This window comes from Saccopteryx bilineata, chromosome X (assembly GCF_036850765.1).
Source record: "Saccopteryx bilineata isolate mSacBil1 chromosome X, mSacBil1_pri_phased_curated, whole genome shotgun sequence".
NCBI lineage: Eukaryota > Metazoa > Chordata > Mammalia > Chiroptera > Emballonuridae > Saccopteryx > Saccopteryx bilineata.
In genome coordinates, this window is record NC_089502.1 from 106,524,582 (window position 1) to 106,658,131 (window position 133,550).

The window sequence follows — 133,550 nt, forward strand, 5'->3', positions numbered from 1 at the left end:
AATCCTCCCTGACTTCAATAGGAGATTATACGTCCCCACCACACACACACACACACACACACACACACACACACACACACAGTATTTCTTTCTTTTTTTTTCTTTTTGGGACAATTTATCCTATCTCTTTTTCTTAAACTTAGATTGTGTATTTTTCCCAGTACAAACAAATATAAAGAGCTATGATGCATTAGGAAGGCACTGTAAAGTCTTTACATACATATCTGATTTATTCTTCATAACACCACAAGGTAGTTGTTATTCTTATTTTACAGATGCGCAAACATACTTAAAGACATTAAATGATTTGTACAAGAATGTGTGTGTGTTAGAGAGGTAGGTGTAGGATTTGGATTACAGGATTTAAATCCAAATCTATCTGGTCAGTGCTCAATAAGCAGATGTTCTTTGCACCATAGACTCATATAATGGCCATTTATAATCTAGATAAAATGTCAAAAATTAGGCAAAGGAAAGACTTTCACTTTGAATAAAGAAGATTAATTTAGCTACAGATTTTGCTCAAAACTGTAATGGAGCTTAGATTCTCACAATCTACTCTGTCGGCTGTGTTTAGTGGGTCTCTCAGATATGCCTATCATGATTAACCTGCATTCCACTGGGTGCCTCCAACTAGGCTAGATGTGCTGTGATTACACCTTTCAGTATCCAACTTAGTTACGCAAATGAAAAGACAGTTCCTGTGATGACCTCTACATTTCACCTACTCAAGGCCTTACCTGCCAAGCTCAAGGCCTATCGTCAATATTCATTCTTTCACAAACTCCTATCTTCAACCTATAAACTTGTACTGACTGCATGACAAACACTCTGTTGGGCTCTGACAATTCAAAGATGAATTATAGTGACCCTGTTCACATCTAGATGGGGAGTGGACAGAAAAAAACCTAACATGGAAACAGAGGGATAAAAGTGCTGTGAAATTGTTAATCTGTGGAGTATGTGGTTAAAAAGAGTAGCATGAAACCTAGTTTGGTATTCAGAGAAGACTTGGAGGAGGTAGTACTTATCCTAAGCCAGATGGAGAAGGAGAAGGTTAAGCAAATGCAAAGATATAGAATGGAAAGAAACCCTCTAGATAGTTTAGTTTGGAAGGATCATAGCACCTGAAAAGTAAAATGGGCTAGGGATGAGGTACAGAGGTTTTCAGACACCATATTTGAATACCAGAGAAAGCAGTTAGGGTTTGAACCTGAAGAAAAGTGGGTGATGATTGTAGAGTCATTGGCAGGGAAATAACAAGGTCAGATTTGTATATTAGGAAGAACACTCTAAAGAAAGGCAGAGTAATCATTTGGTTATTTGTAGAAGTTCACAGAAACATCAGTGAGATCCGAACTCAGGATGAGTCAATAGGGAAAGTTATTAAGTGGACTTGGTGACTATTTATGAGGATGAAAGAAAAGGAAAGATCTGAGATGATTCATATTTTTAGCATGGCTGACTGGGTGGATGAAAATGCCACACAGAAAAAGAGTTTGGGGAAAATAATGAGTTTTGAACATGTTAAATTAGAAGAAACTTGAGACATTCACGTGGAGATGTCAAACAGGCATTGAATTAAAGTATTTGGAGTTCAGGTGGGAGACACACCGACTAGAATTTTTTTTTTTCATCAGAGATTTTTACAAGGATCAAATAATATGGATATAGATAATATGTATATGCTTGTTATTTAGATGTTGAACATAATGAATATTTGCATGTAAAAGTATACTTATAACACTTTTTCTACAGGTAAAACTGAAATAAATTATAACAACTACTACTTAAAATATTATTTGCATCCTTACCAGGCGGTGGCGCAGTGGATAGAGCATCGGACTGGGATGGGGAGGACCCAGGTTCGAGACCCCACCCTGAAGTCGCCAGCTTGAGCGAGAGCTCATCTGGTTTGAGCAAGGCTCACCAGTTTGAGTCCAAGGTCGCTGGCTTGAGCAAGGGGTCACTGGGTCTGCTGTAGCCCCGCCCCTCTCCCCCCCCCCCGTCAAGGCGTAAATGAGAAAGCAATCAATAAATAAGTTGTCGCAAAGAAGAATTGATGCTTCTCATCTCTCTCCCTTCCTGTCTGTCCCTCTCTGACTCTCTCTGTCTCTCCCACAAGAAAAAAAAATATTATTTGCCACTAATTGTGCTGCTTAATTATCTAGTGTTTACCATAACTCTTTGATGTAAAAGAACGTATTTCCATTTTTCATTTGAGCTGAGTACTGGAAACTGGAAACTGGCGGAAGACAGCTAATGGAAGAACTGGCAACACCAAACCCACTGTTCCTTCCATCTCACTTTCTGGGTTGGGTTACACCAGCACTAACAATGGGCTGCATTACACTCAGGCTGTTGCTGGGAAGACTTGACTCCGCCCCCATCTCTTGCCCAGAACCCAGCAGGTGGAGACAAACACGCTCCTGTGGAATTGTGGGTAGATATCGGACTTGTAAATGAAAGGCTCCGAAACACCTCCTCGGTTAGTCCTCTCTTCATTTTGCAGGGTGCACGCAACCCTCAAGCACTAGGACCGTGCGGAATCCAGGCCGGTATGGCACCTCTGCTGACCGCCAGAATTCAGTTGCTTTTCTTGCAGGCCATGGGCTTTCTCATTGGCCTAATAGGCCAAGCAGCTCGAGCCTTTGGCGGCCCCAAGTTTAACTCAAGGACCACACCGCCTGTGACTGAACCATTACTACTGCTTTCGGGGGTGCAGCTCGCCAAGCTGATCCGAGAGAGGAAGGTGAGGGCGCAACACGGGCTAATTCAAAACAGGGTGGAGAAACAGGCCTTTTAGTGAAACTAAATTCCAGGTAGTTTTGTGGTTGTGGTTGTTGTTATGTTAACGAGATTAGGCTTCGTGGAAATCAATTTCTTTTCCACCTCTATCGGCAACAGGGGACAGGCATTCATTGGGGATAAAAGGAGGCTTCTGGGAGTTGTAGTGCGTTTATACCCAGAGAATTAACTGTAGGCATCAGTTGGAGTATTTTGGCACCCCTCATATCCTTCTTGTATTTTGTCCTGTTTGTGTATTAATTGTACGGGGATAAATCGGGTGTGGTTTACAAATTGATTCTAAGAGAAGCTCATTCCGTTTTTAGCTCCCTGCTCCCGCCTTCGCCCCTACCCTATCTGCTGCTTCTCGTGCAAAGTTCTAAGGATTTTTATATTTTAAAAAATGTGTACCTGTTGTAGATATACCTGCCCTAGGATAACAATAGCTGTGGCTACCGTATATTTAGTTCATAGTATATATCAAATTCTGTGCAGGGTACTTAAACATATTATGTCTTAGTAATGACTAAGTAATATACCCATTTTAAACAGGAGGAATCCGAGGTAAAACGATTTGCAGAAATACACAAAAATTAATGAAAATTATAATCTAAAGATTTAAACAGCTAGTTACTTCCCTAGAGATTTTGAGCTACAGTCTAGTTTTCTTTCTTTATCCCCCTCTTGTCTTTTATTCATTTGTTGTTTCATTTGTTTTTCCTCATTGCTTTATTACCATCATCTAGAATGACTTTTTTTACACTCCTGATGACATTTCAATGGTATTTCCTGCCTTTTCCCTGTATTTTTTCTAACCTTTTGGCCCCCATGCATGCCTTTACTAACAATCGGGAAGTGAGATGTAGTGGAAAGGCAATAGGTTTCAAAATTTAGTCTGCCTCTTCATAGTTGTATGACCCAGGGCAAGGGTTGCCATGACAATTGGAGATAGAGCATGCCAAGTACCTGGCACATAACTATACGTTGTACCATAGTGTTTAGAAGGATGGACTCTGGAACCAGATTGCCTGGGTTGAGAAATCCTGGCTCTCCTACTGTTTCGCTATGCAATCCTGGAAACATTCCACAACCTTTTTGTGCCTCTGATATCCTGCAAAAAAAATAGACTTGATAATAAAATAAACCTTAAAGAATTTTTGTGAGGGTTAAGTTCATATATGTAAAACTCTTAAAAACAACACCTGGCATAATTAATAGTCCTATATGTCTTGTTATTATTACCAGCATCAGGTTTTTAAAAATGATAGCCATTATTAATATGTTATGCTTACCCATGAGAAGAGATTACCTACATACACTTTATACAAAAGTGTTCTGAAGGTAAGAAGTGGAGAGCATACAGTCTTATTTGTCCTAGTACTCCCTCAGTCCCTCCAAACTTCTACCTCAGTCAGTGTAGATATTAATTTCTGCCCTTTCTTTCTTTGATACTTCTTTCCTTTCTCTAGAGCAGTAGTTCTCAACTAGGGAGCAGTTTTGTCCTCCAGGGAACACATAACAATTTTTGTTAACATTTTTAGTTGTCACAACTGGGTGAAGGTGCTTTTGCATAGAGTGGGTAGAGGCTATGGACGCTGCCAAACATACTACAGTGCACAGGAAAGTCCAGTACATAACAAAGAATTAATTTACCCAACCAAGAATGAGAAACACTGCCCTGGAGCATTTAATGTTTGAGAAAGCTTGCTTCCTTTCAGTCTTACTGCTAGGCACTAAGAGGAAGCTATTAAAATGTTAATGATGAGTTGACCTATTTTTTTATGTGACTGGGTCAGATTCAGTTGCATGTTTGTTCAAGTCTAGGGTTCTAGATGGAATAATAATAGCGATCATTTATAGAGTGCCTACTGTATACTATGAACTTTATGTATATTATCTCAAATTCTCATATTAACTAATTTTATAGAGCAAGAAATTACTCTAAGATCAACATGAAAGTGTAAATATGAGGGAACTGATGCTAATACTTGAAATATTGACTCCAACAGACTGTATATACTTACACAGATGTTACCCACATACATTCAGATATCTTTTGATGCCTGAATACATGAATGGATAAATTCTGTACACTGGATGAAGGCAAGTTCTAAAGTTCTGGTATCTTCAGTTTGCCTTGAGACCTTCCTCAGAAAATTCAAGTATTTTCTTGTCTTCTTACTTACCCTGGCTTTGCTATCAGCATGGAAATTGTCCTCTTAATCTTTATACTGATACCGTAGGCTTGAAAAGGCCATTAGATCACTAGTCTATTTTCCTTATATCTGTGGAAGCCAAAGGTTAGCCTTTTATTTTACTCCTTAGGTTCAGGACTTGGGTACATGACTTAATGTCTATGAGCTTCAGAGTCCTTACTTGTAAAATGGTCATAAAATAGTACTTAATTTATAAAGTTGTCCAGATACTTTCATGGAATAATGGCTATGAAATACTTAATACATACTCAATCAAAGTTAACTAATATTACAGACTTTAGTCTTATATTTCAGTAGGAAATGGAAATACAATTATGGAGGCTAGCCTTTACTGAGGGATTTTTTTTTTGTTTGGTTTGGTGTCCTTATCCCTACCACTTTATTTTTGGTTTTGTTTTTTTTTTTACAGATTTTTTTTTTTTGTATTTTTCCGAAGCCAGAAACAGGGAGAGACAGTCAGACAGACTCCCGCATGCGCCCGACCGGGATCCACCCGGCACGCCCACCAGGGGGCGACGCTCTGCCCACCAGGGGGCGACGCTCTGCCCACCAGGGGGCGTGGCTCTGCCGCGACCAGAGCCAATCCAGCGCCTGGGGCAGAGGCCAAGGAGCCATCCCCAGCGCCCGGGCCATCCTTGCTCCAATGGAGCCTCGGCTGCGGGAGGGGAAGAGAGAGACAGAGAGGAAGGAGGGGGGGGGTGGAGAAGCAAATGGGCGCTTCTCCTATGTGCCCTGGCCGGAAATCGAACCCAGGTCCCCCGCACGCCAGGCCGACGCTCTACCGCTGAGCCAACCGGCCAGGGCCCCACTTTATTTTGGTTTTATCAAACCCATTTTTGCCTGGCCTTTGATGGCATAATGGATGTAGCGTCGACCTAGAATACTGAGGTTGTCGGTTTCAAACCCCAAGCTTGCTGGGTTAAGGCACATACTAGAAACAACTACTACAAGTTGATCCTTCCTGCTCCTCCAACACTTTTCTCTCTCTCCTCTCCCTAGAATCAATAAGTAAAATCTTTAAAAAAAAAAAACAAAAAAAACTTTTGTCATGATCTACATTCACACTGCTAAGGTAAATATTTTGCTTAGATGTTTAAAAATGGGATTTTATAACCTATTGAGATATGAATAATTATCACCATCTTATAGATGAGAAAAGCAAAGTTTAGAGCTCTCTAGTTACTTGTCCAATGCCATACATCTAGGAAGTGACTGAGCCAGGTCATTTTGATTCTGTTTTTTATTACTTCATGAAAGAGTTATACTTCCTGATAACCAGCTATCTGAACCATCAGTTTCCTGTGAGTCAGTGTCAACTCTGTATGTGCTTCACTTTTGTATTCCAAAATAGTCTGTTTCGTTATTCAGAATTGAGACTACCACTATTTCATCTGAACTTCCACTATCTCAGTTGGCTTCCAGGATTGGACTTTACAAAAGGACATCAATTTATCATTGTCACCACTGTCCATTAATGGACCATTGTCTTTGTACACTTGGAAGTTTAATTTTGTTGGTATTCCCAAAGATGGTGAGATTTCAAAGACATTTAGGTCCCACTCACAAGTTACCCAATGACATGTAAATTAGGATATCCTGATATGTTGTTTTTAATATCAAAAGCTTATAAAAGCAAATTGGTATTCTGATTAAATTTAACATAGTATGTATATACATTGAAAAACTATATAACAAAGAAAAATAATAAAGTGGCTGTGTATGTACAAGATATGGAATGAGTTCCAAGATATGTTGTTGAATTTTTTAAAAATGTGGAACAATTTATATAATATGCTATCATTTGTATGAAAAAATATACTCTCTCTTTCTTACTCTCTTTCTCTCTGAAAAGATGCACAAAAACGGATAGAGTAGTTGGCTCTGAGAAGAGGAACTATGGGGGAATGTTAGGAGAAAGGACTGGTAAAGAACTTCATTGTAGACTTTTTTACCTTTAGACTTTTTTACCGTATGTGCTCATATTATCTATTTACAGTAATACAACCAATACTTAATAAATTAGGATTTTTTTCACTTTTTACATAATTATCAGTCATAAGAAAAGAGGAAATACTGTCATTTGTGATAGCATGGATGATGGATCTTGAGAGTATTATGCTAAGCAGAATAAGTCAGACAGAAAAGGGCAAGAATCTTAGGATTTCACTCATATGTCAGATACAAAACAGAAAACAAAAAACCAAACAATAACTTATAGACACAAACAACAGAAGGGTGGTTACCAGAAGGAAAGAGAGATGGGGAGTAGATGAAGAGGGAAAATGAGGTCAAATATATGGTAACAGAGGGAGATTTGAGTTTGGGTGGTGAGCACATAATATTCAGATGATGTATTATAGAATTGTACACTTGAAACTTTAAAAATGTTTTAAACCAATGTTACCTGAATAAATAAATTTTAAAAGAATATGGTGCAGCCTGACCTGTGGTGGTGCAGTGGATAAAGCATCGACCTGGAAATGCTGAGGTCGCTGGTTCGAAACCCTGGGCTTATTTGGTCAAGGCACATATGGGAGTTGATGCTTCCAGCTCCTCCCCCCCTTCTTTCTCTCTGTCTCTCTCAACTCTCTCTCTCTCTCTCTCTCTCTCTCTCCCTCTCTCTCTCTTCTCTCTAAAATGAATAAATAAAATAAAAATCCGGCTTAAAAAAAAAAAGAATATGGTGCAGCCATTAAAAAAAGTGAAGTAGATATAAAGGTTCTGATATGGAAATAGATCTAAATTATATTAAATAGTAAAAAAATACAAAACAATGAATACAATATGATTCCTCTGTAAAAGGGAGGTTGAGAGAGAAGGAGGGAGGGAGAGAGAGAGAGAGAGAGAGAATGACTTTCAGTTTTAGTTTGTACCTTTCTGTAGTGATTCAATTTTCTAATCATCTACATATTCAATTTTCTTACACCAGCAGGGTTCATTTAACCTTAGCCTCAATGGCATCAACAATAAAATGTGGATATTATGTGTTGATAGAATTTCATGACATTAATAGATATAAACTGTATGGCACATAATAAGTGTTCAACAAACACAGTTATTATATGACTTTCTCCCTCTAATAACTATTTTTTGTTTGTGTGTTTTGGTTGGGTCATATTCTTTGTGCTACAAGTTCAATTAAAGTAGTAGTTGGAGCTTTTAAAGATTATGGGATGGTACACTTTTGTGTAGTGGCTAGGCTTAAAGCCTCAGCTTGATACCTAGGCCCTTAGCTCTGGAGCTGTTTGTATACTAGACTAGAGCAGTGATTTTTCAACCTTTTTCATCTCATGGCACACATAAACTAATTACTAAAGTTCTGCGGCACACCAAATAATATATTTTTTGTTGATCTGAAAAAAAATAGGTAAAATTTTGTTTCATTCACTCCAGTCAAAACTGTTGTGTTGACTCTTGTCATTTTTTTTTTTTTTGAGAGTTTAGGGGAAAAAATATTGTTGTGTTCACTGTTGTCATTTTTTTTTTTAATTTGAGAGTTTAAGGGAAAACAGGTCAGTGCCCCTGACTAAACAGGTATTGCATGTTTTAAAAATTTAAAAATTCTTGTGGCACACTGGTAGAATATCACTGGACCAGAAGACTGATTTATAAAAATTAAAATCACTATTTATGCATGCATTTAGAAAATATTTACTAAATACTACTAGGTATACAATTCTAAAAGACAAGTCAGAATTAGCCCAATAGAGAAGATACACGTAACATTCTCTTATTTTTACAATCTCCCCTATTTCTATACTTACATCTTCTTTGTCATTATTAACTCATTTTGCTCTTTGTCTCTGTCTTCTTTCTTAGTTATGCTTGTCGAGATTTTTCTGTTTTATAGATTTTTAAATTTTTGTTTTTACTCATCCTTTTAAACTGGATTTGTTGTTACTTTTGCCTTCTTTGGTAATTAAAATTTACCTTTATTTCCTTATACATTATTCATCTTTAAAATTTTTCATTTTATTTTTATTTAATATACTTTCCTATTATTTTAAGTTGGATAACTTATATTGTCTTTTATTTTATGAAAAAAACATTTAGAACAGTTTTAACTGTATTCTATACATTTTGACAAAAAATATTCCTCTTTTTGTGAATTTCTGGATTATTTTCTGTTTTAATTTTGTTTACCTCTTGGACACACTGGTTATATGGAAGAGTGTTTTTTGAAATAGTTAAGCCTTCTTAAAATTATCTTTTTCTTACTTTGTTTTTCAGTATTACTGGATTATTAATGATTGACCTAATTGATATAAACTGTTTCTATCTTTTGCAATTTAAAGTTTCCTTCGTGACTAAATACATGATCATTTTCTTTCTTTTTTTTTTTTTTTTTTTTTTTTTTTTTGGTATTCTTCTGAAGCTGGAAACCGGGAGGCAGTCAGACAAACTCCCGCATGCGCCCGACCGGGATCCACCCAGCACGCCCACCAGAGGGTGATTCTCTGCCCATCCGAGGCTTCGCTCTGTCGCGACCAGAGCCAGCCTAGCGCCTGAGGCAGAGGCCATGGAGACATCCCCAGCGCCCCGGAGGGGCAGAGCATCGCCCCCTGGTGGGCAGAGCGTCGCCCCCTGGTGGGCGTGCCGGGTGGATCCCGGTTGGGCGCATGCGGGAGTTTGACTGTCTCTTCCCGTTTCCAGCTTCAGAAAAATAAATAAATAAATAAAAATAAAAAATAAAATAAAATAACTATATTATCTGTTACTTTACTTGTATTTCTGATCAAGTTCTCTTTATATTCTTAGGAGTTTATGTTCTATATATTTGTTTTATTTTCTAATACAAAAAAAGTATATGACATTTCATCTTTTTTTGTGACAGAGAGAGAGAGAGAGACAGAGACAGAGACAGAGACAGAGAGGGACAGACAGGGACAGGTAAACAGGAAGGGAGAGAAACAAGAAGCATCAATTTTTCCTTGCGGCACCTTAGTTGTTCATTGATTGCTTTCTCATATGTGCCTTGACTGGGAGGCTACAGCAGAGTGAGTGACCCCTTGCTCAAGCCAGTGACCATGGGTTCAAGATAGTGATCTGTGCTCAAACCAGATGAGCCCTTGCTCAAGCCGGCGACCTTGATTTGAGGTTTTGAACCTGGGTCCTCTGTGTCCCAGTCTGACGCTCTATCCACTGCACCACCGCCTGGTCAGGCGTGACATTTCAGCTTACTGAATTGTAGTATTTCATGTTTCAGTCTTGAAATTTGTTTTATCTAATATTAATGGTACCACCCAGGCTTTCTTTTTTTATTTTATTTTTTATTGATTTTAATTTATTGTGTTTACATAGATTCTAGTGTCACCCCAAATGCATCCCCCTCCCCCATATTCCCCTCAACATCTCCTTTGCCCCCCTCTCCACAGCACCCTCCCCCCTTCCCTTCAGGTTTATCCCATCCTATAATCTCCTTTCCCTCTGTCCTCTTTTCCTCTGGTCCCTTTGACCTCTCCTCTGTCTCAATTCCGTTCCTAAGTTCTCATTATTCCTTGGATTCCTCAAATGAATGAGGTCATATGATATTTTTCTTTCTCTGCTCACCCAGGCTTTCTTATTGTTTACATTTACCTAATATATCTTTGCCCATTATTTTATTTTTAACCTTTCATTGTCTCTTTGTGCCAGATGTATGTCTTGTAAACAATGTATAGCTGAGCTAAGCCTTTTTTCAAACCAAATTTGATGACTTTGCCCTCTGACAGAGAAATTCAGTCTTTACTTATTATGATGGAATTTTTTTTCCATTTGATATGATGTTTACAATTTATTATACTTATTTTCTCGTTTTCCTTTCCTTACATTTTCTGGCTTGACCTAGTTTCTTTTCTTTTCTTTCCTCCTTATTTGGGAGTTCTACTTTGCTTTTTAATTTCCTAATGCTTATTGTCCCTTGTATAAAAATTATCATTAAAACTATAACTGTATATAATAAGTAAATACTAATCCTTAAGACCACCCCCCTGGTATTCTACTTGTCTTACCCCTCTTCACATTTCTAACCTAAGACCCTTAGCCTAGGGTTGCCAGATTTAGCAAAAAATAATACAGAACATGCAGTTTAATTTAATTTTATTTTCCGATAATTAATAATTTTTAGTAAAATTAACCCTGTGAAATATTTGGGACCTACTTATACTAAAAATTACTTGCTATTCATTTAAAGTTAAAATTTAACTTGGTGTCCTTTATTTTATCTGAAAATTGCACCTTAATGTACTTTGTCTCTACTCCCCAACTCCTGGATTTTGCAAAGATGAAGTATATAACATTAAGTTTCAGGGTATTACTATAAAATGATACTTATCATTATGCTGTTATTTACTAGAAAAGTATTTACTATTTGAGTATATAGAGATAATATCTCTTCAATTTCCATTATTTAAAGAGGACTTTGTGTCTTTTATCTTGACCAATAGGGAGTATACTGATATATTTCTGACTTTTTAGCTTCAAAGTGAACATCTTTTACCTCTTAACAGTGGACTGCACTGGATAATTCATTGAAGATATCTTAACTAAAAATGGATTAATGCACAGAGGAGGATTTTATTAAATACTTGTTTAATGGATACATTATTCTTCAACTAAATAACTGTTAAATTACTGTATTTTGCAGGTGAAATGCATAGATGTTGTTCAGGCTTATATCAACAGAATCGTGACTGTGAACCCACTGATCAATGGAATTGTCAAGTACAGGTCAGCATTTTTACTCTGTTGTAGATTTTGTTCTTGTCATATTTCTTGGACTCCTCTTCTTCTGTGTCCTTCTTTTGGTCTTGATTTCCCACTGTGATGTGCCCTGATTTATAATTTAGCAATTCCTGCCCTTTATTGAGCTTTTATGTTTCCTATCCATTGACTTTAAGAACCTTTATGGTAAGAAATACATTTCATTGGTTTTAACATATTCAACATCCAGAAAAAGGCCTAAAAGTTGGTAGACATCATTGAATGTTTATTGAAATAATGGGTTTTTATTAGCGACTATTAATAAGAGAACTTTCCAATACTACCACACTTTTCAATATATATTTAGTATAGTATACAGTATTTTAAAAAGATAACATATGTGTGATTTCTATGTCTCGGTTACTAAGTAAAACCTTCCAGGGAGCTGTATTAGGACAAAACTTGGCATCCTACATAGCACAGTTCTTATCATACCATAATGTAGTGACATTTTCCAGATCTCAATCATACATATATTCTTTAAGATTCTTGTTTTGATTTCACAGCAACTCTTGTTAATTAATATACTTATTAAAATTGAATCACTTAAGTCAATTATTTTAAAATGAAAGTTTGTATCACTACAAAAATTGAAAAATATTATCACTTGACATAAACAGTAACTATATATAAATAATGAAAAAATAATCACTATTATAAAATTAGAGATATTTAAAATATTTTTATGAAACACTAGCACTACGAAAAATGGATTGTGCTTTATAGTTACTTGATACACATTTTCTTATTTAATCAGTTCAAAAGGTTTTCCAAAATATATTACATTTCTTTTTCTTTTCTTTTTTTTTTTTTTGCATTTTTCTGAAGCTGGAAACAGGGAGAGACAGTCAGACAGACTCCCGCATGCGCCCGACCGGGATCCACCCAGCACACCCACCATGGGGCCACGCTCTGCCCACCAGGGGGCGATGCTCTGCCCATCCTGGGCGTCGCCATGTTGCGACCAGAGCCACTCTAGTGCCTGGGGCAGAGGCCAAGGAGCCATCCCAAGCGCCCGGGCCATCTTTGCTCCAATGGAGCCTTGGCTGCGGGAGGGGAAGAGAGAGACAGAGAGGAAGGCGCGGCGGAGGGGTGGAGAAGCAAATGGGCGCTTCTCCTGTGTGCCCTGGCCGGGAACTTACATTTCTTATGTTATATATGTGAAAAGTGTAATTCAGAGAATTTACACTTACTAAGAGTCGCTAATAAAAGACTCTCTTATTCCCCATTAAAAATAAATACAATAAAAAAAATAAAAAAAATAAAAAAAGAAATTAAAAAAAAAAAAGACTCTCTTATTAAGAGTCGCTAATAAAAACCCATTATTTCAATAAACATTCAATGATGTCTACCAACTTTTAGTTATTTGCCTAGTATCACACAGGTAGTATGTGACAGGGCCATGTTCTAAATATATAAACATCTGGTGCAAAAACTAACAAAAATAGAAGTACAGAGTGTCTTTATGTTCCAGGAGTTCTCCCTTGTCCCTTTCCTTTTTCTATGGACCAGCTCTACAGTGGTCCCATCCTCCAACAATTTAACAGCTCCACATCCTGGAGATATTTCCTCTAATTCTACACTGAGTTTTTATTTGAAATGTAATTTTTGGTTAATTTATTGACAAAGTTTATTTTTAAACATTTAAGAAAGAAAATGAAATTTTGTTATTTTTATTTTTCTATTGTATTTTAAGGAGTGAGAGTCCTAAGGAGAGAGGTCTTATGTTATAAAACTTATTTCTGTGTGTGCCAATACTAATAAAGATCTGAGAGAGAATTAAATTGCCATCCTTGTTAAAAATGGTATGTGGACCTAGAAATAGGAGAGACTAGGGAGGCTGGTAAGTGGGTGGGGTGGGGAGAGTGGGGAAGGGCAGTGGCAATCAAGGGATTGAAGATTTGGAGAGAAAATATGGATGCCTGTAGGGTAGATGTTCACAAACAATTTTGTGAAGTTTATTTGTGCTGTGTGTAATACCAGTGGGTTTTTTTCCTACCTTCCTTAAAGTGCACCAAAATGGCTTTATTCTGCTAATTATGTTTCTATTTTGCTTGAAGTTAAAAAATATTGATATTAAAATGTATACATATGTAAAGGACACAACACAGCCCTTCTATCAATCACTCAGTGTTAGCTACTGTTAGGACTGTGGTTGTCATTATAATAGGACCTCATTAAGTGGAACTTTTGTCATGATTGCACTCAATTTTATTGTATTGCTGTCCCCATTTACTTGGCACTGAAATGACTCCCAAGGCAGTTCAGTGTTTAAAGTCACACTTTTACAAAATATAGTAGTAGAAAATATGGACTCTAAATCTGCTGGTTCCTAGCTTTCTGTTTCTATTCTTGATTGACTTATCAGAAAATGTTTACTAGTTTATCAGCTTCTTCCCAAACCTGTCCTTCGGCCCAGTCACACAAAACACCTGGGTGTAACCCTGGGCTCCACCTTCTCCCCTCCTTTCCAAATACTGTCTCTCAACTTCAGTTAGTCAGCAAGTTTTATCGCTCTTCCTTATTTCCCATGATGCCAGTGTATCTTGCTCTCTAACATACTGAACTACTCCATTTCCCCTGACCTATTGTTCTCTCTCTTATCTTTCTGACTTTGTATTGTTGTCCCTTCTTCCTGTAATAACTTCCCTTTCTTCCTCTCTCTATATTTGGCTGAATTAGTTTTCCAGAACTCAGCTCAGGTCTCAGTTTCACTTTATTTAATCATCTCAGCTTTTGTGAAATGCTCTGAGCTCCCAGAGCACGTTGTGCTCTTGCTCTTGTTTCATTCAAGGTCCATAACCACACTATTTTAAAGAATATAATACACAGAATTATTGAAATAAGTGTTTAAGAAATGGGGGGGAAAGATGTACCACTGGAACAACACAAAGCTAATGAATGCTGGAAACAGCTACTACCCCTAGATCTCAGAGGACAAAGGGAAAAAAATGGGATTATCAGAATTAAGAAACTCAGAGGAGGTTTCTGCAGAGCTAAAACATGGATCCATGTGAGGGGTGCTACCTGACTGCTGCTACCTCAGAAGCTTAATGAGGAAACCTCATAAAGCTGTGATTAAGACCTCGGAGAGGCAGCTGCCAGCTCCTGTTACTGGTACTTCTGAGGGGGTGTACTGAGATTGGTTCTAGAGTATAGAAATAAATAGGAAGCTGGAACCAATTACCTTTATCTAGATAAAAGGCTGTTGTTAGGGCAGTATTATCAGGAACCAAAAACAAACTAGAAGAAGCAAATACGTTCACATCTTCCTTTGTCTTTCAGTCTGTATATGAAGGAACTAAGAGTGTGCCAGTTGGCAAAAAACAGAGAAGCAAACAAAAAAAACCCCCTGAATTTTCTGAGTTCCATCAGAAATTGGGGATACAGAATGCTTGGTTTGAGGCTGTGTCACCATTGTGATCTGAATTATCTCACCCACCAGACATTTGCTCAATGCCTACTATGGTCCTGACACTGTGGTAGGTGTTGGAAGATACAAAAGTGAAAAAACACAGCTCTTGGCCTCTTTTAGCTCCCAGTCTTCTGGTTGAAATATACAAATAGCTACTGTTTACAGCACAACCAAGTTAAAACTCTGTAAGGAGAGAATACTGTGCAAGCATAGAAGAGGTGTACCTATCCGGGCCTGGAGAAGTGTCAGGGAAGGCTTTCTGGAGAAAGCGATGTACAAACAGAACTCTAAAATGAGTAAGACTAAACCAGATGATAATGGCAGTCTATAGCTGTTCTATACAGGTAAGGATGCTGTCTAGCTTTTCAACAGAGCACAGGGGCAGAATCCTTGGATTTTTATCTCTTGTTCCCTGCTCTAGTGAAATCACTGGCAGAAGGCAGGATTTCAGGATATATAAATATAGAAATGGCCACCCAGACCTCAGTAATGTGTTTCAGTTACCTCACACTGTCTAGCCTGTGTGTCATTCTGGTATCACAACCTCGCTTAGGACTCATTTTCAGTCTTTTTCCATAGAGGCCACGGTAAGGATTCTTCTCTGGGGTGTCTGCTTTTAGATTATGAAGATTTCTTGCTGCCTGTGGCACTGAGTCCAAGTGTAATGGTAGCTAGTGTCCTTTCTGCCTCTAACTGCCTTCTCTTAGAGTTCTCTGCATTTGTTCATTACATGTGGATTAAATTTGGGCAATGTTAATAAATGGGCTTTTAAGACCTTTGGAAAGTATACATTATTACCTCTGCCCTGTACTTGAGAGTAAGAGGATTTAGGAATCTGAGTGGCCTGTGATACCTGGCTAAGAAATGCCTAGGTGTCAAGTGTTCGAGGAATCCTGTTTACCACCAACAAATAGGTTGCCAGTAAATGTTGTTGATAATATATATCATACCACTAGGAGATGTCAGAAAGCACCTGCTACAGTTCTTGTTGTTTATTGTGATATAGAGGCTTGTAGCCTGTTTCCTAAATTTTATGTTGCCAATTAACTTAGCACTGTAATTTGGAGAATTTGGCTTTGACATAGTCTGCTAAAACCCTAACTCTTTAATTTTCCTAACAGATTTTGTTGACTGTCAGGACAACTGTATGATATTAGTAATGATGATAATAATAGCCACCCTTTATTGAGCGGTTACTGTGTGTTCAGTACTACGTATTTTTTGTATTTTTTGTATTTTTTCTGAAGTTGGAAACGGGGAGGCAGTCAGAAAGACTCCCTCATGCGCCCGAACTGGACCCACCCGGCATGCCCACCAGAGGGCGATGCTCTGCCCATGTGGGGCATTGCTCCACTGCAACCAGAGCCATTCTAGTGCCTGAGGCAGAGGCCATAGAGCCATCCTCAGTGCCCGGGCCAACTCTGCTCCGATGGAGCCTTGGCTTCGGGAGGGGAAGAGAGAGACAGAGAGGAAGGAGAGGGGGAGGGGTGGAGAAGCAGATAGGCACTTCTCCTGTGTGCCCTGGCCGGGAATTGAACCCAGGACTCCTACACGCCAGGCCGACGCTCTACCACTGAGCCAACCAGCCAGGGCCTCAGTACTATATTTTATACATTGACAAAGCATGTAGGTCTTATCATATTATAGATGGTGAAATGGAGGCTTAAGAGGTTGTTACTTGCAAGGTCACATAGGTATCCCAGATAAGTATGTCTCCAAGGCCTGGACCCTGACCATTCTACAACAGTGCCTTCAAGTGACCAGATTCTGTGTATTTTCAGGAGCCAGGTTATAATACCTTCAGATGAATATTTTGCTATACCTAACTAGCTATCATAATGCTCTCACTTTTCTAACATAGGCAAGCTTCTGTGAAATATAGTCAACAATTATTTTTTTCTGAATCTTTAACTCCTGGTTTACACTAACACTCACTGAAATCTACCTTCTGTCCCTACTACTCAATTATAAGTGCCCTGCCAACTCTCTCAATTTAGCTGATTTTCACTGCAAACAGAAAACCCAACTCAAAATGACTGAGAACAATGAAGACAATATATTATCTTATAAAATAGAAGCCCATTGGTAGATTAGCCACATAAGTAATTCAGCAGCTGAAAAATGACATCAGTAACCTATATATTCAGTTCTTTGTCTTGGACATCTAGATTGTCGGACTTATTTTCAAGTTAAATCTTCTTACTGTTATAAGGTACTTGCCATATTTCATGTCTCAAAGGCCAAAATTATGGCCAGAAGCCTATAGGAAAACCTATTTCTGGCATATTGAATAACATCACTTTGATTGTATTAAACAAATAAGAAATCACACCCTTAAGGCTAGGGAATTGGATCTACTCCCCTAAATGGCAGGTAAGAAAGGTATTTCTTAGAAAAAAAATTGAGGTTCTATTAACACTGGGGAAAAGTAGATCTTGGTTAGCAGCCAACATTGCCTGCAACACATCACAATATTACCTCAGTTTACTGGGGCAAATGTAACATACCTATGGTATTGTTCTGAGGACTGAATGAGTTAATGAATATAAAACACAATTATTGGCATGTGAATATCACTCAGCAAATGGTAGCATGTTTCTAATATCGAAATTATAACTGCCTTACTCTTTTTTTTCTTTACAGAGTCAGAGAGAGGGATAGACAGGGACAGACAGAAAGGAACGGAGAGATGAGAAGCATCAATCATTAGTTTTTCGTTCCGACACCTTAGTTGTTCATTGATTGCTTTCTCATATGTGCCTTGACCGTGGGGCTATAGCAGACCAAGTAACCCCTTGCTCAAGCCAGCGACCTTGGGTCCAAGCTGGTGAGCGTTTGCTCAAACCAGATGAGCGTGCGCTCAAGCTGGCAACCTCGGGGTCTCGAACCTGGGTCCTCTGCATCCCAGTCTGACGCTCTATCCACTGCGCCACCGCCTGGTCAGGCTGCCCTACTCTTGACATAGTATCTTCCTTTGGCTTTTAGAATAACTCTCTTTTTGTAATAGATACTTTATTTTTTTCAGATTTTTGAGAAAGACAAATAAAACTATATATTTAAAGTGTACTACATGGTAATTAAATATATGTGTGCTTTGTGAAATGCTTACCACTATAAGATTGGTTACCATCCATCACTGTGCAAAGTTACGGCTTTGGTTTTGTGTGTGTGAGAGAGAATACTTAAGATCTACTCTTACAAATTTCAAGTATACAGTACCATATTAATAACTATAGTCACTGTGCTGTGCATTAGGTCCTCAAATATATTGATCTTATAACTGAAAGTTTGTACCCTTTAACCAAAATCTCCCCAGTTCTCTCTACCCCAGCCCCTGGTTCCCTCCATTCTAATCTCTGTTTCTATAAATTTAATCACATTTTTTTTTTGGTTTCACATAAAACCGACGTCAATCAATATTTGTCTTTCTCTCTCTGCCTTATTTCACTCAGCATAATGTCCTCAAGGTTTATCCTTGTTATCACAAATGACAGTACTTCCTTCTATTTATGTCTAAATAATATTCAATTTTTTATATATAGACATATTTTTTTTTTATTTTTTTTTTATTTTTCTGAAGTTGGAAACAGGGAGGCAGTCAGACAGACTCCCGCATGCGCCCGACCGGGATCCACCCGGCATGCCCATCAGGGGGCGATGCTCTGCCCATCTGGGGCATTGCTCTGCCGCAATCAGAGCCATTCTAGCGCCTGAGGCAGAGGCCACAGAGCCATCCCCAGTGCCCGGGCCATCTTTGCTCCAATGGAGCCTCGGCTGCAGGAGAGGAAGAGAGAGACAGAGAGGAAGGAGAGGGGGAGGGGTAGAGAAGCAGATGGGCGCTTCTCCTGTGTGCCCTGGCTGGGAATTGAACCCAGGACTCCTGCACGCCAGGCCGACGCTATACCACTGAGCCAACTGGCCAGGGCCTATTTTTTAATTTTTAAAAATTATTTATTTTTAATTTATTGTGTTGATATTATTTCAAGTGTCTAACTCAGTATAACTCATGCAACACCATGCATTATGCCCCCCATGACCAATAGAAAGTCTCTTTCCATTCCCATTATAACCCTTTTGCCCCCCTTCCCCTACCTCCATCTCCCTTTCCCTCAGGGACTTGATACCCTGTTGTCTGTACCTCTGTGTTATGTATATAAATTTAGCTAATTCTTTCACCTTCTTTGATCTGGTCCCCTCTTCCCCATTCCTTCTGACAGCTGTCCATCTGTTCCCTGTTGTTCCCTGTGACACGGGCTCTGTTTCCATTTGAGCTTCATTTTATTGTGTTCCTTAGATTCTACATATCAGTGAGATCATATGATATTTTTCTCTCTCTGCCTGGCTTATTTTACTTGCATAATAGTCTCCAGGTCCATCCATGCTGTTGCAAAAGGTAAGATTTCCTACTTTTTCACTGCCACGTAGTATTCCTCTGTGTATATGTACTACAGCCTTTTTATTCCCTCATCCACTAATGGACACTTAGGCTGTTTCCAGATATTGGCTATTGTAAACAATGCTGCAATGAACATGGGAGTGTATATCTTCTTCTGAATTAGTGTTTTGGGATTCTTAAGCTATATTTCTAGAAGTGGGATAGATGGGTCATAAAGAAGTACCATTTTTAATTTTTTTTTTGTATTTTTCTGAAGCTGGAAACGGGGAGAGACAGTCTGACAGACTCCCGCATGCACCCGACCGGGATCCACCTGGCACGCCCACCAGGGGGCGATGCTCTGCCCCTCCCAGGCGTTGCTCTGTTGAGACCAGAGCCACTCTAGTGCCTGGGGCAGAGGCCAAGGAGCCATCCCCAGCGCCCGGGCCATCTTTGCTCCAATGGAGCCTCGGCTGCTGGAGGGGAAGAGAGAGAGGAAGGAGAGGAGGAGGGGTGGAGAAGCAGATGGGCGCTTCTCCTGTGTGCCCTGGCCGGGAATCGAACCTGGGACTTCTGCACGCCAGGCTGATGCTCTACCACTGAGCCAACCGGCCAGCGCCACCATTTTTAATTTTTTGAGGAATCTCCATACTGTTTTCCATAGTAGCTGCCCAAGTCTGCATTCCCACCAGCAGTGCAGGAGGGTTCCCTTTTCTCTACATCCTTGCCAGCACTTGTTTATGATTTGTTAATGAGAGCCATTGTGATAGTTATGGCATAGTATCTCACTGTAGTTTCTTTTTTATTTTAATGGGGTGACATTGATAAATCAGGGTACATATGTTCAGAGAAAACATCTCTAGGTTATTTTGACATTTGATTATGCTGCATTCCCATCACCCAAAGTCCAACTGTCTAACATCACCTTCTAACTGGTTTTCTCTGTGCCCTTCCCCTCCCCCAACCCCCTCCCTCTCCTTCCCCCACCCCGTAACCCCCACAATCTTGTCCATGTCTCTGAGTCTCATTTTTATGTCCCATCTATGTATGGAATCATATAGTTCTTAGCTTTTTCTGATTTACTTATTTCGCTCAGTATAATGTTATCAAGGTCCATCCATGTTGTAAATGATCCGATGTCATCATTTCTTATGGCTGAGTAGTATTCTATAGTATATATGTACCAAGGCTTTTTAATCCACTCGTCCACTGATGGACACTTGGGCTGTTTCCAGATCTTCGCTATTGTGAACAATGCTGCTATAAACATGGGGGTGCATTTCTCCTTCTGGAACCGTTCTATGGTGTCCTTGGGGTATATTCCTAAGAGTGGGATAGCTGAGTCAAAAGGCAGTTCGATTTTCAATTTTTTGAGGAATCTCCATACTATTTTCCACAGTGGCTGCACCAGTCTGCATTCCCACCAGCAGTGCAGGAGGGTTCCCTTTTCTCCACATCCTCACCAGCACTTATTCTGTGTTGTTTTGTTGATGAGCGCCATTCTGACCGGTGTGAGATGATATCTCATTGTGGTTTTAATTTGTATTTCTCTAATGATTAGTGATGTTGAGCATTTTTTCATATGCCTAATGGCCATCTTTATGTCCTCTTTGGAGAAGTGTCTATTCATTTCTTTTGCCCATTTTTTGATTGGATTGTTTGTCTTCCTGGTACTGAGTTTTACAAGTTCTTTATAAATTTTGGTTATTAACCCCTTATCAGATGTATTGTCAAATATATTCTCCCATTATGTAGTTTGTCTTTTTATTCTGTTCTTATTGTCTTTTGCTGTGCAGAAGCTTTGTAGTTTGATATAGTCCCATTTGTTTATCCTGTCTTTTATTTCACTTGCCCGTGGAGATAAATCGGCAAATATATTGCTGCGAGAGATGTCAGAGAGCTTACTGCCTATGTTTTCTTCTAAGATGCTTATGGTTTTATGGCTTACATTTAATCCTTTTATCCATTTTGAGTTTATTTTTGTGAATGGTGTAAGTTGGTGGTCTAGTTTCATTTTTCTGCAGGTAGCTGTCCAATTTTCCCAGCACCATTTGTTGAAGAGGCTGTCTTTACTCCAATGTATGCTCTTACCTACTTTGTCAAGTATCAGTTGTCCTTGAAAGTGTGGGTTTATTTCTGAGTTCTCAGTTCTGTTCCATTGATCTATATGCCTGTAGTTTTAATTTACTATTCTCTGATAATTAGTAACGAGCACTTTTTCATAAGTCTGTTGGCCATCTGTATATTTTCTTTGGAGAAGTGTCTATTTAGGTCAGTAGTAGTCAACCAGGTCCCTACCGCCCACTAGTGGGCATTCTAGCTTTCATGGTGGGCGGTAGCAGAGCAACCAAAGTATAAATAAAAAGATAGATTTAACTATAGTAAGTTGTTTTATAAAGATTTATTCTGCCAAATTTAGGGAAAATCCGACATAAAGTACTTGGTAAGTAATTATTATTATATGCTTTAACTTGCTGTAACTCTGCTTTATAAATTTTATAAAGTAAAGTTACTTCCCTACTTTATAAATCACCATTACTGTGGAACCGGTGGGCAGTTAGAAAATTTTACTACTAACAGAGATACAAAAGTGGGCGGTAGGTATAAAAAGGTTGACTACCCCTGATTTAGGTCGTTTGCCCATTTTTTAATTGTATTGTTTACCTTCCTGATATTCAGTTTTATATATTCTTTATAAATTTTGCTTATCAGATATATCAGTGAATATAGTAACCTATTTAATAAGTAGTGTTTTTATTTATTTTATTTATTTTATTTTTTTACAGAGACAGAGAGCGAGTCAGAGAGAAGGATAAATAGGGACAGACAGGAATGGAGAGAGATGAGAAGCATCAATCATCAGTTTTTTGTTGTGACACCTTAGTTGTTCATGGATTGCTTTCTCATATGTACCTTGACCGTGGGCCTTCAGCAGACCGAGTAATCCCTTGTTCAAGCCAGTGACCTTGGGTCCAAGCTGGTGAGCTTTGCTCAAACCAGATGAGCCTGTGCTCAAGCTGGTGGCCTCAGGGTCTCAAACCTGGGTCCTCCACATCCCAGTCCGACACTCTATCCACTGCGCCACCACCTGGTCTGGCGTGTTTTTATTTTTTTAATAGTAGGTTTTCCTGTGGAACTGCTTTTTAGTTTGATATAGTTTCTTTTGTTTATTTTGTCTTTTATTTCACTTGCCTAAGAAGATATATCAGAAAATGTATTGCCATGAGAGACATCTGAGAGTATCTACCACCTATGCTTTCTTCCAAGACTTTTATGTTTTCATGACTTACATTTAAATCTTTATCCATTTTGAGTTTATTTTTGTGAATGATGTTAGTTGGTAGTCGAGTTTCATTTTTTTTTTTGCATATACTTGTACAATTTTTCTATCACCATTTATTGAAGAGACTGTCTTTGCTCCGTTGTATACTCTTGCCTTTTTTGTCAAATATGAATTGACCATAAAGGTGAGGGTTTAATTCTGGGTTCTCTGTTTTATTCCATTGATCTGTATGCCTGTTCTTATGCAAGTACCAAGCTGTTTTGATCACAGCGGCCTGTAGTACAGCTTGATATCAGGTACTGTGACACCTCTCACTTTGTTCTTCATTTTCAAGATTTCTGAGGCTATTTGCATTCTTTTTTGGTTCCAGATAAATTTTTGGAATATTTGTTCTACATCTGTGAAGTATTCCATTGTTATGTAAATGGGAATTGCATTAAATCTATATATTTCTTTGGGTAGTATGGACATTTTAATGATGTTAATTCTTCCTATCCATGAACATGGTATAAACTCCACTTGTTTATATCTTCCTCGATTTCTTTTTTCAATGTCTTATAATTTTCTGAGTACAAGTCTTTTACCTCCTTGGTTAAATTTATTCCTAGGTACTTTATTTTGTTGTTGTTGTTGCCATAGTGAAGGGGATTGTTTTCTTAATTTCTCTTCCTGAGAGTTTATTATTGGTGTGTAAAAATGCCACTGATTTCTGAATATTAAATTTATATCCTGCCACCTTGTCAAATTCATTTATCAGGTCTAGTTGTTTTATGACTGAGACTTCAGGGTTTTCAAGGTACAGTATCATGTCATCAATAATAATGACAGTTATTACTTCTTCTTTTCCAATTTGGATGTCTTTTATTTCTTCTCCTTTTGTGATCTTGGCTAGGATTTGCAGGACTATGTTGAATAAGAGTGGTGAAAGGGGACACTCCTTATTCCTGATCTTAAGGGGATTGTTTTTAGATTTAGCCCATTGAGTTATGATGTTCGTTGTAGGTTTGTCATATATGGCCTTTATTATGTTGAGGTGTGTTCCCTCTATTCTCATTTTCTGAGACTTTTTAATCATAAATGGATGCTGGATTTTATCAAATGCTTTTTCTTCATCTATTGATATGATCATGTAATTTTTATCTGTCTTGTTTATTTGGTAAATCATGTTTATTTATTTGCAAAATTTGTATCAGCCTTGCCTCCCCATAATAAATCTCACTTGAACATAATGTATGATCATTTTAATGTATTGCTGGATCTGCTTTGCTAATATTTTGTTGAGAATTTTAGCATCCGTGTTCATCAGGGATACTGGCCTATAGTTTTCTTTCTTTGTAGTGTCTTTACCTGGTTTTAGAGTTAGAATAATGCTTGTCTCATAAAATAAGCTTGGAAGACTTTCCTCCTCTCCTTTTGAATATTTTGGAATAGTTTGAGAAAGATAGGTGTCAGTTCTTCTTTGAATGTTTGGTTAAATTCGCCTGTGAAGCTATCTGGTCCAGGACTTTTATTTGCTGGCAGGTTTTTTATAACTGTTTCAATTTCATTGGTTGTAATTGGTCTGTTCAGGTTTTCTGAATCATCCAGATTCAGTTTTAGAAGGCTGTTTCTAGGAATATGTTCATTTCACCCAGGTTGTCCAATATTTTGACATCTAGTTCTTCATAGTATTTTCTTACAATGCTTTGTATTTCTGTAGTTGTTACTTCTCCTCTTTCAGTTTTTTTTTTTTTTTTTGTATTTTTCTGAAGTGAGAAGCAGGGAGGCAGAGAGACAGACTCCTGCATGCACCAGACTAGAATCCACCCAGGAAGCCCACTAGGGGGCAATGCCCTGCCCATCTAGGGCATTTCTTCATTGCACCTGGGGCCATTCTAGCACCTGAGGTGGAGGCCATGGAGCCATCCTCAGCAACTGGGCCAACTTTGCTCCAAAGAAGTCTTGGCCGCAGGAGGGGAAGAGAGAGATAGAGAGAAAGGAGAGGGGGAAGGGTGGAGAAGCAGATGGACACTTCTCCTGTGTGCCCTGGCCGGGAATTGATCCCGGGACTCCTGCGTGCCAGGCCAACGCTCTACCACTGAGCCAACCAGCCAGGGCCCCTTTTATTTCTTATTTTACTTATTTGGGTCCTCTCTCCTCTCTTTCTTTCTTGATGAGTCTAGTTAAAGGTTCATCAGTCTTGTTTACCTTTTGAAAGAAGCAGCTTGTGGTTTCACTGATCTTTTGTATTGTTTATTTTTAGCCTCTATGTCATTTATTTTTGTGCTGATCTTTATTATTTGCTTCCTTCCACTTCCTCTGGGCTTTGTTCTTTCTCTAGTCCTTTCAGTTAGAAAGTCAGATTGTTTATTTCAGATTTTTCTTGCATCTTGAGGTGTGCCTACAATGCTAATAACTTCCCTCTCAGGACTGCTTTCACTGTGTCCCATAAATTTTGGGCTGTTGCATGTTCATGTTCATTTGTTTCAAGGAAAATTTTGATTTCTTCCTTGATCTCATTATTAACTCATTTCTTATTTATTGACGTACTATTTAGTCTCCAAGTGTTTGAATGTTTTTCAGTTTTTCTATTGTAGTTGATTTCTAGTCTCATGCCATGGTGGTCAGAGAAGATGCTCTATATGATTTCAATCTTCTTAAAGTTATTGAGACTTGTTTTGTGTCCTAACATGTGGTCTATCCTAGAAAATGTACTATATACCCTTGAAAAGCGTGCATATTCTGTTGCTTTGGGGTGAAATGTTCTAAAGATATCAATTAAATACTGTTGATCTAGTGCAGTGGTTGGCAAACTCATTAGTCAATAGAGCGAAATATCAACAGTACAACGATTGAAATTTCTTTTGAGAGCCAAATTTTTTAAACTTAAACTATATAAGTAGGTACATTCCTTATCGAAGTAGTGCCCACGCGTGGTATTTTGTGGAAAAGCCACACTCAAGGAGCCATAGAGCCGCATGTGGCTTGCGAGTCGCGGTTTGCTGACCACTGATCTAGTGTGTCATTCAAGGCTGCCATTTCCTCGTTGGTTTTCTGTCTGTAAGATATATGTTAGTGGGGTGTTAAAATCCTCTACTCTGTCTGTTTTACTGTTAATTTCTCCCTTTATGTCCATCAAGATCTGCTTTATGTATTTAGGCTCTCCAACATTGGGTGCACAAATTTTTTACAATGGTTATTTATATCCTCTTTTTGAATTGCTCCCTTTATCATTATGTGATGTCCTTCTTTGTCTCCTTTGTCTTAAAAATATTTTGCCAGGTATGTGTTGCTATCCTAGTTTTTGTTGTTGTTGTTTTCAATTGCATGAAATATATTTTTTTCATCCCTTTACATTCAGTCTGTGTTTCTTTTATTTGGAGGTGGGTATCTTTTAGACAGCATATATGTGGGTTGTGTTTTCATATCCATTCAGCCACTTTCTGATTTTTAACTGGAGAATTTATTGCATTTATATTTAAGGTTATTATTGATATGTTCTTATTTATTGCCATTTTATTCGTTATACCTATAATCTTCTCTCGCCCAATTCCTTATTTCCTTTCCCCTCCTTAAGGTAGGTCCTTTAATATTTCTTGTGATACTGTTTCTTTAGCATTTTTTGTGTGGGAAGGTATTTAGTTTTCCTTTAATTTTAAATGATACCGTTGCTGTTTAGAGTAGTCTTGGTTGTAGGTCCTTGCTTTTCCTTACTTTGAGTATTTCTTGCCAGTTCCTTCTGGCCTAATTTGTTTCTGCTGAGCAATCAGCTGATAGCCTATTGGGTACCATTTGTAAGTACTTAATAGCCTTTCTCTTACAGCTTTTAAGATTCTCTTTTTGACTTTAATCTTTGGCATTTTAATTATGATGTGTCTTGGTGTGGGTCTCTTTGGATTCATTTTTTATTTATTTACTTAACTTAGAAATGGTCAATAAGAATTTCAGGTGAACATTTCTATAACATTTGAACTGTTGATTATGTTGTATACCCATCACCCAAAGTGAAATCATTTTCTGTCACCTTATATTTGTCCTTCATTACACCCCCTCCCCCCTCCCCATTCACTCAAGTTCCTTTTCCCCTCCCCCACATTCCCTTCTCCCGTAACCACTTCACTTTTATCTGTGTCCATAAGTCTCTTATTTTATATCCCACCTATGTATGAAATCATATAGTTCTTAGCTTTATATGATTTATTTGTTTCACCAAGTATAATGTTCTCAAGGTTCATCCATATTGTTATAACTGTCACTATTTCATCACTTCTTATGGCTGAGTAGTAGTACTCCAATGTATATATGTACTACTACATCTTCTTTATCCAATCCTCTATCAAGGGACAATTTGGTTGTTTCCATGGCTTGGCCACTGTGAATAATGTTGCGATAAACATGGGGATGCAAGTGTCTTTATGTACCAGTGTTTTCGAGTTTTTGGGATAGATACCCAATAGAGTGATTGCTGGGTCATATGGTGATTCTATTCTTAATGTTTTGAGGAAACACAATACTTTCTTCCATATGGTTGTTACGAGGGTTTCTTTTTCTCCACAGCCTCTTCAACACTTGTTATTTTCTGTCTTGTTGATAATAGCCAGTCTAACTGCTGTGAGGTACTATCTCATCATAGCTTTGATTTGGATTTCTTGAATATCTAGTGAAGATGAGCATCTTTTCCTGTACCTGTTGGTCATTTATATGTCCTCTTGGGAGAAGTGTCTGTTCAGGTCTTCTCCCCAAACAGTCCATAATTGGACTGTTTGCTTGTTTGTTGTTGAGTTTGTAAGTTCTTTAAATATTTTGGATATTAACCCCTAATCAGACCTATTGTTTGCAAATATCAGCTCCCATTTAGTTGGCTGCCTATTTGTTTTGTTGTCAGTTTCTTTTACTGTGCAGAAGCTTTTTAGTTTGATATTGTCCCATTTGTTTATTTTTGCTTTTTCTTCCGTTGCCTTTAGGGTCAAATTTATAAATTGTTCTCTATGGCCAAGGTCCATGAGCTTAGTACCTATGTTTTGTTATATGTAATTTATACTTTCAGATCTTTTTTTTTTTTTTTTTTTTTTTTAACAGAGACAGAGAGTGAGTCAGAGAGAGGGATAAATAGGGACAGACAGACAGGAATGAAGAGAGATGAGAAGCATCAATAAACAGTTTTTCGTTGCAACACCTTCGTTGTTCATTGATTGCTTTCTCATATGTGCCTTGATCGTGTGGCTACAGCAGACCGAGTAACCCCTTGCTCAAGCCAACAACCTTGGGTCCAACCTGATGAGCTTTGCTCAAACCAAATGAGCCTGTGCTCAAGCTGGAGACCTCAAGGTTTCGAATCTGGGTCCTCCGCATCTCAGTCTGAAGCTCTATCCACTGCACCACTGCCTGGTCAGGCAGTTTCAGGTGTTTGGATACATTTTGAATTAACTTTTGTGCAGGGGTTTTGGATTCATTTTGATTGGGACTCTGTGCTTCATGAACTTGTGTGACTTTTTTCTTCACCAGATTAGGGAAGTTTTCTGCTTTTATTTCTTCACGTAGGTTCTCTATGCCTTGTTTACTGTCTTCCTCAGGTATCCCTATGATGCGGATGTTGTTTAGCGTGTTGTTGTTCCAGAGGTCTCTTAGACTTTTCTCAGCCTTCTTAAGTCTATTATCTTTTAGCTGTTCTGCTTGTGTGGTTAATGTTTCTTGTTCTTTGAATCACTGATTCATTTCTCTGCTTCATCTAACTTGCCGTTGTACCTGGTGCCATCTTCATTTTAGATATTGTATCTGTCATTTCTGGGTTTTGTTTTTTTGGTTTTTATGTCCTTTTTTATTTTATTTTTATTAATTTTAATGCAGTGACATTGATAAATCAGGGTACATATGTTCTGAGAAAACATCTCCAGATTATTTTGACATTTGATTATGCTGCATACCCCTCACTCAAAGTCAGATTGTCTTCTGTCACCTTCTATCTGGTTTTCTTTGTGCCCCTCCCCTCCCCCTACCCCCTCCCTCTCCTTCCTCGCCCCCTCCCCACCACTCCATCCCACCCCTTGTTACCAACACATTCTTGTCCATGTCTCTGAGTCTCATTTTTATGTCCCATCTATGCGTGGGTTCATATAGTTCTTAGTTTTCTCTGATTTACTTATTTCACTCCATATAATGTTATCAAGGTCCATCCATGTTATTGTAAATGATCCAATGTCATCATTTCTTATGGCTGAGTAGTATTCCATAGTATATATGTACCAAAGCTTTTTAATCCACTCGTCCTCTGATGGACACTTGGGCTGTTTCCAGATCTTCGCTATTGTGAACAATGCTGCCACAAACATGGGGGTACATTTCTCCTTTTGGAGCCGTTCTATGGTGTCCTTGGGGTATATTCCTAAAAGTGGGATAGCTGGGTCAAAAGGCAGTTCGATTTTCAGTTTTTTGAGGAATCTCCATACTGTTTTCCACAGAGGCTGCACCAGTCTGCAATCCCACCAGCAGTGCAGGAGGGTTCCCTTTTCTCCATATCCTCACCAGCACTTATTCTGTGTTGTTTTGCTGATGAGGCCATTCTGACCGGTGTGAGATGATATCTCATTGTGGTTTTAATTTGCATTTCTCTAATGATTAGTGATGTTGAGCATTTTTTCATATGCCTATTGGCCATCTGTATGTCCTCTTTGGAGAAATGTCTATTCATCTCTCTTGCCCATTTTTTGATTGGACTGTTTGTCTTTATGGTGTTGAGATTTACAAGTTCTTTATAAATTTTGGTTATTAACCCCTTATCAGACGTACTGTCAAATATGTTCTCCCATTGTGTAGTTTGTCTTTTTATTCTGTTCTTATTGTCTTTGGCTGTGCAAAATCTTTTTTAGTTTGATATAGTCCCATTTGTTTATCCTGTCTTTTATTTCCCTTGCCTTGGGAGATAAATCAGCAAATATATTGCTGCAAGAGATGTTGGAGAGGTTACTGCCTATGTTTTCTTCTAAGATGCTTATGGTTTCACGCCTTACATTTAATCCTTTTATCCATTTTGAGTTTATTATTGTGAATGGTGAAAGTTGGTGGTCTGGTTTCATTTTTTTGCAGGTTGCTGTCCAATTTTCCCAACACCATTTGTTGAAGAGGCTGTCTTTACTCCATTGTATTTCCTTACCTCCTTTGTCAAATATCAGTTGTCCATACAGCTGTGGGTTTATTTCTGGGTTCTCCATTCTGTTCCATTGATCTATGTGCCTGTTCTTATGCCAGTACCACGCTGTTTTGAGTACAATGGCCTTGTAGTATAGTTTGATATCAGGAAGTGTGATACCTCCCCCTTTATTCTTCTTTTTTAAGATTGCTGAGGCTATTTGTGTTCTCTTTTGGTTCCATATAAATTTTTGGAATATGTGATCTATATCTTTAGAGTATGTCATTGGTGTTTTAATTGGTATTGCATTGAATTTATAAATTGCTTTGGGTACTACAGACATTTTAGTGATGTTTATTCTCCCTAACCATGAGCACGGTATATGCTTCCACTTGTTTGTATCTTCCTTGATTTCTTTTATCAATGTTTTATAATTTTCCGAGTACATGTCTTTAGTCTCCTTGGTTAAATGTACTCCTAGGTACTTTATTTTTTTGGTTGCAATAGTGAAGGGGATTGTTTCCTTAATTTCTCTTTCTGACTGTTCATTGTTGGTGTATAAAAATGCCTCTGATTTCTGAGTATTAATTTTATGTCCTGCCACTTTGCTGAATTCATTTATCAGGTCCAGTAGTTTTTTGACTGAGACTTTAGGGTTTTCTATATACAATATCATATCATCTGCAAATAATGATAGCTTTACTTCTTCTTTTCCAACTTGAATGCCTTTTATTTCTTCTTCTTGTCTGATTGCTGTGGCTAGGACTTCCATGACTATGTTGAATAAGAGTGGTGAAAGGAGGCACCCCTGCCTTGTTCCTGATCTTAAGGAGATTTCTTTTAGTTTTTGCCCATTGAGTTGAGTATGATGTTGGGTGTGGGTTTGTCATAGATGGCTTTTATCATGTTGAGGTATGTTCCCTGTATTCCCACTTTGTTGAGAGTTTTGATCATGAATGAGTGCTGGATTTTATCAAATGCTTTTTCTGTATCTATTGAAATTATCATGTGATTTTTCTCCTTTTGTTTATGTGACGAATCACATTGATTGATTTGCAAACATTGTACCTGCCTTGCCTGCCCAAAATAAATTCCACTTGATCATGGTGTATGATTTTTTCCATATATTGTTGGATCCGGTTTGCTAATATTTTGTTGAGGATTTTAGCATCTATATTCATCAGGGATATTGGCCTATAATTTTCTTTCTTTGTGTTGTCTTTGCCTGGTTTTGGAATCAGAATTATGCTCGCCTCATAAAAGGAGCTTGGAAGTCTTCCTTCCTCTTGAATTTTTTGAAATAGCTTGAGAAGGATAGGAGTTAGTTCTTCTTTGAATATTTGGTAGAATTCACTTGTGAAGGCATCAGGCCCAGGACTTTTCTTTGTTGGGAGTTTTTTGATAACTGTTTTGATCTCATTTGGTGTAGTCGGTCTGTTTTAGGTTTTCTGATTCTTCCAGATTGATTTTTGGAAGATTGTATGTTTCAAGGAATTTGTCCATTTCATCTAGGTTGTCTAGTTTTTTGGCATACAGTTCTTCATAGTATTTTCTTACAATATTTTGTATTTCTGTTGTGTCAGTTGTTATTTCTCCTCTCTTATTTCTAATTTTGAGTCCTCTCTCTCTTTTTCTTGGTGAGTCTAGTTAAAGGTTCATGAATCTTGTTTACCTTTTCAAAGAACCAGCTCCTAGTTTCATTGATCCTCTGTATTGTTTCTTTAGTCTCTATGTCATTTATTTCTGCTCTGATCTTATTATTTCCTTCCTTCTACTACATTTGGGCTTTACTTGCTGTTCTTTTTCTAGTTCTTTTAGATGCAGGGTTAAGTTATTTATTTGAGCTTTTTCTAGTTTCTTAAAGTGTGCCTATAGTGCTATGAACTTCCCTCTCAGTACTGCTTTCCCATAAATTTTGAGTTGTTTTATGCTCATTATCATTCGTTTCTATGAATTTTTTTATTTCTTCTTTGATCTCATTCTTAATCCATTCGTTATTTAACAAACTGCTGTTTAGTTTCCATGTGTTTGAGAATTCTTGAGCTTTTCTGTTGTGGTTGATTTCTAGTTTTATGCCATTGTGATCAGAGAAAGTGCTTGATATGATTTCAATCTTCTTAAATTTGTTGAGACCACTTTTGTGCTCTAACATGTGGTCTATCCTAGAGAATGAACCATGAGCACTTGAAAAGAATGTATATTCTGCTGCTTTAGGGTGAAAGGTTCTGAAGATATCTGTTAAATCGAGTTGATCTAGTGTGTCCTTTAAGTCTGCTTTTTCTTTGTTAATTTTCTTTCTTGAGGATCTATCTAGTGATGTTAGTGGGGTATTAAAATCCCCTACTATTATAGTACTGCTGTTGATCTCGCTCTTTATATCCATCAAAGTCTGCTTTATATATTTATGTGCTCCTATATTAGGTGCGTAGATATTTATAATAGTTATATCTTCCTGTTGTATTGCTCCCTTTATCATTATGTAGTGGCCTTCTTTATCTCTTACTATATTCTTTGTTGTTGGTTTTTTTGTTTGTTTGTTTGTTTGTTTTTTGCATTTTTCTGAAGCTGGAAACGGAGAGACAGTCAGACAGACTCCCGCATGCGCCCGACGGGGATCCACCCGGCATACCCACCATGGGGCAACGCTCTGCCCACCAGGGGGTGATGCTCTGCCCATCCTGGGCATCACCATGTTGAGACCAGAGCCACTCTAGCGCCTGAGGCAGAGGCCACAGAGCCATCCCCATCGCCCAGGCCATTTTTGCTCCAATGGAGCCTTGGCTGTGGGAGGGGAAGAGAGAGACAGAGAGGAAGGCACGGCAGAGGGGTGGAGAAGCAAATGGGCGCTTCTCCTGTGTGCCCTGGCCGGGAATCGAACCCGGGTCCTCCGCACACTATATTCTTTGTTTTAAAGTCTATTTTGTCTGATATAAATATTCCTACCCCAGCGTTTTTTTCATTTCCATTTGAGTGAAATATTTTTTTTCCATCCTTTTACCTTCAGCCTATGTGCATCTTTTGTTTTAAGGTGTGTTTCTTGTAGACAGCATATGTATGGGTCCTGTTTTCTTATCCATGCAGCTACCCTATGTCTTTTTTTTTTCTTTTTCTATTCCTTTAGATTGCTCTTAATTTTATTTTATTTTTTTTACAGAGGCAGAGATAGGGACAGACAGACAGGAACGGAGAGAGATGAGAAGCATCAATCATCAGTTTCTCGTTGCGCGTTGCAACTTCTTAGTTGTTCATTGATTGCTTTCTCACATGTGCCTTGACCGTGGGCCTTCAGCAGACCGAGTAACCCCCTGCTGGAGCCAGCGACCTTGGGTCCAAGCTGGTGAGCTCTTTGCTCAAGCCAGATGAGCCCACGCTCAAGCTGGCGACCCCGGGGTCTCGAACCTGGGTCCTTCTGCATCCCAGTCCGATGCTCTATCCACTGCGCCACCACCTGGTCAGGCTACCCTATGTCTTTTGATTGGATCATTTAATCCATTTACATTTAAGGTTATTATTGATATGTAGTAGTTTATTGCTATTTTATTCTTTAAATCTGTATTCCTCTTTTGCTATATTCTTTTCCCACTTTGATCTGTTTACACCATGCCCCTTAACATTTCCTGCAGCATTGGTTTGGTTGTAATTAATTCCTTGAGGATTTTTTTTTGGGGGGGAAACTTTTTATTTCTCCTTCAATTTTAAATGATAGCCTTGCTGAATAAAGTATTCTTGGTTATAGGTTCTTGTTCTGCATTACTTTGAATATTTCTTGCCATTCCCTTCTGGCCTCAAGTGTTTCTGTTGAGAAGTCTGATGTCATCCTTATGGGAGCTCCTTTGTAGGTGATATCCTTTTTTTCTCTAGCTGCTTTAAATATTTTCTCTTTATCACTTAGCTTTGGTGTTTTAATTATGATGTGTCTTGGTGTAGGTTTCTTTGGGTTTCTCTTTAATGGAGTTCTCTGTGCTTCTTGAACTTGTGAGAGTTTCTCCTGCATTAATTTAGGGAAGTTTTCAGCTATGATATGATTGAACAAAGTCTCTATCCCTTGTTCTTTCTCTTCTTCAGGAACCCCTATAATGCAGATGTTATTTCTTTTTATGTTGTCACAGAGCTCTCTAAAAGTTTCCTCAGACTTTTTTTTAGTCTCTTTTCTTTTTTCTTCTCTGCTTTCATGCCTTCATTCCAGTTGTCCTCCAACTCGCTGGTTTGATCCTCCACTCCATCCATCCTATTTTTAATTCCTTCCATTGTAGTCTTCATTTCTGATATTGTATTTGTCATCTCTGACTGATTCTTTTTTAATATTTCAATATCCTTTTTTATACTTGCTATTTATTTAGGTGTTTGTAATGACCATCCATTGTTCTAAGATCCCTAAGCATCCTTACAATCATTATTTTGAACTCTGCATCCAGAAGGTTGGTTATTTCCATATCACTCAGTTCATTTCCTGGATGTTTCTCTTGTGGTTTCATTTGGATTGCACTTATCTGTCTTCTCATTGTATCTGTGTATTTGGGTGTTTTGTTTGTAGAGCTGGTTGAGTCTAGGCTTGGTGTTGTCTGCCTCCAGTTTTCAATTGTGTTATTTCTATGTCTTCTTGGGTTGGCATCAGCTATTATTTGTAATCCACTTTAGGATTCGGGCTGCTTTAAAGTCTTGATTTGTTTGTTTTCTTAACCGGTGATTGTCTTGTTTGCTGATCTCAGCAGGGGGCTTATTTGAAACTGTATCCAGGAATGCAGTGGGTGTGACCTGAGGCTCTGTAGTCCTCTTCTGCCAGTTAATCTCTCTGGTGGCAGGTTGCTTTCTCAGCTTCAGTAGGGGGAGGTGTATTTCAGATCTCCATGGAGACTTGAGTTACTGCCCCTCCTCCCCACTTCTTGTTTTCAGCTGTGTCTTGTTGCACTGATTGGAGCTGGAGAGATGTCTGTATGGCTTTGACCTGGAAGTACTGTTGTATTTTGCTTTGTGGAAGGATCAGCCCCTCCCCCAGTTATGGCCGCCTCCAGCACTGAATGAGTCAGGTTTTCATGTCATCACCTGTATTCCTCTCCCCCTCACCATCCGTCTCTCTCTCTCTCCTTTCTTTTTGGAAGACAAGCAGGCCCTTTCAACACACCTCATTCCCTGGTCGCCAGGCAAGTGGCTGTGAGCAGTATTTACTGCTCTTTTCCTTGGAGTGAGAGCCGAGCTTCACCCTTCACCCCCTGTTCCTGTAAGCAGGGGAGATTCAGGCACTCCCTACTAGGTTTGTTGTGGCTTCTTTTTTGCTCCTTGGTTTTTGAGAGCTGTTCTTGTAGTCCAGATTTGGTTTTTCATGCTGATTGTTCATAAATTAGTTTATAATCCAGTTTGGTGGTGTGAGCTAGGAGTCTTTGCGTCTGCGTACTCTGCTGCCATCTTCAGGTCTCCGTTATGTCCTTTTTAATGTTTATTATCTTTTTGTTTAACTTCTCACTGAGATCATTCTCCTGAGATCCATGAGCATCCTTATAACTATTGTTTTAAGCTCTGCATCTAATATAGTTTGGTTGCTTTGATTTTATTTAATTATTTTTCTGAACATTTCTCTTGGCTCATTTAAGGCATATTTCTTTATCTTTCCATTGTGTCTCTGTATTAGGTTGCTCTGCTATGACCCCGAAACTGTTAAAATGTTTTTGTGATGAAGGTGTCTTATTGGGTTCAGTGGTACAAACCTCCAGATTACCTGAGCTCCATGTTCTAGGAATGGTTTCTTGTGGATTATATGCCTCCTTCTGTTGTATATAATTCTTGAATGTTGTTGGCCCTTTTATGGATGGATTTAACCCCAGTCTGGCTGGCTTTAGGGGTCAGCCTCAATCAGTGTGTATGAGACACTGTGCAGTGGCTACTCCCTGAGGTAGTGGTGTTCCCAGCAGGATTTGGTGCATGTTGGACTCCCCCTTTGTTTGTGCTGCTTTTGTGGCTCGTTGTGTCTAGCTCTGGAGTAATCTGAAGACTACCATTGGTCATGTTTGTTATTGGTCCACTTGAGCTGATGTCAGATGTTGTTTGTAACCCACTACTGGCTACTTGTCTGAAACTACTACTCTGTTCACTGTTGTGGCTGTGTTTACTGTGCCTGGGTATACATGGGTGTGTTCAATCTGTATAAAATTGTTGACTTCTTCCCATATTGCTGAGGGCAGCTCTGTAATAGGGCTCAAGGCCCTTGAAATTCACCACCTGTCAGCTGTTTCTCCTCTCCTTGCAGTTGTCTGGTGTTCCCACCAAGCCTTCTGTAGAAAGACTGTAGAGTGGGCCCAGACTGGACTTGCCCCACAGACATTTCCACAACTTGCAAGGTTGCTAAGGCAGGGCAACTGGGGTTGGGAGGACAGGGCTAGTGGTTTCCTTACTTGGGGATTATTCAGTCAGGCACTCATTGAGGGGAAATTGGCCCCTACTCCAGAGCCAAACCCCTCAGTCATTGCTGGAGACTCCAGTCTTACTTTTCCCAGGATAGGTGAACTGCAGATTCAGGTTGGGTCAGACTAGCAATCTGCTCTGCAAAAATACCTTCAGCTGAGGAACCACTGGTCTAGAGAGGCAAATTAAGAGAATCTCCCTCTGGTACTGATGGTGGTGCAGCCCACAGGAGGGGCTAAGCACTTCATCAGGGTTCTTGACAGTAGCCTCCAAGGGACTCACACTTTGAATATCTGAACCTGAGCCTAATGGAGCAGAGAATCTGGGACTTTGTAGTGTTAGTTTGTACAGCTTCCCTTTGCAGTTGGTGCCTTCAAGTCTGTAGAATGGGATCGGGCACTTCTTTCCCTTACCAGGGTAGCTCAGGCTGGGCTCTCAGGTAAGGCATGAGTCACCCCGCCCCACCACCACCACTGTGAATTAGCCACACACCCTAGCTCCATGCATGAGGGTGAATCTTAAAGTACTGGCTGGCTCTGCTCTCCCCGCACAACATGCACTCTTTCCAAGGCCCTACCAACAGTCCCCCTTGGGGGTGGTGCCTGCAAGCCTGTAGAAGGAGGTTAGGCACTTCTTATCCTTCCTGATACAGCTTTGGTTGAGCTCACAAGAGAGGCAGGAGTCTCCCCTCACTGCAAAGTAGCTACATACCCTGCCCATCTGGCTCCTGGACCAAATTTTCCATGGGGAAACAGGTTCAGAAAGTACTGGCTCTCTGCATAGCACTCTGCTCTCTCAGCACTCTGTGTGCTCAATGTGGGCAAGGCTGGATCCTAAAGTCCTGACTCTGAATGACACTTTGCTCTCCCAGTGTCTCATGCTTTCTTTCTAAGTCCTCACCAAGCCTTGGTTCCTACAAGCCTATAGAAAAGAGGCTGGAACCTCTTCCTTATCTCAGGGTAGTAGGGGTTCTGCTTTCCAGGGAGATAGGATTTGTGCCCCTACGATAATACCTCACACCCCAGTTCCCACCATCTGGTTCGTGGACAAAAGTTTTTTCAAAGACAGATATGCACTGGAGGTGTGGGAGGCTGGCCCTCTTTCCAAGGCCACAAAGTTTAGTCATTGTCTAGGTCTCTGTGAAAAGCCTTTCCAGAAAACGGTTGCCATAAAAGACACTGCTAGGACTAAGAATGGCAGACTGGCCCTGCTAGCAGATGGGGATGAGCTATGCACTCACTCCCCTGGCTGGTTTTGTAATGATAGGAGTGCCAGTACATGAGAAAGTGGCATCTGGGTCTCTGATTTTCACCACCAGATGCTATATAGGCTCCTCTTCCTGTCTCTTGTTCTGGGTTCAGGTTTCATATGTGGGTTCAAGACCCCACTTTTCTATGGGGAGGGAGCTCCATAGCTGCAGTATCCCTCTGGCTTTTCAGCCACTGCACATGGGTGCAGGGGCTAGCCCTTTCCATACCTCTACTCTTCTTATGAGTCTGTCTGGCTTCTGTAAATCCTTGGTTATGATATTTCAGTTCAGCTAGCCTTCAGTTGATTATGCAGGCTGATTGCTCTATATTTTAGCTGTGAATCTAGTTTGGGGCTGGCAGCAGGTTTGTGTAGCTTTCATTTATTCTGCAGCCATCTCAGAATCCTTCAACTTTTTTTTTTTTTTTTTTTTTACTTTTTGTTTTTGAATTTTCCTTGACCCATTGGTTATTCAAGAACAGGTTATTTATTTTCCACATTTGCAAATTTCCTAGCTTTCTTTTTTATAGTTTTACACCATTGTGATCGGAAAAGATACTTAATATGATTTCAATCTTCTTAAATTTGTTAAGACTTTTTATGACCTAACGTATGATCCATCTTGAATAATGATTTGTGTGAACTTGAGAAGAATGTGTGCTTTATTTCTTTTCTCTGTATCTTTTGTGTGTATATATTTAAGCGCTCCAAGTGAATTCATGTAGGTTTACAGTTAATATATTTTCTTTATGAGGAATGACTTATTTGTCTGTTATACTTTTTACATAAAGTATATTTTATTTAAAAATGTATTGTATAATAAATATGTATTTTCTGATGGCTTTAGGCAACCCCTGTGTTTTGGTCGTTCGACCCCCACCGGGGTCGCGACCCACAAGTTGAGAACCGCTGCTTTAGTGGTATGTTTTGTTTCCTTTCTCTTTATCTTTTGTTTAAATACTATAGGTTTTATCATGAGGCTTACATAAAACACCTTGTAGTTGTAACAGTCTATTTTAAGTTTATAATAATTTTGATTACAAACAAAACTTATTCTTTCCCTACCCCTTCTACATTTTGTCTTTCTTGACTTTTTCTGTCTGACTTATTTCGCTTAGCATGATATTTTCAAGATCCATCCATGTTGTTACAGGTAGCAGTATTTCATCTTTTCTTATGGTTGACTTTAGCATTTTTTTATAAGATAAGTCTAAAGGGTTGTGGGTTTTTTGTTTGTTTTTTTCTTTGGTCTGGAAAAGTCTTTATATTTCCTTCCTTTCAGATGGACAATTTTTCAAGTAAAGTATATTCATCTGGTGGTTTTGGAGGGCTTTTTTTTTTTTTTTTTTTTTTTTTTAGCACTTTGTATTTATCATCCTACTCCCTTTGGGCCACTGAAGGCTTCTTCTGAAAATGTACTGATACCTTATTGGAGTTCCCTTGTATGATATAAGATTTTCTTTTCTTTTCTTTCTAGCTATTTCAAATTTTTTATTGTCTTGATTTTCTACAGTTTTATTATAATAAAGAAGTTATATAAAGTTATATAAAGAAGTTGTCTTTGCATTTAATGTATAAGGAAATATATACATGAGTTTCATATAAGTTGATGTCCATGTCTTTACTCCGATTTGTGTAGTTTTCAGTTATTAGTTATCATTTTTCTGCCTTTTTCTGTCTGTCTACTAGGAATTCAATAATGTAAATATAATTTTGTTTGATGAATGCATTTTATTTGATGAATCCCATAATACATGTAGGTTTTCTTCACTCTTTTCATTCTTTTTCTTTTTTGGCTATGTAATTTCAAATGACCCATCTTCATGTTTACATATTCTTCCTCCTGATTGATTGACTCTGTTGCTCTATTTCATTTCACTTAATGTATTTTCAGCTTCATAATTTCTGTTGGTTCTTATAATTTTTATTTCTTTGTTGAACTTCTCATTTTGTTCATGTATTGTTTTCCTGATTTTGTTGAGTTGTCAATGTGTGTTTTCTTGTTGCTCACTGATCTTCTTAAAATACTTTTTTGATTTATTTTTCAGGAAATTCATAGATCTTCATTTCTATGTTGTCTATTTCTGGAAAGTTGTTTTTTTCGTTTAGGGATGTTATACTTTAAAATTTTTATTTTCCTTGTAACTTTGTCTTTATATGTGTACATCTGATGATGTGGTTACCTCTTTAGACTTTACAGATTGCTTCTGATTGGGTAATACCTTCACCGGTGAGTGGGCTTGAGGGAGCCAGCAGAATAGAGTGTGGTAATTCTGGCCCCAGGATAAGCCCAATGGCATAGTCTCCTTTCAGCAAGCTCTGTTAGCTGAAGTCAATGTAGGGATCTTTGGTGGCCAAAGCTGCAGGTGTCTGCACTGGAGACATCCTGATTTCTTTATCTCTTGTGAATGATATCTTAGTTGAAAAGGTCCTTCTTGGCCCTGGCTCTGGATCTCATATTATTTTACTCTGTTGGTGGCATTGATTTCTGATACAGGGGCACCTATAGAACAGCCACAGAACCAGTGTCTGGATTATATGTTCTTACAGAGTGATAGCAACTCTGGGGTCTGGGGCACTGGCTAGCTTGAAGTGGTGACACTGGTGTCTGACGTGTGAGCACACATAGAGCCACAATAGAGTTAGTCTTAATCTCAGATGCTTGTGGGGGGCAAAGTTTCAGGGGCCTGTGTCATTGGCACTCTGCAGCAGCAGTAACTCTACTGCTTGACATGTGGGCACACACAGAGCTTCCATGAAGTTTGGATCTGGAGTATTGGTACATGTGGATAGACAGTGCCTCTGAGGTCGTCTCTGCTCAACCTGTAGCAGTGGTAGTTATGGTGCCTGAAACATGAGACATTATATATCAGGAATTGGAGGTGAGAATTGGAAAGTGGGTATATACAGAGAGAGAGTGGTTGAAGAACTGATCATAGGAGTGTGTGGAGCTCTTTGGAGTGGATACGGTAGTGTTTCCTTCTCTGGTGGGTTCAGGTTCGTGATGGCTATTGGTTACATCATTGTCAAAAACCCCTGGTATCCATGCAGAATAGTCTATTGGGGTCTGAACACTATGTGATTCTCTGCTATGAAAGCTTCATGGAGTTTATGATTGTTGTAGGTGATAGAATCAGTTGGAGTCTGAAAGACCAGTGTAACAGGCTTTAATGAAAGGAAACCTGCTGGGCTGTCTGGTAAGGGAGAGCAGCCCCTGGTTCTCTACCAGGTAGGGTTAAATAGGGGATATGAGGGTGGGGGCTGGTAGTCTTTAAGGAAAAATATATCTTTCAGTGATTTATGTAAGATTAACTGTAAATAAGCTAAGGGACCTTCCACACCCAGGTTAGTCACCCAGATGCCCAGGGGGTAGTAACCTGGAACATCCAGTTTGTCAGTGTCACTTTGTCCCCTTAAGGGAGGACAGGTCATGGTCCCCCCACCCGCAACCCTATCATTCCAGCCTTTTGTTATATGGTTGAGAGGCGATGATCATTTTTCTGTAGCTACTTCCTGCTGGTAAGGGGTGGCGAGTCTGAGGAAGAGATGGCTGACCTCGGGCTGCGGTGGCGAAGTACCAGAAGTCGGTGGCTTGGAGTAACAGGAGTTCATGGACAGTCCAGTTAGTGAAGGCTTTTAGGCAGTCCTGGAGGAAATTAGAGAAAAGGCACAGGAGACAGACCACATGCTGAGAATGTAGAAGGCTGGGTAGGGTTATAGGGGTGGTAGTCTCTCTTCTGTAACTTCTTCCTGCTGTTTAGGGGCATAGTCATAGGGGATTGGATTTTTCTGCCTGGTGAGTGTAGGTTTCAGGGGTGGTGTGTAGAGCTAGGTTGATTTCTCCAGTTTTCTGATTGGTGAAGGCCTGCATGTGGTTCTGTAAGAAGCTAGAGAATAGACATAGGAGACAGGGCCCCAAAACTAAAATGACAAATATAAGAGTGAGTGGACCAATAAATGGTAGTAGCCAAGACAACCAGTTTGTGTGGAGTCACTGATTCCAAGATTCGGCTTGTTTTTCATGGATTTGTTGAGCTTCAGAGAGAGAGTGGAAATAAGACAGGGAAGTGGCCAGTCCCCCCACCCCCAGACCTACTCCTGTAGAGATTCCTAAGGCAATAAGAAGAGGGATTACCTGTATGGCTTGTCTGGTCCTTTGATTGACGGGTAGAGTACTAGGAACTGGGAGAGACTCATGGGGTGGGATTATGTTGATATTCAGGGTGAAACAGACTAGGGTATAGGTTTCCATCCAATTAGTTGGGAGGCACATATAGGTGTTGGTCCCACACATATAGAAAGCCCCTGATTGGGTGAGACAGGCTGAGAGGTGAATAGAGAATAGATGGACAAGGGGTCGGTTTCCTCCGTCCGTCTCTAAATTCCAGATGGTCAAGGTGGAGGAAAGTGCTGCCCCAACTAGGGGGGAGATATGGTCAGAGGTCTGCTTTGAGTATTGCAACTGTATGGAAGGAGTAGTAAGTTAGGGATAGAGTCATGTGGTAGGATAGGAACATTTACATTGTGAAGCTGTAAGAGTAGGGGGTTCTGTGAACCGAACAGGGTTAGAAAATAATCAGTTTGCTTCTGGAGAGACTTGATAGTTAACTCGATGGTTCTGATGGTCTTTGGGAAATTGAATAGTTATTGTGGTGTTGCAGAGGTTAGAGGGGAGGGTGACCAACTGAGACATCACCCTGAGCCTTGAAACATAGGGGAACGGATGAAAGGAGAGGGGTATTTAAAGTGACTGATCCTTGAGCAGGAGGGGTTTGGGGTTTTAATTTTTCAAGCTGGGAATAGTAGGTTTAATATAGCTTGTTTGCTCGGTTTGCAGCTGAGGTAGGGTAATCTCCTATGAGAGTGCTGGCTCTCTCTAAGAAGGTGGCCCTTTTCTAAATCTTGTACATAAGAGTGGTGTGAAGGAGATGAGTATTATTAAGAGGAATAGAGAGAGCTGGGTAAGCTGAAGATGACATGGACAGACATATCCAGCAGTCGGCTGCATAGGAGGAGTTAGTCTTGATTATGAGATTTTAAATAAGATTAAGAGAGCTTTCTAGATGTGAGGATTCCAAGGGGGAGGGTATGGGGGCAGAGTATGCCTTTAAGGGTAAGGAGATAAGAAAGAATAGAGCAAGCTGGAATCGCCATCCTGTCTGTTGTCAGGGGGTAGTCATAGTTACTCATGGCTCAGGCTGTTCTTCTTCTGAGATTTTAATCAGTCTGACCTTGGTGAGCCCTAAGGGGGAGCAGGCGTAAATCTGAGTGGTGATTCAGGTTGACTAGAAGGGTCATCCATAGGCATGTGTGGAGATGGAGCTTCTGTTTTCTTTAACCTGGAGACATGAAACTAGGGGGTCTTTCCCTGGAGTTTTGCCACGGTGGGGGTGGTGAGGAGAACCTTAGGATTCACTATGCTCGGTGGTAGAGGTAAATTTATAACAGAAGTGGGCAAATCTGGCCGGCTGAGAAGCAGTAACAAGGCTGACTCCAAGGATGGGATGTGAAAGGAGAGAGAGGCTCTGTATTTGGAGAGTAGGTCCTGGCCTAAAATAGGTGTAGGGCATCAAGGTAGGAGGAGAAAAGAGTGTGTAAAGGAAACACCATGTATTAGACAAGGCAGTGGATCTGTGGCCAACAGGGAGGGAATAAGACCATCAACACCAACAACAGTGATCTTTAAGGGATGAGAAGACCCGAATATTCGGCAAGGCAGAGTAAATGGCCCCTGTGTCTATAAGAAATGAGATCGGCTTACCTTCACTTGGATGGCTACCCTAGGCTCATCCATGGTGACATGAGATAGGGTCAGTGGCCCTGGGCACCTTCAGTCTTCAGTGGTATGTCCCAGTAGACTGGGCAAGGTTAGGTTGGAGGCGGTAGGTAGGGGTGAACCCTCCCTTGGAGGAAGCAAGGGGGCAGTTTACCTTCCAGTGTCCCTTTTTCCCACAGCTGAGTCGCGATTGGCCCACCATGAAAGCTGGAATGCCCACTAGTGGGCAGGAGGGACCAGGTTGACCAGCACTGCAAAAGTGGGTGGTTTTTATAGAAAGGTTCGCCATCACGGTTCTAGTGTCTATCTCTGTCTGGGTCCTCCTTTTTCCAGACTTAGACATTGTTCCTCAAGGTCCTCTTTCCTGATCTCAGGCCTTTTTCCTGACTTCTTGACCCTTCTGTTTTAGATAGGGGGAAAGATCTGTGGAAGCTTTCAAGAAATAGCACTCTTAGGCACATGGATGCTTTACTGGGGTTACAATTTTTCTCCTGTTGGAGATGCTGGTCTTAGATTCCCCAGTGCCTCTGAATTGGTAACTTAAAATCCTTTTATTTCCAGAGAATGCTAATCCCCAGCTTCACAACCATCTGACCTGCTTCATATAAAACCAAAATGTGAGAGATGAGTTATAGACAAAGTAGAAAGTGCCCCTTTTTTCTCAGATAGACCTCAAGGGACCTGGAATGTGCATCACCCAGGGTATTAAGCTTTACTTAACAAATGCTAATGAACTAACCTTGCTTATAGCTCTAGAAATGCAGAAATATCCATAGATTCTAAATGGCTGTGCTTTATTAAAACTATTTTGCTTGAAATAAACTTTGTCTATAATTTAAGAGGAAAAAGGTAATGGCTGGCTGAGTATTTGTAATGATCCTAGCAATTTTACAGAATTCAAAAAAGATTTGAACAAGCAGAACCTGGGAAGGCCAGATCTGAGGCAGTTCTGGAGCTCTCAAAATTAGATGTGTGGGCCTTCTTTTTAGTGTCCTGATATTCATTCTTAATTTCAGAACCCTGTCATAGCTCTAAACAACCCAGGCACCTATTACTTTTAGTTGAATGGAGAGAGAGAGAGAGAGAGAGAGAGAGAGAGAGAGTTTTTTTTTGTTTGTTTGTTTCACTTGGTAAGGTTTCCAACACATTGAGAATAGAAACATTCTGCAGTGTAGACCTGACAACAGAGTACCCACTCCTGGTGGTGAGCAAGTAGTTCTCAGTAAACACAAGATAAAGAAATACTTTAATAGATTTTTCACAAAAATGGGCCATGATTTTTCATTGTATCATTTTTTTTTGTATTTTTTTTCAAAGTTAGAAGTAGGGAGGCAGTCAGACAGACTCCTGCATGCACCTGACTGGGATCTACCCGGCATGCCCACTAGGGGGTGATGCGCTGCCCATCTGGGAAGTTATTCCATTGTGGCTGGAGCCATTCTAGCACTTGAGGCAGAGGCCATGGAGCCATCCTTCAGCACCCAGGCCAACTTTGCTCCAATGGAGTCTTGGCTACGGGAGAGGAAGAGAGAGATAGAAAGAAAGGAGAGGGGGAAGGGTGGAGAAGCAGATGGGCGCTTTTCCTGTGCACCCTGACTGGGAATTGAACCCGGAACTTCCACATGCCGGGCCGACACTCTACGGCTGAGCCAACCAGCTGGGATTTTCATTGCATCATTTTTTATTTTGTATGCTTGGGGTTCCTTTTCTCTTTAATAAGCCTTAATAATACCACTAAAAATATTTTAGTGTTTAAAATGTTCTAGGCATTTGGTTGTATTTACAAATGTATTATCTTTTTAAGTTATAAGTATTTTAACTTGTAAATATTTACAAGTGTGTTAACTCATTAAATTATATCAATAATCTCATCAGGTAAATATTAGTTTTGTTATTTATATTTATTATTCATTATTTATATGCGTAAACTGAAATATAAAAAGTTTAAGAAACACTCCTAACAAGATACAGTAAACAGTGGAGTTGGGATATAAATTTATGTATTCTTGCTCTAGATGATTACTATGCAATAGAAGTAAAATGTGAGTTATATGTATAATTTTGAATATTATACTAGCAAAATTTTTTAAAAATTAAAAAACAAGTGTAATTAATTTTAATAATATATATTATTTAAACATGTCAAACATATAATTTTGACAAATTGCACTAGTGAATTTTCAAATACTCAATAGGAACATGTAGCTAATGGCTACTGTATCAGATAGCTCAGGTCCAGAGCCTGTGTTCTTAGACTTCAGAACAAACTAAACCTTGGTATAAAATCATTATTTTTGTCATTTATTAGATGTGTGATCCTGGGCACATTTCTAAATGTCCCAGAGCCTAACTTTTTACCTCATGTGTAAATTGTGTATAGTAATTGTACCTACCTCACAAAATTGTTAAGATTGAGCAATTTTAGCATGTTTAGAGCAGTACTTGGCACATATCACTGATTAACTATCACTGTTATCCATAATCATTATCATTTATTATCATGGCACACTATAGAACTCATGTTTCTTCCTTTTCTGGAATATTGTCTTACACACCTGGCAGTGATAAATCCTCCTTATTCTGTTTGCACCCATTTTTTTCACTGCATCTTCACAGCCACCCTGCTAGGTAGATATGCCAAATTTCCAAATGAGGCAGCTGAAGTCCAGGAAGATAAAATAACTTGTATAGACCTCAGAAGTAGGAAATGATAGCTCCAGAAGTATTGTTTGTTTTGAAGTCATAGACTTTTTAAAATTTATTTTTGTTTGAATACTTCTTTCTCAGGATCTGTAGTTCACAGCTTTATGTAGCTCTGTTTCCTTCTCTTTTCTTTCTTAATTTTCTTAGGTTTGAAGCAGCTAAGAAGGAGGCTCATGCTGTCGATAAAAAGCTTTCAGAGAAGCAGGAAGATGATGCCACTCTGGAAAAAAAATGGCCCTTCCTTGGGGTTCCTTTAACAGTCAAAGAAGCTTTCCAGTTACAAGGTACTGTTCTTTGTATTTTCTTTCTTTAGACACATAAGGTGAACTCACAAATGGCATATATATTCTGAAGTTAAAAAAAAAATGTTACCAAAATAGAAGACCAATATAAGGTTCTTCTCCAATTTTGAATTGATGGGAAATATTTTGCAAGTTTCCTTGAGAAGAGAGACAGTAATGGCCATCATATCTTAAAATTCTATAGAATATGAGGGGCTATGTGCAGTGCCCATTAGTCCTCCACAAAGACTACAAGAATAGTATTATTATATCATTTTTCAAGTAAAAAAAACTGAATTTCATGACCCTAAAGTAGCCCGACTAAAGCTGAACTGGGACTCTGATAAAAGCCTGTGTTTTTTCTGTAATGCAATTCTTATTTTATAACTCCTGGATGTCCTCAAAAATAAATGAAAATATCCCCTATACTCTCCTCCATCTCCCCTGCAGATGAGGACTTGACTTGGGGGTGGGTGAACACACAATATGGTGTACAGGGATGTGTTGTAGAATAAAATTGATAAAAACAAAAGTTGGTTTGAAATGACAAAAAATAAAATTGATGAAGTTTTAACTACATAAACTGAGAGACAGAGAAAGAGAGAAAATAAGAATTTTTAAAAATCATGAGAGAGGTGGAATGACAACTACTAATCATATTAAAGGAATTATAAGTTAATAATAACTTTGTATAAACACATTAGACAACATAGATGAAATAGAAATATTCTTAGATGAAAATAAAAGGGATTCAAGAAAACAGAAAATATGAATAGACATATGGCAAGTAAGATGACAAAATTAATCATTTAAAATATCTGCACAGGGCCTGACCTGTGGTGGCACAGTGGATAAAGCGTCGACCTGGAAATGCTGAGGTCGCTGGTTCGAAACCCTGGGCTTGCCTGGTCAAGGCACATATGGGAGTTGATGCTTCCTGCTCCTCCCCCCTGACTCTCTCTTCTCTCTCTCTCTGTCTCTGTCTCTCTCCCTCTCTCTCTTCTCTCTAAAATGAATAAAAAAAATAAATATAAAAAAATTAAAAAAAAATATCTGCACAAAGAAAAGCCCAGGCCAAGATGACTTAACTAGAAAATTCTACTGAATATTTAATGAAGAAATAGTACCTAAAACTAAAAATCTCATTTAGAAAATAAAGTAGGACTTCCAGTTCTATGTTGAATAACAGTAGCCTAAGCCAGAACAATCAGACAAGAGAAAGAAATAAAAGGCATTGAAGTTGGAGAAGGAAGATATAAAATCATCACATTTTACTGACAACATGATTCTTTAAACAGAAACCCTAAAGACTTCATCAGAAAAACTATTAGAAATAATAAACAAATACAGTAGTTGGCAGGGTACAAAATCAATGTATAAAAATACATTTTGTTCATATACACAAAAAGTAAGATTTCAGAAAAAGAAATTTTAAAAAAATTTGTTTTGCAATTGCAACAAAAAGAATAAAATACTTAGGAGGAAACCTTTTTTATTTTTTTTTTATTTTATTCAGAAAACTAAATTTAATGGGTTGACATTGTTCAATATGTCTGATTACATAGATTTCAGATATTTCTATACCACTTGAACTGTTGATTATGTTGTGTACCCATCACCCAAAGTCAAATCATTTTCTGTTACCATATATTTGTCCCTCTATATTTCCATCCCCCCATCCCCAACTTCTACAACCCCATCCCCCTGGTAACCACTTCATTTTTATCTATGTCAATGAATCTCAGTTTTATATTCCACCAATATATCAAATCATACAGTTCTTAAATTTCTCTGATGTAATTATTTCACTCAGTGTAATGTTCTCAAGGTCGATCCATATTGTTGTAAATAGGAACATGTCATCATTTCTTATGGCTGAATAGTATTCCCTTGTATATATGTACCATATCCTCTTTATCCAGTCTTCTATTGAGGGACACTTTGATTGTTTCTATGTCTTGGCCACTGTGAATAATGCTGCAATGAACATGTGTCTTTTAATACCAACATTTTCCAGTTGTTTGGGTGAATACCCAGTAGAAGGATTGCTGGGTCATATGGTAGTTATATTCTTAATTTTTTGAAGAATCACCATACTTCCTTCCATAATAGCTGTACCAGTTTGCATTCCTGCCAGCAGTGAATGAGGGTTCCTTTTTCTCCACAGCCCCTCCAACACTTATTATTACCTGTCATGTTGATAATAAGCAATCAAGTTGAGATGGTATTTCATTGTACTTTTGATTTGCATTTCTCAAATAGCTAGTGAAAGTGAGAATCTTTTCATATATCTGTTGGCCAACAGTATGTCTTCTTGGGAGAAGTGTCTGCTCAGGTCCTCTCCCAATTTTTTCATTGGATTGTTTGCTTGTTTTTTGCTGAGCTTTGTGAATTCTAATAAGCCTATATTGCAGCTGTTGTTTGTAAATATCATCTCCCATTTGGTTGGCTGCCTTTTTGTTTTGTTGTTTTCTTTTATTATGCAGAAGCTTTTTCATTTTGATATAATCCTATTCATGTATTATTGCATTTACTTCCCTTGCCTTTGGGGTCAAATTCATAAAACGTTCTCTACAGCCAAGGTCCATGAATTTAGTACCTTTTTTTTTCTACATGATTTATTGTTTCAGGTATTATATCTAGGTCTTTGATCCATTTTGAATTGATTTTTGTGTAGGGGGAAAAACTGTAGTCAAGTTTTATTATTTTGCATGTAGCTCGCCAGTTTTCCTAACACCATTTATTGAAAAGGCCGTCTTTTCTCCATTATGATTTTGTCTCCATTGTCAAAGATTATTTGTCCATATATATGTGGTCTTATTTCTGGGCTCTTGATTCTGTTCCATTCATCTGTATGTCTGTTTTTCTACCAATATCATGCTGTTTTGATTATTGTAGCTCTATAGTATAATTTGAAGTGAGGTAGTGTGATACCTCTGGCTCTATTATTTTTTCTCAGGATTGCTTTGGCTATTCAGGGTATTTTATGGATCCCTACAAATATGGTAATATTTCATTTTTTATGGCTGAGTACTATTATATTGTATACATTTACCACATCTTCTTCATCCAGTTATCCATCAAAGGACAATTTCTATGTTTTTATGTCTTGCCCACTGTTAATAATGCTACAATAAATACAGGGGGGGCATAAATTTTGGAAAATAAAAGTTTTAAAAAAATTTGGTTAGATACCCAAAAGAGGGGTAGCTAGATTATAGTTACTCTATCCTTAATTTTGTAAGAAGCCTCCACACTGTTTTCATAGTGGAAGTACCAGTTTATATTCCCAACAGCAGTGAATGAAGGTTCCATTCCATTCACAACTTCTCCAACACTTGTTATTGTTTTGTTAATAATAGTCATTCTAAGAGGTGTGAGGTGATATCTCATTGTGGTTTTATTTGCTGTTCTCTAATAGCTAGTGAAGTTGAGCAACATTAAAAGAGATTCAAAAGACAAAATAAAATAGAAAGGTATTCATATTTGTGGATTGGAAGAATCAACAGTTAATTTATTTTATTATCCAAAGCAATATAGAGATTTAATGCATTCCCCATCAAAACCCCAATTACATTAATAAATAAATCGAACAAAAAAGCATGAGATTTGTATGGAGCTCAAAACAAAACAAAACAATGAAACAAACAAAAGGAAAATGGAAAAGCTTAAGCAATCCTGACAAAAATGCACAAAGCCAGAGCTATCATATTACCTGTCTTCTAATCATTCTATGAAACAACAATAATCAAAAGAGCTTGGTATTGGCAGAAAAACAGGCATACAGAACAATGGAACAAAATTGAGAGTTCAGAAATAAACCCTCCTGTATATGGGCAAATAATGTGGGCCATAATATATAATGTAGGAAAGAAAGCCTCTTTAATTAATGAATGGTGCTGGAAAATTTGGAAAGCCACATACAAAAGAATGTCCCCATATGTGAAAATTAACTCAAAATGGATCAAATACTTAAATATAGTACCTGAAACAATAAATTACATAGAAGAAAACATAGGTAATAAAGTTATAGACCTTGATCTTAGAGAAGATTTTATGAATTTGACCCCAAAGGCAATGGAAGTAAAGGCAAAAATATAAAATTGGACTATAACAAACTAAAAAGCTTCTGAACACTGAGAGAAACTGACAAAACAAAAAAGCAACCAACTGAATGGACAATAATATTTACAAAGAACAGCTCCAGCAAAAGACAAATATCCAAAATATATAAAGGACATATACAATCAACACCAAATATACAAACAATCTAATTTAAAAATAAGTAGAAGAGTGAGTCCAAGATGGTGACAGAGTAGGCGGACGTTCTAACTGCCACCTCCCAGGACCAAATTGGATTACAACTTAATTTAAGAACAGTAATCTTGAAAAACAAACTTTGGACTAAACGAAGAGGAGTGTATAACCAAGGATCACAGAAGAAGCTACACTGAGACTGGTAGGAAGGGTGGAGACACCGAAAGGGCTGTCCTACTCCCAGAAGCAAATGGCAGCTGAAGGTGGGATTGTCACTGTTGGGAGGGTCGTCTGAGAGGTGCGGGCCCTAAGCCCCAGGCCAGGAGCCCCAGCCTAGAGCCCCAGAGCCTAGAAGAGGCATCCAGACAGCATTCGGTAGTGAAACGGGCCAGGGTTTCTTTCTGCGTAAAATAGACAGAGCTCTTAGAGATTCAGGCTCCATCTTAAAGGCCAGCATTGAAAATCTCGTTAATAGCCACTTACCCTGGGCTCTGGTGGGGGAGAGCTGAGAGGACTAGAGTTACATGAGAAGAGTGTAATGTTGGAGGCCGAGGGAGAGACACTGTAGGGGACAGCCACAGAACCCTGTGCTAGGTCATTCTCCAATACTGTAGTAGCCATCCTTCTTGGGTGAAGCAGTCACCTCTGAGCATCATTAGCCTGGGGGAAAGCAACTGCTCTGTTTCGGGAGTCTCTCGTGCCTCAGTCATGAAGACTGGGTTGTGCTGAGAATCCAGGAAGCAAGGGGCACATCAGTGACTCAATTTTCTGGTTTTGTGGCCAGAGCTTTCCCCCACATGCTCCCAAATCTAAGACTGGTGCTTTTGCCCCACAGGAGACTCAGTAGAAACTGTTCGGACTGTGGGAAGACCACACCTTTGGGTCAGAGGCCACATCCACCAGACTTCTGGGGCCACAGAGGTCTGTGAAAAAGGTCTGGACAGACTGACACCTGGGGTAAAGGGGTGGAGCTACACCCACTACCTTTTCTAATCACTGAATTGCCTCAGGTTCTAGACACTACCAGAGGTTTTTTCAGTGGCTGAGCCCAACAAGCAGCCAGCAGATAGAAGCTGCAGAAGGTGAGACTCAGGGAACCTTGGTCTTTTAAGCAGATCTTCCCTCAGGCCCAGAGTGGGTAAAGCCAGCCTATGTGTGCAACTTGGTATTTCCACATGCATCTAGGCCCAGCAGAGGCAGCCACAAACTCTGAATTGCTTATAGCTTCAACAAGGTTGCTTAGGGCCATTCACGGGCAGTGTCTCCCACTGGTCTGTGCTGGGTTTCTGCCAGGGAGGCATAGGGCTGGCACATCCAGTGACAAGCTTCAGAGAGCATAAGTTCAGGAATTATCAACCCTTGATAGAATAGTATTGTAAGGAAGGGCTCCTCACACCTGGCCCAGCTGAGTCTTTCTACAGAAGACTCTGTGGGAAGACCAGGCAGCTGCAAGAGGAGGTGAGCAGCTGAAAAGTGGAGGAAAATCTTATGGAGCTTGAAGCTTTTACGGAGCTGCTGTCATCTATAAGTAGGAGGAAGCTGATCCTTATACACAAGTTGGCACCTTCCACACTACCCAGGCACAGAAAATGCTGACACAAGCAGTGAAAAGAGCAGTACCTGCAGACAGCCCACAGCAGGTTACAAACAATGGCTGGTGCCAACCAAAGAAGATACAGAACCAACACAACTGATAGTGGGTGGCAGAAAGCACCAACCTAGATTCAGCTAACTACACAAGCAGCACACCCAAAGGAGGAGTCTAGCAGGCAACAGACACTGGAGAATAAATATGCCCAACAGGAAACATTGCACAGTGTGTAATACACATGATCAAGACTGGCCTTTAGAGTCAGTCAGCCTGAAGAGATAACTGTACCCACAAAAGGGCCAACTGCATTGAAAAGTCGCATACAACAGGAGGGAAAACAGTACCCTCAAGAAGCATTCCTAGAGCAAGGATAACAGATGGCCTGGAGTCAGTACCACTGAGCTCATCTTCCTCATAAAGACACGACAAAGATTACAAAGTCATCGCTACCTAATACACAAACAAAATGGGCAGACAAAGAAATGTGACCCAAATCAATCAACAAGAGAAATCCCTAGAAAAAGGACTAAATGAAATGGAAGCAACCAAACTACCAGACGCAGAGTTTAAAATAATGATTTTTAGGATGCTCAAGGATCTTAGAACAACAGTGGATGGTCATAATGAGAACCTAAATAAAGAAATAGAAAGCATCAAAAAGGACATTGAAATAATAATAAAAAAGAACCAGTCAGAAATGAGAAATACAATATCAGAAATGAAGACTGCCCAGAAGGAATCAACAGTAGGCTGGATGAAGCAGAAGATCGAATCAGTGATTTAGAAGACAAGATAAACAGAAGCACAGAAGCAGAGCAGCAAAACGAAAAGAGGCACAAAAAGATTGAGGAAACTCTAAGAGAGCTCTGTGACAATATACAGAGAAACAACATTTGCATCATAGGGGTTCCTGAAAGAGAAGAGAACGAACTAGGAATAGAGAACCTGTTTGAAGTCATAGCTAAAAATTCCCATAAAATGATGTAGGAAAAAGTCATAAAATATCAAGAAGCACAGAAAGTCCTATTAAAGAGGAACCCAAGGAGGCCTACACCAAGAAACATCAAAATTAAAATGCCAAAGTTAAGAGACAAAGAATACTAAAACTGCAAGAAAAAGGCAGTTAATTTCCACAGAGTAGCCCCCATAAAGATGACATCCGACTAAAGAGAAACACTTGAGGCCAGAAGGGAGTGGCAAGAAATACTCAAAGTGATGCAAAACAAGAACCTACAACCAAGACTACTTTATCCAGCAAGGCTATCATTTAAAATTGAAGGAGAAATAAAAAGCTTCCCAGACCAAAAAACTAAAAAATGGAAAAACTCAAGGAATTCATTACAACCAAAGCAGTACTGCAAGAAATATTAAGGGGCTTGTGGTAAAAAGTGCAAAGGAAAGAAAGAAATTGAGAAAAAGTGGATTGTAGATTTAGAGAATAAAATGTCAATAAATGAGTACTTATCAATAATAACCTTAAATGTAAATGGATTAAATGCTCCAATCAAAAGTTATAGGGATAGAGTAGCTGCATGGCTAAGGAAACAGGACCCATACATATGCTGTTTACAAGAGACTTGATTCAGAACAAGCGATACACAGACTGAAAGTGAAGGGATGAAAAAAGTATTTCATGCAAATGGAAACAAAAAAAAGCTAGTGTAGCAAAACTTATATCTGACAAAATAGCCTTTAAAACAAAGGCTATAGTAAGGGATAGAGAAAGTCACTATGTAATGATAAAGAGAACAATCCAACAGAAGGATATAACCATTGTAAATATTTATGTACCTAAAGGAGCACCTAAATATATAAAGCAGATTTTGATGTACATAAAGGGCAAGATTGACAGCAATACAATAATAGTAGATTTTAATACCCCACTAAATCAATAGATAGATCCTCCAGACAGAAAATTAACAAAGAAACAGTGGCCTTAAATGGCACACTAGAGGAATTGGATTTAACTAATATCCTCAGAACCTTCCACCCCAAAGCAGCAGAATATACATTCTTTTCAAGTGTTAATGGTACGTTCTCTAGGATTGACAATGTTAGGACACAAAACAAGTCTCAGTAAATTTAAGAAGATTGAAATCACATCAAGTATCTTCCCTGATCACAATGGCATGAAACTAGAAAACAACTATTATACAATAGAAAAACTGAAAAACATTCAAACATTTAGAGGCTAAATAGCATACTTTTAAATAATGAATGGGGTAACAATGAGATCAAGGAGAAAATCAAAACATTCCTTGAAACAAAAGAAAACAAACATACAATAACTCAAAATTTATGGGACACTGTAAAAGCAGTCCTGTGAGGGAAGTTCAAAGCATTACAAGCATACCTTAAGAAGCAAGAAAAAGCTCAAATAAACAACTTAACCATGCATCTAAAAGAATGACAAATAAAGCCTAGAAGATGTAGAAGGAAGGAAATAATGAAGATCAGAGTGGAAAGAAATGACGTAGAGGCTAATAAACAATACAAAAGATCAATGAAACCAAGAGCTGGTTTTTTGAAAATGTAAACAAGATTAATGAACCTTTTGCCAAACTCTTCAAGCAAAAAAGAGAGACAACTCAAATAAATAAAAGTAGAAATGAAAATGGAGAAGTAATAACTCACATTGCAGAAATACAAAGGATTGTATGAAAATACTATGAAGAACTTTATGCCAAAAAATTGGACAACCTAGACAAAACGGATAAATTCCTAGAAACATGCAATTATTCAAAACTCAATCTGGAAGAATAAAAAAACCTAAACAGACCAATTACAACAAATGAAATTGAAACAGTTATCAAAAAACTCCCAATAAATAAAAATCCCGATTGAATGGTTTCACAGTCAAATGTTATCAAACATTCAATAAAGAACTAACAACTATCCTTCTCAAGCTATTTCAAAATATTCAAGAGGAGGGAAAACTGCCAAACTCCTTTTATGAGGCAAACATAATCCTCATTCAAAAACCAGGTAAAGACACTACAAAGAAAGAAAACTGGAGGCCAATATCCTTGATGAATATAGATGCTAAAATTCCCAATAAAATATTAGCAAACTAGATCAAACAATATGTCAAAAAGATCATACCTCATGATCAACTGGGATTCATTCTGGAGAGGCAAGGCTGTTACTATAGTGTACCAGCCTTGTACATTTGTAGCAAAAAAAATGAAACTAGACTACCAACTTACACCATTCACAAAAATAAACTCAAACTGGCTAAAAGGCTTAAATGTAAGTTGCAAAATCATAAATATCTTGGGAAAAAACATAGGCAGTAAACTCTTCAATATCTCTCGTAGCAATATTTTTTGCCAGTTTATCTCCATGGGCAAGTAAAATAAGGGACAAAATAAAAAATGGGACTACGTCAAACTAAAATTTTGCACAGCAAAAGACACCATTTGTACAAAAGAAAAAGACAAACCACACAATTGGGAGAACATATTCACCAATACATCTGATAAGGGGTTAATAACCAAAATTTATAAAGAACTTGTAAAACTCAACACCAGGAAGATAAAAAAATCCAATCAAAACATGGGCAAAAGAAATGAATAGACACTTCTCCAAAGAGGACATACAGATGGCCAATAGACAGATGAAAAAAATGCTCAACATCACTAATCATTAGAGAAATGCAAATTAAAACCACAATGAGATACCACCTCACACTAGTCAGAATGGTGCTCATTAACAAAACAACACAGAGTAAGTGCTGGTGAGGATGTAGAGAAAAGGGAACCCTCCTGCATTGCTGGTGGGAATGCAGACTGGTGCAGCCACTGGGAAAACAGTATGGAGATTCTTCAAAAAATTAAAAATGAAACTGCCTTTGATCCAACCATCCCACTTTTAGGAATATATCTGCAGAACACCACATCAATGATTCAAAAGAAGAAATGCACCCCCATGTTTATGGTAATGTTGTTTACAGCAGTGGTCCCCAACCTTTTTTGGGCCACGGACCAGTTTAATGACAGAAAATATTTTCACAGACTGGCCTTTAGGGTGGGATGGATAAATGTATCACATGACCGAGACAGGCGTCAAGAGTGAGTCTTAGACGGATGTAACAGAGGGAATCTGGTCATTTTTTAAAAATAAAACATCTTTCAGACTTAAATATAAATAAAACGGAAATATTGTACGTTATTTATTCTTTCTCCGCAGACTGGTACCAAATGGCCCATGGACTGGTACCGGTCCGCGGCCTGGGGTTTGGGGACCACTGGTTTACAGTAGCCAAGATCTGGAAACAGCCCAAGTGTCTGTCAGTGGATGAGTGGATTAAAAAGCAGTGGTACATATACACAATGGAATACTATGGGGCTATGAAAAAGAAGGAAACCTTACCTTTTGTGACAACATGGATGGACCTGGACACTTATGTTAAGTGAAATAAGTCTGGCAGAGAAAGAAAAATATCATATGACCTCACTCATTTGAGGAATCCAATGAACTGAGAAACGGAATAGAGACAGAGGCAGGACCAAAGGGTCCAGAGGGAAAGTGGACAGAGGGAAAGGGGATGATAGGAAGAGATCAGAAAAGGGAAAGAGATTGGTAAAATTACACACACATAACACAATGTTATAGAGAGCAGAAAAGCAAATCCCGAAGGGAAAGGGGAAGGGCGTTGAGGGGAGGGGAGAAAGGGGAATGTTGTGGGGACACGGGGTAGGGAGAATGTGTTCAGGGGGACACTAGAATCTATGTAAACACAATAAGTTAAAATTTAAAAATGTGGTACATATACACAATGGAATACTATGTGGTTGTGAAAAAGAAGGAAATGTTACTTTTTGCGATGACATTGATTGACCTGGAGATTATTATGCTAAGTGAAATAAGCAAGACAGAGAATGAAAAATATCATATGATTTCACTTATATGTGGAATCTAATGAATAAAGTAAACTGAGGAACAGAATAGCAGCAGAGGCGGGGTCATGGGGAACAGAGGGAGAGCTATCAGAGGGAAGGGGAATGAGAGGACAGGATCAGAGAGGGTGAAAGAATTAGTGAAATTTTATATACATAACACATAGGTGCAGATAACAGGACAGGAAGTCCCAGAGGGTAGGGAGGAAGGGAGTTAGGAGGAAGGGGGTAAAGGGGGTAAAATAGAAGACATGGAGTGGGGGGTAAAGGTGTTATATTGAGTGGGGTACTTAAATTTATATTAACACAATAAATTTAAATTAAGAAAAAAATGAGCAGAATACCTGAACAGACATTTGGCCCAAGAAGACATTCAGATGGCTAAAAGAGGTATGAAAAGATGCTCACCTCAATGGAATTTTGATATGGATTCCATTTAATCTACAGATGACTTTGGTTAGTATGGACATTTTAACAATATTAAGTTTTCCTGTTCCATAAACATGGAATGTCTTTTCTTTGTCTCTTCTTTTTTTTTTTTTTTTTTTCTGAAGCTGGAAACAGGGAGAGACAGTCAGACAGACTTCCGCATGCGCCCGACCGGGATCCACTCGGCACGCCCACCAGGGGGCGATGCTCTGCCCCTCCAGGGCGTCATTCTGTTGCGATCAGAGCCACTCCAGTGCCTGGGGCAGAGGCCAAGGAGCCATCCCCAGCGCCCAGGCCATCTTTGCTCCAATGGAGCCTCTCTGCGGGAGGGGAAGAGAGAGAGAGGAAGGAGAGGGGGAGGGGTGGAGAAGCAGATGGCACTTCTCCTGTGTGCCCTCGCCAGGAATCGAACCCGGGACCTCTACACGCCAGGCCAATGCTCTACCACTGAGCCAACCGGCCAGGGCCATTCTTTGTCTCTTCTTCAATTTCTTTCAATAAAATATTTTAGTTGTCATTGAATAGATCTTTCAATTTCTTGGTTAAATTTTTTCCAAAGTATTTAATTGTTTTTGATGCTAGTGTAAATAAGATAGTTTTCTTTATTTCCTTTCAGATTTCAGATGTTTCGTTATTGATGTATAGAAATGGAACAAGTTTTTATATGTTAATTTTATATTCTGGAACTTTGTTGAAATCATTGAGTAGTTTCAATTGATTTTTCATTGAATCTGGGAGTTTTCATATACAAAATTATACCATCTCCAAATAGCAGTGTTTACTTCTTTTCAATTTGGAAGTTATTTATATTTTGTATTGCATACTTTCTCAAGCTAAAACTTTCAATGCTATGTTGAATAAGAGTGGTGAGAGTGGTCATCCTTGTCTTGATCCTGACCTTAGTGGAAAAGCTTTTACTTTTCACCATTGAGTATAAGGTTATCTGTGGTTTTGTTGTATATGGCCTTTAATATGTTCAGATATGTTTCTTTTCTACCAGATCTGTTACAGTTTTTTTGTGTTTTTTTTGTATTTTTCTGAAGCTGGAAATGGGGAGAGACAGTCAGACAGACTCCCGCATGCGCCCGACCAGGATCCACCCGGCACGCCCACCAGGGGTGATGCTCTGCCCCTCCGGGGCGTCACCCCGCTGCGACCAGAGCCATTCCAGCGCCTGGGGCAGAGGCCAAGGAGCCATCCCCAGTGCCCGGGCCATCCCTGCTCCAATGGAGCCTTGGCTGCGGGAGGGGAAGAGAGAGACAGAGAGGAAGGAGGGGGAGGGGTGGAGAAGCAAATGGGCGCTTCTCCTATGTGCCCTGGCCAGGAATCGAACCCGGGTCCCCCGCACACCAGGCCGACGCTCTACCGCTGAGCCAACCGGCCAGGGCCCTGCTACGGTTTTTGTTATGAATTGATGTTTATACTCAAATGCCATTTCTGCATCTCTTATAATGGTCAGGTGATATTTATATTTTATTCTTTTAATGGCATGCATTACATATATTTATTATTTATGTTCATTTCCTTTTTATTCAATTTATTAGGGTGACACTGGTTAACAAAATTATACAGGTTTCAGCTTCACAATTACACTACACCTCATCTATATAGTGTATTATGTGTTTACCACCCCATGTCAAGTCCTCTTCCATCACCATTTATCCCCCTACACCTTCCTCCACCAACCCCCGCCTCCCTCTCCTTGGCAGTCACCACACTGTTCTTTGTGTCCATGAGCTTTTTCACTTTTTTTCTTTTGCTTAAACTCTCCACCTCCACTCAGACCTTCAAATCCCCTTCCTGACAACTGTCTGTCTGCTCTTTACCTGAGTCTGTATCTATATTGCTTGTTTGTTCATTTTGTTCATTCCACATAAGAGTGCAGTCATACATAGTAGTTGTCTTTCTCTGACTGACTTATTTCACTTAGCATAATGCTTTCCAGATCCATCCATGCTGTCACAAAAGGTAAGAAGAATTCATTCTTTTTTATAGCCTAGTAGTATTCTATTGTATAAATCTGCCACAGCTCTTTTATCCACTCCTTTACTGATGGACACTTGGGCTGCTTCCAAATCTTGGCTATTTTATTTATTTGTTTGTTTGTTTTGAGATAGAGAGAGGTACAGACAGGGACAGACAGGCAGGAAGGAAGAGAGATGAAATGCTTCAGCTCATTTTTGCGGCACTTTGGTTGTTCATTGGTTGCTTTCTCATATGTCCCTTGACCCCGGGGACTCCACCCAAGCCAGTGACTCCTTGCTCAAGCCAGGGAACTTGGGCTCAAGCCAGCGACCTTTGACTTCAAGCCAGTGACCTTTGAGCTTAAGCCAGCGACCATGGGGTCATGTCTATGATCCCATGCTCAAATCAGCAACCTCGTACTCAAGCTGGCAAGCCCACATTCAAGCTGGATGAGCCTGCACTCAAGCCTGTAACCTTGGGGTTTCAAACCTGTGTGCTCAGCATACCAGGTCAATGCTTTATCTACTGTACCACCACCTGGTCAGGTAAAATTTTGGCTATTTTAAATAACGCTGCAGTGAACATAGGGACACATATATTCTTTTGAGTTAGTGTTCCGAGTTTCTTTGGCAAATTCCCATAAGTGGAATTGCTGGGTCACAAGGCAGTTCCAATTTTAATTTTTTTGAGAAAACTCCATATTGCTTTCCACAGAGTCTGTTCCAATCTGCATTCCCACCAACAGTACATAAGGGTTGCTTTCTTTGACACCTTCTCCAACTCTTGGACAGGTGTGAAGTGATATTTCATTTTGGTTTTAATTTGCATTTCTCTGATGATTAATAACGTTGAACATCTTTTCATATGTCTATTGGCCATGTGTATTCTCTCTTTGAAGAAGTGTCTATTCATGTCCTTTGCCATTTTGTAATTGGGTTCTTTTTGTTTGTCTGTCTGTTTTGAGTTTTATAAGTTCTTAACAAATGTTAGATATTAACCCCTTGTCAGATGTATCATTAGTGGATATGTTCTCTCATACAGTGGGTTTTTTTCATTTTGTTTATGGCTTCCTTTGCTGTGCAAAAGCAATTTTGTTTGATATAAGTCCATTGTTAATTTTTTCTTGTTTTTCTTGCTCAAGGAGATAGATCAGAAAAATTCCTTCAAAAAACATTTGAGGTTTTACTGCCTGTCTTTTCTTCTACATTTTTTTTTATGGTTTTAAGACTTACATTTAAGTCTTTAATCCATTTTGATATTATCCTAGTGTGTTGTGTAAAAAGGTGGTCTAGTTTCTTTTTTTGCACTTATTTGTTCATTTTCCCAGCATAATTTATTGAATAGACTGTCTTTATCTATTGTATGTTCTTCCTTCCTTTGTCAAATATTAATTGACCATAAAGGTGTGGGTTTATTTCTGGGCTTTCTTTTCCATTGATCTATATGTCTGGGTTTTTTTTTTTGGGGGGGGGGTTGCAACTACCATGCTGTTTTGATTACTATGGTCTTGTAATATAGTTTGATATCAGCTAGCATATTCCTCCAACTTTTTACTTATTTCTCAAGACTGTTGTGCCTATTCAGGCACTTCTGTGGTTTTATATATATTTTTGGAATATTTGTCCTTGTTTGTGTAATACACGATTGGTGTTTTGATAGGAATTGTCTTAAATCTGTAGATTGCTTTGGGTAGTATAGACATTTTAATGATGTTGATTCTCCCTATCCATGAATACAATATATGCTTCCACTTATTTGTATCTTCTTCAGTTTCTTTCTTCAGTGTCTTGTAATTTTCCATGTACAGGTTTTATACTACCTTTGTTAAATTTATACCCAGATACCTTATTTTTGGTGTTGTTGCAATGGTAAATAGGATTTTTTTCATTTTTTATTGATTTTAGAGAGGAAAGGAGAGAGAGAGACAGAAACATCAATCTGTTCTTACATGTGCCCTGACGGGATGGGACCGACAACCTTTGCATATCAGGATGGATACTCTAACTGAGCTATCTGGCCAAGGATTGGCTTTTTTTCTTAATTTCTCTTGGTGTATAAAAATGCCAACAGCCTGACCAGGTGGTGGTGCAGTGGATAGAGCATTGGACTGGGACACAGAGGACCCAGGTTCGAAACACCAACGTTGCCGGCTTAAGCGTGGGCTCACCAGCTTGAGTGCAGGGTCGCTGGCTTGAGCATGGGATCATAGACATGACCCCATGGTCACATGCTTGAGCACAAAGGGTGCTGGCTTGAAGCCCAAGATCACTGCCTTGAGCCCAATGTCGCTGGCTTGAGCATGGGGTCACTCGGTCTGCTGTAGCCCCCCAGTCAAAGCACATATGAGAAAGCAATCAATGAATAAGCAGTCAACTAAGATGCTGCAACAAAGAATTGATGCTTCTCGTCTCTCTCCCTTCCTGTCTATCCCTATCTGTCCCTCTCTCTGACTCTGTAAAAAAAAAAAAATGCCAACAATTTCTGAATATTGATTTTGTATCTTGCTATTTTGCCAAATTCACTTACTGGAGCTAGTACTTTCTTTGTTTTGTTGTTTTCTTTTTATTGTTGCTTTGGTGGAATCTTTAGGGTTTTCTATGTACAATTATGTCATTGGTGAATAATGAATTTTACTTTCCTCCTTTAAATTTGGATGTATTTTATTTCTTCTTCTTGTCTGATTGCTGTGGGTAGGACTTCCACTATTATGTTGAATAAGAATGGTAAAAGCAGAGATCCCTATTTTTTTGTTTGTTTGTTTGTTTTTGAGAGTATGTTTATTAAAGCTGAGGACAGTGTAACAAAGGAAGGGCTTAGGGTAGAAGAAGTAACAGTTGAGAGCCTAGACACTGCTCTGCTTCAGTTCTCTAGAAACATTACAGGAAAGATGTGAGCCTAGGCAAGTCTGCTATTAGCTCACTGAAAATTCTAGAAAGGAAGAAAGAACAAGTGAGAGCCTAGGCCAGTGATTTCCAATCTTTTTACACTTAGGGACTGGTGAAGATAGAATTATTTCGGGGACAGCTAAGGCAGAAATAACATTATTAATATATCGTGCAGTGTCTTTTAATTATAATACTGTAAAATGAAAATTCTCTAAAATAACCAGATGAACAGTAAAAAAAAATTAATAGAATACAACTGAAAGTTCTAGAGCAGGCGTCCCCAAACTACAGCCCGCGGGCCACAATGCAGCCCCCTGAGGCTATTTATCCAGCCCCCACTGTACTTCTGGAAGGGGCACCTCTTTCATTGGTGGTCAGTGAGAGGACCACTGTATTTGGCAGCCCTCCAATGGTCTGAGGGACAGTGAACTGGCCCCCTGTGTAAAAAGTTTGGAGACCCCTGTTCTAGAGAGCAATATTTAATTCAAGTAAAGCTAATGCAAAGTCTGCTATTGCATCGTTGCAAGAATACTTGATAACCAAGGATACAGTTTTGTTTCTGAGATACAAGTATTGCACTGACATCCATTCGGTTTCTCTGGTTTTTATTAGTGATTAGGCTGAAAAGGTTTCCTCACACCAGTAGGTAGTAGAAAATATGATTAAAAATTTAATCCTTTGTAATTATGAGATGGATATTCTTCCAGTGATACCCAAAATTTTAACAATGATTACATTTTATATTTGGACTCCAAAGTGACATCAGAAGATAAATCTATCAGTTTTCTTTTTTTTTCTTTAGTTTTTCTTTTTTATGATGATTAAGGGAGCAGGACTTCATAGCTTCCACAACTGAGTTATTGATACCTTATGATGAACCTCATTTTCAGGGTAATTATGGTCAAAGTTTTGAACTAATGCTCTTAAATTTTGACTTAGTATATTAAATATGAATTTCCAAATGATGTCTCCAGCAGTCAATAAGTCTCAGAAAAGTGGAAACATTCCTACATCTTTTTCCTGTCTATGACTTTCCCAAAGAACAAGTTTCTTTTTTAATGCCTCTATCTTATTTATTAATATTAAAGTGTTTATGTTAAACCCCTGAAGAGAAATATTTAATTTTTTAAAGAGGCTAAATATATCTGCCATGTATGCAACCTTAGCCATCAATTCTCCATCCAACAGAAGCTATACTAATACAGTTTTGCTCTTGCAGAAACTGTCCCACCTCTTCTCTCAGCTCAGAAGGCATAAAAGAACCCTTCCTCATGATAGCCACCTCATTTCCATATAGAGAAGGAGATCTTGGTGTTGTGAGTCCATGCTTTTACATAGGATTATGAATAGTCTGGAGTTCAAACCTCGACTATGTATATCATTAATGATCTTCACTGCATTATTCATTACTGTGTTCAATTCAGAGAAAAGTTTCTTTGCAACTCAATGCTGCTGGTGAATCATGCAGTGTGTGGACAACATTTCTGGATATTAAATGTCCTTTATTTTTACAACTACCCCTGAGTGATATCCAGTGATGCTCACAGTACTGTCCATACACAATCCAATGCACTTTCACCAGTCTAAGTCCTCTGCTTGAAAGTACTCATTAGGCCCTGGCCAGTTGGCTCAGCGGTAGAGCGTCGGCCTGGTGTGCGGGGGACCCGGGTTCGATTCCCGGCCAGGGCACATAGGAGAAGCGCCCATTTGCTTCTCCACCCCCACCCCCTCCTTCCTCTCTGTCTCTCTCTTCCCCTCCTGCAGCCAAGGCTCCATTGGAGCAAAGATGGCCCGGGCGCTGGGGATGGCTCCTTGGCCTCTGCTCCAGGCGCTAGAGTGGCTCTGGTCACGGCAGAGCAATGCCCTGGAGGGGCAGAGCATCACCCCCTGGTGGGCAGAGCATCGCCCCTGGTGGGCAGAGCATCGCCCCCTGGTGGGCAGAGCGTCGCCCCTGGTGGGCGTGCCGGGTGGATCCCGGTCGGGCGCATGTGGGAGTCTGTCTGACTGTCCCTCCCCGTTTCCAGCTTCAGAAATCTACAAAAAAAAAAGTACTCATTAAGAGCATCAGATATCTCTGAACAAGTAGTCAGACCAGGTAAATCAAGACAACAGAGTAGTTCTTCTCTACAGTCTTTACCGTTAATATTACCTCATAAAGAAAAGTAGGATAGCATAGTTACTCATGTCAGTTCATTCATCAAGTTGATTGGCAAAACATTTTCATTGCTATATCCCTTCTCTAATTTGCTCTTCAATATTGTTGGCCATATCAAAAATTCTTCCCTGAACTGTATTGTTCGAAAGTGGTATATCCTCAATTTTTTGTGCGGTTTGAGGACCCGGAATTTCCCGAGTGACATCTAAGATGCAAGGCTTTACTAATCCTTCACTGATAGTTAATGTTTTTATTTTATTTTTTCAGTATTTGAAGGGCAACTAAATTAGATGCTTGAAGCAGTACTATGTCACTGTCCATCATTTTCTTCATTTGAATTTTCAGTCTTTTGTAGTGCCATAGGATCTCAGGAAGTCATCAGGGTGTTACCAAGAGACTTCCTCAGGCCCAGTAAGACCAGGATTTGACTAGGTGAAGGGATGGTTCTATGCCAGTCAAGCAGGCAAGGGTAAAAATGTCCCCGTCCTAAAGCCACATAACTCAGTCTGTCTCATATTCTGCTGGGACCTCCTGGAGAACCCCAGCTCAACAAGGCAGGGCCTCCAGGTGTTGAAGGATGAGGCCAGAGGATCTCACATGAGGGGTTGTGCCAGTCATGTTTATAGGAAGATGGGGGGGACTGGCTCATGCCCCAGTGCCATACAACTCTTATCTGTCCCGGATTTTGCCCAAACATTTTGGAGAGACCTCAACACAGTGAGGCCACCAGAAATCAGGAAGATGAGGCTGCCAGGAGCCCAAGCATGGGACTACTGTATCATGATTAGGACGTGCTGGTCAGGTTCATGGGAAGGTGCAGAGAATGGCTTCTGCCCCAAAACACAATGCAGTCAATGACACCCCCTGAGTCTGCGCTGGATCTATACAGCCTGGGCCCAGGTAGCTGACTTATCTGAAGTGTATCAGCTCCTCAGGGTGGGGCACCAGGGTGTCTAATGGATGGGGCTATTGCATTCCCCCAAACTTATGCAATAGCCTAAGAAGGGGAGGGGAGAACTCCACCCAAGGAAAATTATATCTGTGGTGTTTGACAGGGGCTCAGCACAGGGCTTCAGTTGGCTGTTCCTTCAGCTCTCTCCCTTGTGCCTCAAACCCCATCTCTCTTCACACAACTCCAGTCTTCTCCACCTTCCCTCTGCCAGAGCCCAAGGTGAGTGGCTGCAAATGAGATCCTGTGTGTTGGGCCTTCAAGAGGGTGCTTATGTCTCTTCCAGATTCCTATCTCTTCCTGGTGGACATAATCCTTCTTGATTTTCACAGCCATTTGTTATGTGTGTAGCTCCTCCCAAATCTGGTACTCTGGGCCAAAGAGCTCCAGGGAGCTCCAGGAGTGGTCTAGACCAGTGGTCCCTAACCCCCGGGTCATGGACCGCTACTGGTCCGTGGGCCATTTGGTACCGGTCTGCAGAGAAAGAATAAATAACTTACATTATTTCCGTTTTATTTATATTTAAGTCTGAATGATGTTTTATTTTTTAAAACTGACCAGATTCCCTCTGTTACATCCATCTAAGACTCACTCTTGACACTTGTCTCGGTCACGTTGTACATTTATTCGTCCCACCCTAAAGGCCGGTCCGTGAAAATATTTTCTGACATTAAAACGGTCTATGACCCAAAAAAGGTTGGGGACCACTGGTTTAGACCACACTCTTTTTAGGGGGAATCTCTGCAGCTGTGATATCCTTTCGGAATCTTAGCTGCCACCCAAGGGAACATGGCCAGCCCTTTTCACATCTCTGCCCTTCTTACCAGTATTGATGTGGCTTTCTCTGTTAATCCTTGGTTATAAGAGTTCTCTTCAGCTAGTCTTCTGTTGGTTATTTTGTTTGATTGTTCTATATTATAGTTGTAATTCCAGTTTGATTCTGGGAGGAGATGGTGTAACTTCCACTCATTCTTCTGTGATCTTGGATCCCTTCTAGCTGTTTTTATTGGTATTTTTTATCTTTCTACTGTAGAGCTATATGATTTTTTAAAATATTTTTTTTTGTATTTTTCTGAAGCTGGAAACAGGGAGAGACAGACAGACTCCCGCATGCGCCCGACCGAGATCCACCCAGCACGCCCACCAGGGGCGAGGCTCTGCCCACCAGGGGGCAATGCTCTGCCCCTCTGGGGCGTCGCTCTGCCGCAACCAGAGCCACTCCAGCACCTGGGGCAGAGGCCAAGGAGCCATCCCCAGCGCCCGGGCCATCTTTGCTCCAATGGAGCCCTGGCTGTGGGAGGGGAAGAGAGAGACAGAGAGGAAGGGGGGGTGGAGAAGCAAATGGGCGCTTCTCGTATGTGCCCTGGCCGGGAATTGAACCCGGGTCCCCCGCACGCCAGGCCGACGCTCTACCACTGAGCCAACCGGCCAGGGCCTGATTTTTTAAAATATTTTTTACATATTCATCTTTTGATATTTATAGTCAAATAACTGCTCTTAGTTGGTTGCTTGTCTTTTAACTTTTTAATGACTTCTTTCATTGAACAAAGTAATGTAATATTTTGAATGAATAAATCTTACATTTTATAATTTCTGCTTTTATGCCATTTATAAAATATTTCTCAAGTCAGCTTATAAAATATTTGTATACATTTTCTTCTAATATTTTAATGCTTAATTTTTTACATTCCATTGTTTACTGTAGCTACATTTTATTTTTGTTTACACTGTATTTTTTTCATATGAAAGCCAGTTTTCTAGTATATTTACAAGGACATTCTTTCATTAATAGTATAAAGGGTACTTTTATTTTATACTGAATTATTATATATTTCTCAATTCTTTTCTAGCTGCTCTCGTTTTTCATCAGGACCTTGATTCTGCTTTTTTATTTCTCTAAACCTATTCTTGTATAGATGGGCTAATAACAGTACTTAACAATTAATGTTATTGAATGGTGGAATCTATATCAATTGCTTTTATTTATTGAATAGATTCACATACTTCACATACAACATCTCATATATTCCTATAAAAACTGAGAATCAGAAAAAATAAGTGACTTTCCCAAAGTTTGTAGAGTTGGTAAACTACAAAAGTGTGATAAGAACTTAGTTTTGATTCCAAAGACTGTGTACTCTCCACTGAGTCATACCACCACCAGTACTAAGGAAATCACCCCCAACAGCTGGGTTGGTTCATTGAAGGTACTCAGTAAACTGTCCTTATTTTATTTAATAACATTTTAACTTTCTTTTCTTGTGGATTTTACAGGAATGCCTAATTCTTCTGGCCTTGTGAAGCGTCGTAATGCCATTTCCAAAACAGATGCCACTGTAGTGGCATTACTGAAGGAAGCTGGTGCCATTCCTCTAGGCATAACTAACTGTAGTGAGCTGTGCATGTGGTATGAATCCAGTAACAAGATCTATGGCCGGTCCAACAATCCATATGATTTACGGCATATCGTAGGTGGAAGTTCTGGTAAGTTGAACATTTTTGCCAGTAAGTCACTGTGAGGAGGGGGTATAGATACTATTGTACAAACCTCTGGGAATGTCATTAATTAGGTGTTTATGGTGAACTCAATTGCAAAATTTATCATATATTGGTGATGAGCATTGTAGACAATGAATATTCATACTCTTGGTTCCTCTGTGTTTATGTGTGTGTGTGTGCATGTGCATACAGGTGTATGTGTGGGAAGAGAGAGAAGGAAAGAGCAACAGAGAGAGAGAGATGGAGGTAAGCTTAACCAGCTTTGCTAAATCAGATTAAGGCCTATATTGGCCCTGGACAGTTGGCTCAGTCGTAGAGCGTCGACCTGGTGTGTGGATGTCCCAGGTTCAATTCTTGGTCAGGGCACACAGGAGAAGCAACCATCTGCTTCTCCACCCCTCTCTCTCCCCCTTCTCTCTCTCTCTCTCTCTCTCTCTCTCTCTCTCTCTCTCTTTCTCTCTCTCTCTATTTTTCTCTCTCTCCCCCTCCCCCTTCTGCAGCCATAGCTCAGTTGTTTTGAGCACATCATCCCTGGGGCTGAGGATAGCTCCATGGAGCCACGCCTCAGTCGCTAAAAACAGCTCAATTGCATCGGCCCCAAATGGTTTGCTGGGTAGAGCCCAGTCAGGGTACATGCAGGAATCTGTCTGTATCTCCTCTCCTCTCACTTGGAGAAAAGAAAAAGAAAAAAAAACTATATCTTCTTGAGACAAAGGTGATGAAATAATGTAAGGACACTGAGCTCTGATAACTGTGCTGTGTACCAGAAACTGTGCTAATGGAGGAATATAGCAGATATAATCATGGAAATGCTCTCTAAAGAGGTGATATTTATAATGAAATGTAAAGGATTATAGTTAGCTAGCCACTGAGTGGCTGTAGGGGTGTAAGGGTAGTGGATCAAGAAGATCCTCTACCTCTGCATTTCAGTTAGAGAATACAGAAAGTGCAAAAGCCTAAGGTGGAAACATGCTTAGTGTGTTCAGTGAACTTAAAGAAATCCAGCATAGTGCGTAGGACAGAGGATTTAGAGATGAAATTAAAAAGGTTTATCCAGGTCAGATGATAGAACAAAAGCTGAAGCAAATAGAGAAATTACAGGTCTCTTTTAGTTGTCCAGAAGAAAAATGATAGTGGTTCCACCTAGTGTTTGTGTAGTTGAAGAAAAGTAGATGGGACACAAGATATATTTTAAAGGTAGCTGGAACATGACTGGCTGACATATTGGTAATGGGAAGGTGAGAGTAAAGGTTAAAAGAGAAGTAAAAATTAACACAGCTGCTGACCAAAGATATGGTATAAACATTCATTTTGACGGAAAAAACTGGAAAAGGAGGGACAAATGGGACGATATGATTTAGCAATACCACTTTGAACATGTTTTGTTTAAGATGTTCATAAGATACTCTTTGGAGATGTCAAGTAGCCTATTATATATATTATTTATATAAGTCAGAGTAGTAATTTAGGTTTAAAATAATTTAGTAGTTGTCATCATAAGCATGGTACAGTATCTAATCTATAACTTATAAGAATAGATGCAAAAAAAAAGAAGAAAAAACACAGTGTGAGTGTTGATAGAAATGAAATGTGGCCCATGACAGAGCTTTGTCATTTTTAAGGTTAAAAAGAGAAGACATATCTAATAAAGGAAATTAAGAATGAGCAACAAGTAATGTAAGAGGAGAACATCAGGGAGTATATTAAAGATGAGAGTTTACATGGATTTTATCAATCCTGAAGACAAATGTATGTCAGTTAGTAAAATACGGTGCTCAAGCTTGTGGTTGCTAGAGCCAAAGAGAACACTGACAGTTTTTTTGCTGGGTGACCTTGGTACCATAATGAAGTTACTCAGTGTTTCAGTTTCCTCAACTTATAAAGTAGTCATTATTAAAGAAGCCTGTCTTGTAAACTTATTTTGATAATTAGAAATAGAAATGTGACTTTAGGTTTCTGATCTGGCATGTTTGGAGTTTGGAAATTTCTATTCCCATTTCCACAACAAGAAAAAAAGCTAAACAGACTGAATATCAACAACTTTTCTCATAAATATCAGAAAAATTATGTTATAGGAAAAACTACTGTATCAAAAATTGAAGAGAAAGACAAGCAGATACAGAGAATCAAAACTTACCTAAGCAGAAGGCCAAAAGCAGAAAACTTTATGAGAAATACTACAGACAAAAAAACCCCAAACTGTAAATGATCAATTGTTTAAGATTTAATGTGAAAAAGTTTGAGAGTTAAAATACTCAGGGGTCCCAACATATTCATAAATATTATTGCTAGGAGCCCTTCTATGTTCACAGTGAAGATTGGAGAAAACTCATCTTATGCTTCTGTCAGAGGGAGGGCAAAGTTAGCCATCTTGAAATATGACCAAAAATTCTATTATTTTAACTAGGAATGCTCTCAGATAAACTATTTTACCACAGACTAACTGGTTTTACTAGAGACTAGCTGATCAGACCCGATAAAGGAGAATACCCAACTCTAGCCCCCTCGCAGCTTCTTGTCCCCCTCCCCCCAAAAAAGAAAAACATAACAAACTTGAGAAGCATGAATTAATGTTACAGGCCAGTAGTGCATTCTAACTAAAAGACTATGATGTAATCAATGGACTGTAGAATACTTCCCTCCCCACACACCTTATTACCACATAAAAAGAGCTTCTGTATAATAGATGAATACAACTAAAATAACTGTGCATCACAGGTGTTATTTAATATGGCTCCAGGGAAACCCAAAAACCGCAGTGGAAAAAAGCAAGGATGCAAATTTAACATCTGATGCTTAGAGATACAGCAAACAGTAAACACAGCCTGATGCCTACACAGATAATTGCAAAATTTCACACTACAAGGCTATTTAGCTCAGTTCATTTTACCCAGTACATCATATCTTGCTTTCAACAACAAAATAAAGGCAAACTAAATGACACATATCACAGTTCAAAAAGACAGGTGTGCCAGCAATGTTGAAATTAGTTCATGAATTTAAAACAGCTATGATTAACATGCTAAAAGTGTCAATGAAAAAATAGAAAACATGCAGGCACAGATGTGTAATGTGAGCAGAGAGAAGGAGATTCTAAGAAAGAATCAAGAGGAAATGTACACCAAAATAGAAATGAAGAATTCTTTTGATGAACCAATTGATACTTTTGACAGAGTTAAGGGAAGATGCAATGATACTGAAGTAGAAACTTCAAAAACTAAAGTGCAAAGAGGAAATAAAATAATAAAAAACAAAATATTCAGTAACTGTGGGATATTAAAAGGTATAACATACATGTAATGAGAATACCAAGAGAAGAAAAAATAATGAAAGAACAGAATAGTACAACAATAATGATAATGTCCCAGAATTAATTATAGATATCCAACTACAAATGCTGGAAGCTCAGAAAACAACAAGCAACATTTATACAGAAATAAAATTATCCCTAGGCATCATATTCAACTTTCAGGAAGTCAAAGAGAAAGGACAAGTTTTCAAAGAAACAAGAGGAAAAAATACACCTTACCTATAAAATTACAAGAATAATTATGCAATGAACTGCATGTTTGTGTCCTCCTAAATTTATGTGTTGAAATCCTTAATAGATGATATTTAGAGTGCAACATTGGACAAGTACTTAGATCATGAGAGTGGAGCCCCCATGAATGGGATTAATGCCCTTATAAAAAGGACCCCAGAAAGCTCTTTCTTTCCAACATCTTAGAATACACTAAGAAGACAGATGGCAGAAACCCGAAGAGTAATTTCAACAGAACCAATCCATATTGACTACCTTATCTTGGACTCCTAATCTCCAGAACTGTGAAAAATAAATTTCTAATTAATAAGCCATTCTGTCTATGGTACTTTGTAATACAGACCAAACTGACTAAGACAAATTACATCAGACATTTTATTAGAAACCACACAAGCAAGAGGTGAGTGGAATAAAATATTTAAACTGTATAAAAAAAAAAGAAGAACACTGGCCTACGTTTATATATCCAGCAGAATTATCCTTCAAAGGTGATAAGGGAAACAAACAAGTAAAGTTGTCCACCACCAGACTTTCAATACAAAAAGTATTAAAAGAAGTTCTTTAGAGAGAAAGAAAATGATATAGGTTAGAAACTTACATCTACATTAAGAAGAAATCATTAGAGAAGCAATAAATGGAGGTAAAATGTTTTGTTTTTATAATTTTAATTAATCTAACAGATAACAGCTTGTTAAAATAATAACAACAATAAGAATATTGTTAAAAGGTAATATCAATATTTGGCAAGTAGCAAAGTGTTAGTTAAAGGAGGACTTGGATTAATAAATGTGTATTGTAAACTGAAGAGCAAACACTAAAAAAATTTTTTAAACATCTAATTTGTATATAAGAGAGGAGAAAAAAGGGAAACAAAATATGATCAATAATAACCAGAGTAGGCAGAAGAAAAAACAAAGAATAGATAGACAATAGTAACAAATATGGTAGATATTAATCTAACAATATCAATTATCACTTTAAGACAATCTCAAAATGGATTAAAAAGACATGAATATATGTTGTCTAAAAGACAGACAAATTAAAATATAAAGAGAATATAATAATTAAAATAATTAAAATAAAATATAAATAATTTTAAAGTAAAATGAAAAATATATAAAACATAAAGACAATTATGATAAAATTAAATATAAAGACATAATTAAAAGTAAAGAAATGGGAAAATATGATAACAGTAATCAAAAGAAAGCAGGAGTGATTTTATTAATTTTAGATCTAGAAGACTTCAGAGAAAGGAAAAAAGGAAAATTATTAGGGATAAAAAGGGCATTTCTTCAAGAAGGCATAAAGAACCTTAATATGTATGTATGAAACACCAGAGCATCATAATATGTAAAACAAAAAATTATAGAACTGCAAAGAAAAATAGATGAATTCACTATTATAGCTGCTGACTTCAACACCTCTCTATCAATGATTGACAGATCCATAGCCATAAAAATTTTAAAGACATTTTTTAACTGAACAACACTATCAATCAGCTGGTTCTATTTTACATCTGTAGAGTTTTTTTCCCCCAAGAACTGCAGAATACACATTATTCTTAAACTCACATGGAATAGTTACCAAGTAGGCCACATTCTGGGCCATAAAACACACTTTAACCATTGTAAAAGAATAGAAATCATCTAAAATATGTTTTCAGACAACAAATAAAATTAAACTAGAAATCAATTACAGAAAACTGGAAAAACTACAAACACTTGGAGATTAAACAGTATGATTCTAAAAAGTAAATGGATTAAAGAAGAGATACATGAGAATGAAAATGTAACTCATCAAAATTTATGGGGGAGCATAATCTGTTGTCAGCAAGATAACAGATTAGTTATTTCCAAGCCTTCTCTTCTTAATAAAAACATTAAGAAACAAGTAGAGAGTGGGTAATACAATTTTATAGGAGCTCTGAAAAATAGTCAAAGGTCTACAGATATGAAGTAAAAACAACAATCAAGAAAAATTAATATTCAAATTAATCAGACATTTCACAGTAATTTTATTCACCCTTGGCCCACTCCTTTGCTGGGAGTGGTCAGGAGGAAGCAACCACTCAATTCCTCACTTCTTGTTTCTAAATATAGAAACAGAACAGAACTGATTCAAAATGTTCTAACCAATAAGGAGACTTCTTGAATAACTGGTTTCTGTTTTTCCTAACTCTGAGCTCAGATGGGAAACTGAAGCATAGCTTAGAACTCAGGATGGGAAAAGGTACAGGAAAAAGAGCAGGCACTGCTCATGAAAGCTGCAGGATAACTATAGATCTACAGACCTTTAAGGCAAGAAATTACAGGTACAAGGATACAAGACAATATCTAAAATTTTTAAGAATAAGCTAGCATATGGAAAACTATAATATGTAAAGGAACTCCTGGAAGTGGGAGAATTGAAAACACACACACAGAAGCAAAACTCACTCTTAGAAAAGGCATGAAAAGACACTATACCATCACCCCTTAGCTGATCTTAAGCCTCAGAACATGTCTTGCTTATTAGTGAAGGATTTCCTCAGAATGGAAATAGTCTGTGAAAACTAAAAGTGGATGCTTTCTCAAATGTCCAAATTTCAACAAAAATCTTGAGGAATACAAAGCAACAGTAAAACATGGCTCATTCAAAGGAAGAAAATAAAGTGATATAAGCTGTCAGTGAAGAAGCACAGGCATTGGACTTACTAGACAAAAATTTAAAGGAACATCAAATGTGTTGTAATGCTAAAGCAAAACATGGGCAACAAACTAAACAAAATCAGGAAAATAATATGTGAACAAAATGAGAATATGAAAGAAAAAGACATTTTTCTAAAAGGAAACAAAAGTAATTCTGGAACTGAAAAATATAACTGAATAATTATCAGAAGGGTTCAATAGCATCTCAAAAAGTCAGATGGCAAAATGAATAGAGACTAAGAAACATAAGGAATATCATTAAAAAGATCAATTTATGCATTATAGGACTACTTAAATGAGAAGAAAAAAGAGGGAATTATTTGAATAAATATTGACCCCAAACATCCAACATTTGAGAAAAGACACATCTACAAATTCAAACATAAAACTGCTGTGAAACACATAAACTAACGAGCAAACAAACAAATTCCATGTAGGTTGACTATATATAGACCCACATTGAGACACAGAATCAAACCATTGAAACATAAAGACAATGAGAAGATCTTAAGGTGACATCAGATTTCTCAGCAGAAACCTTAGAGGCAAGAAGGCAGTGAAATGCTGTATTAAAATGGATAATTGAAAATAACTATCAAGTAACTATTTTATATCCAGAAAAAGGGGAAATGAGGGAGAAATTAAGCTATCCAAAGATAAACAAGCTGAGAGGGAGTTTATTGCCACCAGATATGCCCTAAAAGAAATGAGAGTCCTTCAGGTTGTAATAAAAGAATACTAAAGAGTAATTGAAAGTCATATGACTACAAAGATCTATGATAAAGGTAAATACATGAGCAAATATAATAATGAGTATTAGTATATTTTGGTTTGAAAATCAACTTTTTTATTTTATACAGTATTTAAAAGACACATACAAAAATAATTATAAATCTATGTTAGTAGGTAAGTATATAATATATGGAACTAGTTATATAAAGTGGAGGAAAGGGAGCTGCATAAAAGCATAGTTTTAATATGCAATTTAAGTTAGGTTGGCATACATTTATAACAGATTGTTACAATTGTAGAATGTTACTTTACATTTTTATAAGATGGTCATTCATGTGTAGTCACAGAAGGAGACACAGAAGAAATTTAGGAAAACAAAGTTTACTATACTCACAGGTCCTAAAGCCAGGAGGTAATACTCTGGTTTCTCTTCAGATTGCGTAAATCTTTCGCTTTTTACTAAAGCCAGGAGGCACAGCAGCAAACTATATAGGACAACATGAGAAAGACACCAGGGTGTTCAGGCGATAGAAAACAGGAGCAGGGGAAATTATTAAGCCACAGTCTTTATTGGGTTTCTTCAGGAAAGGCTATGCAGGGTAGGATAAACAGCTTAAGTCTGGCTAGTTTGAATAAATTCGGAGGGTTTTGGAATCTGGGTGTGGTCTCTATTTGCCTGTACCTGGCCCTGAGATGGTTGCGGTATAGGAGTAATGCCTCCTGTGGTACCTCAAGGAAGAGGATATATGGCTCTGCATTGGTTAGTTCACATAAAAAGCAGCTTACGGATAGGACATTTTCTATTTCTAAGAATTTGCTAGCCCAGGGAGAAGCCATATCCAATTAAAATGTTTTTTAAGATGTCAAAACATCATAATATACATATATCTAGATAGATTATAGATAGATAGATGGTAGATAGATAGATAGATAGAGATAACAGATGGTGTTTGTAATTCCATGGTACCTACAAAGAAAATATCTATAGAATATACAAAAAAAGGGGGGAATGGGAGAAAAACATTAAATGTCACTCACTACAAAAAAGTGAAGTAAACACAAAGAAGTCAGTAATGAAGGCAAAAAAAGGACCAAAACTAAGACATACAGAAAATGGAAAGAAAAAAAAACAAAAGTCAAAATTAAGATCTTCCTGATTTTACATTACATCTCATATAAAAGATTAATCCCCTAATTCAACAATATAGAAGAAATGGATAAATTCCTAGAACTAACAATCTTCCTACACTGAGCCACAAAGAAGTAGAAAACCAAAATAGACCCATAAGCAGGGAGGAAATTGAAACAACTATCAAAAACCCCCCCAAAAATAAAAGTCCAGGACCAGATGACTATAGTAGTGAATTCTACCAAACATACAAAGAAGATTTGGTCCTTATGCTTCTCAAAGTCTTCCAAAACATAGAACAAGAAGCAACACTCCTTAACATATTTAATGAGGCCAGTATAACCCTGATACAAAAACCTGGTAAATGCAAGAACAAAAAAGGAAAACACACCAATATCTCTATTGAATATAGATGCAAAAATTCTATACAAAATACTAGCACTTCAAATATAACAACACATTAAAAAATATTGCATCACAATCAAGTGTAATTCATTCCAGCAACACAAAAATGGTTCAACATACATAAATCGATCAATGTAATACACCACATTAACAAAACAAAAAGCAAAAATCACAATTTTATGAATAGATGCAGAAAAGGCATTCAATAAGATATAACATTCCTTTATTTTAAAAATACTCAATAAAATGTGTATAGCAGGAAAGTACTTCAACATAATAAAGGTCATATATGACAAACCATCAGCTAATATCATACTAAATGGTGAAAAAATGAAGGCTTTTCCTCTAAAATTAAGACGAGACAAAGGTGCCCAACATCTCCACTTTTATTCATATAGTTCTGGAAGTTTTAGCTAGAGCAGTCAGGCAAGAGAAAGAAATAAAAGGCATTTATATCAGGAAAGAAGAAGTCAAGGTATCACTTTTTGCAGATGGCATGATCCTATACATATATAGAAAACCTCAAAGACTCTATTCAAACACTATTAGAAACAGTAAACCAGTACAGTAAAGTTGCAGGATGCAAAATCAATATACAAAAGTTCACTGCTTTCCTATATAGCAACAATGAAGCATCAGAAAATGAACTCAACAAAACAATTCCTTTTATTATTGCAACTAAAAAAAAATAGCTAAGAATAATCTTAACAAAGGATGTGAAGGGCCTTTATATTGAAAACTACAAAGTATTATTGGAAGAAATTGAAAAACACACAATGAAATGGAAAAATTTCCATATTCATGGATTGGAAGACTCTACATTGTTAAGATGGCCATATTACCCAAAGCAATATAAGGCAATCCCCATCATAATTGTAATATTATTATTTTTAAATAGAACGAAAAATCACCAGATTGGTATAGAACCATAAAAACACCGAATAGTGAAAGCAATCTGAAATGAAAGAATGAAGCCAGGCATGTTACCCTACCTGACTTCCAATTATACTATAGAGCCACGGTAATCAAAACAGCATGGCATTGGCAGAAAAACAGGCATACTGACCAATAGAATAAGATTAAGAGCCCAGAAATAATGCCACAAGTATATGACCAAATAATCTTCATTTGACAAGGGAACCAAAAACACACAATGGAGAAAAGAAAGCCTCTTCAATAAATGGTGCTAGGAAAATTGGAAAGCCACATGTAAAAGAATGAAACTTGACTACAGTTTCACGACAAAAATTAATTCAAAATGAATCAAAGTCCTAAATATGAGATCTGAAACTATAAATTACATAGAAGAAAACATAGGTACTAAACTCATGGGCCTTGGCCATAGAGAACAATTTATGACTTTGACCCCAAAGGCAAAAGAAGGAAAGACAAAAATAAACAAATGGGACTATATCAAACTAAAAAGCTTCTTAACAGCAAAAGAAATTGACAAAAAAAAACCAATAGGCAGACAACAAATAGGAGAAGATATTTGAAATAACATGTCCGATAAGAGGTTAATATCCAAAATATATAAAGAACTCACAAAGTTCAGCAACAGACAAGCAAACAATCCAATTTTAAAAAATGGGGAGAGGACCTGAACAGACACTTCTCCCAAGAAGACATACAAATGGCCAACAGATATATGAAAAGATGCTCATCTTCACTAGCTTTTAGAGAAACGCAAATCAAAACTACAATGAGATACCACCTCACACCTGTTACATTGCCTTTTATCAACAAGACAGGTAATAACAAGTGTTGGAGAGGCCATGGAGAAAAAGAAACCCCCATTCACTGCTAGTGGGAATGCAAACTAGTACAACCATTATGGAAAAACGAATGGTGGTTCCTCAAAAAATTAAGAATAGAACTGCCATATGACCCAGCAATCCCTCTACTTGGAATCTACCCCCAAAATTCAAAAACATTAGTTCATAAAGAAACATGCACCCCCATGTTCATTGCAGCATTATTCACAGTGGCCAAGACATGGAAACAACCAGTGTCCTTAGATAGAGGATTTGATAAAGAAGAAGTGGTACATATATACAATAGAATAATACTACTCAGCCATAATAAATGATGTCATATTGCCATTTACAACAATATGGATGGACCTTGAGAACATTATACTGAGTGAAATAAGTAAATCAGAAAAAGCTAAGAACTGTATGATTTCACACATAGGTGAGATATAAAACTGAGACTCATGGACATAGATAAAACTGAAGTGGTGACCAGGAAGAGGGGGATATGGGGCAGGGGGTGGGGGAAGGTATTAAAGAGGGACAAATAGTATAAGGTGACGGAAAATAATTTGACTTTGGGGGATAGGTATACAACATAATCAACAGTTTAAATGGTATAAAAATGTTTACCTGAAAGCTACATGTTCTTATTGATTAATGTAACCCTGTTAAATTTAATTTTCTAAATAAAATTGAAAAAATTTTTTTGTTCATTTAGAAAAAAATGTGACATGTAAAAATATATTCCATGCAAATAGTAATCTAATTTGTTGATTATAAAGGAATGTTTTGCATTTCCCATAGGTGGTGAGGGCTGTACCCTTGCAGCTGCCTGCTCAGTGATGGGTGTGGGCTCTGATATTGGTGGCAGCATTCGAATGCCTGCATTCTTCAATGGCATATTTGGACACAAACCTTCCCCAGGTAATATTATATGGTGATAAGGGTATTTCTACTTTTAGCAATACAGAAATTTGGTCCCTACCAGAATAATCTTACCTATAAACATGATTTTATATATATAAATATATATATATTTAACAATATACTTAAATTAAAATAGCTACTTTTTATTGAGCACCAGCTCTGTGTCAGGCACTCTTAAGTTTCCTACCATACTAATTGTATTTAATCTCTAGAATAACACTTTCAGGAAGTAATTATGCCCATTTGGCAGATCACAAATCTAAAAGTCAAGTATTTTAAGTAAACCTGCATATAAGGGGTCCACATGGCTTTTCAAATTATTGTTCTTGTTTTTCATCTGATAGATACCCAGTAGTGAAATTGCTGGGACCTATGAAAGTTTAATTTTTTGTTTTTTGAGGAATTATCATACTATTTTCTGTAGTGGCTGCACTATTTTACAATATAGGCAGGAGTGCATGGGGCTCCCTTTCTTCCACCTCCTTGCCAATACTTGTTACTTGTTATTTGTTTTATTTTGGATAATAGCCAACCTGACAAGTGTGAGGTAATATTTCACTTTGGTTTTTATTTCCATTTCCCTTATGATTATTGATATTGAGGCTCTTTTAATGTATCTCATGGTCATCTGTATATCTTCTTTAGAATAATGTTTATCCAGATTCTCTGTTCATTTTTTAATTGGATTATTTTTTATGTTGAATTTTATGAGTTTGTTCTATATTTTGGATATTAACTCCTTATTTGCAAACTCCAAATTTGCAAATATTTCCTCCCATTAAATGGGTTGGCTTTTCATTTTGCTGATGTTTTCCTTCACTGAGAAAAAGCTTATAAATTTTATGTAATCTTGTATATTTTTGCTTTTATCATTCTTGCTTGAGGAGACATAGCAAAGAATGTATTACATAGGCCAGTGTCAAAGAGTTTATTGAATATGTTTTCTTCTTGAAATTTTATGGTTTCTGGTCTAATATTAATGTTTTAATTTTATTTTTGTATATGGAGTAAGTGGTCTAGTTTCATTTTTTTTCCAAGTAGCTGTCCAATTTTCTCAATACCATTTATTGAAAAGGTTCTCTTTTTCCATCATATTTTCTTCCCTCCTTTGTCATAGATTAATTTATTGACCATATAAGCCCAGGTTTATTCTGGTATCTATAAACTGTTTCACTGATCTATGTGTCTATTTTTGTGCTATTACCACATTGTTTTGACTACTATAATTTTGTAGTATAATTTGAGGTGTGGAAACATACTTCCAGTTTGGGGTTTTTTTTTCAAGATTTCTTTGGCTATTTGGAATCTTTTGGGGTTCCATATTAATTTAAGATTATTTTTCAAGTTCTTTGAAAAGGTCCATTGATATTTTAATAGGAACTGAATGAAATCTGTATATGACTTTTAATATATAGAAATTGTACTTTTAAAGTATAGAAATTTTAAGACTATTAATTCTTCCAATCTATGAACACATAATATCTTTCCATTTATTTCTGTCAGCTTTTTTTTTTATCAATATCTTATAATGTTTTGAGTACAGGTATTTTACCTTCTTAAATAAGTTTTTTGTTATTTATTTGATACAGTTATAAATGGATTTTTTCTTCATTCATCTTTCTCATAGTTCATATATTAATATACAGGGGTTGGCAAAAGTAGGGGTACAGTTGCATTGTAACATTCTTTTGAGTTACTAAAGCTATTATCATAATCGTAACCTGCATGTCCTTTTCCACACAAACAACTATAAACCTACTTTGCTAACCTCTGTATAAAAACACAACCAATTTTTGTATATTAGTTTTGTATCCTGTAATATTACTGAATTTATTTGTTCTAATAATTTTTGGTGGAGTATGTAGGGTGTTCTATAGTTAATATCATAATATCTACAAGTAGTGACAATTTTATTTATTCCTTTCCAATTTGGATGCCTTTTATTTCTTTTTCTTGTCAAATTACTATGGCTAGGACTTCATGTACTTAAAAGTTTTTAGCTGTCCTATTGATGATTTCTTGTTTAATGTCATTGTGATCAGAAAAGACACTTGGTGTCATTTCATCTTCTTCAATTTGCTAAAGATTATTTTGCATACTGTAATATGGTCTGTCCTGGAGAATGATCTGTGCAATTGAGAGGAAAGTGTATTCTTCTGTTGTTGAATGAAAAATGATATCAATGTCTATTGGGTTCATTAAGTGCAATGTATACTTCATGTTCATTATTTTCTTGTTGATTTCAGTCTGGGTGATCTATTCATTACTTGAAATGGGGTATTGATATTATTTTGCTGTAGTCAATTTCTCCCTTCATCTTAGTATTTCATTAATGTATTTGGATGAACCGATATGGGTTGTGTTTATATCCACAACTGTTATAGCTATGTGAAGAATTAACCACTTTATAATTATGTAATGACCTTCTTTATTTCTTGTTACTGTTTTTAGCTTAAGGTCTATTTTCTTTGATGCAAATACAGTACTTGCATACTTTCTTTTGGTTTCCACTTGCTTAGAATATCTTTTTTATCCCTTCATTTTGAAACTCTCTGTGTCTTTAAAGCAAAAGTGAGTCTCTTGTACACAGCATGTAGTTGGGTTTTGGTCTTGTGTTTTGTTTTTGTTTTTGTCTTATGTGTTTTTATTTTATTTTTTTACCCATCCAACCATTCTGTACCTTTTGATTGAAGAATTTAATTCACTTACATTTAGAATTTTATTGAAATGTTAAGACGTAGTACTGCCATCTTATTACATTTTAATTGTTTTCTGGTGGTTTTATATTATGATATTTTCTTTTTCCCTCTGCTTCTGCCTACCTTTGTAAATTGGTAACTTTCTGTGATGGTAGGCTCTATTTTCCCTTTCTTACCATTTGTGCATCTGCTTTACCTCTTTGCTTTGTGGTTACCATAAAGTTGCATAAGATATATCATAAATAAAATATTTCATTTTAAGCTAATAGCAACTTAACTTAGTCTACAAAGCTTACCCTTTTACTCTCCCCTTTATATTTTTTATGTCATTATTTAGCCCTTCTTATATTCTGTATTTGCATTATTGTAGAAGTTATATTACTTTGATACTCTTTTCTTTTGACTTCTATGTTATAGTTAAGTGGTTAACACACCTTACTATTTCAGATTTAGAGGTATCTACATTTCTACTTTGACTATATATTTATTTTTACTAGTGTGTTGCATGCTTTCATATGGTTTATATTACTGATGAGTGTTTCCTTAATTTCAGCTTGAAAATCTTCTTTTAGCATTTATTTCAAGTCAGGTATAGTTTTAAGAATTCCTTCAGCTCTTGTTTGTGTAGGGAAATTTTTTATTTCTCCTTAATATCTGAAAGATTACTTGGCTCGATTGAGCATTCTTGGCTGTCATTATTTTTCTTTTAACACTTTGAATATGTCATTCCTCTCTCTCTTGGCCTGTAGAATTTCTGCTGAAGAAATCTGCTGATAGCTTAATGTGGGATCCTTTGTAGAGTACAATTTTTTCCTGGCGGCTTTTGTTTTTCATTAAATTTATTCGGATGACATCAGTTAATAAGATAATATAGTATACAAGTATATTATACATCATCTGTATATTGTATTGGGTGCCCACCACCCAAAGTCAAATCTTCTTCTATTACCATATATTTAGACCCCTTACCCTTTACCTTTACCATTCCCTCTGGTAACCACCATACAGTTGTCTGTGTCTCTGTGTTTCAGTTTTACAACATGGATGAACCTGAAGAATACCATGTTAAGCAAAATAAGTCAGAAAAAGCTAAGAACCTTATGATTTCACTCATATGAGGGTTCGTGTCTTATTTTGGACAGCTAACCTGAGTATCTAACCTTTCAGGTGTGGTCTCTAATGACGGTCAGTTTCCTGTGGCCAGGGGAGCCCAGGAGGTGTTTCAATGCACTGGCCCAATGTGTCGCTATGCTGAAGACCTGGCCCCCATGCTGAGGGTCATGGCAGGACCTGGGATCAAAAAGTATGTTTGCTTCTTTATCTTATCTCCTTCCTGTCCAGACTTTCATTCTCTCTGTTCATTAGAGAAATAGAGGTAAATTTCCAGTATTCAACCAAAGAATTAGAGGGTTTTTTGTTGTTGGTGGTATTTGTTTGTTTGTGGGGTTTTTTTTTGAGAGAGAGAGGTGTTGTATGTGTGGATATCATGCTTCACAGACTGGGAAGATAGTTTGTAAAAATATTTTACTGTGTAAAAATATTACACAAAGCCCTGGCCGTTTGGCTCAGTGGTAGAGCGTCGGCCTGGCGTGCAGAAGTCCCGGGTTCGATTCCCGGCCAGGGCACACAGGAGAAGCACCCATCTGCTTCTCCACCCTTCCCCCTCTCCTTCCTTCCTCTCTCTTCCCCTCCCGCAGCTGAGGCTCCTTTGGAGCAAAGATGGCCCGGGCGCTGGGGATGGCTCCTTGGCCTCTGCCCCAGGTGCTAGAGTGGCTCTGGTCGCAACAGAGCGACACCCCGGAGGGGCAGAGCATCGCCCCCTGGTGGGCGTGCCGGGTGGATCCCGGTCGGGCGCATGCGGGAGTCTGTCTGACTGTCTCTCCAGTTTCCAGCTTCGGAAAAATATAAAAAAAAAAAAAAAAAAAAGATCTCATTAGAATTAGGGGACTACCTAATAAAACTTATATAAACAAGTTTCATTAAAAAAATATTTCACAAAGAAAGGCCTATTTGGGGATGCAAACAATTATTGCTGTTCATTTAGCAATTTGAATATATAGATGTATCTTATTTTATATTAAGCTTTTCTGGTACTTTTGCCATCTGTCACCACGTGTTTTCAATACTTACTGGGATGTTGATAATGTATAGAAATCTCTCTTTCCATTTATAGCTCCTTATCACATTCTCCGCAGCAGCAATTTCAGTGTTTCTATTTTTGGCAAAACTATGATTTCCTCATCTAGCTTTTGCATTCAGAAAATGATCCCACATTCTACCTCACCAAGAAAATGCAATCTGTGAAATTTTCTTTAGTTTTTTAGATCAAACTTTCTAGTTCCCCAGCCATGAATTTCTCATTTTTTATTTTAGAGTGTAGAAAATGTCTTTCTTTTTGCTTTAGTATATCAATACTTTGAACTGTGCTCTGGATCTCATGTTCTGGTGCTCTTTCAGCTCTTTGTTCTGTTACTTGTTTTACCTTCCTTGGTTTCAACTTTATTTATCTATATATACATATAATATATGTTTGTGTTTATACACATTATATATATATAAGTATATATATATATGTATGTATGTGTATATGTGTGTGTGTGTGTATATTCATTCCTATTTGTTGTCATTAAACCTGCCTAAACTACATACTGGTTTCTACCTTCCCACCACTAAAATTTTGTTGTCAAGTTCTCTGATCTTGTAACTGGTGACTTTATTGACTAGTCTTTCCTTCTTGAAACAATCTCTACCTTGGATTTTGTTATGCACACACTTCTGATATAGCTTCCATATATGTCCTTCCCTTTTATTTCTCTTGGTGGCTCATCATTAAAATATTGGTACTCTAAAGGGTCTTGGCTCTCTTCATTCTTCTCTCTTTGCTCGGCCTCCAGGATGACTCCATTTACACCTGCTACTGCAATTACCTTACATATATAGGGGATTCAGAAATCTGTATCTCCAGTTCTTTCTTTTCACCTTAACTTCAGTAGTGTGTATTAATTGACATACTGGGCATCCCAATGACCTAAAATTCAATATGTCTAAAACTGATTTCATTCTTCATTTAAGCCCCACAAAACTGATTTGATACTTCTGTTCTTCCCCATTCCAGTGGCCGCACCAAAATCAACCCAGTCACTAAAATGCCTGATTCTTCATCTCTATTACTCCTTCTGTCTAAGCAATCTCCATTGAATATTACCTCATACTTATTCTGTACATCATTAAATTTCTATCACCATGGTTACAATTCTGGTATAGGCTACAATAATTTCTTACCTGGACTACTACTAGAACCTTCTGACTTTTAATTCCATCTTCAATCTTGACTAATCCAAACTGTTCTCTCTTGTAGGCAGAGCAATATTCTTAAAAGAAAATCTGGATTATATTTCTGGCACAAAATTCTGAAAAAAAAATTCCATGAAGCAAAAACTCAATTGTTAGGATTAAACTAATGAGTATATATAAGTAATTTGTTCATACCAGTTTCTTTTTATTCTTCCACAGATTAAAACTAGATGAAAAGGTACATTTAAAGGACTTGAAATTTTACTGGATGGAACATGATGGTGGTTCATTTTTAATGTCCAAAGTGGACCAAGATCTCATTCTGGCACAGAAAAAGGTAATTATAAATATAATCTCTTTAATGGAATTCTTATTTAGGCCAATAGATGTCATTTTGACCCTTTTTACTTTACTATCTGCCAGATATTTCTGTGTCAGCATATAGAATTAAGGTGATCACAATAGCTGTACTAAGTCATTTTTGGTGCTATTTTTATAGTTATTTTTGATATTTTTTAATTATAAAATGAAAGATTTGAAAAATTATGTATAATAAAGCAAAGAAAGAAATTGCTCAGAGGTAACTGCTATTACTATTTTGTCATAGCTATCCAGTTTTCTTATGGTTATGTGTAGATGTAAATTTTATATAATTGAAATCATACTGCATATGTAACAATCATAATCTGCTTTTTATATTTTAAATACTTCTATAATCAAATTCAGAGAAGACGATTAAGAGAAAGAACCCTGTGAAATTTTAAAAATACTTAAAAAAACTACAGTAAATCAATATGTGACACCATTAAAAATAATACAGATTATTATTTGGAAAAGATGGAATTGTATATCTCTAATGTCAATAAAATTTATTTAAGAACTCTCACAGTAAGGTAAACAAGTGTCTTAATTAAAGTCATGTAATCCCTAAATCAGAATCATCCCGATATACCAGAAACAACTAATAGAAAATGATTTTACAATACCTATGAGTATGTTGAAACATATGTGTGAAACCTAAATAAAACAATTGTAAACTTGAAAACTATTAAAGATCACTGTAATATATGAAGACAGACATAGCAGTTCCTTCTCTCCTGGCATGAAAAGTTTCTGTTGAGAAATCCATGTATTGCCTTAATAAGAGTGCCCTTGTAACTAACTTCTCTCATTGCTTTTGCTGATTTTAAGGTTCTTTCTCTCTGATCTTTGACAATTTAATTTTAAGGTGTATGGTGTACCCCTATTTATATTCAACCTATTTGGGATCTTTTGGGATTCATGACTATGGATGTACAGGAACCTGGCTTTAACCAGGTTTGGGAATTTTTCTGCCATTATTGCTTTAAATATACTTTCTGTCCCTTTATATTTCTCCTCTCCTTATACAATTCCCATAATGTAAAATTTGTTTATTTTCACTGTGTCTCATAATTCCCATAGGCTTTTTTCACTCTTTTTTTATTTTTTTTTAATGCTTCTCTGGGTAATTTCTAATGTTCAGATCACTGATTCTTCTGCTTGGTGAAGTCTACCTTTTAAACTCTCTATTGAATTCCTCAGTTTGATTATTATATTTTTTATTTATTTGGATTTCTGAGTGTTTTGATGGTTGCTCTTTCTTTGTTGCACTTCCCATTTTGTTCATGCATCATTTTTCTAATTTTCTTTAGCTGTTTCTTTGTGTTTTCTTGTAGTTTACAAAACATCCTTAAGAGAATTATTCTGAATTTCTTGTCAGTTTATTTATCTCCACTTCTTTAGATCAGTTATTAAAGCATTATTTGTTTCCATTGGTGTTGTCATGTTTATTTGGCGTGTGTGTGTGTGTGTGTGTGTGTGTGTGTGAGAGAGAGAGAGAGAGAGAGAGAGAGAGAGATCTCCTTGCTTTCTTACATTGGTATATGTGCATATGAATAATCAGGCAAAGACAGATCTTTACCAGCCAGCTCAGTTTTGATTTCTGGGTATATCCTTCAGCAGGGTGAGGGTGCTGTTATGGTCTATTTTAGGTGGAATACTGTTCAGGCTCTGAGGGTAAGGATGCAGTTCTGCTTCTGGTTGAGAAAAGTTGGATAGGACTGCCGACTTTATTTCCTACATAAGCGAGGATTAGGTTTGGCTTTTGATTGCCTGAATTCCCTGTTTAGTCTTCGTAGATGGTCAAGAATGGATACTATATTCAGTTGTAGATGGAGCTATGAATTAGCTTCTCTGACTGGCTTACTTCATTTAGCATAATATTCTCCAAGTCCATCCATGCTGTTGCAGAAGGTAAGATTTATTTCTTTTTCCAGCCAAGTGTACTATTCTATTGTGTAAATGTACACAGCTTTTCTTTTCTACTCATCTACTGATGGGCACTTGGGCTGTTTCCAGATATTGGCTATTGTAAGTAATTCTGCAATGAACATAAAGGTGCATATATTCTTTAGAATTAGTGTTTCAGGTATCTACAGATACATTTCCAGAAGTGGAATCACTGAGTCAAAAAGCAGTTCCATTTTTTAATTTTTTTTTCTCATTTTTCTGAAGCTGGAAACAGGGAGAGACAGTCAGACAGACTCCCGCATGCGCCCGACCGGGATCCACCCGGCACGCCCACCAGGGGCGAAGCTCTGCCCACCAGGGGGTGATGCTCTGCCCATCCTGGGCGTCGCCATGTTGCGACCAGAGCCACTCCAGCACCTGAGGCAGAGGCCACAGAGCCATCCCCAGCGCCCGGGCCATCTTTGCTCCAATGGAGCCTTGGCTGCGGGAGGGGAAGAGAGAGACAGAGAGGAAAGTGCGGCGGAGGGGTGGAGAAGCAAATGGGCGCTTCTCCTGTGTGCCCTGGCCAGGAATCGAACCCGGGTCCATTTTTTAATTTTTGAGTAAACATCATACTGTTTTCCACAGTGGCTGCATCAGTCTGCATTCCCACCAGCAATGCTCAAGGGTTCCCTTTTCTCTGCGCCTTCTCCAGCCCTTGTTTGTTGACTTATTGATGATAGCCATTCTAACAGGTGTGAGGTGATATCTTATTGTGGTTTTAATTTATATCTCTCTGATGATTAGTGACATTAAGCATCTTTTCATATGTCCACTGGCGATCTGTATGTCCTCTTTGAAAAAGTGTCTGTTGAGATCATTTGCCCACTTTTTTTGATCATTTGTTTTCTTGATATTGAATTATATAAGTTCCTTATAAATTTTGAATATTAACCCTTTATCAGATGTATCATTAGTTAATATGTCCTCCCATTCAGTGGGCTGCCTTTTCATTTTGTTGATGGTACCTTTTGCATTACAGCAACGTAAGTCATGTGCTCGCTCTGTGTGTGTGTATGTGTGTGTGTGTGTGTGTCACTTTTGTTGATTGATTTTAGAAAGAGGAAAGGAAAGAGAGAGAAGTGTTCATTTGTTGTTCTACTTAGTTGTGCATACATTGGTTACTTCCCATATGTGCCCTGATCAGGGATCCAACCAACAACCTTGGCATATCAGGACAGTGCTCTAACTGACTGAGCTCAATGGCCAGGGTCTTCTTTTTCTCTATTTTTGAAACTAATTTGATATCCATATCTGAACAAAAGTGGCTCCTCACATTACACCAAGGGACTCAAGAGGCTTCTAACATGACTATGCATTCAAAACCAACAAATGGAACCTAAGTGTGGCCTGCAGATCCAAGGGAGTCAGCAAAGTTGCCACATTCCAGCTCTCAGGTATTGAGAATAAGAAACCTGGATAGTGCACAACCAGACAGATATCCTTGAGTGAGATTATTCATGGAATGCCTGAGGGATGATTGCAGTATGACATTGGAGAGGGATAGAGAGAAGTTAGAAAGAAGAGGAGCAGGAAGAAATTGCCAAGGCAGTTCTCCTCCCCTGGATGACACTGTAAATTGATGAGGCTTTTGGTAGCACCAACAGCAAACTCCCTGGTACACTGGAAAATGAACCACAGTTTACATTAAATGCATTTAAAAGACATACATAGAACATCACACCCAACAGTAGTGGAATACACATTCTTCTCAAGTGCACATGGAGCAGTCTCTGGGATATATCATATGATTAGACACAGAAAAGGTTTTAGCAAATTTAATAAGACTGAAATAATAACTATCTTTTTTTTTTTTTTTTTTTTTGTATTTTTCTGAAGTTGGAAACAGGGAGGCAGTCAGACAGACTCCCGCATGTGCCCGACCGGGATCCACCCGGCATGCCCACCAGGGGGCGATGCTCTGCCCATCTGGGGCGTTGCCCTGTTGCAACCAGAGCCATTCTAGCGCCTGAGGCAGAGGCCATGAAGCCATCCTCAGCGCCCGGGCCAACTTTGCTCCAATGGAGCCTTAGCTGTGGGAGGGGAAGAGAGAGACAGAGAGGAAGGAGAGGGGGAGGGGTGGAGAAGCAGATGGGCCCTTCTCCTGTGTGCCCTGGCTGGGAATCGAACCCGGGACTCCTGCACGCCAGGCTGATGCTCTACCACTGAGCCAACTGGCCAGGGCCATAACTACCTTTTCTGACCACAATAGTATGAAGCTAGAAATCAAGAACATGAAGAAAGCTGGGAAAACCTACATCTATATAAAAACTAAACAACACATCTGTGAACAATCAACGTATTAAAGAAGAAATTAAAAGGGAAATAAAAATTGTCTTGAAACAAATAAAACACATATATAAAATTCTAGAGATGCTGCTAAGGCTTATTTAAACAGCATTATAAACCAAAAGAACCTGAGCAAAGTTAGAGCATTCTCTCTAACAAAAGCAGAATATACATTCTTCTCAAGTGAACGTCAAACATTTTCCAGTATAGACTATGTGTTAAACTACAAAATAATGTTCAAAAAATTCAAGAGGATTAAAATCATGTCAAATATCTTCTCTGTCCATAGTGCTATAAAGCTAGAAATAACAACACAAGAAAAAGTAGAACACTCACAAACACATGGAAATTAACAACTGGTAGATTAAAGAAAAAAAATTTAATTTTATTTAGAAAATGTATATATTATTCCACTTGATGTTATCTTATGAATCCCTTGGTCTCTTTTCACATTTTTTTATTATTTCTTTTTGCTCCTCAGACCCAATGATTTCAAGTGATCTGTCTTCAAGTTTGTTTTGTTAATTTCTTATTCCGCATGTTTCAGTTTTCTGTGGAAACGTTTTTAGTGAATTTTTTACTTCATTTACTCTGTGTTGTAGTTCCAGAATTTCTGGTTGTTTATTGTAATTTATATCTGTGTTTATATTGCAATTTTATTCATATAATTTCCTGATTTTCATTTGTCCATGATATTCTTTAACCCACTGAACATTTTTAAGACACTTGTTTTAAAATCTTTGTCAAGTAAGCCATAAGTCTGTGTTTCTTTAAGAATTATTACTAGAGATTTATTTTGTTCCTTTGAATGAGATATGCTTCCCTTTTTCTTTTCATGCCTTGTTATCTTTTATAAAATTGAATATTTAAAATAATATCTACCTCTCCTCATCTTTGTGGAATGGCTTTGTGCAGAGGAAGTGCTTTACTAATTAACCTGGCCTAAATATTTAGTGTTCTCTCAAAACACTAAATGGGTCTTTCTTGGTCCTGCATATTTTAAAATTCCAGTTTGTCTGTACCTGTGACTAGTTTTTAATGACTTAATTTCTCTAAATGTCTCATCCTTGCTTCTCATGCCACAGCTCCAACCACTGCTTTTGACAGCTGCCAACCTGATATAAAAACTATGCCTCTATTCCCATCAGTGCTCCCTTTCAGGCAAGAGAAAAATCATTGTTTCAGGGTGCCTTATACTAGCCCAAACTGTCCAAGCAAATTCTACTTTTTTCTATCCATCCCAAGGTAGAAGTTAGTAGTTGGGTGACTTCCTCCCAGTCTTTTCTGCACTGTGCCAGGAAAGGGGTGGGACTAGAATGAGCAAAGGTGCCATGAGATTTCTTAGTATTTTGAGTGTAGATTCTCTTTTTTAATTCTTTGCTTTATTGCTGCAGTTTCTTAACTGGTTTCCAGAGATCTCACAGAGCTACTTTGGTCTGTGTGTTGGTGTCTCCATGAAGAAATGAGAGCCTGGAGCTTCCTTGTCAGCCATTTTGCTGACATCTCTCTTCAATTATATCTTTTTTATAAACATGTTTGTCTGTTGTTGTATCTTCATTTTCAAAGGTTGTGGCTCACCTGGAAAATATGCTAGGAGCCTCGGTTCAACATGTTAAACTGAAACAAATGAAGTATTCTTTTCAATTATGGGTCACAATGATGTCAGCAAAGGGACATGATGGGAAGGTATGTTCACTACTTTCCTTCCTTCTTTTATAAATATTTATTGACTTTCAATTGTGGTTCATATGTTGTAGATAGGGAGGAATAAATTTCATAAGCAAATAGGTGACATAGTTAAAGATTATACAGTTTGATGAGTACTAAACTAGTATAAACATATATGGTTGTAGGATCACAGAGGGCAGGCCCATCTCCATGTGAAATTCAGAGAAACTTTCTGGTGGAGGAGTTGCTATCCACCAATAGTTGAATAATTTGGAGGCCTTACCCAGTTAAAGAAGTGATAAAAGGTGTTCCAAGCAGAGGTAACATTGTGGATATGAGCACAGGGGCATGATGTTTATTCTAATATAGCATGTGCTGGGTATCAAAGCATTTAGGCTTTAATAAAGCATAAAGTGATTAGGTCACCCTAATTGTCAAGATCCCACTTTGCCTCCCCCATCAGTGGTATGTAGGGATTTGCACACAGTTATCTGCATTCTTACTGTGTATTTTCACCCTCCTGTTATTTGCTAAGTTTGAGAGTTGATGTGGGTTCTTGTGAAAGATGCTTTAATTATGATTTCTTCAGCCTTGTTGAGGATTTTAAATATTAATTTGTTAAGAGTAATAAGTTGAACTTGACATTATGGCCCTGGCCAGTTAGCTCAGTGTTGGCCTGGATGTGAACATCCTGTGTTCAATCCCTGGTCAGGGCATACATGAGAAGCAACCATCTGCTTCTCTTCTCCTCCTCCCTCTTCTGTCTCTCTCTCTCCCCTTTTTGTAGCCAGTAGCTTGATTGGTTCAAGCATCAGCCCTGGGCGCTAAAGATAACTCGGTCCGAATGTTGGCCTCAGTTGCTGAGGATAGCTCAATTGATTGGAGCATCATCCCCAGATGGGGGTTACTAGGTGAATCCTAGTCAAGGCACATACAGGAGTCTGTGTCTCTATCTCCCCTCTTCTCACTAAATAAATAAATAAATAAATAAATAAATAAATAAATAGACATTTGACATTATGAAGTATATGCTGGCCATTAGGAATATGTATGTGGGAGTGTGACAGACCCAAATTCAAATCACAAGCTACTTACTAGCTTTTTTCTTTTTGGTGGGAGAGTTCTTATCTATTCTTTACCAATCTGTGAATTGAAGGTACTGATACCTATGTTACAAGATTATTTTTTCTTTTTATTAAAGAAGTGGGGAGGTATAGAGACAGACTCCAACATACCCCCTGACCCGGATCTACCCAGCAAGCCCCTTGGATGATGCTCTCTACCAATCTGGGGCCATTGTTCTGTTGCTTGGCAACTGAACTATTTTAGTACCTGAGGCAAGGCCAGAGAGCCATCCCGGGGTCAACTTGCTCAAACCAATTGAGCCATGGCTGCAGAAGGAGAAGGGGGAGAGACAGAGACAGAACAGTGAGTAGGAAGGTTAGAGAAACAGATGGTCGTTTCTCCTGTGTGCCCTGACTGGAAATCAAACCCAGGACTTCCACACACCAGGCCAAAGCTCTACCATTGAGCCAACCAGCCAGGGCCACAAAATTATTTTCTGAATTAAGAATATTGCGCCTGACCAGGTGGTGGCACAGTGGATAGAGCATTGGATTGGGATCCAGAGGACTCAGGTTTGAGACCTAGAGGTTACCAGCTCTAGTGTGGGCTCATCTGGCTTAAGTATGGGCTCACCAGCTTGAGTGTGGGGTTGCTGGCTAGAACGTGGGATCATAGACATGACCCCATGGTCACTAGCTTGAGCCCAACAGTCACTGGATTGAAGCCCAAGGTTGATGCCCTGAGCCCAAGGTCACTGACTTGAGCAAGGTGTCACTCACTCTGCTACAGCACCCCCACTCAAAGCATGTATGAGAAAGCAATCAATGAACAACTAAGGAGCCACAAAGAAGAATTTCTCTCCCTGTCTGTCTGTCCCTATCTGTCCCTCTCTCTGTCTCTATCACAAAAGAAATATTTCTTGTGGGCCTGAACAGCAGTAGTGGTGCAATGGATAGAGCATCAGCCTGGAATGCTGAGGACCCAAGTCCAAAACCCCAAGGTCACTGGCTTGAGCATGGCTCATCCAGCTTGAGCGTGGGGTTGCTGACTTGAGCGTGAATCATAGACGTGACCCCATGGTCGCTTGCTTGAGCCCAAAGGTCGCTGACTTAAACAAGGGGTCACTATCTCTGCTGGAAGCCCCCGATCAAAGCACATATGAGAAAGCAATCAATGAACAACTAAGGTGCTGCAACAAAGAATTGATACTTCTCATCTCTCTCCCTTTATGTCTGCCTATCTCTATCTGTCCCTCTCTCTCTTTCTCTGTTTCTGTCACCCACAGACACACAGAAAAATCAATCTACTTTCTATATCTATTGATTTGCTTATTCTAGACATTTCAAATAAATGGAACCATACATTGTGTGGTGTTTTATTACTGGATTCTTTCACTTAGCATAATGTGGGTGTTTTTGTTTGTTTTGGAGGGAGATTGTTTGGGTTTTTTTTACATTTTATCCATGTTGTATCAGTACCTTATTTCTTTTTTTTTTTTTTTTTTTTGTGGCAGAGACAGAGAGAGGGAAAGATAGGGACAGACAGATAGGAAAGGAGAGAGATGAGAAACATCAGTTCTTTGTTGCGGCTCCTTAGTTGTTCATTGATTGATTTCTCATATGTGCCTTGACCCAGGGGCTACAGCAGACCAAGTGAACCCTTGCTCGTGCCAGTGACCTTGGGCTTAAGCTAGTGAGTCTTGCTCAAACCAGATGAGCCCACGCTCAAGCTGGTGACCTCGGGGTCTTGAACCTGGGTCCTCCACATCCCAGTCCGACGCTCTATCTACTGTGCCACTGCCTGGTCAGGCAGTACCTTATTTCGTTTTATGTCTGGATAATATTTTATCCAATAATTCATGAATCTGCTAAAAACGTTCTTAACCACACTTTTTTTGAGAGAATACTTATATTTTTTGTTAGCACTTTGGTAAGTTTATTTTCACATTTACATTTTAATCTCTTCTTTTCCTAGTTCTTTTTTTTTAATTAAATATATTGGGATGACAATGGTTAATAAAATTTTCTTCAATTTCAGGAACCTGTGAAATTTATAGATCTACTTAGTGACAATGGGAAGCCTATCAACCCTCTATGGGAATTGATCAAATGGTGCCTGGGCCTATCAGCGCACACCATCCCTGCCATTGGTATATAAATCATCTTTTCTCTGGTTTGATGTTATTAGGGGAGGGAAGGATGCCTTACCAAAAATGTAAAAACCTCTTGCAGCAATCTGAGGAAAGCTGAAATATATGAATAATAAATTAGTATCCATTATATGTTGACATCGCATTATGGCTAAGCACTGTCCTGTGCATTTTATCCCATTGATTTGCAAAGTATCTATTATAATGTCCATTTTATAAATTTAGAAACCTTAATTCATAAAGGTTATAAGGCTACCAAGTTAAGGAGTACTCTTCAGATGTTTGTCTTACAATCTCAAATGCTGAGATAGGATATTTTCTATGTGTCATGCATTGTGTTTAAATATCTAAACAGAAATTTTGGACAATATATTTTACTTTAGGTATAGGTCCATTTGGGCATATTTTGGTGAATTAACATAATCAAAATATTAATTATTGGTCCTGTAGAGTAAGTTTAGTATAAGCAGCTCACCAAAGAAATTAGTGCAGCTATGGATACTTGTTGCAGAATTGGTGATTGTTGTTATTGTAAAGAAATGCTCATTGAGTACCTAAGTACCAAATATTAGATTTTTGGTACCTTTGCATGTGTTATCTCTTTAAATATTTAAGAGAGTCTGATAGAATAAGTAATGTCATCTCTTTATAGTCAGAAGCTGAGGCAAATAGATATTGGTTAATTTATTTCAAACTCAGGTCTAATCTTAGCTTTTCTAGATAATAGCTTGCTTAACCTTCATTCTATACTTTATATTGTCAGTGCATCTATAAACTAGAATTAATAAAAGTGTATTACCTATGTGATTGAGTGGATTAAATATGTATTTCTTGCATTGTTTTGCTAGTTAAATGAGATTATGCATCTAAACATCCTAACCATGCATATATTGGGAATTTCAAGTTTATAAAGATGAAACTACAAATCTTGGAACATCATAAAAATCAATAAATAGGAGCTATTTTTCTTATTGTTGTTATTATTATATAGCTCTAGTAATGTCTCCATCATCAGAAAAAAAACTGTGCCTTCACTGGATATATTATTATGGTATCATGAGGGAAATAATTTTAAGAACAATGAACACTCAATGCACTTATTTGCCAAATATATATCAGAGTTACTTTTCTTCAAAAGAATCTTGACAGTATTCTAGTCACTGATGTCCTCTTTTTTGTGAATAGCAATAAAAATTCAAGGACAGAATACTGATATTGAATCTAAGGAACTTAGGTTATCCTATGCTAGCTCGATTCATGCAAAAATGAATCACATTTTATCATCCTAGAAAATGTCAGAGGCTTAGCTGAGCTGCCATGTGTTGAGATGGCCAATAAAAGCAACAGGCCAGAATAAGGTAGCAATAGCCAGAGGGAAAGGGGGGTGGAGGTAGGGAGTAAGAGGAAAATAGAGGTGGAAAGAAACTTGGAATGGGGCATTGGAGGCATAATGTGGTGTGTAGGTGGTGTTGTTATATTGAGTGGGACACTTGAAACCATGTCAACACAATAAATTAAAAGTAAAACGCAACAGTGAAGCGTTTAGTCACAGTGATAGTATAAGCAGGAAGCTAAAACTGGAGAAAACTATATTCCTCTCTTTTCCATTTCCCCCTATGAAAATTTGCATCAGTGAAGGGCCAAATAGATTAGCACAAATGTGGAGATCTACTCACTGTTGAAAAAGACCTGAACAAAGGGCTCCGCAGTTTTACAGACCCTGAGGACAGGAATAGCATCAGGGAGAGAAACTAGGAGTTGAAAAGTTCTGAATAGTGAGTTAAAATAGGGAAAGTGTCTTCGAGGTTTCCTCTACCTCTTCCATAAAGAAGCCTCAGCAAAGACACCTGAAGAAAACTTCTGTCAAAGGCCTCAAATAAAGAAAGTGCCTTGGGCCTGACCAAGCGGTTGCCTAGTGGATAGAGCTTCGGACTGGGACACAGAGGACCCAGGTTCAAAACTATGAGGTCACCGACTTGGGTGCAAGCTCATCTGGTTTGAGCAAGGCTCACCAGCTTGAGCCCAAGGTTACTGGTTTGAGCAAGGGGTCACTCAGTCTGCTGTAGCCCCCCAGTCAAGGCACATATGAGAAAGCAATCAATGAACAACTAAGGAGCCGCAATGAAGAATTGATGCTTTTCATCTCCCTTCCTGTCTGTCTGTCCTTATCTGTCCCTCTCTATGTCTCTGTCACAAAAAATAAAAAGAAGGTGCCTTGGCTAAGAATGCATATATGTACAAGAACATCATAGGCTACAAGACCAGAGTCCCTGACTGCAACACCCTATAGAAGTTTCAGTGCACTGGCTGTGTACCATATCTGGTTTGGGGAGGAAAGGCTGTTGTTCACCCTCTTGAGTCTTGCCAAATAAATTTTTTTGTAGTTGCTGATAGTCACACCTGAAAAATCAAACAAGGATTTTAGCCATAAGCTGGACTCTTCTGATAAAAATGTTCCAAATCCAAACCATAGTAAAAAAAAAAAAATAGTCACAGAGATATACATTGCAGCATGTGTTATAACAACAGAAAATTAGAAGCATCCTAAATGTTTCACAACAGAGGAGTAGGTGGTGAATTATGACCCATATGTAGGATAATATTGTATGCAGGCACTTAAGGCCATGTTTAGGAAGATATGTTGATAAAATGTGTATAGATGTTAAAATGGTGAGTGGAAAACTTGGAAAAATTTACATACTACATTATAAACTCTCCTATAAGATACAGTGTATGCATAGAAAAAAATACATGGACTAAGTATACTAACATTTTTAATTATTTTCCGTGGCTACTATATTTTTTAGTGAGTTTTTTCTACTTTAATTTTTTGAATTTTTATTAGACTTATGTGTCCCTTTTATAACAGGAACAGTAAACTTATTTTTAAAAATAAACTATTTTAAAATGAATAAAATATTAATATTAAATATGATTTATTAAGGACATAGGATGTATACTTTACTGTGAGAAATATGTATATATGTATGTATTAATTAGCTTTTCATAAAATAATTTAAAACTTGAAGATACATTAGATAAAATTCTCTAAAAGTATAATTTTATTATAAAGTTTCCTAAGAATTATATGCATGAATGTTTATTGCAGCATGTGAATTTTGGACAAAGTTGAGATGCCCAACAATCACAAGCTAGTTAAAAAGAAGCTATGATGAATTTTTACAATTAAAATAATTTACAGTCATAAAATTCCTTATGATATTCTGTGGGCAAAGCTGAGCTCTATATATAGCATTACCAAAAATACTAGGTGTTAAAATGAAGTAGTCAACAATGTACATGTATGGCTGGCAAGGTTGTAAGGTTTCTTTTATCACTTTCTTATTTTCTCAATGTTCTAGAATAAGAAAAGGTAAATTAAAGAACACTGGGATTTAAAAAATTAAGTTTCATACCTTAACTTGTTGTGTTACTATTCTGTAGGACTGGCCTTGTTTGAAGAAAAGCTCAAATATAACAGTGAGAAATTCAAAAAGTTCAAGGCAATAAAAGAAAGTCTGCACAAGGAATTGGTGGAGATGCTCGGTGATGATGGTATTTTCTTATACCCCTCCCATCCCACGGTGGCTCCCAAGCATCATGTTCCTCTGACAAGGCCTTTCAACTTTGCTTACACAGGTACGTAATTGTACTCTTGAGTCTTTTTTTGAGTTTTAAAAATTTTTATTGATTGATTGATTTTAGAGAGTGGAAAGGAAAGGAAAAAAAAGACATTGATTTGTTGTTTATGGATTCATTGGTTGTTGTTTTTTATGTACCCTGGCCAGGGATCGAGCCTGCAATTTCCTTATAGTCTTGGACCTTAAAGAAATAGAGACATTTCCCAAGAAAAGCTTAATTTCCTTTTGCTGTTGGACAAGGTTTATAGATGCATGTCCAAAAATGTTGTGTTATTTAAAAAATTCCAGGAAACAGTTGCTATTGTCATATATGGAAGATAATTTGCTAATATCTGCATTCTCCCTCAAGAACCCTACAAGTGAGTATGAGAGTCACATTTTACAACACTGAGCTTCAGGGAGGTTCAGTCACTTGTTTTCAATAACACAGCATGAACTGACTGAATCCAAAGATTGCCTTGGCTATTCGGATGCATAGTAAAGCAAAGTCAGCTTTTTTCTCAGGATTTTTGATTTCCCAGAAAATGGTGGTACAAAATATAATTCTCCATGATAATTATTTATTTGCCTTAGCTATCAGCCCTTCTGAGTTTGACTTTGATTCATTCTAGTATTCACCCAATTAATTTGTTTCAGTTTGAAATGGTTCGGGAACTGTCCGGGTCATGGTAATGTGAGGTCTAAAGGCCCCTGGAAATGTACTAGGTCGGTTTTTATGATTTCTATAGGGTCTCTTCCATAGAACCACACTGTATACTTTCCTACTGAGAAACTTTTGATCCACTTTAAGTTGGAATTTGGAGCTTGGTTTATTTGAGTTCAAATGCTGGGCTCTATTAGCTTCTACTGTGTTTCCTGATGCAAGACACTGAATGTTTTTCTGAATCTATTTCTGTCTCTAGGAACTCAAGGTAATTCTTCCTTTGCACTGTTGCTGTGAAAAGTAAATTAAATAATGCATGTAGGGTACTTGGCATAGGGATTGTGGAAAATGAGGGGGAGAGGGTGTCAAATAATAGTTTATATTCTTCATTTACTCATCTTTATTCTAATTATTAGCTTTGGTCACTCAATTCCAATTCCTTGAGTCTTGAAACAAGTTTCTGCCTAAATTTCTATTGCCTAGCTACTCAAATTCTGAAGACAGAAAACATAATTTTCTATAGGAAATGATCTAAAGAGAAAGTTACCAGTTACAGTTTTTTGGTTTTGTGTTATTTTGCTTTTGTTTTTATTTTTGTTTAATTTAGTTTTATAAGCATTTGTATGTTATTTAGTAGCTTGTTCACTAATTATTAACACCAGAGATAAGTCTAATTTGATGTTCCCTAAGATTAAAAAGAGCAACTCAGCTTGAATTTTAGCCCAAAACCAACTCATCTTTGAAAACCTAGTTCATATCTGAACTCTGACCACTGTCACACTCAACCTACAGTGAAAGATCCCTCTTTTGAGATTATTTACCACTTTTTACCTAAATCATTATTTTGTTGGCTTCTGAGAATATTTCTTCTTATTTTATTAGAGATATTTTTAAGTTTGTGCCTTAACTCCCTGTCTAGACTGCATTCCTTGAGAAAAGAGGCTATTTTTTTTAGTTTGAGGTTTCTGTGGTGAAGGTCATTTGCTCATAGGTGATAGCTGAAATTCTGACAATGGAAAAGATTCCTGGGTAAGTGTGTAATAGCATAAGAACAGACAAGGACAGACTTTGGCCTCTTCTCTCTAATGTTTGCTCCTTCCAACAGCCTCAATAATCAGGAGCACCAGAAACCTCCCACTCTTGACATTGCAAATGGCCTTGCCTATTTAAAACTCATTGGCCTCCTTATCAACAAAGACAGCCTAGGGGAGCTAATGCTGCATAGTTTATTTATTCCAGTCTGTTAGACTTTTGATCATCCATGATATTACAGAAGTAGGAGAACAGTACATCCCACAGGGTCTTACAGAAACAGATAGCAAAACCCACTTGCTTACCCAAACACTTGCGCCCAGCCCTTCTGGCAAAATTCCCAAGAATAAAATAAGGGGATGTGGGAGGAATGTATTTTATTGGTGAGGCACAGCAAGAGCCAGCTCTCTCTATAATGATTATTTGTGTTCATAAAGAAATCTGTTCAACTAAGAAATTCAAGCTCAGAAGGAGTTCTTCATTTATAATACAAATCAGAGACCCACAAAGTGTTTCCATAATATACTCTATCTCTGCCCTGGGGCTTTGAAGCACAACAGGTAATTCAAAGCTTCTAAGAATGAATAAATAAAAGTTGAATCATCATCTGTAGTTTCGAACACTTTGTCATGGAGACCTGCCTAGTGACTCCAAAAGATCAATTTTCACACCAAAAATCACACTCTTGCTTCCTAATTTTTATACCAGAACTCTTCCTCTGTTCTAACAGTAGTTTGCTAAAAAATTTACTTTACCTCCTAAAGGTTTTATCAGTCTTAGCTTATCAATATAGTACCATTCAAAGGTTATACAGTAAGCAGAAACAAAGTGAATGATGATTTTGTACAAATTTAGCCTCAAACTATTCTGTCTAATTTTTTCTGGAACATTTTTACCCTATCTATTGTATCCTGAATGCCAAGGTTATATATTAGAAATTGTCTATCTATATGTTGTTTAAATTCCTTTTTAAATTTGCTTATGGAGTACTCATTCATTTCTGCTTGTAGACCCCAAGAATGTGAAATTTGTTATCACCTAGACCAGTGCATTTAATTTTTATGTAGAATAAAAACTTAAAGCTTTTTGGAGATATTCTTCTCTGCTTGAAGTTAGCCACAACTGGGAAGTTTTTCCTCTAGTTCAATCCTAAACACACTTAACATTTTCTACCGTAAACCAGGTGATATGCCAGGTAATATGGATACAAGATCAATGATAGATAATAGTGCCATTTATCAAGTATATTATATGTCAGATAGTATGAGCTAGAAGTGCTATACATTATTTTATTTAAGACTCCCAGAAATCCTTCATGGCAGGTACAATTATCTTTGTGAAAAAAGATTAACAAAGTGACTTAAAGGTCAGAGTCAGGACTGAAATCCAACTGTATTTAATCTGACTTCAAAGCCAGTGTAATTTCCACTATATTCATGGGTCAACAATACTTAGCATTGCTTTGCTTTTATTTCCTCCACTGAAGCGAAAACTTATGAGGTTTTGGAGACCTTCTGTCAAAGACATAGAACTGTAGGATTTCAAATACCTTGAGATTTTAGCTGTGTTTTTATTTTTCCTCTAAATCAACACTCTTCTCAGTTTCTACCCAAAAAAGTATAAGATTTTTATACTTGTCTGAGTGGTAAATTAAGTCAAATATTTGATTTCTGTACCTTTTTTATGGCAAAGATGAGGATGCTACATGTACTTCCAGGATTGTTGGAAGAATTCAATGTTAGAATGTGTATGAAGTGCCCTATAAGTATTAGTACTAGTGATAATAATATTACTTATTGAACACATGCATATTTTTATGTTGACTTTAAGTAATATTAATATCTGTTTTACTTCTTAATAATTGCCATATATATATTTCCCCTTTCTTTCTGGTCTAGGCATTGTTATAATAGTTTTATATGTATCATCTAATATCCTCACAGCAGTTCTAAAAAAGAGAAACTATTATTATCCTCATTTCGTAGATGAAGAAATTTAAACACAAAGAACTTCACACACATTTCAAAAGGCACATAGCTAAGGTGGTATTGTAAATGAGAATTGAACTCAGTCCCTCCCATCCCAAAGTTTGTAAGTTGTTTCACTGCACAGAGGAAGAAACAAGAGGTTGGCCAGAGCTCTTCAGTTCTGCAGTAAAGGAGATAAGAATTCAAACAGTCTACCTGACTCCAATCCCCTTACCGTGAACCCTCCTTCCCTGTTCTTCTGCCCCACTTGGTGCTCAGTAAATGCTAGTATCTTTTACTACTAGATTTCATTGATTTTCTATAATGAAAAGATATTTATTAAACTCCCAGCTGTATGCACTGGGGTTAGAGAGATGATTCTGACATATTCAACACATAGTTTAGTAGGAGATACAGATATGAACAGGGGGTTTCAATAGAAGGAAGAAAATACAATGTCAGAGAAATTGAAAGTGGACCTGGGTCCTGAGGGAGGATTAGGAATTCAGGTGAGGGAGTAGGGGATAGGGGAAGGGGGAAAACAATCCAGGAAGTACGAACCCCATGAGAAATGGTACATCCAAAACCTTGAGGATTGGGGAATACAAATATTATACTGTCTGCAGAGTGTGAATTGTTAATGGAGGTGTGGGACATGAGCATGAATTTGCAAGGGAAAGCAGGTCACGGAGAACATTGAGAGTCATGCTAATAACTGCTATCTTTATTGTATTCTCTGGTAATAATACGGATTGACAATATTACAATTTAAATATTATCTCAACAGATTAATTTACAGTTTTCTCCCACTTCAGCTTTACCACACTTATCACAACACCTATGCATCACAATAAATGGGAAAGGTGATTACCAGGAGAGATGGAAGGACACAGGTTACAAAAATGGCCTTCACTGGCTTTCCTCTCACATTCCAGTTTAGTTTAGGTGTCTGTACTCATATATCTCTGGGGCCATTTATATCCTGAGATGAGCAGCATTATTAGGGAGTCAGCATTTTAAAGACCTCATGTGGGAAACCCACTGCTTTTGCTTTATAATTCTTCCTAGAGGTTCTCTGCCCTCCATAGGACCTGACATCAGAGTATATCTCAATATTTTTATATATCAGGGCAAAAGCACAGGGCACCATCATCAAGGGTGCCTCTTATACTCACAGCAGCCATTAATAATTGATCATGACAGTCTTTCCTCTTAGAAAAAAAATGTCTCATGATATTTCAATAAACTGGGCTTAGTAATCTCATTCATTGGTAAGCTAGGCACACAAGATGAAACTTTGATAAATTCTAAACATAGATTCTACATAAACTTGCTATATTATAAGCTTTATGAAGGTTGCAGCTTGTGCAGCTTTCTTGTTCACATATGCAACTCCCACTGACTAGTACATTGCATTTTTGAACATATAACTAAATATGAATTAGTAAGGATGGCTTTCCAAAATGACTGTGGGAGGCTTATCCTCTCTCCAAAAAACAGCAACAGAACTAGACAAAATTATCAAATAAACTCCTGCAAGTTTTAAATTTGATCACAAGGCATAATACAACTTGAAAAGCATTTATTGAAAAAAATCTGATTCTAGATGAGGACAGTTGGCATCTATGGCATTTAAGATGGAGGTTGTTCCCATCCTTCTCTCTTAAGCTCAAACTCTGAGGTGCAAAGATTCCACTTTGGTAGGAAAAACAGAACTAAAGACTGACAACACCCATCATTCCCAGGCCTATATTGCAAAAGTTCTTTCATGGGCAGACAGGAAAGACTATGAGGTCCAACACCTTTCATCATCCACAGCACTGTTTTGGAAGTTCTAAACAAGGTCATGGTAGGCCTAGAGTATTGGCAACTCTGCAGTCCTGCCTGCCTGAGGTGGCTGCTTTTACATGATTAAAAACAGAGAAGATCCCAGTTATGATAAATCAACGAAGGCTCAAGTTCTATAATAATAATTGAGCCAAAACAAACAGAAGAGTGGCCAGAAATTTAACACAGGGACCAAAGAAACAAAGTGGGTGCTGCAAAGATCACATTCATGATTTAATGGTCAAAAGGGCTGTGTGCATATGCAAAGCTGCAATTGCTAAGGAATAATACTTAGGAGAGGGTATTGGTTCTTGGCTGAAATATAGGGCAAATTCATAAATTCCTGAAACTTTAAAAGCATTTCCAAAATCACACAGATCCAACAACAAAAGATAGAGGATTTACTGCCTGAAGGGATTTAAGAGCAATCTCTGACATTTTATTGGTTTACCACTATACTTTCTTGACCTAAGAGTAACCTAGAGAAAGCCAGACTTAAAATTAAAAACACGAGAGAAGCAGCTGAGCAATGAGAGACATAAAAAGCTCCACTTTTTGTGGAGAAACAAATTTCACAAAAGTAGTCAAGGCAAGTCATTAAACAAGTAACCTAGCAACAACAAGCCCTAGAGTCAAGGAGGAATCAGAATTGTAGGTTGATAAAATATATTATTTTAAATGTCTAGGTTTCAGTGATAAAAATATGAGATGCAATAAAGAGGAAAGTGTGGCTCATACAAAGAAAAATTAAAGTGGGAAATAGAAACTTACCTTGATGTACGACTTACAAGACAAAGACTTCAGAGTGTACCTTTTACCTTATTTCCTCATGTATAAGATGCTCCCATGTATAAGACACACCTTAATTTGGGGGCCCAAAATTTGGAAAAAAAATATATTACATAAAGTAATTGAACTGAAGTTTTATTCATTATAAAATTCATACAACTCATCTATGTGAAAAAGTGGGAAATGCAAGTAAAAAATCTACAACCACTGTATAATATAAGATGCACCCAGTTTTTAGATCCACAAATTTTTGAAAAAAGGTGCATCTTATACATGGGGAAATACAATAAATATATTCAAAGAACAAAAGGGTACCATATTTAAATAGTTAAAGGGCAATATGATGACAATGTATCATTCAATAGAGCAGCGGTTCTCAACCTGTGGGTCATGCAATAGAGAATATCAATGAAGAATTATAGATTATTAATAAGAAAAGCAACCAAATGAGAATTCTAGAGTTGCAAAGTACAGTAACTGAAATGAAAAATTCACTAGAGGTACTCACAAATAGATATTTGACTAGCAGAAGAAAGAAAACTAAATAAACATCTGACTTATAGATCAATAAAGATCATTTAATCTGATAAATAGATGAATACAGAGAAAAATTAATAAAGAAAAATGAACAGAGTCTCAGGGACCTGTGGGTCACCATCAAGCATTCAAGCATATGCATAATGAGAGTACCAAAAGGAGAGAAGGGTAAGAAAGAAGGACCAGAAATAAAAACAATTATGGAAATAAGGAATGAACATAATGCAATAAGAAAAAGACAATAATGTCTAAATAGATACCAGTTAGATGAACCTAAAATACTCTATGTAGGATAAATGCAAAATATACACCCTTAAATGAATGGAAATCTTGAGAGTAACAAAGAAGAATTATTTATCATGTATAAGGAAACCACAGTAAGATAGGTGGCTGATGTCTCATCAGAAGTCATGAAAGTCAGAAGACAGATGACATTTTTAAAATTCTGAAAAAATAAAGAATGTCAACCAAAAATCTTCTATTCACCAAAAACACATTTCAAACATGAAGGTAAAATAAAGGCATTTTCAGACAAACAGAAACTGAGAGAGAATTTATTACTAACTGACCAGCCTTATAAAAATACTATGGGAAGTTCCTCAGGCTAAAAGCAAGTGACAAAGGCATATGGAAAACCAAAGAACTCTGATAAAGATAATTTAAAAAAAGAAAAATAGTATAATTGTTTATTTGTTCTCCTGATTTAAATACTATTGCATAAAACAATAATAAAACATTATTGTTGGCCCTGGACAGTTGGCTCAGATGATAGAGTGTTGGCCCAGTGTGCGGACGTCCTGGGACAATGCACACATGAGAAGTGACCATCTGCTTCACTTCCTCTCCGTCTCCCCCTTCTCTCTCCTCTCCTCTCGCAGCCAGTGGCTTGATTGGTTCAAGCATCAGCCCTGGGCACTGAGGATAGCTCAGTTAATTAGAGCATCAGCCCCAGATGGGGGTTGCTGGGTGGATACCAGTTGGAGCGCATGCAGGAGTCTCTCTCTCTTCAAAACAAAACACTATTGTTGGACTTATATAGAAATCTAATATATATGCCAATAACAACGCAAATGAATGGGGAAGAAAGAAAGCTATATTGGAGCAAGAAAATGATACCAAACCATAACTTAAATCCAAAGGAAAATGGAAACTAATAATAAATAAGTAGGTTAATATAAAAGATTATAAGTATACTTTATTCCCTGCTTTCTTAGTTTCTTTAAAAAATATAGGACTGTATAAAGCAAAAGCTACAACACTGTATTTTTAAGTTTATAACATTTGGATGTAATATGTGTAGCAATAATAATAACACAAAAAGGGCAGAGAATGAAGCTATATTGGAAGACATTTTCTGTACTTTACTGTAACTAATTTGCTATAAATGTGAAATAGGTTTTGATGAGTTACAATGTTTAAGTTAATCCATAAAGCAGCCATGAAGAAATACCTCAAAAATATAGTTAAGAAATGAATAAAAGTTTAAAAAGGAAATTTAAAAATATTAAAATGACCCAGGAAAATAGATTCATTTATTACATAAGCTAATGAAATGGAGAGAGAAAACCACATAAGACATACATAAAACAGGTAGCAAAATGGAGGATGTAAATCTAACCTTATCAGTAATTAAAATAAATTGAATAAACAATCCAATTAAGCCTGACCTGTGGTGGCGCAGTGGATAAAGCTTCGACCTGGAACGCTGAGGTCGCTGATTCAAAACCCTGGGCTTGCCTGGTCAAGGCACATATGGGAGTTGATGCTTTCTGCTCCTCCCTTCTCTCTCTCTCTCTTTCTCTCTCTCTCTCCTCTCTAAAATGAATAAATAAATAAAGTTAAAAAATATATAACATTAAAAATATAAAAAAACATAAAAAAAAAACAATCCAATTAAAAAGCAAAGATTGCCAGATTAGATACAACATATAAGATACAATTTTGTGTCATATGCAAGGATGCACTTGAGATTCAAATATACAAATGAGTTGAAACAAAAAATACGAAAAGGCCCTGGCTGGTTGGTTCAGTGGTAGAGTGTCGGCCTGGTTTGTAGATGTCCCAGGTTCGATTCCTAGTCAGAGCACACAGAAGAAGTGCCCATCTACTTCTCCACCCCACACCCTCTTACTTCTCTCTCTCTCTCTCTCTCTCTCTCTCTCTCTCTCTCTCTCTCTCTCTTTCTCTCCTGTAGCCATGGCTCAATTGGAGCAAGTTGGCCCCAGCCGCTGAGAATGGCTACATACATGGCCTCCTCCTCAGGCACTAGGAAGAGCTCGGTTGCTGTGCAACAGAGCAGTGCCCCAGACAGGCAGAGCATCACCCCCTAGCAGGCTTGCCAGATGGATCCTGGTTGAGGTGCATGCAGGAATCTGTCTCTCTGACACCTCTCCTACCTCTCCTCTCACTGAATTAAAAAAAAAAGTGAAAAAATATATACTCTGTGACCTCACTGGTGGTGGCCCAGTGGATAGAACATCCACTCAAACACTGAGGTCACTAGTTGGAAACCACAAGATTGCCATCATAAGTGTGAGATTTTTGGCTTCAGAACAGGCTCACCAGCTTGAACAAAGAGTCACTGGCTAGAGCATGGACAATCACATGATCCCAAAGGTCACCAGCTTGAGGCCAAAAGCTGCTGGCTTGAGCAAGGGGTCACTGGCTCAGCTTGAACCCACTGTGCAAATCACAACCAAGGCACATACAAGGAGCAATCAATACACAAATAAAGCAAAACAGCTATGAGTTGATGCTTCTATCTCACTCTCTTTCTCAAAAAAAATACACACACACACTAGCAACTATATATGTGTATTTATGTGTGTATATATATGTATATACACACATATATACTAGCGACTATAAATATTTTTTCTTTTTTTCTTAAGTGAGAGGAAGTGAGATAGAAAGACAGACTCCTGCATGTACCTCGACCAGGATCTACCCAGCAACCCACATCTGGGGCCAATGTTGAATCAACTGTGCTATCCTCAGCACCTGAGACCAATGCTCAAACCAGTCGAGCCACAGGCTATGGGAGGGGAAGAGAGAGGAGGGGGAGAGGGAAGGGAAGAGAAGCAGATGGTTGCTTCTTGTGTGTGTCCTGACTGGGAATCGAACCCTGGACTTATGCATGCTGGACTAACGCTCTATCGACGGAGTCAACCGGCCAGGGCCTATTTTTTTTTTCTTTTAAGGTGAAAAACTTGCTGAGACAGAAAGAGGTATTTTATAATAATAAAAGGGTCCATTTATGAAGAAGATATAACAATTTCTACCTAAAAACAGAGGCCTAAAATACGTGATTCAAAAACAGAAAATTATAGAGAGCTACCTAATTCAACAATAACACAAAAATTTGAATATTCAACTCTTGAAATGTACAGAACAACTAAAAAGAAAATCAACAAGGATATAGATGATTTGAAAAATACAAACTGGACATAACTAAAACTACCATCTATAGAATATTTCACCCAACAATTGCACAATTCACATTCTTCTCAAGCATTCATGGAACATTCTCCAGGATAGACTATATATTAGCCTATAAAAAACATTTCAGTAAATTTAAAAAGCTTGAAATCATACCAAGTATGTTCAATTACAGTGGAGTGAAATTAGAAATCAACAAGAAAATTTAGGAAATTCTCAAATAATTTAAAAATGAACAATGCACTTTTTTTTTTCCTGAGGTTGGAAATGGGGAGGCAGTCAAACAGACTCCCACATGCGCCTGACCTGGATCCACCCAGCATGCCCACCAGGGGGCGATGCTCTGCCCATCTGGGGTGTCACTCTGCTGCAATCAGAGCCATTCTAGCATCTCAGGCAGAGGCCACAGAGCCATCCTCAGCACCCGGGCAAACTTTGCTCCATTGGAGCTTTGGCTGCAGGAGGGGAAGAGAGAGACAGAGAGGAAGGAAAGGGGGAGGGGTGGAGAAGCAGATGGGAGCTTCTCCTGTGTGCCCTGGCCGGGAATCAAACCCGGGACTCCTGCACGCCAGGCCAACACTCTACCACTGAGCAAACCGGCCAGGGCCGAACAATGCACTTTCAAATAACTGAAGAAGAAATTATTAGGTAAATTATAAAACCTGTTGAAAACAAATGAAAATAAAAACACCCTCCATGCACACACACACAAACAAATATATGGGATGCAGCTAAAGCAGCACTTAGAAGGAAATTTATAGCTGTAGATACTGGTTTGGAAAAGAAGAAAGATCTCTTACTCATAACTTAATTTTCCTCCTTAAGAAACTTAAGAAGCATAAATTAATTTAAACAAATCCCCAGGAACAAATAATAAATATTGGAGTAGAGATAATGAAATAGAAAAAAATAAAGAAAAGCAATGAAATCAAACTTGGTTCCTTGATGAGATCAGAACTTCTGAGAAACCTTTAGCTAACCTGATTAAAACAAAAAGAAAAGACTAAAATTACTAAACTTGAGTTGAAAAGGGGGACATCACTACCAACTATTCATGAATTAAAAGTATGATAAGAATATTATGAAAAATTGTAAAACACACATTAGACCACTTAGATCAGTGGTAGTCAACCTAGTCCCTACCGCCCACTAGTGGGCATTCCAACTTTCATGGTGGGTGGTAGCAGAGCAACCAAAATATAAATAAAAAGATAGATTTAACTATAGTAAGTTGTTTTATAAAGATTTATTCTGCCAAACTTAGCGAAAATCTTACATAAAGTACTTGTAAGTAATTATTATTATATGCTTGAACTCTGCTTTATAAATTTTATAAAGTAAAGTTACTTCCCTACTTTATAAATCACCATTACTGTAGAACCAGTGGGTGGTTAGAAAATTTTACTACTAACAGAGATACAAAAGTGGGCGGTAGGTATAAAAAGGTTGACTACCCCTGACTTAAAGTGGATAAATTTTTAGAATGTCCCAAACTGCCAAAATACTCAAGAAAAATAGAAAACTTAAAGTAAGAGATAAAATTAGTCATTTTAAGAGTTCCAGCAAACAAAAGTCCTAGCCCAGACAGCTTCACTGGTAAATTCTAATAAACGTTGAATTACTGCCAATATTTCACAAACTCTTCCTGGAAAAATTGGAATGGGAATACTATAAATGTCTTCTCTGAGGTAGGTAATAAAATAAGTTTTTAAAATTGTACTTATTGGGGTGACATTGGTTAATAAAATTATATAGGTTTCAGGTGAGCAACTCTATATTCATCATTTGTATATTGCAGGGGTTCCCAAACTTTTTACACAGGGGGCCAGTTCACTGTCCCTCAGACCGTTGGAGGGCCGGACTATAAAAAAAAAAACTATGAATAAATCCATATGCACACTGCACATATCTTATTTTAAAGTAAAAAAAAACAAAACGGGAACAAATACAATATTTAAAATAAAGAACAAGTAAATTTAAATCAACAAACTGACCAGTATTGCAATGGGAACTATGGTCCTGCTTTTGGCTAATGAGATGGTCAATGTGCTCCTCTCACTGACCACCAATGAAAGAGGTGCCCCTTCCGGAAGTGCAGTGGGGGCCGGATAAATGGCATCAGGGGGCTGCAGTTTGGGGACCCCTGTATATTGTATTGTGTATTCACCATCTCAAGTCAAGTCTCCTTCCATCACCATTTTCCTCCTTTTCCTTCTTCTGACTCCTTCCACCCCAATTTTCCTCCGTTGCTATTTTCTTTGTCTATGAAGTTTTTGGTTTGTTTGTTTGCTTGCCTAATCCCTCCTTTTTCCTCTGACAGCTGTCAGTATATTCTCTGTATCTATGAATCTGTTTCCATTTTGTTTGATAGTTTATTTTGTTCATTAGATTCCATGTATAAGTGTAATCATATGGTACTTGTGTTTCTCTGATTGGTTTATTTCACTTAGGATGATAATCTCCAGGTCCAAACATGCTGTCTCAAAGTGTAAGATTTCCTCCCTTTTAACCACTTAGTAGTATTCCATTGTGTAAATGTCCCATAGCTTTTTTTATCAACTCATGGACACATGGGCTGCTTCCATATCTTGGCTATTGTAAATAATGCTGCAGTGAACATAGGTGTGCATATGTTCTTTCGAATTAGTGTTTTGAATTTCTTCAGATATATTCCCCAAAGTGTAATAATGGCTGGGTCCTAAGGCAGTTTTGTTTTAAATGTTTTGAGATAACTCCAAACAGTTGTCCACAGTGGCTGCACCAATCTCATTCCCACCAACATTACACAAGGGTTCCCTCTTCTCTGCACTCTCACAACCACTTGTTGTTTGTTGATTTGTTAATGAAAGCCATTCTGGCAGATGTGAAGTGATATCTCACTGTGATTTTAATTTGCATTTCTCTGATGATTAGTGACTGAGTATTTTTTCATATGTCTAGTGGCCATGTGTATGTCCTCTTTGAAGAAGTGTCTATTCAGGTCCTTTGCCCACTTTTAATTGGATTGTTTGTTGCGGGGCATTGGAGTTGAGTTGTATCTGTTATTTATGAACATTATAAATTAACCTCTTATCAAATGTGTCATTTGTGAGTATGTTCTATCATTCAGTGGGTGATATTTTCATTTTGTCAGTGGTGTCTTTTGCTGTGCAAACATCTTTTAGTTTGATGTAGTCCCACTTGTTTACTTGCTTTTGGTTATCTTGCATGAGAAGATATACCTGGAAAACATATTCCTACAAGAAATGTCCAAGATTTTACTGCCCATGTTTTCTTCTAGGATTTTTATGGTTTTGATTCTAAAATCAATCCAGTAGTTGTTGATCCATTTTTTAGTTTTCTTGTGTACTGTGTAAGAACATGGCCTAGTTTCATTTTTAGCATATATCTGTCCAATTTTCCCAACACCATTTATTGAAAAGACTGTCTTTACTCCATTGTATATTCTTGCCTACTGTGTCAAATATTAACTGACCATAAAACCATGGATTTATTTCTGGGCTCACTATTCTGTTCCATGGATCTATATGTCTGTTTTTATGCCAGTGCCATGCTGTTTTGATTACTATGACTTCTGTTTGTTTATTCATTCATTAATTCATTTTGTGAGGCCAGTAACTGTTATAACAAAACCAGATAAAGACATCACAAGGAAAGAAAACTGGAAATCAATACCTATCATTTATATAGATGCAAAAATTCTAAAGCATATTAGCAAATCAAATTCAGCAGGAGAGAAAATAGTATGCACCATCAACAAGTGGAATTTCTTCTAGAAATGTGAAGTTGTTTTAACATCTAAAAATCACTTTATGTGATATGCCATATTAATAGAACAAAGGACATATAAATACATTACTATTACAACAGGTACAAAAAAAGAAAAGCTTTTCAGAAAATCTTGAACCCATTTATATTAAAAAAAAACATTCAAAAAAAATAGGAGTAGAAGGGTACTTAGTCAAGATCAGGGATCTACCAAAAAAGCCACAGCTAACTTCATACTTATTAGGGAAAGACAGATTTCCCTCTAACCTCTAGAACAAGACAAGGATTTCTACTTTTACCACATATCCTCAACATTTTTCTGAATGTTGTAATAAGTGGATTTAACCAACGAAAAAGAAATAAAAGGCATTCACATTTTAAAAGAGCAAGTAAAATTGCCTTTATTCACTAAATACATAATCATTATATATAAAAAAAACGTAAAACTAGAAATTACTCAACAAAGTCATAAGGGAAAAGGTCAGTATGCAAGTAAGGGCAAAAGTAGGTTTACAGTTCATATGGAAAACAGTACTATAATTACTACATAAAGCAGTACTATAATTAACACATAAATAATAAACAAGAATAAAGTCCTATATTTCGTGAATTCACAACCATAAACCTACTTTGTGTACAAAAATCAATTGTATTTTGTATACTATCAAAGAAAAATATAAACATGAATTTATGAAACAATGTCATTCAAAATAACCTCCAAAGGGTAGCATGATTATGATTAAATTAAATAAAAGAAGTGCAAGACTTATAAAATGAAAACATTCCAGAAATAAATTAATAAGGTTCTAAAAAAATGGAAAGATGTCCCATGATCATGCCCTGGAGAAGTTAATATTGTTAAATTGCAATACTCCCAAAATTGATCTACAGAATAAATGCAACCCATATCAAAACCGCACTGTTTTGTTGTTGTTCTTGTTTGCAAAAATTGACTAGCTGATCCTAAAATTCATATGGGAATCTAAAGGTCCTGGATTAGCCAGAACAGTCTTGAAAACAAAGAAAAAAGGTGGAGTACATATACTTCTCAATTAACAAAGCTACAGCCTGACCTGTGGTGGCACAGTGGATAAAGCGTCGACCTGGAATGCTGAGGTTGCCAGTTCAAAACCCTGGGCTTGCCTGGTCAAGGCACATGTGGGAGTTGAGGCTTCCTGCTCCTCCCCCCTTCTCTCTCTCTCTCTCTCTAAAATGAATAAATAATTAAAAATAAATTTAAAAAAAACAAAGCTACAGTAATCAATAAATTGTGGTACTGGTACAAATATATATAAAAATGAGTGGAAATAATATATATAATATATAATGAGTGGAAAATAATTCAGAGTACAAAAATAAGTCACTATTTTATTTTCCACTGATTTTTTACAAAGGTTCAAGGACAATATGATAGGGACATAGTAGGCTTTTGAATACATAGTGCTTTGATAATTGTATGTCTACATGCAAAAGAATTAAATCTGTTTGATTAGACCCCTATCAAATACCATATACAAAAAAAGAATGACCTAAATTGGATCACAGACTTAAATGTAAAAACTAAAACCATAATAAATTTTGAAGAAAACAGAAGTGTTAGTCTTTGGTGACCTGGGATTAGCAAAAATTTCTTAGATTCAGAACTAAAAGTTCAGGCAATATAAGAAAAAATGATATATCAGACTTCATCAACATAAGAAAACTTTTCTCTTTGAAAGAAGACACCTTCAAAAACGTAAAATATCAACAGACTGAGAGAAATTATTTTTAAATTCTGTATTCACTAAGCGATTTATATTCTAAGTACATGGAGAACTCTTGCAACTCAGTAATAAAACTAAAACTCAGGACTGACCTGTGGTGGCGCAGTGGATAAAGCGTCGACCTGGAAATGCTGAGGTCGCCGGTTCGAAACCCTGGGCTTGCCTGGTCAAGGCACATATGGGAGTTGATGCTTCCTGCTCCTCCCCTTTCTCTCTCTCTGTTTCTCTCTCTCTCCTTCTCTCTCTCCTTTCTAAAATGAATAAATAAAATTAAAAAAAAAACCTAAAACTCAATTAGAAATGGACAATGAATTTCACTATGTATATTTACAAAGAATACACTCAAATGGCGAATAAGTGCATGGAAAGATGCTCAATATCATTAGTCATTAAGGAAATGCATATTTGAAATTACAATGAGATATCTGGACACCCAGACAAAGAACTATAATAAGCAATCGTTAACAAAGATGTGGAGAAATTGGAACCCTCACGCATTGCTGGTGAACATGTTGCAAAACTGGTGCCTCCTTTCAGAGAACAGTTGGGCATTTCCATTAAAAGTTTAAATGTTAATTTACCATGTGATCTAGCAGTGCACTCCTATTTAAGTACGCAAGAAAAATAAAATCATGTCCCTATAAAGACTTGTCCATGAATGCTTATTGCAGCATAATTAATAATAGACAAAATGTATTAAACAAACTGTCCATCAACTGGTGAATGTATATTCAAAATTCTATACATCATTCAATAGACACAATTTGACAATAAAAAAATACCCACCTTGATCAACCTTGAAAACATTATGCTAAGTAAAAGAAGGCCAGACACAATAAGATGACATATCATATGATTCCACTTATATTTAATGTCCAGAGTAGTCAATCCATGGATATGAAAAATAGATTAATGGTTTTAGAGAATCAGGAAAAAGGGGAATGGAGAATAACTTATAACTTCTATTCAATATGTAGTTTCTTTTCTAGATGATCAAAATGTTCTTCTGAACATAGAACGTGGGGATGGCTACACAATGCTGTAAACTTATTACCATTAATTTGTACATTTAAAACAGAAATCTTGCCTGACTAGGCAGTGGCTCAGTACATAGAGTGTTGACCTAGGATGCGGAGAACCCAGGTTCGAAACCCCAAGGTCACTGGCTTGAGCACGGTTCATCCTGCTTGAGCGAAGGCTCACCACCTTGAGCACTGGGTTGCTGACTTGAGCGTGGTATTATAGATATGACCCCATGGTCACTGGCTTGAGTCCAAAGGTCACAGGCTTAATGCCATAGGTAACTGTCTTGAGCCCAAGGTCGCTGGCTTCAGCAAAGGATCACTCATTTTGCTGGAGCCCCCTGGTTAAGGCACATATGAAAAAGCAATCAATAAACAACTAAGCTGATACAATGAAGAATTGATGCTGCTCATCTCTCTTCCTTCCCAGCTGTCTGTTCCTGTCTGTCTCTCTCTCTGATTCTCTCACTAAATGTATAAGTAATTAAATTAATAAATACATAAATGGATAAAACAGAAAATCTTATTTTATGTACATTATACTACTAAAACACTATACAAATACATGAATAATGTAAAAAAATTACAGTTTGCAAATCTAGACTACTACGGAATCACTTTAAAAATGTTCGTAAATAAAAATTCATAATACAAGAAGATATTGCCTCATATTAGCATGTACTCTGTACTCTAATTTTCTGAAAATGCTACAGAGGGCAAGATAGGAGTAGCATACCAGAAAAACGGCTCTAGCTCTCATTCACATTTTCTACATTCAGATCCTGATTGGAGCTTGGACTAGCCCGGTAACTGTAGATATATTATCTAACTTCTCTGTTCTTCAGTTATTTTATCTGTAAAATACAAATTAATAGTTCCTGTCTCATAGGTTTGTTGTGAAAATTCAAATGTTTCTTACTCATCAAGTCCCTAGATGAGGCTTCGGCAGATAATAAACTCTAATTATATGTTTGTAACTATTATCATCATCATTGTACAATTGAGGGGAGCAAAGAAGTTTTAAGAATGGGTCTTGCCTTCTTACATTATTCCTGTTTGTTTCATTCAGGTATCTTCAGTGCCTTGGGTTTGCCTGTGACCCAGTGCCCACTGGGTCTGAATGCCAAAGGACTTCCTCTAGGTATCCAGGTGGTGGCTGGACCCTTTAATGATCACCTGACCCTGGCTGTGGCCCAGTACTTGGAGAAGAGTTTTGGGGGTTGGGTCTGTCCTGGAAAATTGTAGTTAAGACCTCCTCAAGGTTGTGTGAGGATGCGTGTGTTTCCATAAACAGGCTGGGTGAGATCAAGCACCAGCAAGCCAGTAACGAAAAACTCAACTGCAAAATTATCACTTGTTTACTTATTCTTGACACTCCCCTTTCCTTCACTAACCGTTGAATTTAATAAAATGTTAATATTTGACTCCTGCCCTCAGTTGACTGGAGAAGGTGGGCATGTAATTGAATAAGTGCAATAAAGTTTTCTATATGTGGTGCTGGCGTCTGTTTTAGGCACAAGAGTGAGGTCACAAAAGGGAATATTCGTTTTAATTAAGGAATCATAAGCAACTTTATAGTGTTGTAAAAGTTCCATTCTGCCGGGTTTACATAGAGACACCAAGTCCAAATTAATTTTGAGGGTTTTATTAATAGGAGTAGATTTATTAATAAGCCGGCTGAATATGACAAACACAAGGCATAGATAACCCAAATCGTGCAATGTCCAATATAGCTCTGAGGCTAGTTATATACACTTGATCACATACAGGTTGGCGAGGGTGGGGGGGTGAAGGGGGAGGAGTAGGGGAGCATGACAATCATTAACATTTGTTTACAGGATTTATAAAAACGTTCTTACATATTAAAATTTATAAGGTAACACAATAGCTGAAAATGTTGTTTTACACATTAAAAGACATCCCCAAATCCTTTAGTGTCCATCTGCCATCCCTTTGTCTAGAGGTACATACATAAATCACGTTTTCAGGATACGAGGGGCTTACCTGATGTCAGAGGATAAACGTTTTCAAATCGCCCCTTAAGCAGAAAGAAAGGAAGGAAAGGAAAGGCTACTTAATCTTTCCTCCCTTCCTCTGCACCTGGCTAGTTACCTTCTTACTTACAGGTGTGGGAAAGGGATGGAATCCAAGTGTCCTATTTTCATTCAAAACTTAGTACAAAACTTCTTTATGCATCCTGAGCTGGTGTAAATCACACACAATTATACAAATCATATTTACAAAATCTCTCTGTATGCTTAGCCTAAATTATAAAATGCCCTTTAAGCTTCTTAGTAAAAGGAGGTTTCTTATATAGTTTGTTCTTCAAGCCAGGAAACTCCCACATTCCACTACCTTCACTCTCTACAGATAGGAGGGGGCAAGAAACATAACCCTTTTTCCTAAAATATTAATATTTTCACAATTCTTTGGTACCTTACCATAATAGAGAAGATAATGCTTAAAGACAATAGAAAGACAGATATGTATTTGCGCGCAGGCCGTGAAGTAAGGTAATTCCACTTAGAAGCTATAGTGACAAAGACAAGGCATGAGGGCTACGTGGTGAACTCATGTAAGTGTAAGTTAGTGTGAACAGTGAAAAGATGGACAGAAGGAGGGAAGCGAATGAGAATGCAACAAGAAAAGCTCCTCCCATATCGTCAGAAAAGGCATATGTCACACTTTTGTCCAACAGGAGGGTCCAGAAGGATGCCACCTTAGTACAGATAATCACATATAGCACCCAGATCTTCATTTCCAAATGCCTTTTTCCTATGAAAAGAACCAGAGCTTATCTTAGAAAAAGCTGTTACTCCGAGAGAGAGAAACTGTAAAATGAGAATGGAATAGATTTTTGTGTCAGAAAGTTCTAAAGGGCTCGACACTCTAGTAGTCCAAAGCAAATAAAAGAATGAGATACCACTGTTCACCTTTTTAAATCGCTACAAGTTGTAGGTAAATGATTGTGTTCACTACAGCTGACATTGGATTCTCCCTCAAGCTGACCTTGGGAGTGTGAATGTGTTAACAATCTGTAACACTCTGAGCAAAAGCCTTTGTTTCAGCCATTTCCCTTACAGAGAAACATTCTCAAGGATAGCCTGGAGGTTGGAGCCCTGCCAAAGGGGCCAGACTCCTGGGAAAACTGGAGGCAGGGGGCGGGGCCACAAAAATGGAGGGGCGGGGCGAATAAGATTCCAGGGCTGCTTCTGTGAAGCTTAGAACTGTGTCAGAGGGTCCCAGTGAGCCTAGTGCTTATGCAGATGTGACAGGACAGGGCAATGCCATGGCAAGGAAGTCTTTGCGGTAGTGTCCTCAGGGGATCTGAGGGACTTCATCTATGGGGTCCGTGGGCAGTCGGCTCCTGAGACGCAGGGAATCAGGCATAGCGGATCCGTGTCAGCCAGGAGCTCAGGCAGGCACCAGTTATGGATCTGACAGCCATAAGCGAAGGCACCGCAGTCCCTCCTTGGGCCCAGAGTCTGAGAATAGCTTCAGGCCCCTAGACCCGGAAGAGAATCTACAGGAAGTCGTCAGCCGAAACCACCATAAAAAAGTTAAGCTAGCATCTAAATATGCTTACCAAACTTTATTTCTGAATGGGGAGACCAGTGACATTAAAATCCGCGCTCTGGGCCTGACCTGTGGTGGCACGGTGGATAAAAGCGTCGACCTGGAAATGCTGAGGTCGCCGGTTCAAAACCCTGGGCTTGCCTGGTCAAGGCACATGGGAATTGATACTTCCAGCTCCTCCCCGCCCTTCTCTCTCTCCTCTTTAAAAAAAATGAATAAATAAAATAAAAAATAAAAAAAATTTAAATCTGCGCTCTGGGGAAAGAATGGTATTTACACAAAATATTTTTATGTCAGTCAGGCTACTTCGCAACTGTGTTGAGAGCTTCTGGGAATGAATCTCAGGAAGATGTTATTAACCTGGAGATTAATGACCCTAACATAGATGTCGACTCCCTGCACTTTGCACTAGGCTCGTTGTACAATCATGACTATGTCTTCAGGGAGCCCCTTCAGGTTCCAGGAGTTCTGGCAGCAGCCTGTCTGCTTCAAGTAGAGGACTTACTTTATCAGTGTGATAAGAACATGAAGGAAACAATTAACGAGAAAACTGTATGTGGCTATTATGCAGCAGCAAAAACCTATGGGTTAGAGCAGGGGTCCCCAAACTTTTTACACAGGGGGCCAAGTCACTGTACCTCAGACCGTTGGAGGTCCAGACTATAAAAAAAAACTATGAACAAATCCCTATGCACACTGCACATGTTATTTTAAAGTAAAAAAAACAAAATGGGAACAAATACAATATTTAAAATAAAGAACAAGTAAATTTAAATCAACAAACTGACTAGTATTTCAATGAGAACTATGCTCCTCTCACTGACCACCAATGAAAGAGGTGCCCCTTCCGGAAGTGCAGTGGGGGCCGGATAAATGGCCTCAGAGGACCGCATGTGGCCCACGGGCTGTAGTTTGGGTACCCCTGGGTTAGAGTTTGTAAAGACAAGGTGCTTTGAATGGCTTCATATTTGATGACACATCCAAGTGTGGAACTTTTCAAGGAACTCAGTATAGATCTCATGAATCATCTCATTTCTTCTTCTAATTTACTAGTAATGCAAAAGGAAATAGATGTATACACCACACTGGAAAAGTGGGTGTTCTTTCATCTTAACCCAGCCTGGAACAGAACAAGAAGTCAGCTTTTAGTGAATGCAAACAACTGGTGTTCCAGGCACAGAGAACATGTTGGTAACATCGCCTTCCTTGAAACCGAACGAGGCATAGTATTTCAACCAGTGTTTAAGATATTAAGGTTTCAGTATATCATCTCTTGCCTGGCCTCCACAAGACTTATTGTGCGAGATGCTGTGATACCTTTAGAATGGTTATCACATATTTTTAAACAGCAATGGTTTACCTGGCTTAGAGCACAACAATGCAGGGAAATTGGTCTGAGCTATGTCAGTGAAACAGAACTTGAAGAATGTAGCATGAGGTGTGGTAAAATGATTGTCACAGATGGAGAATACGCCTGGAGGTGGTCAGGTTGCAACTGTTACTTTCCCTTATGTGTTATTTTTACCAGGAATTATATAATTTTCAAGCAACATACTTTCACTCAGCCAAGTGATGGTTCAGTTTGCTCACACCCTCTAAGAAATATTGCATTCAGACTCACTTTGGCTCATTTTGACTCTAGCGGAAACCTAAGTTTCAGCAAAACAACTGGTTATCAAATACTAACCTTTCAAAATGATGAGGAAAAAGTGGTAATGGAATTGGATGGCACAGCTCTGAGCTTTCCTTACTATATATTCTATAACTTCCTGTTTATGCCATTAGAAAATCCAGGAAATTGATCATCTTGTCAATAAAGATATAGTCACATTTTGAAAACTCCTGATGTTTCTTTTCATCTAATGGCCCTACTATTAAACACGAGAAAGGTGACGAATAACAGAAATGAAAACCTTTCAAATGTAGAAATGATCACAAAGGACTATCTTCATTTTAGTTCTATGGGTTTAAGAATAAACAGTTTAATTCCAATAAAAATCTGTGAAACCAATAGTCGTCTACGCTGTCATCTCTCTTCATGTATCAGCAACAGAAAAGCTCCAAATGGGAATTAGAGACATTTCCAAGGAATAAAAAATACCATAAATGAGATAAAGTTTTACCCTAATATTGAGATAAAATATGGAATTGTCTTCCTTGCTGAAATTGTTATGCAAATGTGGCTTTGATTGTAGCGATAGTACAGGAGAGAGTTGGTCATTGGGTGAAATCGGAGATGAGAAATTCTTTTGGACTCTGTAATGTACAGTTTTAAATAGCCAGACAATCTCAGGTTTAATAACATTACATGCTCTATAATTTAGTGTTATTTTACAAAAATTTGCCACGTGGCCCATTTACTTTATGGTTTGCAGAACTCAAATAGCTGACTATATGGGAAAAAAGTATACATTTTTTCACACTTAAAGAGTGGAAAATAGACCAAAGACTATATACACATTGCATAATCATATATATGTGATATTAATATTATACTATGATATAGTATATAACTATGTTAGAAATTATATTTATAAGCCTGGCCGATTGGCTCAGCAGTAGAGCGTCGGCCTGGCGTGCGGGGGACCCAGATTCGATTCCCGGCAAGGGCACATAGGAGAAGCGCCCATTTGCTTCTCCACCCCCACCTCCTCCTTCCTCTCTGTCTCTCTCTTCCCCTCCCAGAGCCGAGGCTCCATTGGAGCAAAGATGGCCTGGGCGCTGGGGATGGCTCCTTGGCCTCTGCCCCAGGCTCTAGAGTGGCTCTGGTCGCGGCAGAGCGACGCCCCGGAGGGGCAGCGCATCGCCCCCTGGTGGGCAGAGCTTCACCCCCTGGTGGGCGTGCTGGGTGGATCCCAGTCGGGCGCATGCAGGAGTCTGTCTGGCTGTCTCTCCCTGTTTCCAGCTTCAGAAAAAGAAAAAAAAATTATATTTATAAAATATCATATATGATAGATACGTGAATTCCAAAGTCTATCCCCCCCCCCTTTTTTTTGTATTTTTCTGAAGCTGGAAACTGGGAGGCAGTCAGACAGATTCCCTCATGCGCCCGACCAGGATAACCCAGCATGCCCACCAGGGGGCGATGTACTGCCCATCCGGGGCGTCGCTCTGTCACGACCAGAGCCACTTTAGCACCTGGGGCAGAGGCCAAGGAGCCATCCCCAGCACCCGGGCCATCTTTTGCTCCAATGGAGCGTAGGCTGTGGGAGGGGAAGAGAGAGACAGAGATGAAGGAGAGGGGGAGGGGTGGGGAAGCAGATAGACGCCTCTCCTGTGTGCCCTGGCCACAAATCTAACCCGGGACTTCCGCACGCCAGGCCGACGCTCTACCACCAAGCCAACTGGCCAGGGCCTAAACTTCCCTCTTGATATTCCCTTATCTGTCAGACCTCACCCTTATTGGACTATCGCCCCTGAGACAGAGGAATTCCAGGAAGCTGGTCAACCTGCCCCAAGAAGGAGCATTCCAGAAAGCTGAAATCCTAAAACCATAAAAGGGAACATACCAGAACTTTTGCCTCAGTATCCCCTCTGGCTCTCCCAAACACTATATAACTTGCCCCTTGTCTGTAACTGGTGCTCTTCTCCCCGGGAGAAATGCCCAGCAATGTTCTACTCTTCTTTTCAATAAAGCCTGTTACTCTGGTCTTTCAGACTCCCATGGATTCCAACATTTGGTGCCGAAACCCAGGACAGGGTACTAAGCACCTGGACGATCCCTCTTTGCTGTCCAAACTTACAACCAGGGAAGCAATGGGCAGTGGCAGTTCGTCCCGGGTTTACTCCCTGATTCTGTTTGGATGTGTAATTGTAGGTCGATTGGCTGGCAGTCTAACCCTGTTCTGAACACCTGCTGGACCAGAAAGGTAAGGAGTTTCTCCCTTCCCCGTCCCCGGTTGGCGTCTAAATTTCTCTCCAAACACCCTTTCCTGGTCGGATGGTTTTCCCTGACATACCTCACGTTTTGATGGGTTTGACTTTCAGTCTCAGTGGACTGCAGGGAAGACTAGGTGCCTAGCCAAACCTCTCCACTCTCTCGGACTTCTCATCCTTGGAGCTCCCTGACAGGTGGTGACGACCTCTATCAGTGACGACTCCCCCACATGGAGATTCTCTCCTCTTGGAACAGTGACAAAAGGTGGGGATGCCACCTCTTGCTCACCTGTCTCCACAGCTCTTCAGAGTCTAAGCCGTCCGACCAGACCCCTCTAGGATGTCTCATAAAAAACCTCACCAAACTCGGTCTCTCAGACCTCAAACTGAAGAAATTAATCTTCTTCTGTAACATAGCATGGCCTCAGTACAGACTAGACAATGACTCCCATTGGCCTGAAAATGGGACATTTGATTACAATATCCTAAGAGATCTTGAAAATTTCTGCCACAGGACGGGGAGGGTATCACAGATTCCTTACGTGCAGGCTTTTCTTCTCCCTTCTCTCCTGTCCTTAATTTCTGTACCTTCTGTTCTACACACAGGCCATTTTTGGCCAAAGAAACCTCACCTAAAACCACTGCTCCTAATATTTCCTTCTCCGCAGACTCCCAACTCTCTCCTTCTCCTGCCTGACCCCTGAGGGCACCCCTCTCTCAGGACCCCTCTCTGGTCCCTCTGCAAATCTTTTCCACTGGAATCTCTTCCCTCCAAGAGCCCCCTCCCTTCTCCACTGTGTTATTCATCCCTTCCCCCCTCCTTAGAAGCTGTGGCTCCTGCTGTGGTACCTATCTCTTCTCTGACTCCTCCTCCCTCCTTACAAACTGCAATTCTGTCTGTCTTCTCTCTGACTCCTCCTCCCTCCTTACAAACTGCAATTCTGTCTGTCTCCTCTCTGACCCCTCCTCCCTCTTTACAAACTGTGACTGTGCCTCTTTCCTCCTCACCCCCCCTCCTCAGAGCTCTAAATCTTATTTGACTCCTCTGAACACGTAGTGCCACAGCAATACTTTAACCACCTCCTCCTGCAGATTCTGACCCTCCTTCTTTTCCATCCAGCTGCTCACACTATCCATCCATCTCCTTTCTCTCTTCCTCCCCTCTACACTGGCAACTCCCTGCCATCTTGAAAAACTTAAAAAACAGAGTTCTCTATTAAACTATGTGAGTAAGTAATCTGTCCTGTCTCTTTGTCAGAAAATATCTCTAGTATAATTTTAATTGAAACAAGTAAAGCACACTCATTTAAATTCCTTAATTTATAATATGTGAAGTCTTTGTTTAATGTGTAACCATGTCTGTTTCTAAGGCCTTAAACCAATAATTACCCACCTCTTAAAGGAGGCTTACACATCCCCACAGACTCTCCCTGCAATACCCCCATCCGTCCTGTTCGAAAACCTTCAGGGGCTTATCACCTTGTACAAGCCTTATATCTAATCAATAAGGCAATAGTTCTCCTCCATCCAGTAGTCCCTAATCTCTACAAGTTACTGTCACACATTCCCTCAAACACCACTCACTTCAGGATCCTAGACCTCAAGAATTCCTTCTTTACCATTCCTCTACACCCTGACTCTTACTTTCTGTTTTCCTTTACCTGGACACTAATGCAGCCCAGCAATTTACCTGGATTGTCTTAACCCAGGGGTTCAGAAACAGCCCACACTCTTGAAGGCTCCAGTACCCTAAAGGGCTTCATAATATTCTATCAGGGCCCTACTTCAAGAGTGGAAAGAAAGGTCATTGAACTGAAGCCTGCCAAGCTTGCCAGCCCCACCAGTTTACATGTCTGTGCTGTGGAAAGAGGGACACGAGAAGGTAAGCTGCCCCCTTTCTCCACAGAGGGAAGGTTCAGTCTCTTCTAGGCCTGCTCCAGCTACCAGTGACCTGACCTTGCCCAGCATGCTGGGAATTGCCACTGAAGGCCCAAGGACATCGTTCACGAGCCTAAGGTATTTCTTCCAGATAGTAGATAAGGTGATCTCATTTTTTGTAAACACAAGGGCCATTTACTATGCCTTGCCTAAATATTTGAATTTTATTTATCCCTCCAAGATCTCTACTGTGGGTATTGATAGTCTGATTTTGTTACTTTATTTAATGTATAGTATCTCCTTTATTTCTCTTGTCTCAATGCCCCATGCTTATTATAGACAGGGACCTGCTGCTAATTCCAGCTAGAAGCAGTAGTCACTAGGACTTAAACTCTAACTGCAAAGTATAGAAATGTAACCACCCTTTCTCTAAGCACTTGCAGGATTTATAGGTAAGTCAGCAAACTGTTCAAAGACTGTCCAAGAGGCGCTTCCAGCATTACATCACCCAGGGACTGACTCTCATGTGGACAGGTCCACACACTGTAATCCCGACAACTCTCACTGCTGCTATAATAGAAAAATGGCATGCCTTACTCCAGGTGTCCCAAAAATACGGCCTGCGGGCCGCATGCGGCCCCCTGAGGCCATTTATCTGGCCCCTGCTGCACTTCCAGAAGGGGCACCTCTTTCATTGGTGGTCAGTGAGAGGAGTACTGTATGTGGCGGCCCTCCAACGGTCTGAGGGACAGTGAACTGGCCTCCTGTGTAAAAAGTTTGGGGACCCCTGCCAACCACAAACCTGTAGCTGGTTGGTCTACGTATGGCAAATATATGAAAAACTAAGGACTCTTTTAATCAGGCTTTGGGAAAAGGGAAACTAGGATAAAAAGAAAGTCAACTTAATTGTCACGAAAGGTTAAAGATTTTTTTTAAAGATTTTATGTTTTTTAAGATATTTTATTTATTCAGTTTAGAGAGATGAGAGAGAGAGAGAAAGACAGAGAGAGAGAGAGAGAGATGGGAGGAAGAGAAGGAAGCATCAGTTCCCATATGTGCCTTGACCAGGCAAGCCCAGGGTTTGGAACCAGCGACGTCAGCATTCCAGGTCGATGTCTCATCCACTGCACCACCACAGGTCAGGCAAGGTTAAAGATTTTTAAATCAAGAGTTCTGACTAGAAAGGAATTGTATGGTTTTGATAATAGAAGGTATAAGGTATAGAAATACTTTTGAAATAAAAAGGAAAAAGCAAGTTGTTATGAAGGCCAGTTATTTGTGGATAAGAAAGTGTATGAAAGTTGAAGGTTTATGTAAGTTGTAGAAGGTTTGTGCAGGTTGTATGAAGTTTGTACAGAGAAAAAAGTATTTGAACAATCAGAAAACGGGTTTTTCAAAGAACGTTTAATCAATCACCCTAGCTAACAATCCTCTACTCTCCCCACTTATGGGGAGACTCTTTCCTCCACCCTGACCATCTGGAGCTCAGAAACAGAGAAACAAAACCGACCCCTTGTCCTACTATTCTCTATTCACCTCTCAACCTGCCTCACCCAATCAGAGGCTTTCTACTTGTGTGGGACCAACACCTATATGTGTCTCCCTAATAATTGGACAGAAACCTGTACCCTAATCTATCTCACCCCAAATATCAACCTAATCCCACCGCATGAGCCTCTTCCAGTTCCTAATACACTACCCGTCAATCTAAGGACCAAACGAGCTGTACAAGTAATCCCTCTTCTTATTGCTTTAGAAATCTCTACAAAAGCAGGTCTAGGGGCAGGGGGACTGGCCACTGCCCTGTCTTATTCCCAATCTCTCTCTCTGAAGCCCAGCGAATTCATAAACATGGAATCAGTGGTTTCATACAAACTGGGTGTCTTGACTATTGCCTTTCATTGGTCCACTCACTCTCCTATTTATTTTTCTAACTTTTGGACCCTGCCTCTTATGTTTGTTCACTAGTTTCTTACAGAACCGCATGCAGACCTTTGCTAATCAGAAAGTTGGAAAAATCTCCCTAACCCTACACACCAACCCTGAAACCTGCCCTCGCGAAACAGAAAAATCTGAAACCCTATTATCAGCAAACCTCCTAAATCGTATCTTTCAACCCCTACAAGTCCCCTAACCCTAAAGCTCTCCCATATCCCTGAAGAACTAGGAGAATAAATAGCATTCACCTCTTAATGCTTCTCAGTCTTTCTACCCTTCACATAGTAAGGGGACAAGATTGGTGGGTCATCTTGGCTGAAGAAGAGCCTACAAACAAACATGAAACACTTCTTTTAGCTCAAGCTAACTGCTCTCTCCAGGGCTGCCAGGAAAACTTATTTGTAACTTACCATGGAAGAACTTTCACACACATACACACACCCCAGTATATAACACTCCTTATCCAAATATTTGCTTCCTTCTTTATCAAGTTCCTACAGGCCTGGATGAGAGAAATCTCTAGGATTACCTACAATCAAATGCTCCTACACTCTTATCCCCAGTACACCAAGGAGAACTTCACGAGGGAAATATCAAATAGGTAGGGATGACAGCAGGAAGAAGCCGCCCCTCAGCCCCAGAAGTTCCCTATTGAATGTTCTCCAAACCCCCTTCCTTTTAAACCACACATATTCAGTCCTTCTTGTCGGGAGCCAATCCACTAATGCTGGCTAACTAGGTCACAGCAGGAGAAGATCCACAACTGCTGGTTGACAAAGTCACAGCAAAAGAAGATAGAGTCACCACAGTAAAGACCAATGGCTGCGGGTTGACAAAGTCACCACAAAGGAAGGACACAACGATACTTCCCCCTTTGACTTTTTGAATTAATCTGGCCTTATATCCCCCCTTTTTCTGGGTGTGTGCTATTATTTGTGGCACAGGGATAATAGTGCCGTGCTTTCCCTGTAGATTTGTAGTAATTTCTTTGGAAATGAGACAGAAGGTGTAAGTTCCACAGAAAAGCCTGTAAGCCCCTTGAACTGGGCTCATAAATATAAGAGGCTGGCCATAATATCCCTCATAAAGGGTTAAGTTTGTAGGAGAATTTCTTCTTATTAATCACATTATAAAGAATAAAGTTAGAACTTAACTAGTGTATGAATATAGTAAATGAATAAAGTTTAACTAGACATTAGAATCTTAGGTAAAGTGTAGTGAAGTGTCCTGTTGCGTGGCCTTGGATGGGAGTGCAGTCGGCAAGAAAAGAATGTTTTGCTAAGAGACTTGTTTTATGACTGAAGGCAGTTGCTGGGCTTTCTCAGTGAGACACTCTCATGAGGTTTGTATACTCCCCAAAATTCTTTCTTCAGATAGATAATGAGAGGAATATGGGGGGGCATCCATAGAAGCAATAGCAATTAATGCCTTCTGATATTATGTTGCTACTAAGCTATCTTGCAGGTGCACTCTATATATCTTTAAGCAAAAGTTACTCTTGATGTTATGACAATTTCTTAATAAGCAAGCCTTTTGAAGTCTTGTGAGAAAAATTAGGACACTGCATGAACTCAAGGCCATTTGCCTGAGCAAGCAGTGGTCCTTTGCTAGTCCTTAATGATTTTGTCTGTTAATCTCTCTCTGCCCCTTGACTCACAACAACAGTAAAGTTGAGTTATTAGTTAGTACTAATCCTTTAAAAGCTTTCACCAATGTTGTTATTGCTATTCAAGTTATTTTGTAGTTGTACTTTGAATGATTTGCCACCTGATTTGTAGTTTATAGATATAAATTAACTGTTATCTGGAAACATGTAAACATAGTGAAACAGAAACAATGATTAATACCATGTAATTGTAACTTGGTGTGTGTGTATAAAAAAGAAGCTGTACTAGCATTTGAGAGAGATGCCTGGCAGTAAATGCTAACTAGAGAATAAAGAGAAAGAAAAGAATTCGGCTCTCTCACTCGATTTTCGCCGACGCCATCTCCTCCTGTGGGACCCCTGGATCCCCCCCGGGGCTGGACCCCAGCACCTTCTAAAACTTACTTACACCAACAGGTTCCCTGTCTCTAAAAATCTCCACATGTCCTCCCATTGGAGAGGAACCAGACTAGCACGTCTCATGAGGCTCATCCAGGAGACCGTGTAGCACCATGTCACTCTGTCCACTCGGCACTCGCAGCAAGCAATTCACAATTATTACCTCGCAATTTTTTTTTTTACTTCCTCAATCAGGTTTTCTAGGACATCACCTGGTTCAAACCTCACAGCATGGAAACTGATGACCTCCTTAACTGGATGAGGGACTTGGCTTGGCAAGGTTCCCTTCTTGAGTTCTCTCCAGAAGAAGCAAGAATTTTCCAATTTTTTCTCCTCTTTCTCCTCGTCACCCCTCACCATATATTATAAAATTAACAACTGCCTTTTTTTTTATATGTAACCACAGGTTTGAGAAATGATAGATATGTCTATTCCAAACTGCCCTCTTGATGTTCTGCTTATCTGTCAGACCTCACCCTTACTGGACTATCGCCCCTGCAACAGAGGAATTCCAGGAATCTGGTCAACCTGCCCCAAGAAGGAGCATTCCAGAAAGCTGAAATCCTAAAACCATAAAAGGGAATATACCAGAACTTTTGCCTCAGTATCCCCTCAGGCTCTCCAAAACACTATATAATTCCCCTCTAGTCTGTAACCTGTGCTGGTCTTCCCCAAGAAGTGCCCAGTAGGGTTCCTTTCTCCTTTCAATAAAGCCTGTTACTCTGGTCTTTCAGACTCCCGTGGATTCCAACAATATATAATGATAATTATATAGCATGTCCCTGGATCTAAAGTGCTTCTCTAATAGAAAGCACGTAGAAAAATCATTTTTAAATTCCATTCCAAAAATCTTTGTCATTTCATTAGGGATTTTAGGGCATTTATATTTAAGGTATTTACTGATAGGGAAGGAATTTCTTTTCCTATTTCATTATGTGTTTTCTGTATGTCTTGTAGCTTTTGTCTTTTGTGGCCACTGTAAGATCGGTGGATAGAGGGATGGTGACGTAGGAACTCAGACCCGCCCACTTTGTTTAGGACCGCCCACAACCAAGCCCGCCAAAGGAAGCTTCCCAGGAACCATTTGGAAAGAAGCGATCAGTCTGCCAGCCAGTGAAATATCACCACATCATAGTAGCTCCATTTCCCTAGAGGGACCCTTTAAATATCTCCCACGTGGTTTAATCCATGCAACTTCCCTAGCCTCCATCTTTCTTTCCTCGGGGCCAGGGAACCTTACCAGGCGGGATGTGCACTCTGTACTCAATAAAGCCGCTTAGGCCCTGGCCGGTTGGCTCAGTGGTAGAGCGTTGGCCTGGCGTGCAGAAGTCCCGGGTTCGATTCCCGGTCAGGGCACACAGGAGAAGCGCCCATCTTCTCCACCCCTCCCCCTCTCCTTCCTCTCTGTCTCTCTCTTCCCCTCCCACAGCGAGGCTCCATTGGAGCAAGGATGGCCCGGGCGCTGGGGATGGCTCCTTGGCCTCTGCCCCAGGCGCTAGAGTGGCTCTAGTCGTGACAGAGCGATGCCCCGGAGGGGCAGAGCATCGCTCCCTGGTGGGCAGAGCGTCGCCCCTGGTGGGCGTGCCGGGTGGATCCCGGTCGGGCGCATGTGGGAGTCTGTCTGACTGTCTATCCCCGTTTCCAGCTTCGGAAAAATACCAAAAAAAAAAAAAAAGCCGTTTATTATTCCATCCTTTGAGGCTCTGGCCCGTTCCTTCCTTCTCGATGGGGAAAAATACCTTACATTTTTGTGCCGAAAACCCGGAAGGAGTTAGAAGTCTGCAAGGACCACTCCTTTCCCTTCCCCTCCGAGAAAGAACCAGGAGAAAGAACCAGGATCTTCGATCTCCAACCCACTTCAGCGCATGGTGCGGTAAGTTCCCTGCGTCCAGCTTTCCTCTCAGTTCTTTCCTCCGAGACTTCCTGTCCGAAACCATAGCTACGTCAGGGAACTCTTTTCCGTCCAAGTGAGCGTGTGCTTGTGGAGACCTCCCCAAGCACATCCACTTTCATCCGTGGCTGAACCTTGAGTTTTTAGGACGCTAATACTCAGGTCTGACCACTCCGAGAACTGAGGGCAGCTGTGAGCGCACAGGAATCTCCCTCCCTAAGGAAGAAGAAACTGTTCTTCTTCTCCGCTGTGGCCAGGCCACAGAACCCACTGAATTAGCCTCCTGAAGGGACTTTCGGTGTTAACACCCTCACCAATTTAACTATCGCCAAAAAAGCTGGGAACTGATTGGAAATCTCTTACATACACGGCTCCTAATTATTTGCGCACCTGTCCTGAATCTCTGTGCTGCCTGTTCCACTGCGCAGGCCTTTTTCTGGCCAGAGAAACCTCACCTGAAACCTCTACTCCTAATCTTTCCTTCTCCGCGGACTCCAAACTCTCTCTCCCCTCCCTTCGCAAAAACCTGTTTCTTATTCGCCATCTGGTACCATCTCTTTCTCCTCCCCTGCTGGCCAGGGGCCCCTCCCTTCACTGTGTTCTCTAGTCCCGCCTCCGTCAGGCTTTTCTCAGCCTGGCATTGGCTCTTACACCGGTTTTCAGGACGTCCAACCCCAATTTTCTTACAGGAAGTTCCTGCCCTGTCTTGCCTTTGGCTCCAGTGATTTATCCTGCAGGATCTGGGTTCCGGGCTCCACACGAACCCCCCTCCTCTTATTCCCAATCCCCCAAACCCCTATCCAGAAACTGTCAACACGGCATTTAAAGTTTTTAATGGTCCCAACTAGTAGAAACAGGCCTGTTCGCCAGGCCCCCATGCAGCAGAAGGTAACGCTCCAAACCCCGACTCTTGTGGCAACCCTGAGACCAGCAGAGCCACCAGCAGCTTGCTTTAAGTGTGACAAGCAGGACCACTGGTCCTGGTAGGGCCCCTGCTGGCGGCTGCCCACTGAGACTTGCCCTGACTGCAAGCAGCCCAGTCACTGGCGGAGTGATTGCCCCTTTGGGCAACAGGTTTTTTCCTCAGTGCCTCTACGTGGAGGACAAGCCGCCCAAATGGAAGGCCAATCCAGCCACGTGAGTGCATTGCTCAAACTCCTAGGACACGGCCTGGACTTGGAGAACCCAGGGTTCTGCAACAAGTGGGACCGCATCCGCAAAGTTTCTCAACTCAAGGCCACACAGATGTTCCTCCTAACACTCCTCCAATCCACCACCTTCCGATCTCCCCCTCCCCACGATGCCCCTATTCAGCAGAAAGTAGCAAGACAAATAAACGGCGCCCCTTTTTCTATTTAAAACAAAAGGTCAGAATGTAAGGTCAGTGGATAGAGGGATGGTGACTTAGGAACTCAGACCCGCCCACTTTGGCTAGGACCGCCCACAATCAAGCCCGCCAAAGGAAGCTTCCCAGGAACCATTTGGAAAGAAGCGATCAGTCTGCCAGCCAGTGAAATTTCACCACGTCATAGTAGCTCCACTTCCCTAGAGGGACCCTTTAAATATCTCCCACGTGGTTTAATCCCTGCAACTTCCCTAGCCTCCATCTTTCTTTCCTCGGGGCCAGGGAACCTTGCTGGGCGGGAAGTGCGCTCTATACTCAATAAAGCCGTTTATTATTCCACACTGTGTGGCTCTGACCCGTTCCTTCCTTCTCGGCGGGGAAAAATACCTTACAGCCACCATTGCTGTCTTCCTTTGTGTTTACATTAGTTTCCCTTATTTACTTTCTATGATGTCAGGTCCCCGAGTTGAACTGCAGTCTGAAAATATTCAGTGGAGAGGTTAAGAAATCAACATACGTTTTAAATTGTATGCTAATCTTAGTAAAATGGGAAATCTCACACAATTCCATTTTGTCCCTCTCAGGACATGTAATATAACTGCCATAAATACATGAACAAATACTTACATCATTACACATATTGAGAGCCCAAGGTTGGGGGTTATCAAGTGATGGCAAAAAAATTCCTATCCAGGACAATAATTTGCCTTTTGTCTTTAAAATTTGAATTCTCAAGGCTTACCTGACCTAAGAAGATAAACGTTTGCAAATCACCCATTAAGGAGAAAGAAAGAGGAAAGGAAAAGGCCACTTAATCTTTCCTCCCTTCCTCTGCATCTGGCTAGTTGTTTACCTTCTTCCTCACAGGTGTGGGGGAGGAAATCCAAGTCTTCTTTCTATTTTCATTCAAAACCTAGTACAAAACCTGTTCATTCACAATATACTGTAGTCCAGGGGTCTCAAACTCGCGGCCCACGGGCCGCATGCGGCCCGCTGAACAATTTTGTGCGGCCCGCAGACTAATCCACGAAGTTCAAAATATTTTGGATAAAATTAAGTAAGCCTAGGGGACTACTTGTATTTTTCATTTCTCTAGCATCCTAGCTAGATATTAGCTTAGTTAATAGCAGTTGTGATGCGAACTACAGTTTCTGGTCGTTTTGTGACACTGAGTAAACTGCATGTACCATTGTGCTTGTTGTACTGATTTTTTTTTTGTTTTCAACTGCAGTGAGAAAAGTGTTGCATAACAGTTGCCTTTTGTAGACCTAGTGCGGCCCGCCGAATGGCTGTGATCTTGCTCTGCGGCCCACATGCTGAGTTGAGTTTGAGACCCTTGCTGTAGTCCATCCTGAGCTGGTGTAAATCACACACAAGTATAGAAATCATATCTACAAAATCTTCCTGTACGCTTAGCCTAAATTATAAAATGACTTTTAAGCTTCTTAGTAAAAGGGGGTTTCTTATATAGTATGTCCCTGTAAGCCAGGAAACTCCCACATTCCTATCATTTCATTCACTACAGAAAGGAGGGGGCAAGGAACATAACCCTTTCTCCAAAAGTATTCATATTAATTTTCACAATTCTTTGGTTCCTTACCACAATAGAGAAGATATGCTTAAACACAATCGAAATACGGATATGTGTTTGCCGCGCAGGCCGTGAAGTAAGGTAATTCCACGTAGAAGCTATAGTGACAAAGACAAGGCAAGAGGGCTACGTGGTGAACTCATATAAGTGTAAGGTAGTGTGAACACTGATGAGCTGGACAGGAGGAGGGAAGTGAATGAGAATGCAACAAGAAAAGCTCCTCCCATATCGTCAGAAAAAGCAGATGTCACAGTTTCCTCCAACAGGAGGGTCCAGAAGGATGCCACCTTAGTACAGATAATCACATATAGCACACAGATCTTCATTTCCAAATGTCTTTTTGCAAAGAAAAGAACCAGAGCTCATCGTAGAAAAAGC

At 38.6% G+C, this 133,550-nt stretch overlaps 1 protein-coding gene and 1 pseudogene across 1 annotated transcript; both read left to right on the forward strand.

The window, feature by feature from the left end:
- Nucleotides 1-2,439: 2,439 nt before the first annotated feature.
- On the forward strand, nt 2,440-116,528 carry FAAH2 (fatty acid amide hydrolase 2). Its single transcript, XM_066250073.1, has 11 exons — nt 2,440-2,752; nt 11,629-11,711; nt 46,193-46,329; nt 67,730-67,939; nt 79,010-79,129; nt 82,999-83,134; nt 85,345-85,462; nt 91,291-91,410; nt 94,495-94,606; nt 98,051-98,245; nt 116,103-116,528. Exons 1-11 carry the CDS (start codon nt 2,561-2,563, stop codon nt 116,276-116,278), a joined length of 1,599 nt encoding a protein of 532 aa, XP_066106170.1. The 5' UTR covers nt 2,440-2,560; the 3' UTR covers nt 116,279-116,528.
- Nucleotides 116,529-118,376: 1,848 nt separating this feature from the next.
- On the forward strand, nt 118,377-120,411 carry LOC136317766 (germ cell-less protein-like 2; annotated as a pseudogene).
- Nucleotides 120,412-133,550: the final 13,139 nt, after the last annotated feature.

What these genes read in the sequence shown, in the direction of transcription:
- FAAH2 (XM_066250073.1), top strand. Translation starts at nt 2,561, where the DNA reads ATGGCACCTCTGCTGACCGCCAGAATTCAGTTGCTTTTCTTGCAGGCC. An exon ending in GCAGGACCTGGGATCAAAAA is followed by an intron (nt 83,135 to 85,344) that starts GTATGTTTGCTT and finishes ATTCTTCCACAG; the next exon opens with ATTAAAACTAGATGAAAAGG. An exon ending in CAAAGGGACATGATGGGAAG is followed by an intron (nt 91,411 to 94,494) that starts GTATGTTCACTA and finishes CTTCAATTTCAG; the next exon opens with GAACCTGTGAAATTTATAGA.